Source organism: Asterias rubens, chromosome 7 (assembly GCF_902459465.1).
Source record: "Asterias rubens chromosome 7, eAstRub1.3, whole genome shotgun sequence".
Taxonomy (NCBI): domain Eukaryota; kingdom Metazoa; phylum Echinodermata; class Asteroidea; order Forcipulatida; family Asteriidae; genus Asterias; species Asterias rubens.
In genome coordinates this window covers 3,922,833-4,056,148 of record NC_047068.1, presented here as the reverse complement: position 1 = coordinate 4,056,148, position 133,316 = coordinate 3,922,833, and the positions used below count along the sequence as shown (strand labels likewise).

At 38.7% G+C, this 133,316-nt stretch overlaps 3 protein-coding genes across 7 annotated transcripts; all 3 read left to right on the top strand.

Annotated features, from left to right (window-relative positions):
* The first annotated feature begins 19,642 nt into the window (after positions 1-19,642).
* Positions 19,643-37,903, top strand: LOC117292986 (transmembrane protein 130-like). 2 transcript variants are annotated; one of them, XM_033775177.1, is made up of 9 exons: positions 19,643-20,744; positions 23,383-23,581; positions 24,889-25,049; positions 25,933-26,265; positions 30,370-30,572; positions 32,374-32,515; positions 33,140-33,224; positions 33,928-34,142; positions 35,216-37,903. In XM_033775177.1, the coding sequence occupies exons 3-9, from the start codon at positions 24,950-24,952 to the stop codon at positions 35,464-35,466; spliced, it is 1,329 nt and encodes a 442-aa protein (XP_033631068.1). In that variant the 5' UTR covers positions 19,643-20,744; positions 23,383-23,581; positions 24,889-24,949; the 3' UTR covers positions 35,467-37,903. The 2 variants fall into 2 exon arrangements, with proteins under 2 accessions (XP_033631068.1, XP_033631067.1); XM_033775176.1 differs by lacking the exon at positions 19,643-20,744 and adding an exon at positions 20,994-21,091.
* Positions 37,904-40,743: 2,840 nt separating this feature from the next.
* LOC117292985 lies at positions 40,744-49,752 on the top strand. Its single transcript, XM_033775175.1, has 7 exons — positions 40,744-40,832; positions 42,313-44,381; positions 44,868-45,106; positions 46,510-46,576; positions 46,923-47,273; positions 47,576-48,006; positions 48,889-49,752. Exons 2-7 carry the CDS (start codon positions 42,317-42,319, stop codon positions 49,222-49,224), a joined length of 3,489 nt encoding a protein of 1,162 aa, XP_033631066.1. The 5' UTR covers positions 40,744-40,832; positions 42,313-42,316; the 3' UTR covers positions 49,225-49,752.
* Positions 49,753-55,032: 5,280 nt separating this feature from the next.
* On the top strand, positions 55,033-131,327 carry LOC117292299 (myosin-10-like). Of its 4 annotated transcripts, none has more exons than XM_033774306.1 (42): positions 55,033-55,069; positions 55,165-55,668; positions 64,837-64,993; positions 78,540-78,567; positions 84,540-84,648; positions 86,409-86,438; positions 90,295-90,324; positions 93,883-93,975; positions 94,745-94,808; positions 95,578-95,676; positions 97,620-97,760; positions 98,962-99,057; positions 100,705-100,823; positions 101,199-101,351; positions 104,003-104,089; positions 104,648-104,731; positions 105,174-105,453; positions 106,060-106,439; positions 106,737-106,897; positions 107,518-107,626; positions 108,190-108,393; positions 109,144-109,292; positions 109,975-110,089; positions 110,725-110,880; positions 111,542-111,690; positions 112,137-112,281; positions 112,801-113,013; positions 113,188-113,394; positions 114,001-114,105; positions 114,823-114,975; positions 115,633-115,800; positions 116,494-116,661; positions 120,454-120,579; positions 121,110-121,322; positions 121,830-121,991; positions 122,638-122,766; positions 123,151-123,363; positions 123,978-124,061; positions 124,300-124,424; positions 125,709-125,817; positions 126,131-126,303; positions 127,088-131,327. In XM_033774306.1, exons 2-42 carry the CDS (start codon positions 55,339-55,341, stop codon positions 127,203-127,205), a joined length of 5,934 nt encoding a protein of 1,977 aa, XP_033630197.1. In that variant the 5' UTR covers positions 55,033-55,069; positions 55,165-55,338; the 3' UTR covers positions 127,206-131,327. The 4 variants fall into 4 exon arrangements, with proteins under 4 accessions (XP_033630197.1, XP_033630199.1, XP_033630200.1 ...); XM_033774307.1 differs by having other exon boundaries at positions 55,048-55,065; XM_033774308.1 differs by lacking the exon at positions 86,409-86,438.
* The last annotated feature ends 1,989 nt before the right edge of the window (positions 131,328-133,316 follow it).

Sequence of the window (133,316 nt, the reverse complement as noted above, 5' to 3'; positions counted from 1 at the left end):
GTTTGCTTTTTCCCCAAACATTTAAAAAATAATTGGCCAGGGGTTTTCTTACAGACTGTCACTGTTTTTTGCTCTGTTTTCACAGGTAAAATATAAAACCTCTGAAATAAAACTGAACCTATTTGTCTCATCCAAATATTTGGAGGGGTTTTCTGCTTATTTTTCAAAATTGTTACCCACAGTGTCAACTTTCAATTGAAGTGGTTTGCACTTTTCAATCCAAACACCGTAAAAAATCGGCCAGGGGTTTCCTTACGGGAGGCGAACCCTTTGTCACTGAATTCTTTCTTTTGCTCGTCTGTTTTCAGGAGTTCATGAATATTGAAAATCCAAATAGTAGGGGGCTTGTTTTTCAAACATTATAAATCACCTTATCTGAAGTGGCGCATTTTTCAATGAATAAACCAGTCCAAAAATCGGCCTCCTCATCAGTAAGAAATCTCTGTGGAATCAGGTCGTCATCGTTGTCCTCGTCGCGGTGGTGATTTCATCTCCTTGTTCCAGTGAGCTCTTGTCTTGAGATCTATAAGTGTAGACTGATCCAAAGATGTTGATTCTCTTCAGGAGTACTCAATCTCTTGATGCCTGTAAATATAAAAAAATTACTTTTACATTAAAAAATGAACCTTTGACCCTAACCATCCTGGGGTCGATTTCACAAATGGTTAGAAAGATGAAATAAAACAGTGAAAGTTCAGCAAAATAGGTTAATTGGTTCTACTTGCTTAGAAAACAGAAAGAAGCAAAACCCCGTCACAGTAGCGATGAATCCATCCAAGGTAAAGATTTCGATACATCAACAAAACTATGTTTGCTTTTTCCCCCAAACATTTAAAAAATAATTGGCCAGGGGTTTCTTACAGACTGTCACTGATTTTTGCTCTCTGCTTTTCACAGGTAAAATATAAAACCTCTAAATAAAACGAACCTATTTGTAAATCAAAATATTTGGAGGGGTTTCCTGTTATTTTTCAAAATTTACCAAATGTCAACTTTCAATTTGAAGTGGTGCAATTTTCAATCAAACACAGTTTAAAAAATCGGCCAGGGGTTTCCTTACGGGTGGCGAACCCTTTGTCACTGAATTTTTGCTCTTCTGTTTTCAGAGTTCAAAATATAAAACCAAATAGTAGGGGGCTTGTTTTTCAAAACTTATAAATCACCTTATATGAAGTGGAGCATTTTTCAATGAATAAACCAGTCAAAAAATCGGCCTCCTCATCAGTAAGACATCTTTGTGGCATCAGGTTGTCATCGTTGTCCTCGTCGCCGGTGGTGATTTCATCTCCTTGTTCCAGTGAGCTCTTGTCTTGAGATCTCTAAGTGTAGACTGATCCGAAGATGTTGATTATCTTCAGGAGTACTCAATCCCTTGATGCCTGTAAATATAAAAAAATATATAAAAAAACTACTTTTACATAAAAAAATGAACCTTTGACCCTAACCATCCTGGGGTCGATTTCACAAATGGTTAGAAAGATGAAATAAAACAGTGAAAGGTTCAGCAAAATAGGTTAATTGGTTCTACTTGCTTAGAAAACAAAAAGAAGCAAAACAACCCTGTCACAGTAGCGATGAATCCATCCAAGGTAAAAATTTCGATACATCAACAAACTATGTTTGCTTTTTCCCCAAACATTTAAAAAATAATTGGCCAGGGGTTTTCTTACAGACTATCACTGATTTTTGCTCTCTGTTTTCACAGGTAAAATATAAAACCTCTGAAATAAAACGAACTTATTTGTATATCAAAATATTTGGAGGGGTTTCCTGTTATTTTTCAAAATTTACCAAATGTCAACTTTCAATTTGAAGTGTTGCAATTTTCAATCAAACACAGTTAAAAATTCGGCCAGGGGTTTCCTTACGGGTGGCGAACCCTTCGTCACTGAATTTTTGCTCTTCTGTTTTCAGAGTTCAAAATATAAAACCAAATAGTTGGGGGCTTGTTTTTCAAAACTTATAAATCACCTTATATGAAGTGGCGCATTTTTCAATGAATAAACCAGTCAAAAAATTGGCCTCCTCATCAGTAAGCCTTTTCTGTGGCATCAGGTCGTCATCATTGTCGTCATCGCCGGTGGTGATTTCGTCTCCTTGTTCCAGTGAGCTCTTGTCTTGAGATCTAAAAGTGTAGACTGACCCGAAGATGTTGATTCTCTTCAGGAGTACTCAATCTCTTGATGCCTGTAAATATAAAAAATTACTTTTACATTAAAAAATGAACATTTGACCCTAACCATCCTGGGGTCAATTTCACAAATGGTTAGAAAGATGAAATAAAACAGTGAAAGTTTCAGCAAAATAGGTTTATTGGTTCTACTTGCTTAGAAAACAGAAAGAAGCAAACCCTGTCACAGTAGCGATGAATCCATCCAAGGTAAAGATTTTGATACATCAACAAACTATGTTTGCTTTTTTCCCAAACATTTAAAAATAATTGGCCAAGGATTTCCTTACAAACTGTCACTGATTTTTGCTCTCTTTATTCACAGGTAAAATATAAAACCTCTGAAATAAAACGAACCTATTTGTATATCAAAATATTTGGAGGGATCTCCTGTTATTTTTCAAAATTTACCAAATGTCAACTTTCAATTTGAAGTGGTGCAATTTTCAATCACACACAGTTAAAAAATCGGCCAGGGGTTTCCTTACGGGTGGCGAACCCTTTGTCACTGAATTTTTGCTCTTTTGTTTTCAGAGTTCAAGATATAAAACCAAATAGTAGGGGGCTTGTTTTTCAAAACTTATAAATCACCTTATATGAAGTGGCGCATTTTTCAATGAATAAACCAGTCAAAAAATCGGCCTCCTCATCAGTAAGACATCTCCGTGACATCAGGTCGTCATCCTTGTCCTCGTCGCCGGTGGTGACTTCATCTCCTTGTTCCAGTGAGCTCTTGTCTTGAGATCTATAAGTGTAGACTGATCCGAAGATGTTGATTCTCTTCAGGAGTACTCAATCTCTTGATTCCTGTAAATATAAAAAAATATATAAAAAAATTACTTTTACATAAAAAAATGAACCTTTGACCCTAACCATCCTGGGGTCGATTTCACAAATGGTTAGAAAGATGAAATAAAACAGTGAAAGGTTCAGCAAAATAGGTTAATTGGTTCTACTTGCTTAGAAAACAAAAAGAAGCAAAACAACCCTGTCACAGTAGCGATGAATCCATCCAAGGTAAAAATTTCGATACATCAACAAACTATGTTTGCTTTTTCCCCAAACATTTAAAAAATAATTGGCCAGGGGTTTTCTTACAGACTGTCACTGATTTTTGCTCTCTGTTTTCACAGGTAAAATATAAAACCTCTGAAATAAAACGAACTTATTTGTATATCAAAATATTTGGAGGGGTTTCCTGTTATTTTTCAAAATTTACCAAATGTCAACTTTCAATTTGAAGTGTTGCAATTTTCAATCAAACACAGTTAAAAATTCGGCCAGGGGTTTCCTTACGGGTGGCGAACCCTTTGTCACTGAATTTTTGCTCTTCTGTTTTCAGAGTTCAAAATATAAAACCAAATAGTTGGGGGCTTGTTTTTCAAAACTTATAAATCACCTTATATGAAGTGGCGCATTTTTCAATGAATAAACCAGTCAAAAAATTGGCCTCCTCATCAGTAAGCCTTTTCTGTGGCATCAGGTCGTCATCATTGTCGTCGTCGCCGGTGGTGATTTCGTCTCCTTGTTCCAGTGAGCTCTTGTCTTGAGATCTAAAAGTGTAGACTGACCCGAAGATGTTGATTCTCTTCAGGAGTACTCAATCTCTTGATTCCTGTAAATATAAAAAAATATATAAAAAAATTACTTTTACATCAAAAAATGAACCTTTGACCCTAACCATCCTGGGGTCGATTTCACAAATGGTTAGAAAGATGAAATAAAACAGTGAAAGTTTCAGCAAAATAGGTTAGTTGGTTCTACTTGCTTAGAAAACAAAAAGAAGCAAAACCCTGTCACAGTAGCGATGAATCCATCCAAGGTAAAAATTTTGATACACCAACAAACTATGTTTGCTTTTTTCCCAAACATTTAAAAATAATTGGCCAGGGATTTCCTTACAAACTGTCACTGATTTTTGCTCTCTTTATTCACAGGTAAAATATAAAACCTCTGAAATAAAACGAACCTATTTGTATATCAAAATATTTGGAGGGATCTCCTGGTATTTTTCAAAATTTACCAAATGTCAACTTTCAATTTGAAGTGGTGCAATTTTCAATCAAACACAGTTAAAAAATCGGCCAGGGGTTTCCTTACGGGTGGCGAACCCTTTGTCACTGACTTTTTGCTCTTCTGTTTTCAGAGTTCAAAATATAAAACCAAATAGTAGGGGGCTTGTTTTTCAAAACTTATAAATCACCTTATATGAAGTGGCGCATTTTTCAATGAATAAACCAGTCAAAAAATCGGCCTCCCCATCAGTTAGACATCTCTGTGGCATCAGGTTGTCATCGTTGTCCTCGTCGCCGGTCTTGATTTCATCTCCTTGTTCCAGTGAGCTCTTGTCTTGAGATCTATAAGTGTAGACTGATCCGAAGATGTTGATTCTCTTCAAGAGTACTCAATCTCTTGATTCCTGTAAATATAAAAAAATATATAAAAAAATTACTTTTACATAAAAAAATGAACCTTTGACCCTAACCATCCTGGGGTCGATTTCACAAATGGTTAGAAAGATGAAATAAAACAGTGAAAGTTTCAGCAAAATAGGTTAATTGGTCTACTTGCTTAGAAAACAAAAAGAAGCAAAACCCTGTCACAGTAGCGATGAATCCATCCAAGGTAAAAATTTCGATACATCAACAAACTATGTTTACTTTTTCTCCAAACATTTAAAAATAATTGGCCAGGGATTTCCTTACAGACTGTCACTGATTTTTGCTCTCTTTATCAACAGGTAAAATATAAAACCTCTGAAATAAAATGAACTTATTTGTATATCAAAATATTTGGAGGGATCTCCTGTTATTTTTCAAAATTTACCAAATGTCAACTTTCAATTTGAAGTGGCGCAATTTTCAATCAAACACAGTTAAAAAATCGGCCAGGGGTTTCCTTACGGGTGGCGAACCGTTTGTCACTGAATTTTTGCTCTTCTGTTTTCAGAGTTCAAAATATAAAAATATTCAAATATTTGGGGCTTGTTTTTCAAAACTTTTAAATCACCTTTTATGTAATGGTGCATTTTTCAATGAATAAACACAGCCAAAAAATTGCCTCCTCATCAGTAAGACATCTCTCTGGCAACGGGTCGTCGTCGTCGCCGCCGGTGGTGATTTCATCTCCTTGTTCCAGTGAGCTCTTGCCTTGAGTTCCTCTCAGTGTAGACTGATCCGAAGATGTTGATTCTCTTCAGGAGTACTCAATCTCTTGATGCCTGTAAATATAAAACAAAATATAAAAAAATTACTTAACCATCCTGGGGTCGATTTCACAAAGAGTTAGGACTGGTCCTAACTTAAGGCTAGTCGTAAGTTAGACGAGTAACTTGTCCTAACAAGATAAGACTAGTCTTAACTCTTTGTAAAGTTCACCGCAGATCCTTCGCAAGATCCAATTGCATGTTTTGTTGGTTTCTGTTTTGCTGATGGATGCACTTGTAACCATATTGTGCTTTAATAATAACAACATTAAAAATTATAATAATAAACGTATTTATAACGCGCCTTTTCCAAAGGATACAAAGCGCCAAATATTTTTACTGCAAGGTGAGTGGGATGAAGATTTTGAAATTATGAGACCTAATCCTTAGCACACCATGTAATGGCATGGTGCTACGGCGCATACAGCAGCCAAAGCCAGGAACACCTGGGCGAACCCCTTCTCTTTTTCGATAAGTGCATGCACTGCGTTCTTTTAAATGTGACCTGCGGCTTTACATCCAATCCGAAGGGCGAAGCAATGGTTAAGTGTCTCGCTTAAGGACACAAGTGTCATGGCTGGGGATTCGAACCCACACTCTGCTGATCAGAAACACCAGAGTTTGAACTTGATGCTCTTAACCGCTCGGCCACGACACTTCCGACAAGGGTTTACACTCATGTCATAATATGAACAGTGAATTTCTGCTTGTACTAATCCGCATGTAGCACTGAAATCCGTCATTCAGTGACGCTCGTGGCTCTTCAACAATGTTACCCCTGATCAATGGACCATTTATTTCATTCATCAAACCAACTCAGAAATTGCCTGTGTAGCCAAATATGTAGTGATAAATAAATCACAAGAACCATCTCTGCCCTCACAGGTACCTACTTACCCCTGTGCAATCTATAACAACTGTATGATAAACCTAAAAGGATCTACAAGTCTAAAGCCCAGTTCATACTTCCTGCAAATGCGAACAAATTTTGTTGTCACAAACTCGCAATGAATCACTCACAACAGTTGAACTGTGTTCAACCTCTTTGAAACATTCGTTAACTAAACAGGGCTGGGTCGCCAAAATTCACTTTGCATTTGCAGGAAGTATGAACCAGGTTTAAAGTCACCTGGAAGTGGTATTTTTTCAAAATAAAGCTTTTGTCACTAATATGTGTTTTGATGAGTGGAATGTGAATAAACAGTTAACTAAGGTTTTAAAAAATCAGTTCTTATGTTATTTACAAATTTAAGAGTAGACCCGACCCAAGAGGGCGCTGTTCGTGACGTCAATCGAGGCAGACTTTGCCTGTAATGCGTAGAGTAAACACAATTGCAAAGTCGTGAGTTTGTACGTTTCAAAACAAAACAAAATTGTTTTTTTCCGGTATTTAAATATGCCGACCAGGTGTATTGCTGATGAATGCAGAAAAACACTTTTTGAAATGTACCAACTTACGACTTGGACGTACATGTACTTTGCACGTGTGTTTACTATACGCATTGCAGGCAAAGTCTGCCTCGTTTGACGTCACAAAAGGGGTAGGCGGAGTCAGCCCCCCAAACAACTTTATATATTTTGTAAACATATAAATCATGATAAACAATTACTAAAAAAAATTGTTTTATTGTTCGTAAGCATATACTCTTATGTTTGAAAGAAAACAAATTCTATTTCCAGGTGACTTTAAGTAGTGATTAACTTACTTGCATGATGGGCAGAAATAGATGACGGTTTGTCCTTCATCAGCTGATTGTGTTTGCCTGGTGTGGCAATGAAGTCCATCGTGACCACACTTGGCACATGCCCTGTCAATCTGAAACCAGACCAGATACAAAAATTAAATTAAGAAGTGATAAAAAATAACCAAGCATTGATAATACGCCTAAAAGGTAGGGCCATAAGTTTTTAGGTGTTCGGCCATCAGCCGAAAACCTCTTGTTATTGTTCGAGTTTTTTTTAGGTGTTCGGCCAACAGCCGAACAACTATTGTTATTGTTCTGTTTTTTGGGGTTTTTTTTCCTCGCGTTCTTCTTTCCCTGCGAACCTTCTCCAGCAATTTTAAACAAAAGTAAAGCTTGTACAAACTTAAAACTTACTATGTACATCGGCAATAGTGAGTAGACGAAACCGCCACTTTTTGGGAATGATGACGTCATTGATGACGTCATGGCAAAGTTTTTAAAGTTGAAAAACGACATTTGCTTTTCGCTGTATCTCAACGAATATTAATGCTATGATGTTCATACTTGGGCATCACATAGATAAAGACTTGGACCACATTTGAAAAGTTAACGCCAAAATCGTATGACCTCATCTTCCGGTCGTACCGGAAGGTCAAACTCTGCCTTTGTGTTTTTTGTGTTTTTTTGTAAAAAAAGACAATTTGTTGTCATAACTCAAGATTGATATGGAATTTAACATTGAAACTCATCCGACAATTGAACCTTAATAATAAGACCACACAAACTTAATGATGTCATGATGACGTCATCAGGTTTTGAATTACAACAAATCAAAGTTAAATATTTTAAAGAAATCATAACTCCTGAACCACATGGTGGATTTTGACAATCTACATATCATCGGACAGGTCGATCAAACTTCAAAAAACGCTACACACAAAATGACCCCATTTGACCTTGAGTTCCGGTTCAAACCAAAGGTTGAACAATTATACAATTTTTGATCTCTAAAACTACGTAACATTTCAACATAAATTTTGCATCCCGTTATAGATGAGTGATCCTGCTCAAACTTTCCCACAGAGATGATACCAATTTGACCTGAAACTCTGGTCGAAATCGGACGATAAAGCCCACGGATGTGTTGACCCGCGTGATAACTGCGTACACTGCAAAAGCGCTTTGGCTGGCCGTTCCGCTCCATTGATCACACCTTGTTCAGTCCACGAGGCCTGTGTGTTCTGCTCGGAATAGTGCATCGTTTGACTGTACGCGTGATTTCGATTCATGTTCTGACAAGTCTCAGGTCATTGTACTTACAACGTAGCGCTAGTTTAATGGTGTACCAACATTTTACAATTGAAGTCCGCTCATATTCGGCGTCAAATTGTTCCCCTGTTCGCCCTTCTCATGGCTTAATTATCAAAACGGAATTAAAGACGAAGCTTCGCTGAGATGGCCACCTACTTCAGTGATTCGTATGACTTTTAATTATGTGAGAAAATGAAACCAGAAAAAGACGAACATTGGTTATGTTTGATCAAACACCGGGAAGCGGATTCGTGACATCGACTCGTGAAGGGTGTTTCTATCTGGCACTCACGGCAGTGTTTAGCGCGCTACACGGTAAAGCTTTGTGTACAAATCATTGCTTTTCAAAATAAGTGTTTATTTAATGCCTAACAAAATCTAACGTGCATCCCAGTTATCTTAGTTGTATCTGTACCCGTGTCGTACACTTGCGAAACCTCTGTAATACTTAATAAATAAGTCTTTTACAGTTATTTACTTCACAAGTCTAAAATTAGTAAACTGTTGTTTCGTATAAAGTTTCCCCAAATCCAGTTAACCTTTTAAGAAGTTTACTCTTGAGTTAAACATCACAAGGATTACAAAACCTTCAAACTTTGCACATAGTTAGCTCTTTACTAATAAAATACATCGCTTTAACAAGTATTAAACTTAGCATTTGTTTTCTGTGCAAAGAAAGGTATAAATGTAATAGATTTACACTTTTACTTTCTGTGAAAATTAAAAAGCTATCAACAATCTGTTCATAGATTTAATTTTCCTCGTGTTCTTCTTTACCTCTGAACCTTCCCAAGCAATTTTAAACAAAAGTTAAGCTTGTATAAACTTAAAACTTACTATGTACATAGGCACCAGTGAGTTGATGAAACCGCCACTTTTTTAGAATGATGACGTCATGACAGGGTTTTTAATGTTAAAAAATTACCATTTGCTTGTTGCTGTATCTCAACGAATATAAAAGCTATGATGTTCATACTTGGGCATCGGATAGATAAAGACTTGGACAACATTTGAAAAGTTAACGCAAAAATTGTACGACGTTAACTTCCGGGTCGTTACCCTGGATCAAAGTTCGCCTTCGTGTTTTTTTTATACAAAAAAAACTTTCGAGCTTATCTACGGAATAACTCAAGATTGAGATTGATTTGAACGCTGAAACTCAACAGATAGGTGAACCTTGGTATCAAGACACCACAGACCTAACTATGTCATAATGACGTCATCGGGCATTAGACTACAATAAATCAAAGTTTAAAATTTGTAAAAATCATATGGCGCGCAATTTGGGGGGAATATCCAACGGCGCTCTATTTGGTCCAACGAAAGAGGGCGCGGTTGGGTATAAAGATTTTAGAAACATTGAGCGCTATGTGCAGAGCGGAAAATCGCAATAGTTGAGTGATAACGTCTCGCACCAAAAACACAACCTTTTTTGAATTGATGACGTCATTGATGAAGTCATTACATTAAATAGCTAGAAAATTTATATCTTGAGAATCACAAATGCTACCAATAAGCTATTTTTATGGTCTTTTCCACGACAAAAGTATTGTTAGTGTTTGACCTTGCTTTCGTTTAGAACCGGCTTTTTATCGTGACATAAGATTTTCAGTTGAAAAACTAAACCTAAAAATCCAGAGTGGCTTTGCATTAACGATCGCATTATGGCACACTTTTCTAAAACATTTTAAGGGGATTCTCAAATCTGTAATGCACATTTAACTATAAAATAACGACACATTGTATAAAAAACATCTTTAAGGTTCAATGTTTTTGAACCACGTCATCACGTAACGTCCAACCGAACACCGTGTTTTTGTAATTAACAAAAAGCACTATGTCTAGTTTTTTTTACTTTTACTTCTTCTTCTTCCCGGGAACTTATATCCAAAAGATAACTCAAGATTGAAATTGAATTGAACCTTGAAACTTGGCACATACTTGAACCTTAACTTGAAGACGGCACTTGAACAATGACGTCATCATGACGTCATCTGGTGTCGAATTACGTTAAATCAAAGTTTAATAATTAAAAAAATCATAACTCCTGAAGTACACAATGGATTTTTACAATCTATACCTCAGTGGAAAGGTCTTTGAAAAATAATTAAATGTCTCACAGAGATGACCCCAATTTGACCTTGTCTTCTGGTTCAAACCGGACGTTGAAGCCAAAAATGCTTAAAAAGTCACAATTTAAGCTGTGGAGTCAATATGAAACAGAGTTTGGACATGGTTTTAGTGTACGAAATGAAGTGTAATTCATGACCTTTGAAATTATTACTTTAATGACGTCATAAAAATGTTACAGTTTGTTACGACGACGAGTTAAAAAAATAAATAAATTCTATTTCAAATTTCTTATGAGCAAACTTCATGTTGAATTTTTTTTAAATAGATAACGACTATAAAAGCCTAATTGTGAAAGTTGAACAAAATCGGCCGTTGCATAACGAAGTTATATTAACGTGCAAAGTGCCGTTTTTAGTTCAATCGGCGATAAAGTCTGTACAGTTCCCTCACTGTATTGCGCCACTTGCGTGTGCACTCAAGGTTTTGACTGCATGCTACGTGTATACATACACGCGACAAGCCAGGTCTTGTCACAGTTCATCGAACTTTGCGGTTTGTTGTTAAGCTCTATGTATGTGCGTGTGTGTGTGTGTAAATTGAAAAGGTTACTGTCTTTCCTTCATTGGTACGGAATTTTGTACAAACTGTTTTTGAAAAAAGAAAACACATTACATTGAAGACAAAAAAAAGCAGAAACGCCTCCATACAACAGAAATGCCTGCATTTTTGTTGAACCTCCATATACTTGAACCTAAATATGAAGACGTGACTTGAACAATAAAATCATCCATAACTCCAGAACACAATACAATGTATACACTACATCATCGCAAAGGTCTTTGAAAGCATATTAAATGTCCCTCTCAAATGATCCCAATTTGACCTTGTCTTGCGGCTCCAACGGGGAGTTTAAGGAACAAATATGACAAAGCCATAATTTTTACTTTTGTGGTCACTATAGAGCAACTGTTAGACATGGTTTCAGTTTGTCAATATTGAAAACTACGTTTTTCCAGTTTAAACCTAATGATTACATTTTCGCGCCCGCTGCTAACAAGTTTCAAAAAATGATGCTACAACACTAACTGTAAACTGTGTCATGTACATTGTTGTGTATATTATTCACTCATCGATGTTTACAAGCAATCATTACTTCTTTCCGAACACCCAGTTTTTGTAGTGATACAAAATCTGAATTTCTAGTTTTGTTTTGTTTTTCAATGATTAATGGACAAAACATAGAAAGATGAAGTAAAACTGTGAAAGTTTCAGCAAAACAGATCTACTGGTTCTACTTGCTGAGAAAACAGAAAGAAGCAAAACCCTGGCACAGTAGCGATCAATCAATAAGAGGTAAAGATTTCGATACATCAACATATAAGGTTTGCTTTTTTTCCAAACTTTTCAAAATTGGCCAGGGGTGTCCTTCCGGGTGGCGAACCCGATTTTCGCTCCTCTGTTTTCACAGGTAAAATATAAAACCTCTGAAATAAAACAAACCTATTTGTATATCAAAATATTTGGGGGCTTCCGTTAGTTTTCAAATTTTACCTAATTTCAATCAAACACCAATAAAAAATTTACCAGGGGTTTCCTTACGGGTGGCGAACCCTTTGTTACTGAATTTCTGCTCTTCTGGTTTCAGAGTTAAAAATATAAAACCAAATATTGTGGGGCTTATTTTTCAACACTTGCCAAATAAAGAGTTAAATATAAAACCTCTGAAATAAAACAAAACTATTTCTGACCAAATATTTGGGGAGGGGGGAGGGTAATTTTCAAAAACTACCAAATTACCAAGCCTTTTAAAACGAAGTGGTACATTTTTCAACTAAAACAGTTAAAACATTGGCCAGAGGTTTCCTTATGGTTGGCGAACCTTTATCACTGAATTTTGCTGTTTTCAGAGGGATAAAACCTCTGAAATAAAATAAACAAGTACCAACAAAGAACTTTGGGGTTGCTTTTTTTTCAAAATTTACAAAATGATAAACCACCTTTTATTCAAAACGAAATTGTGACTTTTTCTTTCAAACCATTTCATAATTGACCAGAGGTCCCCCTACAGGTGGCAAACCCTTTACACTGATTCGTTTTTGTGTCTTTCCTGAAGAAAAACAAAATGGTGAACCTAAATATTTTGGGAGTTATATTCTTCAAAAGAAACCATATGCAATAAATCACCTAATAAATTTCATCTATTGTGCATCTTTTTTTTCATAAACCAATTTTAAAAATTCAGAGTAATATAAATGTTGAAACCTCTGCAAGAAAAAATATAAACAGAATGTTTTGATGGTTCTAGCAGGGGCAACTAAACAACAATAATGTACAAACATTTCTGTATGTAAACATCAAGATATAAACCTAAACAATTTGGACAATTCCTAAGACATGTAAGATAAAACTCCAGTGTTTCACTCACCAGTGGTCCTAGGTCTTTCCGGTCGACGACCTCCTGACGACCTTCAACATTCTTGTGAGAGTTGAGACGCAGGTATGAATGATAGACCACACCATGTAATGCAGCTGTAATGAGAAGGAAGACAATAAGTGACTTTTTATTCGGAAAAATTTTTACGTCGTCGCCACCAACTTCCGGCCCCTTTTTTTTTTTTTTTTTTTTTTCCCACCTGAGGAGGTTTTCAATCGATTGGGCTAGGATGAAAAAGTGGTTTTTATAGGGGATCGGTTAAAAAAAAAAAAAAAAAGTAAAAGCCTATAAAATTTATGTAAAAAAACACCCCGTGATTTTTCTACAGGTCCCGTTTCTCCCTTCTCTCCTCGATCCTGCCTTCTCTCTCATCCAGTCTCCATGTATCTCTATCTGGTGTCTATGCTGGAAGAAATGGATAGTTAGTAATCATTGAAATAATGTAATGCAGTACCGGGAGTCGAACCTGTAAAGCAGAGTTAACAAGTTATTATACATTCAATAGTCCATAGCCTAACCCACCGGGCTACGAGGCGTTGATACCAAATTTAGTTGTCTGTCCTAGATGTGTTTGCCATTACCTGGGTCAATAAAGGTCATAATGAACATGTAATTTTAATGAATATTAAAATAAGCTGTGATTGTCCAGTGCTTTGCATAAGTTGAATATTCATACCGTCCTGAATGACGAACTCCTTCACACATCAGTCACGTGAAAGGTTATTTTGGATTGTTCCACTAGTATGAGTCCCGAGGGGAGTTCCACAGAGGACGCACGTAATCACCAAGAGTAATTGTTTAGAAAGTCTCCCAATTGTTCTTTTGGGCTATATAAGGAAGCTCTTGAAGTCTTGAAGTCATCTTGTCATGCTTTCTAAGTTGAACCATGAATACCTTTTGGAATGCTGAGAGATTGTTTGAGACTGTTGCCACGCCGGATGCTGCAATTGCGTTCTGCAAAGAACGTGGACTAATTGCCGACGCCCCCGATTGCCGGTACTGCCACCACCTGTTGACAAGGTTCGTCTTGCCGACGGGTTCTCGTGGCGGTGCACACATCGGGGGTGCCGGAAGCGGTCTCGCAATTGCAGCATCCGTCATGGCAGCTGGTTTAGCCACAGCAAGATGTCACTGAAAAAAATCCTCAAGCTCACCTACTACTGGGCGGCACGAGCGACATCCTCTGCGGCAATTAGAGAAACATCAGTCCACGAAGGTGAACAAACCAGTAGTAAAACTGTCGTGGACTGGTTCACTTTTTGCCGCGAGGTCTGTCTTCGTGTCGTCGAGGAACGGTGCAACAAGGGGATTGGTGGGCCGGGCATGACGGTCGAAATCGACGAGTCATAATTCGGTCGCCGGAAATACAACCGAGGTCGTTTGGTCGGGGGTAAGTGGGTGTTAGGCGGCATTTGCCGTGAGACAAAGGAAATTTTCCTGATTGAGGTGCCAAAGCGGGATTCAACGACCCTTATTCCTTTAATTAAGGAATATGTGGCCGCTGGATCCACAATCATATCGGACTGTTGGAAAGCGTATGATTGCCTCAGTCAGGAAAATTTTACTCATCTTACGGTAAATCACTCCTTAAATTTCGTTGATCCCACCACTGGCGCTCATACTCAAAATATTGAGTGGCAGATCAAGAGGAGTCTGCCGAGCACCCACGCTACCAGCTCTACCGACGGCTTCGGTTTCCGGTTGGCCGAATACATGTGGCGCCGTCAGAATGCCCTGGTCGACCACTTCGACCAAATCCTCAGTGACATCTTGCTGTTGTATAAACCACCAAAACGTTTTTGAATTGGACCGTCCCCGACAACTCTCACGACTACCCTAATTTAAGGCACTGCTCCGCAGAAACGCCAGACAAATAAATCCAAAGATAGAATCATAGTTAACCAACCAACACATTACCGTTTATTAATTAAAATAACTTCCAAGAAAAACGTCCCATACAAATATTCGATTAATAATGCAACATGATCCCTTACCTAAAACATACTCAAAAGCAACTGGTGACCCCAAGTTCAAATAAGGCAAAATGTCCATATCATCCAACTGCAATTTAAAGGGATTATTATACATTACATGGATGTTGGACTTCATTTCCCCTTATTTTTGCTGGGTGGCTAAAATAAGAGATGACTCAATACCCCCGCCGTACAGGCCCGTAGACTAGTTCAACCTGCTTATTATGCAAGGACGGTCAGTGTATTGAAACCATAACAGCCTATTATTCTTATAACATTACATTACCTTCATAAACGCACGTGGTTATTTTGTGGTTTGTTCGAATTTCCCTCCGTCCTCCCTCCCTCCCCTCCTCCCTTCCCAAAATAATTTCAGTGTACCCATTTCGAAAATGAATCAGTCCTAGCGATTTTTTCCTCTGCGCATGGACGCTGACCGACTGATTGGAGCGTTGAACAACAACACTCACACACACAAACAGCATAAACATGGCGGAGTTCGATGTCACTGGGAGTCAAAAACGGCCCAATTTTGACCTTTGTTTACAAACCGTTACGTTATTTTTCTCTCTTTTTTTTCTGGATGTATATATGCGGTAACCCTTCTTCTCAGGTAAGAAAAAAATTCAGTGGTTTTGGAGTTAATTAACGGCAGATAAATTGGTGGCGACGTCTGGAATATTACCCTTTCATTCATTCAAAAAATGCTGTCTGTGCTATTAATTGGTAGTGATATAAAATATGCGGTCATCGCTGAGTGATACAAAGAAAAAAAAATCACTGATAATATTATTATTAATAAAAACAACTTTACACAAGTGTTACATTTTGTTGAAAATCTGTGAAAGGAATGTAATTTTTATATCCTAAAAAAAAAAGGAAAAGATTCCGTATGGCGCTACCACTTTTTCATTCGAAATAAAATAATACAGTATCTAATTTACCTGATTGATTATCCCTTTTTGTAAAAATGAGTGAAAAAGTGGTGGCGCCATACGGAAAGTTATCCAAAAAAAATAGTCAATATTTTTTGTCAACTACAAATTATCAGTCACAGGTCATTTACATCATCAGACTCAAAGTCATTGAGCTGAATTTGCATTAATGTGTTTAATATTCAAAGTCTGAGTGTTGCGATCATGCATCAGCCTCCTCCCCCACCGCCTCCTTGACCACGTCCCGACCCCGCCTACCCTTTTATAAATAACGCACAAGTCAAGGGGGTTATCACACACAACTTTACAAGCTCCGGTTTCCACAATAAATATATATATTCCAAACTTACTTTTTGCATTTACTTTGTCAGCACATGTCTTGCACTTCACAACTACCGTATCTTTTTCAGGAAACGGTAAAATGGAGCAAAATGCGGGCAAAATTCTCTCGAAGAAGCAAGTCACTCCTCTCCGTCCATGTTTTTGAGAAATTCTGATACCGCATGCGTTTCTGAATGGGACACACGTGATTTATCAAGCTCGACTTTATCTATACGTTCAGCGTTGAATTTGGTTTAGGGTATCTGACGAAGTATTTAAATAGGAATCGCGCCCTCTGTCGGCAGATTGTAGAGTCTCCCGCGTAAAGTTAATGAGCCTGCATTAGATGGTTAATATTGATGCACTTGCTGGATGATTTTGATTAATTCTGGTTAAAAATACCACTCTATGAAAATACCAAGCGCAACAGGATAAAAAAATGAAATAAACAATATCCCCAAATACGAACCACACCACGAGAAATCCCAAAAACAAAAGTTGTCACTCACAAAGATGCAAAAAAAACAAAGAAATAATATTATTATATGAGTTTGTTTAACCATGATAATGCTGGAAAATTGCCCCTCGCTATGTTTATGTTGAAATAATATGTTTATGTTGAAGTTGTCTTACCATGTGTGTCCTCAAATGCATTTTGTTATTTTTAACCACTCGGGTAATTTTACATAACAATAAAAAACAGTTATTTTAGTAAGTTGCTGCTGGGGGATTAGCGAATTGTTTTTGGTTTGAAGTTTCTAATTCTAGATTCGCTTGCAATTCTTTTAACTGGCATTCGGCGAGAGCAGACAAGTGAAGGAGACCGTTGCAAATACGCCTAAAATAAAGCAGTAACGTTTTGTCACAAACTTCCATCCTGCCTGCGCCTCTTGAATTTCACCGACTCATGATTGTGTGTAGCAAATTTTCAGGCAGTCGACACTATTGGTACATACTCAAAATAATTATTAACATAAAACCTTACCTGGTAACGAGTAATGGGGAGCTGTTGATAGTTTAAAACATTGTGAGAAACGGCTCCCCTCTGACGACGTAGTTTTCAAGAAAGAAGTAATTTTCCACAAAGTAGATTTCGAGACCTCGGATTTAAAGATATTGAGTTCTTGAAATCAAGCATCTGAAAGCACACAACTTCGTGTGACAGGGGTGTTTTTTCTGTCATTATTATCTCGCAACTTCGATGACCGATTGAGTTCAAATTTTCACAGGTTTGTTATTATGTATGCATAATGTTGAGATACACCCAAGTGAGCAGACTGGTCTTTGACAATCACCAATAGTGTCCACTGCCTTTAACAGCCAAAGCAACAAACGTATTACCTTTCTCCAGACATAAAACTTTTCTCAAGAAAAATCCGCACTTACCATGTGTTTTTTGCAGTTTAACAAGTAGGTTTTATGATTATAATTATTTTGAGTATAATTACCAAACTGCTATAAGAAGAAATACCAGTCACAAATAATTGTAATTTGCCTGATCAAGAAAGGTTTTATGACGAAAATTATTTGGAGTAATTACCAATGGTGTCCACTGCCTTAAAGGCAGTGGACACTATTGGTAATTACTCAAAATAGTTATAAGCATAAAAACTTTCTTGAATACAAGTAATGGGGAGAGGTTGATAGTATAAAACATTGTGAGAAACAGCACCCTTTGAAGTGACGTAGTTTTCGAGAAAGAAGTAATTTTCGACGAATTTATTTCGAGACCTCAGATTTAGAATTTGAGGTCTCGAAATCAAGCATCTGAAAGCACACAACTTCGTGTGACAAGGGCATTTTTTCGTTCATTATTATCTCGCAACTCGGCTGACCAATTGAGTTAAAACTAATACAGGTTTGTTATTTTATGCATAATATGCAGATACACCAGGTGAGAAGACTGGTCTTTGACATTTTTTACCAAACTAGTGTCCAGTGTCTTTAAATAACAGGTTGGTGACTTTAATACTTCTTTTGTGCCTTGTTGTGTTCCAAAGGTCATGGCTGACTCAACAATGCATCCCGTTGTAATTACCTGGCTTGTAATAAATCCAAAGATTGAAAACCGGTGAACAAGGGCAGTGCATGTGAATTAGTCTCGATTCGAGGCGTTCATTTTGTTGGCGTAGTCGCCGATATCGCAACACGATTTTACTGGATAAGAGATATCTCTCACACACACATCTGGTTTCTTTCACTCCAGAGTTGTGTGTGCACCCACTTAATAAGCTCACACAGCATACAGTGAAAAATGCGACAGTCAAAAAAAGACGAAAATAATAGATTTCGAAGTCTCAAAGTTTGTACAGTATAAAGAACATTATTCATTGACACTTGAACTTTAATCCTCTGCTCAATTTTATAAAGGGAGTCCTTGGCCCCCGTAGGGTTCCTCCAAGCATCAATCTTGAAAAGTATATCCCTACACCTCTCAGCAAATAGGACCATTTTTAGGGCAAGTCAACGGGTCACAATGGGAGACTTTGGGACGCTAGGTGGCAGCAGACTTTTCAGGTAAATTCCAGGTTACGTAGTTCTGAGCATGCGCACATTACCGAAAACAATGGATTTTACCTGGTAAGTCATACTTTGTTTTTGCTCAAAGAAATTTAAGGGGTGGGGCCCAGGGGCTAAGCACCGGTGGGGGTCCAGGGGGTGAAGCCCACGGGAGCTATGAGCTTTTGGAGTTTTTGTGCCGAAAAAATCAAGCCTCCGTGTGCCTAAATACAAAGTTCAAGAAACACTAAGCATTTTTAATCAATATCAGTCATCTAATTTTACTGGAAAACTTATGTACAATATTGTGCGACTCCAAGAAAGTTTTAATCACACATCTCTTGAGTCTATCAGTGAGATGCTTCTCCCTCTTGTTGACAATAAACTGAATTTACGCTGACATTGTCGATAAGTGTTTTTGTTATCTGAAATTGCGAGCGTGAAGCATGACGCCATTACCGGGGCCCGCTTTAGGGCCCTGGGAAAACTTTATGTCATAGATGCTCTCAGGTGCAATCTAAGGCCTTCTCAGAGACATTTAGTGGACCCTTTAACTTTATCTGAAATGACTTAAAGTAATACGAATAATGCAGTAAAAGTTTATCCACAAAATAGTGTTGGGGCCTTGTGATAATTCTGGTACAAAATTTAAATGAAAAGGGAACATTCCTCTCGCCTTTTTAAAATTTTAATTTACCCGGGGGGGAGGGGTGGGCACGTGCCCCCTTGGCCCTACCCCCTGGATCCTCGCCTGGAATTACTCTATGTGATATTCCTTTTTGTAAACATAAGCAAAAAAGTGGTGGCAGAACACGGAAAGGTTTCCAAGACCACTAGTGCCTAGCAATAGTATGCCTTCACCATCAGCAGTCAAAATACTGTACAATAGCTATCACTGGTACATATATAGGCACTCTAGGTAGTACGGAAACCAGTCATCTCACCCCCTGACAAAGTGGCCCCCACAAAGTTGTCCCCTGCAAAGTTGCCCCCAGCAAGCTCGCCCCCTCCAGGTACAAACTTGCCCCCTAACAATGATGCCCCCAACAAAGTCGCCCCGGTCAGAGTAGCCCCCTGACAAGGTTTATTTCGTGTTTTGATAGTTAAAAGACAACATAACTTATGAAATATCTTTCTGGGCGCAACATAATACACCAAATCTGGACGATATGACGATATTATTATCAACACGATACAATATATTGTAACAGAATTTTTTTTTTTTAAGACGATATTTTCCAGGATTGTTGTACATGTTCATTTTTTTAAAAACCCCTTCGGGTTTTTTCCCAAGGAATTCTAACAAGCTCACAGGCAAATCATACTTAAAACATGAAGCCGTTAAACTTTGAGTTTTTTCTGACTTCAAATTTTTAATTTTGGCTCAACCCATATACTTTGTATATATTGTTACAGATGGGCTTCACATCTGGTTCACAAAGTATGCTAGCTTTGGCACCCTTGTAGGACGTACATGCTCGGTTGCATTCCCCACATGGATATTTAGGAGGGCGGGGGCCAGGGTTGGACTCCACATCACCTGCTTGAAGGATTGACTTGCAGGTAAATGAAATGACGCTGCCAATATACAACAACGAGATGATAGCAAGAACAATCCATAAGGATGACCCGGGGAGACAAGGATGATGAAGATGGCATGAACTTCTAGTTGAAGTTGACATAATCGTTTGAGTTGATCACATCTGTTATGGGTAGTACTAGTAGTAATGTGTGAGGGGCTGTTTTTAACCAAGAGTACAATTATCTGTTCGAAAATTATCCTTAAGAAATCATATACAGCAATCCTGTAACTCCGACTGTAGTGTGTAGAAGGAACGCTAGGACGCCCTCTGTTGGCAACACTAATTAATCATACAGATCGTCGACTTACATGACTCCATGATCGATAAAAGAGGAAAAATATCCAACACTGGATGAACCAATCCTATTGATAACAACACCAGTTGAACCGGAGGCGTTACTTTACTGGAATACGAAGAGATTACAGAAGAATTACAACCGGAGATTGGATCGAAAAGAAGAATAAATTTCCGCACTGAAAACACTGACTGAACCATTCGAGTCGGACGCATGCGCAACCTTCATTCGATAGCTGTCGAAAGCTGTCGAGAATTGTGGTGAGCGTTCACCAATAATTGGCCAAGCCAGCGGTAGCGGCGATCATACTTTGTTGTAAAACCAGAAATAATCGGGGCGGGACTACGCAATCTGAAATTGTTTGGATTACAAACAAGTTCGGGAGATCAGACAAAAACAGGTTGAAATGTAACCCTATTAAACTGTCAGTCTATGGTATATATATTTCTACCTCCATGAGTATACCAAGTGCTGTTTTTAGGCTTCCATCTTGCGCGCGGGAAATACTCGATATATCGAGTATACTCGATATTAAATTTTCGATATATCGGTTATGGGAAAAAACCGACATCGACGGACGTTAGGTGAAGGTGCTGAAGAATTGCACGTAAGTAGTAGACAAAATAATATTTGTGATGTTCTAAAACAAAACAGTGAGTTGATGGGGTTAAGAGGATTTTCTAGAAGAGGAATTGTACTTTTAAAGCTGTGTTTTAATTGAGCAAGGACAATAATAAAATCATGTGATTGTGAGTGTTGCCTCATTGCCATTTCGCGTGGGACTCGTCGTGCTGTCGTCGTACGTACATGTAGAAAGTCCCATTGACCAGTTATGATATATGTATGTGTCATGTGGGACTGTCCACACGACTTCCACACTATATCAACGGCTCCTTTTGGAACCCAAAGATAACTTTTTGGACTGTGACTTGGAGGGTACAAAAAGCCAACATTTTCCCCTTTATTTTGTTTTGTATAAAACTGAATCTCTACTGAATGTGATAGATAGTGATAAATGTGCTTACCAGGCAAACGGTATAAAAAATAGTTATTTTTTAAGAAATTACTCGGTCGTATTTTTGTTAAACTTATAAAATGCCTTTCTCACCATTTGCTTGAAATGTCAGTCCCTGTTACAAACATAATCTGGAATAAAGTTGCTCCCCAGTTATTGCTAGTTTTATATGGCAGTGGACACTATGTAGTTGCGATAACGTAACCCTCCTCCCGACGGGCCTGTGCGGCCGTCGGGAGGAGGGTTACATAATCGCAACCAACTATAATTGGTAATTACTCAAAATAATTATTATCATTAAACCTCTTTTGATTACGAGTGTGGCCATATTTCTCTGTGTTTTATCCTTTCTAACTCCTGCTGTTTTAGCTGGTCTCTTTTGCTGTATTATTGGTAATTACTCAAAATAATTATAAGCACAAAACCTTACTTGGTAACAAGTAATGGGGCGAGGTTGATAGTATAGATAAAACATTGTGAGAAACTGCTCCCTCTGAAGTGACGTAGTTTTAGAGAAAGAAGTAATTTTCCACGAATTGATTTCGAGACAACAGATTTAGAATTTGAGGTCTCGAAATCAAGCATCTGAAAGCGCACAACTCTGTGTGACAAAGGTGTTTAATTTTTCTTTCATTTTTATCTCCCAACTTTGATAACCGATTGAGTTCAATTGTTCAAAGGTTTGTTATTTAATGCATACGTTGAGATACACCAAGTGACAAGACTGGTCTTTGACATTTACCAAGTGTCCACTGTATTTAAAGTCCCATTGGTCATGACTTCATAACCATAGTAAGCCCTTCCTCCATGGTAAGCCTGGGCGATTCGGACTAGTGTTGTAGTCGCAGTTTTACCTCAGAATCAAACCTAATTGGTTAAATATGGAGTCATGGAAATAGCTTGGACCCCTTCTTCTATCAAGATGACATCACTGGGTGCGTTCGTTTAGCTTCCCTGGGTTGACCTTGGTCTTCCCCTGTACGTTCAAATTGACATCATTCCAGGGGCTCACCCGGATCAGCCCCCAATGCTCTGCTTGTGGAGTTGGTCACTTGGGGGTGACCCGAGGTGCATGCCGTCTGCACCACGAGAGGGCAAGTGTTATCGCTCGATTAGGTCTTGTCAGGGGCCCAACCGAGTGAGCATCGCGAGGTCGACCCAGGGAAACTTATCGAACGCACCCATAGTTAACTATGCCTGGGGCATAGCATTCGACTGTGCCCACCCTGAATGGTTCAAATACGTGTGTACGACTAGCGTTGTGTGTCACGGCGAGAACTGTGACCTTTCTTTGCAGACTACCTTTCACCCTAGTCAGGGAATAAAGATTAGAAGAATCTTTATTTGTAATAGGCCTTTGACTGCTTAATAATTGAGGCACATGTTATAAATTGTAGGCCCTCGGAGATGTAAAAACCATGACGCCCTCAGCTTGGCTGCGGGCATAGTCATGGTTTCCCTGAGAGCATAGTCATGGTTTTGACAGCACAGAGGGCCTATAATTACTGTGCCCCTCATAGCAGTCAATATTTATATTGATTGCTTAGTCAAGTCGTGACTACCATTTTTTCAACTACATAGTGCATCTTTAATCTTGTACAATCTGGTCCAGTAGAAATTTGGATGAACAAGCCGTGTGTAGTCTTTAGGATTATCCCCTCAAATTTGAGCCCTGATAATATAAAAATCAATTATAAGTTGAAAACTTGAGAGTTTACCAAGCCATTGAGCAGTTGTTATTATATAATCAGCAAGGCCAGGCAGCTTGTGCTTTACCTCTGGGGAAATGTTTGAGAGATGATTATGTAATTGTTTACTACAGTACATGTAAACCATAATGTAATGCTGATGTTTATTTGCCTGCCTTTCTTTGTTCATTGCAGATCTTGTGGACAGCTCTGTGTGCATTTCTTTATGTCAATAAACTCTGCACTTGTGTTGGAGCACAGTTGGTCTTTTCTCAATGCTATGTCTATGGTTTGGAGTTGCTTTGGAAGATCACTGATTTGGAATTCACTGAACCATCATCAGAGGGGAAAGACTACACAGCATTTTGAATAAAGACCAAGTTTGATTTGGAAGGTATGTATTCATATTTAATGGTGGGCAATGAAATTTTTTTTTTAAGTCCACGAAGGCGAGCAGATTAATGGGGCCATATTGCTGAAGTGTTGTGTTTCTTAGGTAGACCTCCTACCTACATATAGTGCAGCTCGTGGAAGACTAATTGTAATACTAGGCACATTCTGTGGCTTCCAGCAGAGTTTTCCGCAATTGAAAGGCGAAACCATAGAGTTATCCGAGCAGAAGGAGAGGTTTCTCTCTCTCTTTCCACCTTTGATGTTGTTTTTCACCACTCTAATTCTGACATGACATTTTAGGCACTAGGTTCTCACAGACAGGCTGTTCATCTGAGTGGGGTGGGATAATAAAGACCCTCCTGACCATTCAACCCCATGTTCTTAACACCCAAGAAGTAAAGAAGAAGTTTGTCCCTCTTTCCACCTTTGATGTTGTTTCTAACCACTCCAATTCTGACACAATTTTACGGGCTATTTTAGGCACAAGGTAATCACAGACAAACTATTCATCTGAGTGGGGATAAACTGTGGATAATAAAGCACCTCCAAATCATTCAAACCCTTGTTCTCAACATCCAACAAGAAGCAAAGAACAAGTTTCTCTCTTTTTCCACCTTTGATGTTGTTTTTAATCACTCCAATTCTGACATGATTTTACAGGCCATTTTAGACACTAGGTAATCACAGACTGACTGTTCATCCATCTGAGTAAGGATAAGCTCCAGACCATTCAATCCCATGTTCTTAACACCCAAGAAGAAGTAAAGAACAAGTTTCTCCCTCTTCCCATGTTTGACCATGGATGAACAGGAAGAATGTTATGACATAGTCTCTTTTGTGTCCAACCTTGTGTTGTTAAACCTGCCCCTTCCCTATATCCCCTTTGTCTTCTCCTTCATTGTCCGTCCCTTGCTTTGCTGTTTACTTTCTACCCCTCTTTCATTTCTACCCCTCTTTCCATTATTTGGTTATACTTGACTGCTTCTGATACAACCTGCTTCTGATACATCAGTATGCATGTTGACGTGTGTTGTGTTGTCAATATCGTTCCAGAAAGACTCCACTAGGATAAACAAATCAGGCCATGAACTACTGTTTGAATATTGGTCCTCTTGGTTGGTAAGCAACTTGCTCGGCTGTGTCACTTTTCTCAAAAATATAACCAGATATTATGTGCAGAAAAAGTACTTATTATGTGTAAGACAGGTGGTGTTTCTCTTTATTGGGCTAACAAAGAGAAAGACTTTTTTGAAGCTACAGATGTCTATTATAGTTGTTAATTTGTATCAACTTATTTTATTTCCTCAGAGGAACATCAGTAAAAACATAGCAGTCACCTACAGCAAGAGTCAGTGGTTACATCAACAAGATGATTGGTGGGTCCATCAAGCAGGGACTGATGGAGCGACTGATCACACTCTTTGCTGTTACCGTAATACAGTCATCCAACCGGTATCATGCAGTCAGTTGTAAGTTTTCTTTAGGGAAAATATTCTTGCTCTTTATTTTTTTATTTTAGGCCCCCAAAAGAGGAAGAAGAGAAGAGAAACTACAGATGAAGTGTTTGTCCAGGAACACCTGAGCATTAAAGTTACATATACGAAAATAAAATAATAATAGAATATTGAAGTCTTATATACTTTAAACATTTCGATTTTGGCTGTGCTCCACGGTCATAATGGGTTGATGTGGCTGGCATGCCTGCTTCTCGAACACGATGTAGCCGCATCCTTTGCAATTCAGCTCTAAGCTGCGAGTAAGGATGATTAGCCCTCCAAATTATTATTATTATTGTTGTTGAACGGCACATATTTTGTACGGCCTCTCATTTTTAAACACAGCCCATATCAATTACAACACAACACACAGGACCAACGGCTTTGCGTCCCATTCGAATGACGAAGCAATGGTTAAGTGTCTTGCTTAAGGGATGTGACGTCATTTGACATTTGATGGAGTCTTTAGAACGGGATGTTAAATTTGTTGAATTTGCCGTGCGCGAGGAAGACGTCGTTGCACCAAGTCCAGGCTGTGTTCCAGGCCCCAAACCAAGTCGGGCAAGGGCCTTCCCTTTAGGTCATGCTTTAATAGTGGACCTTGTCTTCCAGGCAGGCTCGTGGGGGACAGAGCAAATTACGCATCCCAGCTTGAATACATACAAAGTTTCAGCTTGAGCACATATTTTTTCCTGTAATTATAATAATAATAATACAGACATTTATATTGCGCAGTGATCTATATAAATAACACCTTGATGATTGACATGTAGTGTTTATAACAGAACTTTACAAAGAGATACAGATATATATGTGGACAGTTTTATATTTAAATTTTCCGTCCTTTCCAATTTAGGTTTAGAGGCCAGACTGGTGGTAACTAATGATGGGCCAACAATTCTCGGTTCAAACACAACATTTAGAGCAACTCTCAGCTTCTTGGGCCAGAAAGATGAACGACTGCCCACTCTACACCAGGAAAAGATGTTATATGATTATTCCTGGGAGCAGACAATCTGCGGGATGGTACAAACCGTTCACATGAAGCAAAACCTAACGTGTAACTACACACAAGTCTACTCTTGTCCAGAAGACGAAGGGCGACACTCGCTGAAAGTTACTGTCAGAGTTTGGGAATTAATTGGGTATCGTCGCATTGCAGTAAACACATCAGAGTTTGTAATAACAGGTAAGAGCTTTTCTATAGCCCTATTCGCACTGGGCTTAGTTTGGGAAAACCATGGGCAAACTAACTGAGCCAATAGGTAACTTACCAATTTTAAGTCCAGTGCGAACCGCCTGGGTAACTTTCCCGACCGGCTAATAACTTAACCATGCCTCTTGGGTAGTTTTACCAAGCAAAATGTGCCTAGAAAGATTGACCAGGGGGCCGATTTCTCATAGAGCTAAGATTGATTTTAAAAATGTAAATAAATTGCAGTTGCTAAGTGCTGGTGGCACAAAATAAATTTTTCACAAATCCCTTAAGCCATTTGAAAAAAAATAGTTTGAACAATTATCCACAGATCATTTGACACATGAATTTCTCACTATTTAGTGAATTTATCAATTGGACCCATTAATGGGTTTATCTTTAACTTCATCTCACTATTTATCATAAATGCCAAACAGTGGAATAAAAGAAAAGCACTGTAATGCTCAGCTCATGGTATCAATGGTAAACAGTGTAGCTTATAGCGAACTCTCCATGTTTAAAGGAACACGTTGCCTTGGATTGGTCTACCTTGTCCATGAAAAGCATTTGAAACTGTTTGTTGTGAAATAGATATGGTTAGAAAGAAATTTTAAAACTAGAATATAATTAATCCACACAAACATGCCTCGAGTTGCATGGTTTTCCTTTTACTTTGCAAACTAACGTGGTCGGCCATTTTATGGAGTCAAAAACTTGACTCCACGAAAGGGTGTGCCGCGTTAGTTCACGACGTACAAGAGAAACCATGCAATTTTGAGGCATATTTGTGTGGAACATTATATTCTACTTTTAAAACATCTTTCTAACCATTATGCATTTTATAACAAACGGTTTCAAACGCTTTTCATAGACAGATTCGTCCGATCTGAGGCAAGGTGTTCCTTTAATCATGTTTGTGATTATGATCAGTAATGTACACATATTCACAATGTATCTGACTACTGCTGGAATTTGTCCTTCCTTGTTCATACATGTATTATAGTGTAAAATACACTGCACTGCACAATAGAACTTGTGTCTCCTGGTACCCTTGAACTGAAACCCTTTTATCTATAAAAAAGAAATCCATGTATGGTGACTCATTGTGATCAACCACCAAAATTGTGGTTTTTTTTAGTTGTTTATTTTTTATTAATACATCCAACAGTAAAATGTTAGTGCAAATAACCTGCGATGAAAAGTAAACAAAAAGAAATGTTAAGTTTTTGATGTGGGAGAGAGGGTGAGAACAGAAATGTCAAGTTTTTGAGGTGGGAGAGAGGGTGAGAAAAGAAATGTCAAGTTTTTGATGTGGGAGAGAGGGTGAGAAAAGAAATGTCAAGTTTTTGATGTGGGAGAGAGGGTGAGAAAAGAAATGTCAAGTTTTTGATGTGGGAGAGATAGTGAGAAAAGAAATGTTAAGTTTTTGATGTGGGAGAGAGGGTGAGAAAAGAAATGTTAAGTGTTTGATGTGGGAGGAAAATTCCAATGGGGGGGGGACCACACAAGGTAGGGACTGAAAAACCCATTGCACATGCAAGGCTCCATTCTGAGGTGGGATTCGGACCAGGATCCATGAGAGGTTAAAGGCAGGGAAAGAAACCATTGCTGAGCCAGCTTGATCACCTACTAATATACTTGCCTGTGCTTTTGAAAACTAAATACATGTAAAGAGACATGTTTTCACGAAGAACTTTTCGAACAAAAAGTAAACAACAGTCGCTTGGCTGGAACATTTTTTTATCAAGTAAGAAACCATGAAGGAAAAGACTTTGCAAATTGTAAGTAATTTTAACCCACGTTCAACCCAGAATTTGTTTTGTGGTGCAGGCTGGTACTGAATGCAATCACAAAGGAAGTTTACATTGCCTGTGGGTTCAAAATTTCAAAATTTGGTTTTTATGAATTTCTCTTTATTATTGATAACAAGCTAAGGTTTTTAATGCAAAGTTTGACCTTGTAGAAATAGCTGATTTAAAAAGGGGATCACACGCCAAATCCAGTTTTGTGATGAATTCATTTGACAACTGATACAGCCTATCAGTGGGGTAGAGAGTGTTCAAATGGTATAACATTTCAATTTATTTGATACCCTTTTAAAGTGACACTTGAAACATGAAACACCATTGTATGTTAACAACATAACATATTCCATACTGCATGGAGTCTAATTGTTAGTCGAAACGTAAAATTTTATTCTGTTTTGATTGACTCATAGAAAATCAGTGAACTGAAAACGCATCTGTACAACATTTGTTACATACAATGTACCAATACTTTGATGTTACTAAAATGTCATAGAGAACGTTATTGTTCACATCATTTTAATGTGAAATAACAATATTTTTGTACGCGCTGTGATTAAGTTTTCTAAGTAGAGCATATTTAAAATGCTGTTTATTATAATTATTACAATGTTAAGAGAATCATATCTTAGTTTCCACTGTTTCACAAGATAAAAACTGTATTTATTGAAAAGTGTGTACATTGCATGGAGACCCTCTTGAATTACAAACATGTATACATGTAAATTGAAACTAAAACCACACTTCCTCCATTGTAGTTGTACATTGCCCAATGGAGAACCTACGTCATACAGTTTTTCCTTATCAGAACTGATTCAGGCCAAATACAGATTAATTCTAACCACACTGACCGCATTTCACCTTGTGACGGAAAATGCATGTTGCCAAAATACATCCTCACTTTTAAAGGGTGGCTGCAGTGGTTTTTTTTATAATTTAAACGATTAAACATGACTTTTTAAAGCCATTATACACTTTCGGTAAACAGTATTGTCCAAGTCCCACACTTTGTGTATCACAACTTATACATAAAATAACAAACCTGTGAAAATTTAGGCTCAATCGGTCATCGGAGTCTAGAGAAAATAACGGAAAAGCCCAGTCTTGTTTCCGCGCGTTTCGCGGTGCCATGACATGTGTTTCAAATAAATCCGTAATTCTCGCTTACGAGAATTGATATTGTTTTAATGTTTTCTCAAAAAGTAAAGCATTTCATGAAACAATATTTCAAGAGAAGTCTTTTACCATTACCTTCTGTAAACCCTGTAAATTATTTGTAAATCTGTGATATTTGTTTTTGATTTTTTTCTGTACTGAAAGTGTATAATGGCTTTAAACCTGAAATATTTGTTTATATTTTTTGTTAAATGCGCAAGTATTTTAAAAATGGTTTTCAAGAGATTAGGGGAACCCAGCCCGCCCTTAGAAGGGAGCCTTCATTTGCATAAACGTGACGTCATGTTGGTAACCCGAGCCATCTGGCCCCCTGGCTGTGTGCATATAGAGACGTGTGCACTGTGTGGCCTGGTACCTAGTTAGGCCTAGTTAGGGACCAAACTCTTTTTGCCTACGATATGTTTGAATTCCCGACGTGATGTCGATGGTAGGGGGGAGGGCGGTAAAAGGGGGGGGGGGGCATGACTTATTCGCTAATTCCGCAAGTGAGATATGTCGGGGGGAAAAAAAAACATTTTGTTGATGTTCAATACATATATTAGAAATAAATGACAGCAAAATTAACTGTTTTATTTTAATTCACTGCAGCATCCCTTTAAAAAAATGAGAATGACTTCCTATTGTTTGACCTGCCAAATCTTTCTTGATACTTCTTTACTACATCTAAAAACTCCTTGGTAATATACTGACTTCCTATTGTTTGACCTGCCAAATCTTTCTTGATGCTTCTTTACTACAACTAAAAACTCCTTGGTTGGATACTGCTCTAGAATTGCAAAGGTCATGAGTTTGAATCTCACCCAAGTAATATGTAATGTATGCCTCTGATTTTTTTCACAGAACTTGGGTTAGAGGAATATATCTATATCTACTGAAGCTCCACTGAGTTTCTGCATTTCTATGTTTTCTTCTTTGTAGCCTTTGACCTAGAGTGGCTTTTAGCCTTGGTTTCCGCGAAATTGCATAAAATAAGAAACATGTTTTAAAGTACTGAGTAGGCCTACACAGTGCTAAACACACATCGGTGTATATGGGTAAAAACAAATATTTATATTCTTCATCCCGATGCAAATTTAAAACCTATTAAACTAAAAACTCTTTTGTTTTCGTTTTACAGAAACAATCAATGCCAATCTTAGCATATCACCAGGAGCATTCTGCAATTCATCCAGCGGTAAAGAATCCTGTACCTTGGTAGCAACCAACCAGTCTGTTGACATGAACGTCAACATTTATGACCCAAGTGACTATTTTAAAGGAGCAGTCTTGATGTATGACTGGGTGTTTGGTGACGGGTATACACAAGTAGGTCTGGATGAGGTGAGTAACAGGCCTGGAATTTCATCTCTGAATGGGCAAGACCATTTTCATTTTACAAAGGGCACTTCCATCGGTCTATGATAAACTTTTGAAGGGGCACCAAGGCCAATACCAGGGGCAACAGAGGACATGGCCTCCATAAGCCTTTTCGAGGTATGGTGGCCACTAAAGGAGTGTACTGTTTGGTTTGGTTGTATTGACCCAATTCACCTGACGTCATCATCACAATAATCTGAATAATCTTAGATGCGCCATTTTGGTGGGCAAAGTCACTATGCGTTATTCAGTGAAGTCCGCATTTTAGGCGACGCGGCATTTACATGTAAACCAATTGACCACCAAAATGGTGAGCATGGCACAGTCGCCGCATGTGACTTGCGCGCCAGGGGTCAAACCAGACAAATTTGGCCAAAACAAATAGTGTTATAGTAATGTGTCCATCATATCTCATAATGGCTTATGGCTGGCCTGCGTCATTGAAGTCCTGGTGTAAATAGGAAAATCAGTGCAAGTGCTGCTGTATGCCTGCGACAACTTTTGTGACTAGTGCAGGAGCCAATTTTTTTTTTAATGTGTTTTTTTCCCGATACGAAACAAAATCTAAGGGTTGTTGAAGGGTAGGCATACCCAGAGATGTGGGGACTTTTAAACACAATGAAACCCATTTCAGCGTTTTTCGTTGTTAAACTGGGTCCCCACTAAGTGATTCTATAGAAAGGGAATAATAGAACAACAATAGAAAAAGTCCCAAAAAATCTGTGTGCAAAAGGGAGGAACTTCTTGTGCAAAGTGTGTTTTTCATTTACAAGGTGGAATGCGGTCAGTATGGTTGGGTGTAATATCTGTGATTGACCTGAATTAGTTCTGATAAGGAAGGAGTTCTTGCCGTAGGTTTCACATTGGGCAATAGGAAGTGTGGTTTCAGTTTCAATTTATACAATTGTAATTAAAGAGGGTCCCCCATGATTATAGCCACTTAAGCACTCTCTTTCCAATAAATACAGTCTTTATCTTATGAAACTGAACTGAGAAAACATATGTGAGTCTTATTTTCTCTCGCTTTAATGGTGTGAAATGCCATTGTGTTTAACACTCCTTCCAGAGTAAATTTTAGATAAATCCAAATGCCATTAACGACGCCTTGTTTCAAGTAATCTGATGATGTTTAATGTTTCAAATATCACTCTCAAAGAGTATCAAGAAATGACATTTTAAACCAATTTAATATAAGGTTTTTATCAAACTAACATTCAGGTAAGTAAATTAGCAGGGAACCAGTCACATGGTACCTTGGCTGGTAACCTTTTTCTGCTTAGCAAAACAGTCCCTGTGGTGGTAGTGGTTTCTAGTAAGTGCTTAACACCATCATAAAGGGTCATCTGCATGCACTATAAGTAGCACTGAACTTCATTTGCTCATCCCTAGCACCTTTGTTGAAGGCAAACGTATCAAGCGTGCTCATTGGTTAATGCTCAGTCCCATCACGCATCACACTCACCAACACACACACTGCACGCATGATGTACTTCCTGCTCAAGAATCTGCCCAACATGATTAGCCCATCCCATCTGTCTTGTATAGACCAGGGCCGCTGGGGTCGAGCGAATGAATTTCATTTTTAAATTTTTTTTATTTATCTGGATTTTGAACCAGATGTTTGTGTAATACTATGTCTTCTCCAGTAGTTTGTGATGCGGACAACATTTCATGTTGCGATTTCAGGGACTACATGTACATGTATGCTGCAAAATTACGCTAAACCAAGACTACACTGAACTTAAAGCTTTTTCCCTTTTTGCAGCCATTGAATTCTCACAAGTACACGAGATATGGGAATTATAGCATAACTGTTAACATTACTGCCATCTTCTACAACAACCGCAAATCTTTATTGGGAGAGACTACTAAAAAGGGAACAGTGACTTACAGAATACAGACGATGGGTAAGTGTTCATGTAATGTGAGATCAACTTCCATCAAAATCTATTACTTGCACAAATGCATAACCGTTGAGTGGCCCATGCAAATGGACCTTTCGAAAACAGAGCCTGAGGAAGTGACATAAATTAAAAATTACAGAGCGGAAATGTTTTACAAGGGTAGTGATGACCTCGCTTGAAAGATTCTTTTTATCAAAAGTAGGATGTCCTTACAATGTGTATGTTGAAGAGAATTGTGGTTTTTATAGCAGCTACCTCATTACTCCACACGAAGATGTGTGCTTTCAGATGCTTGATTTCGAGACCTCAGAATCTAATTCTGAGGTCTGGAAATCAAATTCTACTTCTTTCTCGAAAACTATGTCACTTCAGAGGGAGCTGTTTTGTACAATGTTTTATACTATCAACCTCTCCCCATTACTCTTAACCAAGAAAGGTTTTATGCCAATAATTATTTTGAGTAATTACCAATAGTGTCCACTGCCTTTAAGATATGATGCATTGTGAAATTTAATAATACACTAAATTACATTTATCAAGTTAATTGAGCAACAATGTAAGTTATAATGTTTGTAAATTCAGTTTTCAAATTTGAGATTTATTTTGTTGTGTTTTGTCACACTGTAGATGCAATCAGGAATCTGACAATTCATGGAGCGACTGATGTGGAAGTTGGAACCAAAAACCGCTATGAAATAGTTTGCAATGCTAGGTAGGAATAAATGCTATTGTAATTTGACTACAATACAACATTTTCAACACTAGGTGGCAGCAGACTTACCTATCAGTTTTATCAAACAATCAGTCAAAGGTCAATTGTTGAGCGTCAATAATTTGTTCTGAGGCGCTGAGGCACAGTTGAATGGTTAGTAAAACTGCTGGAACAGGTGAGCTTTAAGGAATGTCTTGAATGAGGCGAGTGAGCTGACATCTCTGATCTGAACAGGAAGCTTATTCAACATTTTTTATGATCTCTCCGCAAAAATCAGAACTAGATTTTTGGAGGTCTCGAAATCAAGCATCTGAAAGCACACACTTCGTGTGACAAGGGTGTGTTTTTCTTTCATTATTATCTCGCAACTTCGACGACCAACTGAGCTCAAATTTTGACATGTTTTTTTTTATGCATATGTTGAGATACACCAAGTGAGAAGACTGGTCTTTCACAATTACCAATAGTATCGAGTGTCTTTAACTCTGCTGCTGACTTTGACAACACCAGAGCTTCGTCTGTTGAACTAAACCACTTGGCCACAAAAAGCTTTGAGGTCTGGCATTTGCACCCCCCAAAAAACCCTAATCAATAATTGTTATAATTATCAATTTATCACTAAAATAAGCGGTTATTGAAATCGGGTGAATGGGTCAATATCATTTCTTTTCTAACAAATTCCTCAATTTCCCTCTCTTTGCAGCCTACCCTTATCTCTGTGTTGGTTCGTGGTGGAAAAATCTCATCCTTATCCACTAACCCTCTCCACTACTCATCCATGTAAACGAGTAGTTCTGACGAATCGAACCAGGCTAGAGGTTTATCCACAGTTTAATGATACAAGGACCTACAGTGTAGGGGTGTATGCACAAAATGCAGTCAGCTTCTCCCAGACCTACAAGAATGTCAAGTCAATCTGTAAGTATGTGTACAAATGTAAAATGAAGGTTCTAAGTAAGTAAGGTTTGCAATGACACCATGTCAAAATCTCCTTTGCGAGTAGTGGTGGCTCTGAGAAGAGCAGGTTGGTTCTGCTCGACGTTTCGGTCAGTGAGCTCCGACCATCTTCTGAAGAATTTTGAGATTTAATTTATGCACGAATCATTTCTCAGATTTCTGAGGGTTGGTTTCCATTCAAGACTGCTGTGGCCAGAAATGCGGTCGGTTAGTACCTGCTGTCACTTCACAGATCGTAATGGATTTGACATTCTTCAAAAACATACTGTGACAGTTTGTTGCTGTTTTCTCAGCAAGTGTGTAAACACTGTATTTACCTTTGCTTCCCAGAATACTGGATACCAGCCAACATACTTTGTCACCTACCATTTGTGACTGGTTTCCTGTATAGTTTTTCTAAGCAGAAAACTTATAAGAACTATTTTCTGCTTAGGCAGAAATGAGGCCATTAGTGCTAATGAAGTTTTTTTTCATTTTAATTGTGTGTGTAATCAGTTAAAGACGATATCTTTTCTGAGCAAATTGCATTTGTCTTGAAGGCATGTCAAGTGTCAAATGAATAACTTGGCTGCGTTATGCACTAATCAATCGTGCAATGATTGCCTGCTATTCTCATGTGAAACCCATGACAGTGATGTTTCAAATTACCCTTAAAGATGGCCAGTTTACTTAGCCTGGGCGACAATTGTCCGAGTCGTGACTATCGATTGCTTAGTCGGGTTACAACTACTGTTTTTCAACTACTCGGTTATCGTGAAGCCACGAGTACTACAACCTACCTACCTAGCTCACGGCCATTTACGACAACATAATTTACTTACGAAACACAATCACACATCGGACACACAATCCTTCAATCCTTTTAGCAAACAATATGCTGCAATGCATCTTTGGAATTAAAAATTAGTAGCGACTATTGTCAAAGTCTTGACTATTTGAGGTGCGACTAGTCGCCCAGGCCTACATTTATCGCAATATTTCAACTTATCTATACTGAAAAATGTAACATATCTTTCTATGTTGATTTTCTACAGCGATGGTTCCCCAGAGAGTAACTGGTCTTACCCTTGGCATCTTGGTTGGTATCGCATTCTGCTTACTCTGTATTGCCGTTTTGACCAGCTACGTCAGGAAACAGGCAAATAAACACGTTGAGGTGGCCAACTTTGACTTCCAGAATTCTGTGCGCCGCAAGCCAAGTACGAGCTTGCTACTGCAGTCTGGATACGAAAGTCGGGAGGACATACCATTTGCCAAAGACACAAACAAAAACCGGATGTTATGATGAACCAAACTGTCTTACCAAAAGGAAGGGTAATGTGTTTTTTAGGAGTTATTGCCAAACTCACGAGGCCAGATGGTCACTTCTAGGTGAGAGCTATATCAAACTGATTTGGGCTATCAACCCAAATCAACTGCCACCATCGGCACATTGCCACTACTCCTGGGGCTGAACCAAGGTTTACCCCCTTATCAGTCAATAAGGATGTAGAAATGGGTATCATCTTATAAAGGAGCCTGGTTGGTAGAGGAGAATGCACTACCTTCCCAACTTTTTGTGAAGCAATCATGGTAAAGTGCCTTGCTCAAGGGCACAAGTGTCAGGACCTGGAATCCAACCAACACTCTGCTGCTGGCAGTACCAGAGTTTGGATCCGGTATTGAACTAGACAGCCTAGCCACGACACGCCTGAGAATGTGGACTGTGTTGAAAGTCTCTTAGCATTACCCTATGATTCTGAGAAACAGGAAAGTATATTGAGCTTAGCCATCAAGGGTGACAAAGGGATTGAGTAGCCCTTTGAATTTCTTTATTTAATAGACCTCATGTGATGCACAAGATGTCACTGGAGAAGAACATATTGTGCAGGTCAATGGAGGTCACTATTTTGTCTACACAGCGCGCGCCGCATGTACATAGGTCCGCATTTTATACTATTTCATCATTGTTTAACCTTATGGCATCGATTAAATGCTTAATGGGGTCACTCACAACTGTCAGCATTTTCATGAGCATACTATAATTCAAACACTTATTTGTATGTCAGAAGCACTTGCGCATTGCTTGCTTTGTTAGTTTCCACTCTGATTCACGTGACAAATTATGTCTATTGCTGGCATGAGACAAATTTGGGGAAAAAATCTGTATTTGAGTTCATTTTAGAAAAGGCAGGCTTAAGATCCCCCCCACTCCAATTTTCAGCGTTTGATTTGTACACTTGTGAAAATGTTGATATTAGTGAGCAACCCTCAAGAAAGGAAGAGGTTCCTACAGTCCTTGATCTTCCCACTTCTCTTGGTCTTGGTGTAAACTTCAAATTATATTTTGGGTATAAGTATTTTACTGATTTTTTTACTTGTCTAAAGAGGACTGTACACTTTCAATAGCTGAAATTAATATTGCAATGTAAGTTTTTGATAGCATTTTCAACAAATGTGCCAAGTGTATCCATAGTATTGCATGGTTTATTCATTGTGTACATAATATACATGTACAGCTGTAAATATTTAAAAAACATGCTCCACCTTGTATGCTTCTTATGTATTACCTTTATATTATTCAGTATTATATGAATAACATTACTATGCATTTCAATTCGAATGACACTAAATTAGATACAGTTGCCTGGGTACGGCCTCTGCAAATCCATGCAGAACTGTTCTTCAATTCTGTGGTTGGTAATTCCTTGTGCAATACACTTTAATACTTTTTTTTTTCGACGATCAATGCAGATGTTTTACTATTTACCAAAATGCAGATTCTGTGCTCAGATTAGTCAAAGACTGCTACGAAGAAGAGTAAAGATACATTCTTCTTTTTGTTTAATAATTAAATATTTATTATTTTTTGTTTGCAAAAATAAGTCAAAGGAAGACTGATTCATCCTGATTTGAACAAACACATTTTCAAGAGCTCCACTTGAACCTTTATTAATAACATTTGTGTAGTTATTGAGATTTGTTTGTTTTGTATTTCACTTAATTTTTGTTAAATTTTTGTTATAAGAATATCAATATTTGTAATTTATTTGTTGTTGTATTCGTTTTTGGTAAAGTCTGTATTTTGTCAAGTGATGAAGACTTCATCAGTAGGTATAATGTACAAATATAACATGGTTTGAGGGTGACTAGTCGATATTAGCTACCCGAGGTATTGGAAGTTGACAAACTTCTTCCAATACCGAGGGGAGCTCATCGACTAGTCACCCGAAAAAAAAACATGTTATATTTGTTGTACTATACTATATACATATTAAGTTACCGGAACATGAGTTTTGAGCAAGAAAAAATGATGACAGTTTATGTATATGGTGGATTACATAAAGTGCTTACACTGCAAGCAACTGTTTTCAGCAAAAACCATTTGTGTAATGTTCATTTAACACCTTAGCTACTCTGATATTCACATACTGCTCTATCTAGAAGAATGCATCTTTGGGTTCTGCCCATATATTGACTTTGATTGACTATTAAATGTACGTTTAATTTTATTTTCTGATGTTTTGATTACTGCACTCATAATGACATAAACACAGGGGTTCATTTTAATGATTGAATGTTTTTTATTTATCAATTTCTGGTTGATAATTTGTTGTTAAATACTGTACTCAATGTGTTCAATATTTGGTAATCTTTTAAGTCACTTGGAAATAGAGTTTTTTTTTCTTTCAAACATAAGAGTATATGCTTACAAACAATAAAACAATTTTTTTAGTAATTGGTTGTCATGATTTATATGTTTAAAAAATATATAAAGTTGTTTGGGGGGCTGACTCCGCCTACCCCTTGTGTGACGTCAATGGAGGCAGACTTTGCCTGCAATGCGTATAGTAAACACACGTGCAAAGTACATTCGTCCAAGTCGTGAGTTGGTACATTTCAAAAAGTGTTTTTCTGCATTCAGCAGCAATACACCTGGTCGGCATTGCCGGAAAAAAAAATAAAAAAATTCTTTTGAAACGTACAAACTCTCGACTTGGTCCGTACATGTACTTTGCAATGGGAGACTTTCTGGGACGATAGAGGGCAGCAGACTTACCGGGTAAATCCATTGTTCTCAGAATTATGCGCATGTTCAGAACTACGTAAACAATGGAAACTTACCCGGTATGTCTGCTGCCACCTAGCGTTGGAAAGTCTCCTATTGTGTTTACTTTGCGCATTACAGGCAAAGTCTGCCTCGATTGACGTCACGAACAGTGCCCTCTGGGGTCGGGGTCTACTCTTAAATTTGTAAATAACATAAGAACTGATTTTTGTAAACCTTAGTTAACTGTTTATTCACATTCCACTCATCAAAACACATATATTAGTGACAAAAGCTTTATTTTGAAAAAATACCACTTCCAGCTGACTTTAATAAAATTAAACTGCGCAGCTTCATTGCAATAGAAGAAAACAAATAATGGGTTTGTCCCCTTAATTTAGTTTGTAACATTAAAAAGGGAGTCAATGTATGGTGAAGAGGTTTTCAACTAGTGGTTTAATCCCAACGAGGCCTGGTTCTTGATAATTTTACCGAGACGAAGTTGAGGTAAATTATCCAGAACCCGGCCTCGGCGGGTTCAAACCACTAGTTGAAAACCGATTCAACATACTTTGATTCCCATTCATAAATACCTTTTCGGTCAAAAACATCATCACTTTTTGGACAAAAAGTAAAATAAATGCAAAAATTATAATTGTTAAATGATTTCTTTCAACACGACACCCCTCCAGCTATGAAATGGTTAAGCCCTCTGCCGCCCTTGGGTAAACAACTCCATATAAGGGAATACTGTAGGCGTCGCGCGTATCGCATGATGTGGCACAACTGTTTCAGCCGTTGCTCTCGACCAATAGGAATGAAGAAACTGTCTTATAAGAACAGCTGCAAGGTCGCGTGTCACGCCCATGAATTAACACTTTTTACCGGTCATACACAAAGGTTTATATACACCCACGTGACGCGCTCTCCACCAATAGGAATAGCGAAACTGTCTGAGGTGTTTATGAATAACCGTTTAATAGATGTATCAAATCAAATAACATTAAATAATGTACGTCCTACAAATTTAGCTGTCACCCCCAAAGTTTCATCTTAGAGGGGGCAGGCCTAAGAACGAGCCTGTGCTGTTTTTAATATCAAGTGACAACCAATAACTTTAAAGGCACTGGACACTATTGGTAATTTTTTAACAAAATTTTGACTATACAAACTTATGTGGAAACGAGCAATGGAGAGCTCTTGATAGAATAAAACATTGTGAGAATACAATTTTGTGAGATGACAAATTGAACCAACATTTTCACGAACTCGTTATTTGATGCATGTTTGGATACACCAAGTGAGAATACTTAATTGCCTTTGACAATTACAAAAGGTGCTGAGTGCCTTTAAACAAAGATAAAGACTACATTGCAAGTGTTAAAAACTTTGCAGTTATTTGAAGATTTTAACTTCCTTGCTGGGCCTAGTAACACTGCTGAATACAATTCCTATCAGTTACAGGTAAAGTACCGCTACATGAACACGGTTTGTTGTTGAATTGCTTCACCTAAAAAGCTTGTAGGTTAAAACAGTTTTTTTACCCTCATATCTTTCATGTGACTATTGTGTCTGAATTTTAGAAATCCGATAGTTTTTTATACAAAAAAAAAGACAACAGAAACGATCAAAAGTTAAATTGTGATGATATTTAAATAGTAGGCCTACATTATATTGGATCAAGTTGTGCGAGTAGACCTATAATTCCTATGTTTTACATCCAAAATACAGGAAAGTCTGTGGTGTTTTAAAACTGTCAAGCTGGGAATGTGTTGGGTTCAAAAGTATCGGTAGGATACCAAGAATATCAGCTCCTTAACATTTGTTTACCCATAAACGAAACAATGGCCACGTGCTGTGGAATATTTTTAAATTTCGACCCATCTGATTTTCGGCAATCAAATTTGAACTCCGCAATTTTTTCCCCCAGTATCATCGACGTATTGGGCCAAAATAATGACGTCATTTCTGTGAGAAAAGGTTGGAATCCCAGCTCCGTTGCAAAATTGTCACACCACGTCCCGATGTCCTTTATTTTCGGGGATCTCTAACGTTGCGCAAAATGTAGCCGGCTGTTTATAGAACTCGGCAACTTGTTTATCTCACAAACTGTAAAGTGTGGAATTTCCAACTTTTTGGGTGCGCATTAAGCTGATAATTAACTGGAACATGATGATCACATCGGAAGTGCAGAACTCCCATTATAATACTTGAACAATATCAACGTCAAAAGTTGGTTGTAGTTTTTAATTTTCGAAACCCCCCCCCCCCCCCCCCCCCCCATACATGCCCTTCACCACCGTCGCACCGCGCGCACTACGGTTCTTGCCAGTATGCCATGCGCAGTGTTCTGTCTAATATGCTAATACAACAGCGCGTCCCCCTGTAAACGATAAAACCATTGGCCAACATCCGCCTACGCTTTTTGCTCCTCTGTTTCTATTGGTCCGTTGTCTGTTTTGCATAAAGATAAGTGTCATGAATATGCATAACGCGTAGTAGCGGGTTAAAAATCTCACAACACTCAAAATGGCTGCCAGCGTGGAACCGAAATTTACAATCGACATGTTGAGCTATGTTTGCGTCAACAGCTGCTTATATCTGCTCATTGAATTCATTTGAAGGTATGTGTTTATTTTGCTATAAATAGTTGTGCCTAATTTAGAATTATTTTTGGCAGGATTAGGAATTGTCAAGTGTCTAATTTTGAGGGTTTAAATTGGGAGTTTTTCTTACGTCCGTGAAATCTCATACGAATAGTTGTACATGATTTAACTGTGCATGTACACACATACAACATGTTGATACATGTCTAACTGACACTGTGGTTTTGTACGTGCGTGCGTGGTGAACAAAGTATGAACTTTTCCAGGTCCAAATTGAAAAACCCGCGTCTTGTTGTCAGGGAGGAAACTGATACATAAATTATACAGGAAACTCATATAAATGTCTTAGTATATTATTTTTTTAATAAGAAAGCAAAAAAGGGCTTTACTTACTGAATTTACTCATTCATTCATTGATTGAATTGAGTTATGTTAATTTTTTTCTACCATACTTCTGAACACGAAGTGAGTACCCCCAAAAAGAACGTTGTCAGTCATAATTATGTGTGTGTGTGTGTGTGTAATTCTTCGTTGGTTTATGGTTTATGGTCCATCATTCTTCTGCTCCCGGAGACTGTAAGCTTTTACACTAGGAAAGTAGGCATGCATATGGTGGGAGTAAATTATTATTCAATTATTTTGGAGCCTCCATATTCCATAAATAAAAAAAACATATTCTCTTTTTTTCCCCTTTTTTTTGGTACTGCCTACCTCACCTGTAAGTTGCACTACAGTGTACACATATATAGTACTAGTAGTACAGTACTTAACTCGGTAGTAGGCCTACTAGCTAGGTAGTAGTATAGTAACTATAAACTGGGTGTTGGGTCGTTTCGTGCCATTTCCAACTCTGTACCATGGACACTTTGTACCTTTTGCAAGGTAAAACTTAAAATAAAGGTATTGTTTAGTTGAGGGGGGGGGGGGGGACTTTGTACCCTGCATGGACACTAGACACTTCATAGCTTCTTAATCTAACATGTACAACTACAACAATATACACTGGGACAGACAGACACATGCGCACCTTCTCTCAAGACACTTTGTATCTTTTACTTATTCCGGGTTTCTGCAATAAGGACATTATTCTAACATTATTATCCAAAAATTAGCTAACGCACACAATGCATTAAGAAATTTGAACAATGCAACTTTTTTTACAGTGAGCTTAACTTTTACATAAATGTGTCAATTTCTTCTTTTAGAAAAGGTAACACATATAGTAGAAATTAAAAAATATTTCAAAATGTACCAGTGAAAATTCATATTTTTATTCTGAGTTAAATCTTTTATCTGGGGAAAAATCTGCAACTGCCAATGCATTTTTATGTTGCAGAGTATAAATCTGCTTTTAGTAGGTAATTCCAGTCCATAAGTTACCAAGCACAAATCTATTTTAATATATTTAATCTATTTTAAAAACCTTTGTTTAGTTCATGAGTGAACAACAAACTTCTGACGACATAAACATTTTTCAATTCTTTGTATTTCTTCACAGACTGATGTCTTTCAAAAGCAGGCTGCACTGTCTTCCAAGTGAGGATGTAGAGATTGAACGAAGCAGACGCCATCTCAAGAAGGTTGTTGATCTTAGGGGGCAACACCTAAGCTCTGTCCCCCCAGGGCTGTTTAAGCACTGTCATCTCCTGGTCAGGTTGGAGACCTTGGACCTGAGCTTCAACAACCTTAGAGAACTTCCAAGATGTATCGATACGCTGAGGAATCTCAGGCATCTGCATGTCCACCACAACAGCCTGAGAAGGCTTCCAGCGGAGGTCTCACGGCTGAAGCAGCTCCAAACATTGGACGTCTCCCACAACAGGATAACGACAATCCCACATTGCCTTTGCGATTTGGAGAATTTACAGGAGGTTAATTTTTCTGGGAATCATGTGAAACACTTAGATGAGGGGATGTTTCGATCTCCTGTCTTGCAAATGTTTGCAGTTACTCGGAACCCAATCAGGAATGTACCACGGGATGTATACGTGCATGGATTGCGGGCAATCCGCCGCCATTTTGGAATACAGATAGAAAAACCTGTACGCTTTCATTCCAGGCAGGTCCTGGAGGAATTACCAATACCAGAACAAGTGAGAACGTTACAGCTACGGCACAAATCTAATTTAGTTGACACGTGTTACAGGCACGACTCTGAACCTGATGTCTCTGATGAAAATGATGAAGAGGTTGCCGCTATAAACAAAGGTGTAAGTAAACATAAACAAATAGCAGGTGTGGTGCTTCTTGACAGAAAGCTATCCACAAGTGATTATGGCTCCTGTTCAGGGTCTAATATTGAAAGTGATCTAATCCAAAGAGTTAGTGACTGTGATGGACTGAGCTGCCATGGAGATTGCGGAAGTGACAATGAAGAATTCGGGTTTGATCTGTGTGAGGAGGAAGATCGTTGTGAGATTTGTATGCGCCCTCTGAGTACAGATTACATTGACCTCAGTGATATGACCCCATATGACTGCATCCTGCCAAACCGATCCAGACTTCTCAAAGTGTGTAATGTGACGGTAGTCATCCCAGAGCACAACAAAATGAACTACATGCGCAATGAATTCACGCTTGACATCATAAGTGACAGTAGCTTTCGGCCGGATGAAGACCCGATTATAGTCCAAGCCAGTCCTGTCGTACTCCTTGGGCCACATGGAGCTGTGTTCTATGAAGATAAGCCAGCAGTAATACGGCTTCCTCTGTTTACAAAGATCACCTTCCCAACTCAAGTTCACTGCTTGCGAAGTAACACAGACGACCTTCAGAGACCATTTTGGGAGCGTATTCCATCCAGTGATTTCCGTGTACGGGAGGGCTATATCCTTCTTAAAACTAGTCACTTCTCTTTGTTCACTGCTGTTTTGAACAAGACCCCGTTCAGTGTCAACCGAACGATAACTTCTCATGAGGGTGGCGTTCTGGAGGTGAATGAAATACCTGGTTTACAGGTGAAGTTTCCAAGAGGGTGCGTTCATGGAGAAGTAGAAGCCAGCATCAAAGTCTTGTGCTCTGAACTTCCACCTGAAGTTCGAACAAACATAAATGTAACCGATGCTCTGGCTACCCCAGCAGTCATACTCCAACCACACGGCTACCTCTTCAATGCCTTGCCAGACAATCCAGTCACTGTAAGGCTTCCCCTTCCAGACTACAGCGCCATCATCCAGAACTTTGGTTTTGAGGCTGAGTTATCGGTATGGCATAGCCCAACAACTGAGGACCAGCCTGTTGCTTGGGAAGCCTTGAACACAAACTTCAAGATAGTCTGCGACGAGAATGGAAACCACTTCATCGACATCCAAGTTCTGCACTTTTCATGGCTCACTGCCCTTTGGGCGAGCATCAGGGGAAAGATGCAGAATGCACGGCTCGGAGTTGGCTTTGCGTACTCCGGCGGTGCGGTAAATATGAAGTGCCAGGCCTGTATGCTGGAAAACCCTGACACTGGGAAGTTTGGTCTGGTAGTCATCTGCCATAACAGTGAAGACCCCATGCAGGATGTGGGGAACTACGCCAAGAATGTTGGTGGTAGCTTGAAGCCAGTAAGCATAGGCCCAGGTGAGTAATGTTTACCTCTTGGTCAATTATCTGTTCAAAATCTCCCCTAACAATGGTCCAATGTCCCTATAAATTACCTTAGGACTAGACTAGCAGGCCTGTATGCTTAGTTTTTGAGAGGGCAAGGGCACCAAGGCATTTTCTCCTTGGTAAAGGGCACCCTGTGAGGAAGTTTTAAATTTCTACTAGAGAATCTAAAGGGGGACACTATGTGGATTAAGTGAGTTTTCAGTCCCTACTTGACTGCGTGAGTTTTCCCTGGAATAATTCTCTGGTGTTTTCCTCCCACATCTAAAACAGAAACTTCTTCATCACCTTCTCTTCTCGTTTGGCTTCAATTAGAACTATGAGAATATTTATCAAGATCCAGACATCTGTATGTTTTTTTCTTTAAGAAAATTATTTGTTAAACATGAACCACTTGAGGTTGTTTTTGGAGAGTTTTCAGAGAGAAATTAGAGTGATTTGGGAAATTATTTGTTACAGGTGGATCGATCATCGTCAAGCTGGGTAAATCAGACTACTTTGAGGCGGACACGGCAGCCGGAGAGGATGAAACCCTAGAACAGATCGAGGAGAACTACAAGGGTGGGGAGTTTGAGAAGCAATTTGCCTGCAAGTTCAAAGGCCAGCCCTCCAACAAGGACATCTTTGGCAAAGTGTTTGTCAGAAGGCGTTGGGAAAATGGCACGGAGGATAGGCTTTTCGAATTTAATCTCATCAAGGTTAGTGTTGGGTTTTGTTTTTGTTTTTTTACTTTGATTTTTTTTTTCCCACTTATGTAGCACTTGGCCATTTGTAATTATCATTGAAACAGTCATACATTAAAACAGGGAATAGTCTATCATCATAAAGAGAACTTTAATGAGTTTTACCAATTCACCCACACACTGGAAAGTAAAATGTGTAACTAATATTGTCTTCTTTCAATTTGGTTTTTGGTTTCAATACTTGCAAGAATTGCTCAGTCTTTTTACACAGACCCGCTCTATGATGACCTCAGGCCTGGTACTTCACGGAGGCAACGAAGGCGATTGCCTCCATGTCCCCTGGTCATTGCCTTGGTGCCCTTGAATAGCTCCAGTACAAATTTGCAATTTCATCATAGGGTGCCCTTTACCAAGAGGAAAATGCCCTTGCCCTTTCAAAAACGAAGCATACAGGCCTGTGACCTGTTTCCTTTTTGTGCCAAAGGCACCGTGAAAGTATTAACAATTTAAAGCCAGGCTCATGCTTCTTGAGTTGAGCACATTTCAACCTTTAGGCAAGTGTTCATTGCAAATTTCTGATGTCGAATTTCACTTCACATTTGCGAGAAGTAGGAACCAGGCTTAATGCAGTCAACGCAGATAAACTTGATTGACAAATAGCAATCCTACAAATTCCATACATTTGTATTTTGTTTTATTTTTGTCAGGATCCATAGTCCATAAAAACCAAACACGATTAATATGAGGAAACTATGATGACATTTTGTGCAGGGGTCTGATCGTTCAGTCATGAAGTGAAAGACTGGCCTGTGATCTTTAATCTTGTCCCATGGGTCTGTTTCATGGTTAGTCACATTTACATAGTAAAGTGAGTAGCTGTGGCAGTCTCAATGGCTTGCATGTGGTAGGCCAGGGTCAGGATTAGGATCTTGGTGGAAAACGCACTGTTCTGAGTTGCCAACTAAAAACAAAGTTATTTTGTTGATTGAAGTAATAGTTCTCTTAACAATTACTGAAGTGGATGACAGGCCTGATACAGAGGCAACAAAGGCCATTTTGTGCTCCTATTTTTTATTGTATTTAAACTTTGTCATTGTATTTAATTATATTTAGTATTTTTAAGTATGTTGTTGCTTAGGTTCTTGTCGTTAGGGCGAGGTGCTGGTAACCTCTCACCTCTATTTTTTTTTTTTTTTTGGGGGGGGACTAGAACTTGAGCCTTTCTTATTCATGTAGGACCTATACTTTGGGAACTAGAAACTGTTTGTATATTCATGTAGAACCCAAAAGCTCCAGCTGCTATAACCTGAACTATTTGTTTAAACCTAAGGGTAAACAAATGGGTAGTGATCTCTGGGAAACTAATCATCAATATTTGTAATGCAAATGATATTTTTGAATACTGTGTTTTTCTGTAGAAAACAGACGAACCAGCTTCATCTCCAGAGGATCCATGGACAGCAGCATCACTCAAACAACTTGCAGGTAAATCATATTTTGTCGCAGGCCAGGCAATTTCCGTCTGGTAAGGGGCACCTTCATGAGCAAAATGTAAATTTGTACAGGAACCTTGCACAGAACAACACAGCAATTGCTGTGGATGCCGTGGATTATTTCGAGGCCTGTTGTTTTCATTGAAGCATGATTACAAATGAGTGCCACTATTTCTGGGTCACGTTTTCCTGTACCAGAATGTCTTTTAACCATTATGTAGAGGCCTTACGTCTTGAACCTTTTGCCTCAAGAGAAAGACTCTTCTAGGGTCAGAAAGCCAATCCCTCAACTATTTTCTTGAGTTTGAAACAGCTCATCCTATTTTCTCATTTTGTAGAGATGCACGGAATCACAGATGGAGATAATTGGAAGCAGTTTGCCCGGGCCCTTGGCTTCAGCTTACAGGACCTGCGCACTAAGTTTGGACGCAGTTCCGACATCTTTGCTGCCATCATAGCCGAGTACCGACGGCAAGGCGGTACTCACAGCGACTTCCTAAAGACGCTAAATGAGGTCGGCCGGGACCTGCGAGTAGGTGACAGTGAAGCGCAGCCACAACAGCAGCAAACAACTCCAGCGTCAAGTTGGATGGAGATGATATCATTGGGATGGCTGACGGGAGCTACGACTACTGCCTCGTCTATCACAACGACGCCCTCAACGTCAAGAGGGTACAATGAAGAGCAAGGTGAGTGTTTCAAGATGACCAAATTGATTCTGAAACTGGTCATCAATAGGCTCAATTGGTCATGGAAGTTGCAAGAAAACAATGAAAGAAAAAACACCCTTGTTACACAGATTTGTGTGCTTTCAGATGCCTGAATATTAAAATCTTTTAGTGAAAAATTAGAGAGTCCTAAAAAAAAGTATGTTGCTTCAGAGAGAGTCGTTTCTCACATTGTTTTATAATATCAAGCGCTCTGCAATGCTCATGCCAAGTAAGTTTTTATGCTAATAAATATGTAAATTTACTTTCTGTATTTAACCTAGCTGGCCCAAGTGGGTTGAATCTCACCAGCCCGCGGAGAAAACGTGTCTGCTCTACATGCGAAACAGAAACCTCAACCAACACTCATTCTGCTGCCAAGAGGTTACGGTACGGCACTGCCACTTCCATGAGCCCGTCGACTGCCGTCTCATCTGAGGCAATCCTTCTAGAGTCCTTGAGAATCAGTCCTGAGCCCAAGCTGCCCACTCCACCCCGGTCACCGGGTACCTCAGTCCTCGGAACACTGCCAACCTTCTCTCGTTACTCTCCGCCCCTTGGTACCATGACGAATAGACATTCGCATGTTGCGGTCGTGCAGTCTCACACCGGCAATGTAATGTCAGCACACACCTCAGGTCCAGTGCCCAACCAGTTCTACAATACCCCTCTCACGGAGACAAGATATGGGTCCATACCTTCATCTTCAAGTCAGGTGAGTACTAAGGCCATGTCTGAAAGGGCGTCTTCAGCTAAAGCTATGACTAGATCGCGCACATCTGCCTATTCTTCAACACTGACAGACGTCCTGATCTAGCAAGAGCTGTAGCCGAAGTCGCCATCTCGGACACGGCCTGAGTAAGGCTCAAAACTTGTAAGGACGTATTTACTGATGGCGTGGATGGCTAAAATATCACAGTGCTTGCCTTTCACCAGTAATGCTAATCGCAGATAAACTTGATTGAAATCCCACAAATTCAATTAGTTTGTAGTTTGTGCCGTTTTGTCAGGGTAGGATAGCCCTAACTTAGGAATAGTCCTAGGACTCTTTCGGAGTTATTAACAACTTAAGACCTTAAGGTCTTAAGTTACCACGAGTAACTTGCCTAACTCGAGATAAGACCAGTCTTAACCATTTGTGAAATCCACCCCTGGTTCCATAGTTTATAACAACCAGTCATGATTTATATGAGGAAACTATGATGACATTTTGTGCAGGGGTCTGATCGTTCAGTCATGAAGTGAAAGACTGGCCTGTGATCTTAAATCTCGTCCCATGGGTCTGTTTCATGGTTAGTCACATTTACATAGTAAAGTGAGTAGCTGTGGCAGTCTCAATGGCTTGCATGTGGTAGGCCAGGGTCAGGATTAGGATCTTGGTGGAAGACGCACTGTTCTGAGTTCCAAACTAATCAACTCCAAATTGGAAGTTAGTTTTATTTCTCATCAAATATGACATTTCAGACAGAAATATTTCAAAAGATCATTTCTACTATCATCATCATGAGACCAAGTTAGTTTTATTTAAATCCGTGGTCTTAGACAAGTTTTTTTTCTTTAATGTTTCTTTAATGATTAATTAAATATTTTCCAACAGTCAATGCCTGAGATGCGGTTACGCGTGGATGAAGATCTGATGAGAGGCAACACAGAGGAGATCACCCAGCCGCAGCTCTATCGCATCGCACCCATCATCCAGCCCCACTGGCTCAAAGTGGCACGCTATATCCGGGAGGATGAGACCTTAGAAGCTGACCTCAGGGCCATCAGAGAGAACCATACGGGACCGGAGGAGCAGGCTGTCCAGATGCTACTCCAGTGGAGAGATAAATGCCCAGATATCTGCACCAGGGGAAAGCTGTATTCGGCACTCTGTGATTTGAACTTGAGGAACATAGCGAAGAAGTGCACCCAGGTTTATAATCGAAGGTGATATTTGTTGAGAACTCTTTTGGCATTATGGTTGAGGACTGGCAGTTTCCACGCAAGAAATTCAAACAAGGAGGGATTCACAGAAATAACTCTTGTAAATTGTGAATTTGAAATAATAATAAAAATGAGCTGTAAAACAAGTTTAATTTCTTGCAAATGTATGAACTACATACAGCCTGTTGTCTATACGTTTGTGATAGTGCAGAATATGTTTGTTAGTAATGAAATTCCATGTACTAAATAGAAGTACTTCAGTTTGTATCCAATACAAAATAGAAGTGTAGTTGAAGTATGTCATCAAAAAATTATTTAACACTGAAATACGAATGAAGCAACAACATTAAATTTCAACCCTACAAGTACTTAAGAATCATAAAACATTTTTTATTCAAATAAGTACTCGTCGTTTGTGAACTAGTACTCAAGTAAAGCATAACTGCAACTTCTTGCTATTCAAAGGTTTGTTATTTTATGCATATGTTGAGATACATCAAGTAAGAAGACTGGTCTTTGACAATTACCAATAGTGTCCACTGCCTTTAATGCACAAGATTTGGTTTAAACCAGGGCCCAATTTCATAGAGCTGCTTAAGCAGAGAAAATTGCTTCTCAAGACATTTTCTCTCAAGCAGGATACCACTTACAAATTGTACTTGTCACATGGTAGTTTGGCTGGTAACCTTATTCTGGTCACCATACCACTTTTTGTTGCCTAAATACATTGAGCTACTTAAGCAGAGAGTTTCGTTTTTAAACAATTTTCAGCTTATCGTAAATGAAAAGCATGCTAGTCATAGATGGTACATGAGACGAGGTAATTTGGCTGGTAGCCTTGTTCTGGTAAGCACACTTTTTGCCTTTAAGTGTTTCTGTCAAATATGGCACTGGAGGCAGGCAGACGTGTACAACATCATTTATGCACACATGGTTCAATACACTAAGGATTCTTACATACAAGGTCAATACATACTGAGTTAAAACTCAATCAGTATCTACTAAGAAATAATGTCTTGAACAAAAGAAATTCAAATTTATAATTATTTCTTTTTTACTTTGCTATTAAGTTGTTGAGTACTAGGCAGCTGCTAGGCAGACTGTTGTGAATTTCTTCACTTGACAGTTTTTTGATAAATTTTGTACAAGTGTTCAGTACTTCTTTTTTGTTTAAATAAAAATGACCGTCAATCTTGTTTTGTAGTGTACCAAAAGCTCAGGGAAATACAGCCGGCAATTGCTGTTTTCATGCGATAGGAACAATTTCCAACTTTATATTTCGTAATCAAAAAGGGGAATGTGATTTAATAACTAAACAGGCAGACGCACTCTCTGAAATTTATGGTGTTTTGTCAATCAAAAGAATCTTGCGTAAACCTAACAACCCCAAACCCATCAAACTGCAACTGCATAATTTGTTTGATTCTGTCGAACTGAGATTGCTGATTATGCTTTACATGAGATCGGGACCCAATTTCATGCCTGTGCTGCTTAGCATGGGATTCTGTACTTTGAGACCGTGGAATTATGTGCGCTACTACAGGGGGCTATATGTGCAGATTCTGTGGCAAGCAGAGCCAACAAATTGGACCAGGCATACCATCATAACCAGAATCCAACAGTTTGGTGTTTTTAGTTACCATCTGGGCCTATTTCATAGAGCTTTGTGTGATGTCAGCAATGCCAGTAGATTGTAGGCTGTTATGTTGTGACCAAGGTATTGCTGGTTAATTTTATGCCAGGTTTTGTTTAAAACTCTATTGAGTTTGTATGAATTTTTAGTCCTCTCTCAATAACACAGTTTTGTTTACAATTGGATTGGATGAAAGTTAATATAGTGTTCGTTCAATATAGCCTATATGCTTCCCTGGCCAAATTTTTATGATCAGTCATTAACAAGGGTTTTCCTCAATCCGTCTAAAGCCAGTACATTACATTCCATACATTTCTGTGACATTGACACTAACAGTATTTATGTTTGCGGGTTTTTCATACTGTTTGTCATATATATCAGTGGGAAGTATGCAAGTGGGTACATTAATATTAACCATTGGCACATTTCATTAAGAGCAGTGCACTGTTTGTCATTTTTGAAGTTAAACAAAATTAATAAAATGGAACTCCCCAGGCTTGATACTTTAAGGAGGCAATGAAGGCGATTGTCTCCATGCCTCCTGGTCATTGCCTTGGTGCCTTGAAATGCTCCAATAGAAATTTACAATTTGCTCATGGGCTGCCCTTTACCAAGGGGAAATTGTATTAGTGCCCTAGCCCTTTCAAAAGCGTATAATGGCAGACAAAATGTACACAATGGAATAAGCTCCCACATAGCGTAAATAATAGATGCTTATTGTGCGGAGTTGCATTCCAAGTCATGCTAGTGGATTTTAAAGATGATTTATTGTTTCCTATTTGAGGATCGAAAATATTGTACATATATTTATGGGATATTTCCCAGAGAGATACCCATGAATACATTTGAAGTAGTTTGTATTCTGCCTGAGAGGTATGGCAAGTGAGGGATTGAATTGACTATAGCTGTGTATCTTGGGCTCGATTTCACAAAGTTCTAAGAATCATCTTAAAGACGAGTTGTCAGTATCATCACAGTTATTTGTTTTGTTACATCACACTCTCCTTAGCAAATACGGTTCATTTTCAGTCAAGATCAGTCTTTAGGATGTTGTGAAATTGGCGCCCGGGTCGATTTCACAAAGAGTAAGAACTTGGGACTAGTCCTAAGAGATACTTGGAACTTAAGGCTATTCCTAACTCGTCTTGACTCAAGAAATGACTAGTCTTAACTCTTTGTGAAATCCAACCCTGGTGACATAAAATGCAGAATTAAAGCTATGCATGAACTACAGTTGTTGATGAAAAATGGTCCTGTTTGGCCGCTGCTATTCAAAGTGCATAGACTTTTTGTTGTAATTGAAAGTACTGTTTTCTATCTCATAGTGAGAGCTTAGCAGGATCATTTTGCACAACACGATCAATGCTTAGTATACATGTATGTGACTTTGTACCATAAAATGCACTGAAATTCTCAGGACTACACAAAAGAAAACCAACTAATTACTAAGTGACAATGGATGTACTTTCCCAAAAATTCATTCGCGCTTTCCCTTTAAAATAATAAATGATTGAAATAAACCCCCACACATTGTTGATATATATTTTTGTGATGCAAAGTCACATTGGTGTATCCCATCCTATGAATAGGTTTTTGAAACATAATATTGTTGTAAATAATATCTTCTTTGTACAAAGAGATTTTTATATTAATATAGTGTTTTTGGTACAAATATGTACCTTGCTGTTTTTGTAGGATATTTTTACCAGAATTTTATCTAGTGATAGATATTCAAACACATTTTTCATATTTTTTGGGAGAGCAGGGGCTGCTGTGCACCCCATATGACAAACCTCTTTTAATAAAGTTGGTAAAGATTAAACGTTAAGATTTTGTCTGTTGGTAAATAATTAATTTTACCTCCATGAGAGAAGTTCCATGTTTATATATTTATTTGGTTTTTGTTTGTTGGGGCATTGTGACTGTTGTTGTTGTTTTGTTGGGTTTTTTTTTTTCGTTTTGTTTTCTTCATTTATTATTATTATTATTTTTTTTTTTTGGGGGGGGGGGGTTGAGGGGGTTGCTTGATAATTGTTTGCTTGTTCCTAATTACATAAAGCTATTGCAGAAATTACTGCTTATCAAATGTCTTTGCCAAGCAAACAAACTGTAGGGCACCAATTGCAACAATGCAAACTTTATGGAATATTTGCTGATTATTCTGTGAATAGCAACTACAGGCTTTATGCATTGAAAAACATGCTTTAACAAACACTTCTAGCATGATATGTGTTGTTGGTGTTTTCAAGAACAGTAGGTTGGAAACTTGTTATACCATAAGTACACTCCCCTCATGTGTGTTTGTTGTTATTTTATTAGTTGTCAGTAAAGTTATCACTGTAGTAACTAATTTTACAGTGGTTTTGAATTACAGTACAGATGACCAATTGTATTATGTCACAAAGGGGTATACTTTTTCAGTCAGTTTTGATGGCGAGATCAGCTGGTTCATAATTAACCTTTTTTCATGATCAATACCAACAATTTGATTTGATATGAAAATAAACAATACTTGATGAGAAACATACATTCAATTTTTTCTTTAATGTTGAAGGTGTGTTATTTTTAGTTTGTTTGTTTGTTTGTTTGTTTGTTTTTTTTGGGGGGGGATACACATACATATCAAGCATTAGGAAATTAATTTTGGGAAAATCCTCCCCAATACACACTAAACAGAAGAATTCCCTGGGCTGACAGCTGCCAGCTCTCCATGCCTGATTTGCAGAAAGTTCCCTGAAAACAAGACCAATTATTATGTCCATGTTCTGATAAACAAATTTGAAAATCTCCCTGCTATGTCTGTAGTTACTGATTGGAATACTTCGAAACGTCTTAAGTGTTTTTGAAATAATATTACAATGTCAGTTTTGAATACACCAAAACGAAACTGAATGCTTCCAAAACGGAAAAAAGAAATATATAATGTACACGTGAGTAAATTGTTTTGCGAAATGTGGGAATCGCTGAAAGTTACAGAATGATACAAAAAAAAAGTTGGCTAGAGAAAAACAATGAAACGGCGTGGTTGTGAGCTTTGACAGGCGCCCAAACTGATCGAACGGTTGAACTTTTTAAGGCATTGTTTTAAAATCTATGTAAACCATACACTTCTAAATTCAATTCATGTTCGAAAAGATCTTTGTTGGTTCCCCTGGACGCAAGTCGATAGCGGCTTCTCTGGATCTCTGCTGCTGATCACCAATTACAAATAGCGCCCTCTTGGATGCAAATTATTCTTATAACCACCATCAGGCGGTCGGTGTGTCGGTGCCACTCCCATTTTTTGAATGTATTTTGGCTGAATAAAATCCACTAAAAAAGAAGCAAGTATTCTTCTACTATATGATAGGTAAATGATTGTGTGGTAGGTATACGAAGCATTGGTGAAGATGGTTGACCCATCATCAAAATGGTCAACATCCATGGGATGGGTTAACAGAGAGAAAGAGGCTTGGATATTGAAATGTTGATGCAAAGAAACAAAAATATTAGTATTTTTGTGGTTAGTCTGTTTTTTGTAGCTAGGCCCATTCTAGAGCCCTCACCGCGCGAAAGAAGGCAGTATTGCTCTATGGTATAACACAATAAGTGGTGGTGGGAGGGGGAAAGTACTAAAGGGGTCTTTAGTTCTTGGTGAAATTTCGCATTTTAACTGGATTGAAAGTTGGCAAATGTTCCCCTTTAACAAGAAAATAAAACAAACGTTAGCAACAAAATGCTGACATTATTCAACGAACTGCTGGCTGGGTCTTTACGGGGGGGGGGGGGGGGGAAGGGGGTGGAATTGAAGACTAAAATAAATTTTAAAACCACTGCTACTACTGATAATCAACTTGTTTTAACACTAGCCTATGTCTCCATCATATGAAATGCGTTAAAAAGATATACACAGTAGACGTACATCCGTACATACTTGTTAACGCTACAGTTCCGGCTTCCGACTGACATTCTCCCCATAGTTTTCTGTTTTCACAACAAAACAGCAAAACTGACGAATTCTATAAAAATGCCAACTTTGCCCTTGTGGTCTCGTAGGCGTGGCCACTCTGTACGGGGGCTGGTGGTTTTCCCATGGCACGTGACGGTAGCTCCACCAATCACACGGCTCAGGCGCGCTGGTGCACGGTGGCTGCCATTTTTCTTGCATATTATTTGTGTGTGTGTGTGCTATGTGGATTTTATGCATGACGCTGTGTTGAGGCTCGCGGGGTTCCGGTAGGTGAGTCATTTTAACTCTTCTGCCGTAACATTTGCCGCTTAAATCGTAACTTTAATTTGTTCTAAATAATCTGAATCGATTTTTACATTCTACAGGAGTCTATGAGCATCCAGGTAAATTCTTGATCAATTTGACGGTGAGTAAACGGTCTGAAACTGTCACAAAGTTTTGGTGAGGAAAAAGTGGGTTGGAACTTTGTACCGTAAAAAAAACGTGTGAAGAGATACGGACCTCGTTGCTATTGCGGAAGTAGCACTGAGCAAACCAAGATGGCGGATCCAGAGTTGAAGTATTTGATTGTGGACAAGAATATGGTGAGCGACCCGGCGTCTCAGGCAGAATGGACGGCCAAGAGGTTGGTGTGGGTCCCGGACGACGTCCATGGCTTCGTCGCTGCCAGTGTCAAGAGCGAAAAGGGGGACAACATCACCGTAGAAATTGCGGATAACAACAAGACCAGAGTTGTGAATAAAGATGACATACAGAAGATGAACCCGCCCAAGTTCAACAAAGTTGAAGACATGGCCGAGTTGACCTGTCTCAATGAAGCCTCAGTCCTATACAACCTCAAGGATAGATACTACTCAGGACTTATATATGTAAGTGTATTCATTATAAACCTTTATTTAAAGTTTAATTTAACGAGGAAATATAAATTCACCCTGATCAAAATTGTATGTCAGTTGTCATAAATCTTGACTGGTACCTGAGTGTGTGTGTGTAGCCCCATAAATAACCCCAAATACGCTGGACTCCCTTCGCTTCTTGGCCCTACACCCAACATTAGGGGAGTTGAAATCACTTTTTGAATAGAAACCCATGTTTTTATGCCGAGATTCTTCCCCCAGGTCACTTACCTTAGTTCATTTATGGAGAGCAAATTCTCAAAAATGTGCACGCTATTTTCTTGTTAATAGTTGTATGAAACATTTTGGAGTCTGGCAATCACTTGATAGCCTAATGGGGCTAGTACTGTGTGCTGTGACTCCAATAAAGCAAAATTTAAGTGTTACTGTTATATACAAAAAAATTTTTTTAGTGTTTGTTAATGTTTTGAAAATTTTCTGTAACTGCCAACACTTTTTTATTTGTTATGAAACTAAATAGGGAGTTATCTAATTTACTTAAATGAGATGTTGCGACATATGCGACAAACATGTGTTGGTGCAAGCGACTCAGCACTAGAACTTCACGCGCACACCTTAAAGTTCTACTTCAAGGGAAGTTCAAGCATCGCAAGTTGCAGTATGGCAGCCCTGTCAAATTTAAACAAATCTGCCCCCTTGGTCAAGATTGCGCATAATAACTGTGAAGGAGCTTACTGTTTTCAGTAATTAAACAAACTGTTTTTAGCCTAGGCAACTTTTTAACATCATTAAGTTTGAAATGTTCGTTTTTTAGGGAACACATTTACTCATAACATTTTTTCATTCGTCCAAGTTGTGGTGGGTCAGGTGAGATGCAACAATTGCAAATTTCTATTCGGAGAATATCAATTACCACCTGTTTATAACAATTATTGTTTTGATGCATGCCATTGGAGCTGAAGCGTAAGCTAGAATCTCTTTGGATGAAAGGGAAAGATTAAAACCAATCAAGAAGTTAATGGGACTTTATGCCGGCCTAATTTTTTCTCCAACCATTTTTATATAACGTGTATTTAAAATAAGTAATTTCAAAGTGACATCTCTCAGAGTACTTGGGTATCATGGGTCACTTCATATAGTGGAACCCAATCAATGTCAAGACAAAGGAACCAAAATCTAAGATATTTAAGTCTCTTTTTTTTAAGCCTCTCAAAAAGCTCAAACTTTGTCTCCACGGCTGCTTTTAAAACCACCTTAAGCGTTTTTCTAAAACCATCTCAACTCCTTACATGTAGGTTTGATCACAGAGAGCATAGGACATGTAGCACCAGAAATTAAATGGATCAATAACCTGTAATCATGCCTGTACCCATTTACTCCTGGGTGATGGGAAGCAATTAAAGGTTTTATTACATATTTTTATTGAAAAAAAGTATGACCTAATCACTGTGTACCATTTCACACCAGCCGATTTAAAATAAACAGTGAAGAAAACATTCCATCACTCAACCACACACACAGTTCTATGCAAATCAGCCACTTGTTTTACCAAAGACTTCCTGGGTTACTAATGATGTGTTGACAAGGGAACCGTTGACAAGTAGTTGAAACTGACATCTGCACTCTGTGCTGGCTTGCAGTTACTCACCACACTGAGGGCAGATTTTCTTGTACAGTAATTGATTGTCATTTTGCAGCCAGAAAATATTTATAGACAAAAATATTTCTGAGCATCAGACAGCTTCAATATGCATGAGTGCACCCCTTGGGCTCCCCAGTAGTATGTACAGTGGGACTCCTTAGCAGTAAAGGCAGCAGCCTCTACATTCCAGGCAGGACAAAAGACCCCCAAAGTAGGCCAGTGTTTGGATAATGATTGTGGATTACAAAAGAAGGAACAGAACTGAAGATAGGATTTGGTTATGTGCTGTAGCCTGTATTACTGTTCAAAATAACAGGGTTAGTTTTTTTCCCCTGGAGAACACAGGTCTGATTTGAAAAGAACCAGTAGGCTAATCTAGTTTTATAGGTGCTGGTATGGTATGTGATAAATGTGTGATGACCAGGGTGGTATGGTGCAAAGGTTAAGTTTTGAGTCCTCTGATTTCTACCTCCATGGTCTGATTGACTGATTTGTGTTTGGTGTGTTTTCCGTATTTTGGGGTTAGTTTTTTTTTTTATCTTAGAATTTAGAAATCCGAACTCAACAATGAGAGGAGTTCATCCATGTCCCAAGTTATAGGAGTTTTAAAACAAAAAGCCAAAACATGGTGAGACTATTTAGAGTCCTTTTAAGATCTCCATAGGACACAATGCCTATTGTCTCTTTCTGAAAAGACAATTGACATGGTATTAAAAGAAAAGACAATTGGCATTGTGTTCTACAGCGATGTTAATAGGCCTAGATGCCTTTGAATTTACATGTAAGTAGGGAATGGTACAGTTTGTTCAATAAGATGCCCTTTTAATCATGCCCTCTGCTCCAGAAGTAATTTCAAAGGGATTATAAGACAGATTATTCAGGTAGATGGCGTTTCACTTTGTAAAGCTTTCATTGACTATTGTTCCTCTCTGGCAAATCTAGTTATTGTCCCCCATGACCCGGTAGACAATGCCTGCATGAACCTGAAACATGAAATCGGCTTATGTCACAGGGTCAGTAACCTCCATGGCATGGCGCTCCCTGGTGTAGCAATAGTCCTGCTAAGATTTTATTCGAAGAAAGGGGAAGAAAATCTGTTCATATGGGACACCGAGGAGCCTTGGGGTTTAACAGCAGAACGTGAAGGAATGTATGGAGACCTGTTTGTTAGACCCCATGGTTGGCTGCAGGGAAGGTCCAATGACAAGAATGGGTTGTGGTAGAATCATAGAATATTTTCTCGGTCGAAGTCATCTTCATGAAATGATGTAATTGTCCTTAAAAAGTCAGTGTCTTCATTCTTACCAAGAAGGGATGTCGCCATTCATCTGTTACTCTTAATAAGACGCCTTCATTCAACTCATTATAAAAATTACAAAAATGTTGATGAATATTAGAGATGGGTCTTCCTTCTACTAGGAAAGTAGATAATTGAAACACTTAGGAAAGGATACAAACATCCCAGATTTAATACCAAAACTGCATCGCTCCAAATTGAACATGGATAAAACATGCATTCTTTTACAACAAAAGATCCCTTCTCCGGAATCATAATGTTCAAAACAGCCATACTCATAAAACATGGCCATCATCACTGTGGAGCCACATGTAAAGAGTCAGTCACAACTAACTGTAGGTCTACAAATGCAGAAGCCCAAATGATAAATCCGATGTGTCAACAGTGAGACATTTTGTAGTGGTGAGTCACTGCATGTGGCCATAGGCCTAGGTCTTGGATTTGATGCAGGTTATGTTTCCCAATTTTTTTATGTCAATAATCCAATACCATTTTAGTTGGAAAAACCACAAAACTGTAACCAAAGACAGACTTTCCATTTAACCTTGATTTTAGTCAAAAACAACTGGTTTAAATTGGCACCTCATGATATGGAAACACTATGAGATTAAAAACTGCTCCTTTAAAAATTTGATTTGTACAAAAGTGTAAGACTTGGATTACAATACATGTACCTTAAAATGGTTTTGCAAAAACGTTGTTACTTTGTTTGTACAATGAAGTAACAAAGTCTTACAAAAAAAAGGAATTTCTGTAAAAACCTTATTTTAAAAGGGATGGCGATCAGCAGGATGAATTTACAGACATAAATTGAACCGATGGGAAAACAGTCCAACTCTGAATCCTCAAAAGTGAGACTTGTGGCTTAATGGGTCCAAAACCACTCTGCTGATTTTGTTATGTCTGGAGTGGAGGTGTGACCTCAGGAGCCCTCAAACACAGGCTTGAGATTTATCCCCAGTCAGGTCAGATTATACAACAATAACCACAAGAATGCTTAAAGGAACTGGACACCATTTAATAATCATCAAAGACCAGTATTTTCACTTGGTGTATCCCAAAAATGCATAAAATAACAAACATGGTCGTTGAAGGTACAAGAGAATAATGAAAGAAAAAGCACTATTGTAACTTTGTGTGCTTTCATATGAATATTTTAAGAAAGACTTCAGACGTGAAGTCGATTAATATTTGACCGAAAAATTTCCTCTTTCTCAAAAACTACTTTACATCAGAGGGAGCTGTCTAGAGCCTTCAAAGGAAATAAAATGTACCCTGTCCCTAATCATTGTGCTTTAATAAATACTCCACATTTATTTATAATTTCTTTTTAATTTGACCAATCTTTTACTTTACAAAGTCTTTAACATTGTGGGTTTTTACAAGGGTCTTTCCTGGCTGCCCTAAAAAACTATGGAATGAAAACAAAATTGAGTGGCTTCAAATGGCTTGGGTTAGTCCTTTCAACCACAACTATTTGGTGAATTTTTGTGAAGTGTGTCAGACCATTGAGAAAGGCAGACACAGGGGGATTTGTTTGTTGTAACACTTTCTACTAGTGCTGTCGTCATCGCAGTGTGACGTAGGAACACGCTCATGGCTGAACAGTTGCACAAATGAACAGTTTGGAAATGAAAGGAAAGTGTATTCATGCTTATCCGAGTAAGCAAGCCATTGGTGTTCCAGTCCAAATTATACAAGAAATATGGAATTTGGAGAATGTAAAAGGGGTTGGGCAAAATAAGTGTGAGCACCACAATATGTATTGTGTTTTCCTACAAGCAGTAGTTTCTTTTTTCGGTTCCAGACAATAGTTTTTTTTTTTGTGGTGTCCATTTAATTATTCTCTGAATAAAGACTGACTGTCCGAAGATTCAGCTCTGACTTGTTGTATACAAACATTAGAAAAGAAAAAAACATCGAAATACAGTGAGTTTGAAGTTTAAAGTTCATGATATTTCAAGATCTGAAAACCAATTTAGACTTGAATCCAATCAAACTTGACAACACAACTGGCTAGTCCTAACAAATTACAAGATGAAAACATTGCCATGATGGCATATCATTACTAAGAATTGTACAATATAGGCCTACTGTTAATGGCCAACCAACGCATGCACTTTGCCATCAGATGCATATCTTTGTGATGATTGTATTCTAGAGAAAGTAGATCAAGCAACGCTAATCAGTGGTGTATGATTGCTGACTACCAACGTTATCATTCTATGCACTGCTCTGACTGTCAAATTAATCAACAGAAAACTCATGATCAAGGATTTCATTGTGTTGTGGTTTGTTGTTATGAAGTGTATTGTCATAATAATAGTAATAAACAGCATTTATAATGCGCATTATGAATCACAGATTCATGAATGCACTTAACAAGCCTTATACTATGTTATGTAAAATAGCCTACAGAAAAGCAGTGGGTCAAAAAGTATGAACAGGAAGTGATTTATTTTTTGAGAAACTGCAGGAATTTTACCTTTTGTAGCTTGCTACAAATCTGTTTGTTCTCCCTTTTTTAAAATTGTATTCAGTCTAACTCTACCTACATGGTTTTACTCTCAGGAAGGGTGCGCACAACATTGGTCAGATTGAAAATTGAATAAAGATGGTCATGGTGGAAAACTTCCTTTGAAATACATTAGACCTGGGCGAATTATTCGAATATATCCGGTTAATGGCGAATAGGTTTTCCTATCCGTAACCGCGAATGCCTTTGTTTTCATAACCGGATATCCGCATAGGGCGCGAATAGCTTTTTATAAACCGGATAGTTCTGTAATTACAACCAAGTAACCAGATATTCTTTAATATCCGAATATCCGCGGACGTCGGGCGACAACTGATATGAATGTTTTGTCTGAATCCTTATGAAACTTCTATTAAGTCAGCATAAAACAGCATAAATTAAGTATTTAACTCTGCTCACCTCCGTGAAGAGTTAAAACAATGACATTTCCGACGTATTTTGTTCAAAGATTACAAAAGTTTTCCTTCACGTAGAGTCAATCGCGATCAAAAGAAAAAGCAAATTGCCATCTTTAAATTAGATCCGGTCATTTCTTTTAATAGCGCCCTCTAGCGGCGAAAAAACTATTCGAATATCCGGTTAATTTCGGATAGTTGGCCAGCGGTATCCGAATAACAAAATTTCACTATTCGCCCAGCACTAAAATACATATTGTCCAATGGATGTTGTTCCTACTCTTAGTTGCAAATTCTGTCAGAAAAAACAAGCAAAGCCTGCCTAAATATTGTAGTTAAATGTAAATTTTGGGTTTTACTATCATGGATTTTTGCATGTCTACAAACTTACAAGGTCCTTGGCAGACATTTTATGAGAGACTCGATAGTACACCTTCCTACACAGTTCAAATAGTATTAATGACAGTAAAATTTTGTTGGGCAAAAACTTGAATATTGACCTGAGAGTTCTTATATTAACCAAAACAATTAGATACTGGCACCAGTCTGTCACTCATTAATATCAACATCCTACATAATATGTGATCCGCACTCTGCCATGACAAGGGTTGTTATCTCCATGTCTCATACCAAACCACTTCGCCATTTCCTAGCAGCCACAGTTGGTGTCAGGCGGAGTGGCACCAAGGTCAACATGGGGTCAAACTCCACCCTTTTGTCCTCCTGTCTTGTGAAGTGTCAGTACCGAAATGCCTATTGAAACCCTTTATTTTGGATGCGTAGAAAGTGAAGAGTTCTAACTATCTTTTTGGGGGATATTTTTGACCCGGTGATGCAAATGATAAGAACTTTGTTTGTATTTGTGGGGGCTGTAAGTACAATGTATATCACTATCGGGGTATGGGTGCATGTATGTTTCAGGGTACAGACTTGGATATCATGTACAACTACCAGTGAGTGTATTATGAAAGATGCACGCACAGAACCTTGTCATTTGATTAGTGAACACGCCTCAGGTGATATGGTTCCTTTATGGAGTAAATTTCCTCCCTTGCCCTTGGTTATTGCCTTGGTGCCCCTTGAAATGTTCGTGATATAAGTATCGGAAAATGAGAATGCCCCGCGCCCAAACTCTCCTACAACAAACATGTCTGTGCAAACTGACAATGTAAAGAAGCCAAACTTTTTTACATGGCACATTCATGAACAGTTTACATGGCACATTCATGAACATTGTAGTTTCTTGATTAAAATGCTAGTGTCCTGCCAATAGTTAGACAAACGAAGTGCCTGTAAACCAAATGAATGAAAAAGCCTCATTCAAACTAATGGCAAAATTAGTTACAAGTGGTCAACAAATAAACTGACCGCTAATCCTGTTATCTCTGAGAATGAAAGACAATGAATGAATGACAGTCTGTGGCCATTGTGTTTGTCTGATCAGAATGTTATTTTTCAAACTTGTGCTATTTGCCAAGAAGGCATTTGCGTGTTAGATTTGAGTATTGTGTGGTAGTACATTGACGTGCTTGATCACAAGTTACCACTTAAATTTGAACTCACCAGACTATTGAGACAGTTGCTATGTCACATGATTCGGGGCAAGCGTTTGCGTAGTTACGTCAGCGACGGTGAGCACCCATACAATATTTTGAAAGGAGATGTATGGCACAATGGCACCAGGGTCTGCTCATCTGGGGGTTGCTATCAACTGTCTCTATAGTCTGGTGAATTCAAATTTAAGTGGTAACTTGTGATCAAGCACGTCAGTGTTTTCCAGACAATATTCAAATCTAACACGCAAATGTCTTATTCCGCCTCGGCCTGTAAGAAAGTTTCCTGCCTTGCCCCAGGGTGATAGACCTAATTGAAAAGTAGCAGTAGGAGAAGAGTGCCTCACCCCTCTGCAAACACCTTGGTCTCACCATGGAGTTATCCATGGTCTCACCATAGAGTATGGCAGACTGCACAAAGCCTCCTTCCTTGCATTGATTACATAGCACTGTACAGTAGCTAAAGTGCGTCCAACCTAAGAATTGTGCCAAGATCTAAAGGATGGGCTGCAAGAAAATCACACACGCGAGTGAGAAAGCATTTGAATGTGAAGACAGTAGGAGCAAAGCAATGATGTAGGTTTGAGGGCCGACTCCGGGGTGAGACTGAGCGCCAAGACGTCATCAGTTGGGGAGATGCTCGACTGAGCTTGTTAGGGGAGACTTGACAGGATGACGTGAATGTGCCAGATGGAAGGATGTCAGCATTATTAATGGGCACTAAAGAGGAGTTAATTAGGGGGAGGGTGCCTTCACATAGGGAAGAGTGTAGGAGAACTGGAAAATCAAATGTGTCAAATTACTTTTTGCTTAACTGCAATACTGTATGAGTATAGTGTCTTGCATTTAATTGTACTGGCAATGTTGTATGTCTTGAAAACAATCTGTACTCGCACAAAATGTATTAGTAACAAATAATGTTTTGAAAAGAACTACAAAAAACCTGGAATGGCTGGCCTCTGTTGCTTCTGGTCTTGGCCTTGGTGCCCAGTGGTCGATTTCACAAAGAGATAGGACTAGTCCTCAGCTAGGAGTATATAAACAACTTAAGACTAGATGAATAACTCATCCTAACTAAGCTTGGGCGATATCACGATATCGAATATCGCGATACTAATTTGGAAACGATTCCGATATCGGATTGTTTTGGTTTTAATAGAAATATCGATATATCGCGATATCGATTAAGTATCGCAATATCGTGATGTATTTCTTAGCTGAGACATCTTGCACCCCATAAGTTTGGAGTAAAACCAGAAGACCAGGTCATTAGAACACCTCTCTTATGCTATGACTGTCTCTTCTACAACTTTCACTGGGAGTTTGAAGACTGATGATGTCAAATTTAATTAATCGCAATTATATCGAATATCGCGATATATTGTCGGCGATATATCGTGAATAAAATAAATCAATATTTGTCCAAGCTTAGTCCTAACTCGAGATAAGACTAGTCTTAACTCTTTGTGAGATCCACCCCTGGAGCCTCAGAAGTTTCCCATAGACTTTTACAAGATTTTCAAATGGAAGTGCCCTTTGCAAAATGAAAATGGCCTTGCCCTCTCAGAGATGAAATTCCAGGCCTGCTACAATCAAATGCATTTATTCTTAACCATGTATATTTCTGATTTGACCGATGTCAAGCAATTTTTTTTTCGCGTTTTGTCAATGTTTCTATTTGTTTGTTTTATAAGTAATTACATTGTATTTTATAATGTGCAAGTTAAATAATAAGCACTTATTGTTTCTCCCTCCAGACATATTCCGGTTTGTTCTGTGTGGTGGTCAACCCCTACAAGAGACTTCCAATCTACTCTGAGAAGGTCATTGAACTCTACAAAGGCAAGAAGCGTCACGAGGTGCCACCTCATGTCTTTGCCATCACAGACACCGCTTACCATAGCATGCTTCAAGGTGGGTGTAACTTATGATATATCACTGTCAACCATTTGAAAAGAGCATACTTGTTGCTTTAAAACTATTAAACCTGTGTTGATACCATTTTTAGTTCAAAAGTTGTGAAAGTAGAAACACCAAGAGAACGAGACTAAGAAAAAGGGGATCAAAGTCGAGCTGTTTATTGAAAATACATCGGCACATTGTCTTTCAATGCTAATGTTAACCCCTTTTTGCTGTTATTGATCAAGAAGGAAGTTGCCAGTTGATATAAAATAAAAGATATTTTTGCATAACAACAAAATATTTTAGAAAATTTTACCCAGTTAGTCTGTTTCGCCATACGGATATTTCCGACAAACGACTCATTTAGCTTGATTGCATGTGTGTAATTTTGCTAGTTTTTACTTTGGGAACAACTGCTCCAACCTCCATTCCATGTGGTTCCCCCAGGCCATGACCAAGAAACATACTCCGAACAAGTCAATTGTGCGGTTCGTGTACAGCGAGGACATTTGCTAAATTAGCTGAAGTTGGCATGTAAACTGTGCAGTATTCTTGAAGTACTCTTAAAGTTCATGTCTGTAAGTCAACTGTCTGCTGTTGGGGGATCGTATCACTTCCCTGGAGGTTAAAAAACCCAAACAACAAACATGTTATTACAGAAATCACATTCGCCGCGAGAAAGTCAAGTGAAAGACAAGGGGGCAAGGTTTTCTTTTTCCTAGGTTAAGCCTTAAAGCTTAAAAAGTGTCCTGTGCGGTCAGCCATATAAACTGAAAGTTGCTATGCTGAAAAGATTGTAGCCGGCGTGAAAATTGGAGGCTCATTTAGAATTGAACAAATTCGAGGAGACGTAGACTACTTGTGGTTTCCTCATTTGAATGTAATTCATGTGTGAAGGTTACAGGAAGGATGTGTTCTACCTACAAGCACCATTACCTGCAGGACCTGGGGACAATTGTAAAACTGAAAACAGTAAAAAGTTATGACCCATTTTGCAGGGCTTTATTTTTAAAGTCAACATTTGATTAACAAAACTGAAGTGTAACATTTGTAACCTCAACATAGACAGTATTAGTTTAGTTATCAGACCTTTGTTAAAGGCAAACTGGCTGTCACCGGTGTCCAATACTGTAAGTGCCCACCACACCACAGCCTCATTTCGTAAACCTGCTTATATGCACAAAACTAGCTAAGCACAAAAATATTAGGCTCGCCAGATTGAGGTTACCCAACCCAACTACCATTTGACACAAATACCTTCTGTGACTGGTGTCCTGCTGCTTTTTGCTGTTACAGTACAATGAAGGTACACTTGTGTACACTCACACCATGTAGTTTTTGTATACTTTGGGGCCTTTTTCAAACTTCAGCTTAGCCTGCAGCTCTGGCTCCGGCTGTGACTCCACACTCCATTTGATGTAGAACCACCATTTAAAATGTACACTGTTCTGAAATTGATGACAGAGCCCAGGCGGAAGCCGAAGCCACATCCCGAGGTTTGGAAAAGGCCTTTACATAGAAGGAACTTGGAAAAAAAAAAAATGCTATTCCATACCACTTCCAGAAGCTAGCCCACTCACAAACAAGCGTGGCACTTACAGAGAGGTGTGGCAGAGATACAAGGGGGAAAAACAAACTTCACACACAGGTTTCACGAGTCTGTATGCACAAAAATGAAGTGTGTTTATTGGTTTCAGTTGCTGGAGTTTGCTCACCATATGTGCTGGTACTGCACTGTGACATTGAAAATAACAAAGGCGTTACATAGCGTGTTCATCTCATTATGTATTTAGGTTATGTCTACTGTGGATTTTGAAACGTTGCTGAGTGCTAGAGGAATTCAGTTTTGAGTTACGTCTACTTTTACAGAGTATCGGGACCCAATTTCATTACAAACTGTTCAGCAGAGAATGGTGTTGGAAGCGAAAAAAAGTAGTTACTTGGCACTTGGGCTGGTAACCTGCTTCTCTACTAAGCAATGTTTTTCTGTGCTAAGCATTTTTTCTATGCTAAAACAGCTTTGTGAAATATAGCCCTGGACATTGTACAGGTGTATGTGAATGTACATGATGTCATGTACATGAACCCAAACAAGTATTGGAATACATAGTACATAGCTTGAACTCTAATGACTACATTTATCAATAATTAATTGACATTTGGATTAGATATCGTACCACCAAGTCTAGGACCTAAATCTGTCCCAAAACCAGCAAAGGTGCAACTCCACAGAAAGTATTGGGTGTTTACTTGTCAACCTTGGGTGGTAGTGTGTGGTTCCATAACTCTGCCTGTGAGGAAGTTATGCCCAAATACATTCCTGTCACACACAAACCAGTTTTAATGAGGAAAAGCAGACCAAAAAAGGAAGGATTGTTGTACTTGGTTTGGGAGTTTCAATGCCAAAACACTGTGCCCAAGGATAAACAGTTTCAGTTTATACAGTTATTATTAAAGTCACCATTGTGTGCTGATTCCCATTGTGAAATACACTGATGGAAACATCACTAGTATGAGAACTCCATTCAAATGCAGAAGGGTTAAAAAAAAACACGCACAAAACAGCGACTGACTTTTAACAAACACTTGCCCATCAAAGTTTTTCTGAATACTTGCATTGTGCGATACAAGGAAGCAATTTCTAGTAACATGAATGGGGGTTGGGGGTGGGCGTTGTAGATGATCTCATACACTGTACATGCATTATTTTATTGACAACTGATAAGTGTGCTAGGAATACAGTTAATAATAATAATAATAATAATAATAATAATAATAATAATAATAATAAGACTTGTAATGCGCACATAAGTTAGTACTTTCTTGGAAAATGGATGTGAAGTGCCATGCCAATTTGTTGTTGTTTGCAAACAAAAAAAGTTATTTTGTTTGACTCAATACTGAGAACTAAATTATTGCAAGAAATGTACTGTTCCAAAAACGAATGGTGTGCTACATGTTAACTTATATATTTGAGTCCTCATGAATCGAGACTATAGAACAGAAATGTAACATGTTCAGTCAAACATTCCAGGCCTGGAATTTCCTCTTGGAGAGGGCAAGACCATTTTCATTTTGTAATGGGCACTTCCTTGAGAAAGTCTTTTGGTAGTTTGGAAGGGGCTCCAAGGCCAAGACCAGGGCAACGGAGGGCATGGCCACTGTGACCGCTGTGTAATTGCAGGCCTGTTCAAGTAACTCCTTGACCAACTAGGTCAGTAAGATTCAGAAGTTACTCTCACCCCTAACCAGACTGAGAGAGAGTTTTCATTTCAGAAACTCCCTGAGAGCAAGTTGAGAAAAATAAGTGTCTTGGATTTCCTGAGGTCAGGGCCGAGGACAAGCTGATACATTACATGAAAGGCTGGTGTTTATAAACACCAAGTGGGTTGTGTGTGGGCTGTGTTTATCCAGTGTTTATCAAGAGTGTTATTGGAGATTCAAAGTTCAAGGCTTTGTACCTCTTAAATAATGCTAGGAATGGTTTTAGTTGCCCCTACCCCTTTTCTTCTGTGACCGGAACTTCATCAGAGACTTACACTTAAGCATTTAAGCTCTGTGCTCTAAGGTTGCTCAGGGATGACTTTTTTCAGACTTTTATCTGAATTCAGACTTTTTGTGTTGGCCAGGTGAAGAAAATGTGACGTTATTTTTCCACATATTAAAGAAATCCTGCTCTTTGGTCTACTTTCTGCAGTGCTGCAGACATAAAGAGCTTCTTGGAATCTATACCTCAAGGGGTTACCAAAAGGTGAAAATGCCATTATTTCAACATACCTTAGAATTTGTATCCAAGTTTCAGACTTTTTTTGTTGGTAATGACCCTCACCCCTGGTTTCCAAGACATTTCATAACCATAGTAAGGTGTGTGTTTTATCATTATATATCTGGATGTTTTCAATTTTTTTTTAACGGGAAGGACAGGGGAAAAAAGGCAATCGGAAAATAACTAATCTTGTTGGCACTATGCTGGCATTTAATGTTCATTCGGAGGTTCTTAATTCTACTCTAAAAAGGTAACTTCATTAAACTAACAAGTTCACTTATAAGGTATAAACATTATTCATAGAAAGCAGCATTTAATGGCAGCCATATTATGATCTTTTAGTTACTTTCAATTGTGTCTTGAGTGGATTTGATTGATGGTGTAACCTACACCAAGAAGACAGAGACACCTTCCCTTTAAGGGTAATAAAGTGCAGGTGTGGTAATTGCAAACATATTAATTTTTTTCCATCTTCACGAAACCAACCTGTCCACCTGGCTTGACTCTGTGGTAGCAAAAGCCAGTCTCGTGTGAGTGGCTGCGTGATTGCAATGAAAGAAATGTAAAAAGTATCTCGCAGCGAACTCTTTGCCAAACATCTTCACTGCTACATTGCAGTGTTTCCATCAGAGGATTTCCTCAAACTGTTCCTCCCAGAAAGCACAAGCTGTTTTCTCATAGCCTCCCGCCGAGTTGATCAGACTTTTGCTATGATGCGGAATGGATGGCCTGGATGACCTTATTAGAATCCGACCCAGCGTGTGAGCTGGATACCCACCGCACAGTGGTATTCAAGACTCACACAAGAATATCTGGGCATGGGGAAAAACACAGGAGTGACGTGACGATCATCCTGTCTTCTGTGGTTTAGAGCATGCTAGGTCTTCTGTTGAATAACAGTATCAACTGACCAGTTTCAAAATTAAAGAAGTGTCCCAACTGTCACGTTTAAGCCTGATAAGAGCAATCCGGAATTCAACCAGGGCCTAATTTCATAAAGCTGCTATGAACAAAATATTGCTTAAAAATGTTCTGCTGAGCAAAAATTTGCAGGATACCAGTCATAGATTGTACATGAGAAATAGCATTTTGGCTTGTAATCGTATTCTGGTAGCATAATTTTGTTTTCACATTATTAGACTTGGTATTATAAAGATGGTCTGTAATTATTTAAAAACTTTTGAAAATATTAATTAAAGCACTAAGGTTAATTCCACTACACACATGTGGTGCTTAGTACCAGATGATTTGAAGTGAAACAAATAAACTTCTTGAAAGGCAAGTTAGAAATATACCAGAATTGAGATAAAATGAAGTTTCAGATGGTTGCTTCAAATCCTGCACCTGGACATATTCAGCACAACTTTTAAATTAGTACAAGTGGCTGTCACTGTCAGACCTGCAGTTTATACTTTGAAACTATAGTACGTCGATAAACTCAACATCCATTAGGTTTTACCATTTTGTGTATAACATAATGTGGATAGTTCCGAAAGGAAGGAAGTGGATAGTTTCTACACAAACCACAGATGGTACTCAAGATTAAGGATGGTGTCAGTCAGTCACGTCAGTATATCATGTACTCACAATCCCCTTTACAGGGATCACACCCTGGCTGCATGGTAGTAAGCGGTTGTATGGCTTATGACTGGCACGCCCAAGCAAAAATATTAGCAAAATAGGGAGACATAGGGCTTGATAGAATTATTTATTGAACTTCATGTAAATGGTTTTGGTGGTAGGTACCCACTGCTACATGTAATTGTACTGGATTCAAACTGGCCTCTCACTGGGCATGCGTGGTGGTCAAGTGGTAAAGGCATCTGCTCTAGAATGCAGGGGTGTGGGTTCAAATCCCACAATAGCCTGTGAATATTGTTGATGTTGTTGTTTGTTTGTTTGTTTGTTTGTGTGTGTTTTTTTGTGGGGGGAGGGGGGCGGGAGGTTTCTGCTGGACTCGGAAAGCACCGAGTATACAATGCTTATCATACAGTAGGTGCAAGGGTAAAAAATATAATATAAAAATCTTGTGTACAAAATTGTTTGCATTTCCCGCAATGCAGTTATTACAGCTATTGAACTGTGCTATCCAAACTGGTCTATATGGCACTGTGCAAGGTGTGAAAAATCATGGGTTTTTAGGAGATTATATTAATTCCCGCCCTCTAGTTTCCAATAAATACACAATGAATCCAACCTGTGAGAACTGAGTGTTCAATGAATTCATGGTTTGGTGAAACAATGAATAAAGGTTTATGTTTTGCCAGGAATTTTGTGTAATATCAGCCGGGGATCTTGGCTTATTTTAATTGTGGCAGTGGATAAGTTTGTGTTTTTAGGCGTATTCAAATGCTCTTTATTGATTTTGCAGTTTAATTATCTTGACTTGAACAGTATTTCAATCAATCATGCACAGATATGTTTTTCTGGAGGATTGGCACTGGTGTTTGTATTTGTATAATCAGTTTCCAGATTGAAACTTGTAAGTATTCAATTTATGTATGTTCCTAGGCCTGTACCTTGTCTTGGAGTCTTGAAGTCTCAGTGTCCACAATTTCACTGCCTTATAATCAAGGAAGGAATTTCATAACACAGGAATTCCTGAATACTCTTATCGTTAGTGGTCAGTCCTGATATTATATTGTTGACTCGGATTTCTGTTTTGTCCGTTGACCTGTGGTTTGATAACAGTAGGAGGGCCGGTTTCTGCACCATTTCGGTGTATCAGGTCGCTCTTGAGGAATTTCGGGTTCAATATAACTTGGGGTGTAGCCTTATAACTTGGTGAATCCTTGAACTTTGCTCTTGAATGGGCATGAAATAGTTTTGTTGCTACAGGACAAATTTGTATTTTGTCTTTGCAATTTCATGGGGCATCACAGGCCTGAAATTGCATGGAGGCCATTGCTGCTGTTGCCCTGGTCTTGGTCTTGGTCTTGGTGCCCGTCAAAAAGTTTCCTGTATTTTGCGAGTGAAATATTTGCAAAATGAAAAAGGCCTGGCCCTCTCAGAAATGAAACTCCAGACCTGGCATCAAACCAAACGAGGGGCATGCTGCCCTGGCAATTTATTCATTGCAGGGCAAGGTCACTAGAAGTTCAGTCTGGTTGTATATATTTTTTCTTGGAACACCAAGCTGATGGCTCTTGTGTGGGCCTACTATGTACATTACATTCAAGGGCTTAGCATGGAAATATTTTGTGTCTGTACATTATTATGTCAAGGCCCGTCTGTCTGCCAAAAATGTCAAATGCGAGGCATGGTATAGAAAATTTCAACATGCCATATGGATGAGACCAAGGGTAAACATTTGAGGAAGAAAAACCCCCACAAAATAAACAAATCCAACAACAACCACCTTAAAGCTGTCTTGAACAATCTTTATTTTAACGTTCATGGTCATTTTGATCATTTCTTGGGTTAGCACACTTTGCAGAAAGTCCTTTGAGCCCTTTGCTCTTTAAAAAAGTAAACGTCAATCGCAGTCCTCACTGATAATTACAGTTCATTTATGTACATTGTACGTGTTCGTGAATGTAGCTCAGGTTAAACTAACATATTCAAAGTACAATGTCTTAAGCTTACTAAGATCGATGAGCTTAAATACATGGTTAAAGTTTGTTTATGGTCGTAATTTGATTTCTCTTTGGACTTCAATTATTTTCGGGAGCCCCCCTTCTTCCCACAAGAACATGAATTCTTAATCGTATTAAACGGAGGCACTTCACTTCCCGCTAAACACAAATGTAATTTGGTCCGCATGTGGAACAGGATTACGGATGCATAATTGTCTGCGGTTAGTTCCGACGGATCATTTTATAGTCCAACGCATAATCTCAAATCAGGTTTAGCGCAAGAATCGTTTGGATGTCACTGGTCCTTGTTTATTGGTTTCACCGTTCATTAAGCATTGTCTGTTGTGGAACAAGGCGAATGTACTGAACAGTTTCATTCCTTTTCCATGGGTCATGTACAGGCCATACATGGCCCAATCTCATAGAGCTGGTATAAGCAGAAAATATTGCTAAAAGTTTCCTGCTAAGCAGAATACCAGTTGTATTTTTGATATGGTAGTTTGGCTGGTAACCTTATTCTGGTAAGCGTTATTTTGTTATGCTTAGCTACTTTTTGCTCTCAAGCAGTTCTATGAAATTGAAATTGGGCCCTGGAAGCAGAGAGAGATCTTTTTTCTTCATGCTGCCATTTTTCGTTTTAAATGTTGAACAGCATAAAAAGGTTCCATAAGTTTAAACCAAGTTTGAATGAGATTCAGATACTGAATGTTTACTTGATGAATGCTGGCCTGCAATTTCATCTTTGAGAGGGCAAGCCCATTTTCATTTTCCAAGGGACACTAGTGAAGACAATTTTAAGGTCAAAGGGAATTTTTTTAAATTGGGCACCAAGACCAATGAGCAACAGAAGACATGGCCGAGCTCCATGGTCATAATGTAATAGCAGGCATGATAAATGCTGTATTTAGCACTCAGGCCAGTAAACCTGATGCCAAAAGCGTTAATACATTTAGTCTTAAGTGCCGGTTTGTTATGATAAACAAATCAGAATGTATTGTGCATGTGTACAGTCGTTCAGTTTCTAACACATAAACTTGTAGGGGCCCACTCTTTGTTGCTTTAAAACTTTATTATTAATCATAGTCACACTGATAACTTGCAACACACAACAGTACTGTCCTCATCATGTATAATGTAGGAGTACAATGTACATGTGCAATGTTGCAGTATACTGTACTTTGCAGGTCGGTTTTGATTTACACTCCGAGATTATCCACTAGAAATTCTTTGGCTCAGCCATAATAAAACTGTCAACGCTGACATAAAACCTGATAAGAATTACAGTTGATATTCCTGGATTCCAACTGGATAAGAAGAAGACTTGATTGGCATTCACAATGCCTGTACATCTCTCATCTAGGGTAAAGATCAGACAAATTTGAAAAGTGAAATCTGGGATTGATAAGTTCATTCTTCGAAGAGCAAAGCAGTTTTTTCTATAATACTGAGCTGCCAGCTCTCAAACCAAAATAAAATGTTTTGTTCTTGCAAAAATCTGTAGCTGTGTGATATGCGTTCAATCACATTCGTAATCCGCGTTCCCACCTGATCCACAATTCGAGTATGAGCGCGCATTGATCCACCTTTTGTGAAACGAAGTTTCCCCTCAACTTGCTGGCTAAATGCTGGGTCTGATCTTCCTTTGCGTTCCCACTAGAAGTTAATCGTCCTGTCGTGATCAGATCTCGCTTTAATCCTACTCCCGAGGTGTATACAAATAGCAGGTTCTGATCCTGATCGGCCCCGCATTTCCACCTACACTTGATCTCACCATTTTCTCGAATTGCGAGATCAATGCGATATCAATGTGGAGTGCAGTTGGTACGTGGTCCAATGTTCAATAGCAGTTTTAAAAACTTGTTAAGAAATGTTTATTCCTGACAGCAGACTTCTCGCTTACCCCTCTCACCCCAACCCTGCCCAAGAGCTTTGTGGATCAAGGAGACAAAAAGGAAGTCCCAGTAGCTTTGAAGGGGGAATTGGTAAATCCTAGATGTATTGTAGCTACACCTTGTATGAGGAACATCTTCCTACTGCCAGTGTCATAGCAACCTCTTGTAGGACATTGACCTTGGTCCATTTTGGATGTGTCTGATCAGAGACTGATCAAGTTATAATCATCGTTTCCTGACCTTGCTTTTTACTCACTTCATAAATCTGGCAATTTGAATAGGTGTTTTTGACTTTTGAACAACAAAATTACATTAAATGTGGACAACCTTGGGTTGGTTTTGATAATTGGAGTATGTTTTTTTTAAAGCTCTGCTTTTAAGTTGATTTTGGCACCTGCTCATGGGACAGGTTCCAAAGTCACTAAAGAGGGTAGTCACTAGAGAGACGCTAATGATATGTTTGGGTCCAATGTATACAAAATCATACTGTTGACATTTTTATAAAGATATTCTCAGGCCTGGAATTTCATTTTTGAGAGGGCGAGGCCATTTTTGTTTCCAAGGGCACTTTTATTGGAAAATATATAAAGAACAGTAGTACTAAGAAGTGGAAATTCTGTGGAAATATTGTGCTGACCAATCGAGGCCAAGACCAGGGCAATAGAAGCCACTGTCTCCATCGTGGTCTTCATGTTATTCCAGCAGCCGACACCACAAAACGCTAGGATTAATCCTTTCGCACTCGTCCTAACGTCTTTGGTTTTATGGAACTTCACTCGTTCTATAAGATTAATCCTAAGTTAGGAAGAGTTTGTTGAAATCGACTGTATTCTGCATTGTGAACCTCACAAAAGATATGGTTACTTTGGCCAGTTTTTAAGATGTAGACCCCCTTGCTTGTGCCTCATGCAGCCATCCTGTCTGCCCTTGGGGGTGAGTTCTAATTACAGAATAGATAAAGACCCATCACCCACTGCGTACTGCATCATGTAATGTGCATTGTAAGTGGCTTTGAACTTGACATTATCTTTGCATTGCATAAAATTCATGACTTATGTGACAATCATTTGAAAGAGACTGAATGAAGAAACTGAAACCGGAGCCTAATTTCATAGTCAGATCTAAAAGTAGAAAATATTGTTTGAAACAAAGCAGAACTGAGCAGGATACTGGTGTGGTTGTTTGGCTGGTAATTTTGTACTGGAAAGCATAATTTGTATGCTTAGCTACGTTTTGTGCTTTTAAAACTAATAAATGAAACTGGGCCCTCATTACTCAGTCGCATTCCCTACACTTGTACATTAACAAACCGTTGATCAATTATTGTACATTAACAAACCGTTGATCAATTATTTCTATAATTCAACAACTCCTGATGCAAGGGATGAGAACGTGATTAGTTGACTAGATTTATTGCCTATTCAAAGTAACACACAAAAAACTCTAAATCAAAGTTTCTCTCTTTGATGGCACGCCCACTCCAAGGAAAAGTCCTACTGCACACAGTGGTGGTGGCCAGTGGTGTGTATTTTGACATCCTGTTGTCGTTGTGGCATACCATTGGGCATACATTTACATTGACTGATGACAATAAAGGAGATTTGGATTGCTAAAAGGGGGCCTTGCGTGTATGCAAATTACCTGCAATCGGAGCCCATTCAACATTTTGTGAAGGACATTTTCATGGCTGGCTGAGGGAAGGAACCATTTGTTCCTAGCGGTCTTTCAATGCCATGCAGGCTCTATAGCTATGCTGTAGACAGAAGCTGGATTATGTACATTAGCCTAAATGTACAGTACATTGCATGATTGGATTGACGACTGGGAAAGCATTGATTGCACATGTACTGTTGTACACATCCCATAGGGCCTACAGTATGACTAGTGGGTTGGTAACCAAACTTCTTTGAACACTGCTTTAATAGCGGATGCTATTCTCAAATTAAAGCCGTTGCAGAACGAAAAGTTCCAGTTTTCTTGTTTCCACTTTCCAGGAATGCATAGAAATCACTGATTCTGCAGAAAGTTCCCTGAAAATAAACCAAACTTTCCATGTTCTGATGAACAAATTTGACAGACTCCCTGAGAGACCTAGTACCCCGACTGTGCCTGGAAATTCTAAGGACTGTTTTTAAAGTGCTGTTTTGTTTGATATTTATTTTAATTGTGCCTACAAGTAGAGGCCTACATGTCTGGGAAATGTAGTTTTAGAACCACTTTGTTGTTTTAATGCAGTAGATAGGTTGATTGTTTGATAAATGAGGAGTTTGAAACTGTCTAAAATTGTGTACTGAATTCATATCTATCTCTGGAAGTTAAAACAAACAACTTGTTTTGTCATGAAGCAAGCATACTCATGATTCACTCATGCCAAAAACCTAGTAGACCAAATCGATGTTCAATACATGTAAATATTGTTACCTTACTGCAAGCTCACTATTTGTGTGACACAATATACACAAGTATACATTTTAGGCCTACATTATGTTGTTAATCTTTTGTTCTTGAATCTCACTTTAAAAAAAAGTTTCCAACAAGAGAGAAAAACTCAGGATCCGTGGTCTCCATTGTCATGTTTTTTCATTTATTTGTGCTGTCTAAATGCCAGAACTTTCTGTTGTTGATCACTGGCCCCCATCAAAAACTTGAAAGCTCACATAAGAGACAAGCCCAAAATATTTGGCCATGAGAGAGCAATCTGGGCCCAATTTCATAGGAGTGTGATGGCATGTGTGCTCAAACAGTCTCTTTTTTTTTTTGGGGGGGGGAGTAAGAGTTCACTCAGCTGTGCGTGAGAAGCAGTGTAAACGTGTCTAGGTGTTTCTACTTCATTTGATGTGCGCAGTCTGCGCATCTAATCTAAAGATAACTCCTGGTTTAATGTGATTTTATGCTGTACAGGTTTTACTTTATTTGATTAAATAAGAGTGACCTAGAATACTTTCTCTGCCCACTGTGTCAGCCCAGCTCTTAAGACCCACTGTGTGTAGACATTAAGTTTGTTTTTACCAAGAGGGTAAACAGGAGGGGGAATGGGTAAACTGGTTGTCCCATGCTTCTGTTCAACAAAGGCAGTGGACACTATTGGTAATTACTCAAAATAATTATTAGCATGAAACCTTTCTTGGTGACGAGTAATGGGGAGAGGTTGATGGTATAAAACATTGTGAGAAACGGCTCCCTCTGAAGTAATGTAGTTTTCGAGAAAGAAGTAATTTTCCACGAATTTGATTTCAAGACCTCAGATTTAGAACTTGAGGTCTCGAAATCAACCATCTAAACGCACACAACTTCGTGTGACAAGGGTGTTTGTTTCTTTCATTATTATCTCGCAAGTTCGATGACCGATTGAGCTCAAGTTTTCACAGGTTTGTTATTTTATGCATATGTTGAGATACACCAACTGTGAAGGCTAGTCTTTGACAATTACCAATAGTGTCCACTGCCTTTAAATAACCCTGGCCTGATTTAACCCCTTTCAATTAAACCGTTAATGTTAACTACAACTGAGGGAGTACTTTTGTGCTTAATGAGCTTTTAAAGGTCGCAACTTACACAGCTGCCAATTCTCCCTGAACCTACTGAGGAAAGTTCCCTGAAAATAGGCCAATATTTCCATGAACTGATGAACAAATTTGACCATCTACCTGGTCATGGAAACTTATCTCCTATTATGTTGAAATATAATTCTAACTAATTTTCGCTGATTTAAAAGATGTTAAATTTGCATCAGGAATAAAGAATACATTTGCATCGGGATAAAGATATACATTTTTACCCATATACACCGATGTGTGTTAGCACTTTACCAAGTACTCTCCCGAGTTCTGTGAAAAGAAATTGCAGGCATATTCCTCCCTGATTGTCGTACAAAATACCCCTGCTGGTAAGATGCTAATGTTGCCAGCTCTGAATTGAGCCCCCTCCCACTAAGAGAGGTTTGCGGTTTAAGACTTGTTAAAGAGAGTCATTTACAAACGGTCCTTTTCAAAACTAAAGTGCTTTTCACCGGACATAAATTTAACCGGGTCAGAAACAAGACAGCAGAAACAATTGTTGTCCTTTCACACAAGGAACATTTTGTAAAATTATACAACCATGCTAGAATTTGACAAGGGACCCTTGCTAAAATGCTCTCGTGTGAAAGGGGCTTCACACTACTCAAAAGAGATCCCCACATTGTGTTACTGCAAACCTCTCTTAGTCAAATACATTTACTTCCACCATGCAAAGTTAAAAAATTAGTTAATGATATAGTATTGTCTGCAGAAATTGATTGATTTATAATAATTTTCTATTTACCCTCTGCTCTCTCCTCTGTACAGATCGTGAAGACCAATCTATTTTGTGCACGTGAGTATTAATGAATCATCGTCTAGTTTCTAACCGTCTAAGCAATCAAAGTGGGACCGGTAAAATGAGTCAGTTTGTTTTACAAGTTGAGTCCCCATGTGGAAGACCTTGGGTTTTTTGACACAAGTGCAAGGTGTCATTGTATAAAGACGTACTGGGTAGAATTGTCAACAACTGATGATTTTACGTTCATTTTGCCAGACATTTCTTGAGTATCGACGAAGTACAGAAAAAGTTTAACATGCTTCAATGCACTTTATACAGGCACATTTAACAAAACACTTGAAAGACAAAATACTTCATGAGCAAAACCAGAAACACCTATATGAGCAAAAATTAAAACACATCAGAATTAAAACACCAAATATGAGCAAATCAAAAGCCTAAGAATCAAAACACCTGGCCTCTTTGTTTCAAAGACATGATGTACACATGACAGAAATGTAGGTCCAAGTTGTTCAGGACCAGCGGCCAATTAAAATAAAAAACATTTGCACAGACGTTTTCCTCTTAGTTACTGATTGTGCCTCTGTGAAAGAAACAGTACCTTGTACTGTTATTAGATAAGTTACTCAACAATGTAGAGAGTGAGTGCACATTAGTGCTGTGAAATCTTTTGATTGTCTAATGCATACTGATGAAGATTTCTGTGCACTGGAAAGTGGGCCCTGAGTTACCCTTTTTCACCAGAAGAGTTATGTACATTATACATTTGAACATTGCGCTTCATTTAAGTTAAAGCCATTGCACACTTTCGGAACAGAACAAAAATTAAAAGTTCACAGATTTACAAATAACTTACAGGGTTTACAGAAGGTAATGGTGAAAGACTTCTCTTGAAATATTATTCCATGAAATGCTTTACTTTTTGAGAAAACATGAAAACAATATCATTTCTTCATAGCGAGAATTACAGATTTATTTTAAACACATGTCATGACACGGCGAAACGTGCGGAAACAAGGGTGGGTTATCCCATTATTTTCTCCCAACTCGGATGACCAATTGAGCCTAAATTTTCACAGGTTTGTTATTTTATATATAAGTTGTATTACACAAAGTTTGGGCCTTGGACAATACTGTTCACCGAAAGTGTCCAATGGCTTTAAGATAAACTTCTCACTTGTCCAAGGGTACAGTGTACAGGTATGGTACATCTATACAAAACAATTAAAGTCCAGGTGTTCGTTGAAAGAAGCTCTAGTCTAAAATCCTTAAATCCTTGGGAACACCTCTGGAAGGTTGCCTTTGTGTCCGCTTCGCCATGGGAGATGACAAGAAACATTTCTGTGGGAATTCAACAACATTTTCCAGGTTATGCATTACACAAACAATGTCTGCATTGTTAAAGTGAAGTTTGAAGCTTTGCATTGTGTGAATCACAGGAAAAGCTTAAGAAGTTGACTTGGAGGTACAACCATGTTTACAATTTTTGTAGGAGAAGAGTTGGTTCCCAAAAAGAAGCGGTGTGGTCTTGACGTTTCGTTGAGTATACTCTGCTTGTCTTCCTGAAGACGAGTGGAAGACCAGCTTCCTGAACATGAGCAGAATATTCGTCAAGACCAACACTTCTCCCAAAAGAGTTTATACATGCTTGCATCTGTTTGTCTGCCATGATTGTCCTATACTCTCAGTCTCATGAGAAGGCATGCCAACTGAAACTCCAAAACTCACCCCCCCCCACCCCCTCCCCTGATCGAGTGACAGCCTATGTTTGCATTGTAGTTTTGATGCATATTCCGGTACGTGTGCCTGACTTTATTTTCTTCTCAACTGGATCTTCTTTTGAAGTCAACACAAGAAGTTCACATGTGCGAAGAATTCAAGCAATCTGTCACAATTTTTTCCCTCATACCATGTCCCTCGGCTCTTATTGGTTTGTGAAGGTGGTCTGGCTCTCTGACAATATTGACAGGCTTGCTATATCCCTGAGGGTGTCCGAACTGCTTTGGTGTACCGAGTCCTTGCACAAGCGGATCACACCTCTGCACAATGCGTGTCTACATTGTACCATTTTGACTCTTATTGGTTTGTGAAGGTGGTCCTGCTCTCTGACAATATTACAGACTCACTACCCCCTTGGTGACTGAACCACTTTTGTGAACTGACGCTTTGCACAACACGGAACACACCCCTCACAACTTGGAACGCACCTCCCCACAATGCAGGATGCACCTCTCCACAATGCAGAATGCACATCTCCACAGTGCGCATACCATTTTGACTCTAACTGGTTTGTGAAGGTGGTCTGGCTCTCTGCTGACATTACGACAGACTCGCTATACCCTCTTGGTGACTGGACCGCCTTTGTGAACTCACCTCCCCATAATGCGTGACTACCATTTCCACCATTTTGGAGTCAGTTACTTTGTGTTCATTTTGACTCCCAAAATGGCAGACATAATATGCACATGCACAATGGTAGTGTGCTGTGCGTTGTGCAAGGGGTCTACAGAGGGTAAATCCGAGAACCTTGAATGACAGACAGCATTGAGAAAGTAGTTTAGTACTTGATGGGAATTTGTTGATGTTATCCCGAGATTTTAATTGTGCTTGCAATAATGATGGGTAGGTTATTAATCGCTCAACTGATCCTTTACATTGAGTGCATTAAGAGGGAGATAAAAGCCTGCCCGGGGATTAAGAACGCTGAGCATGACTTTTACTTGATGGGTGGAATCTGACCCTACATCAAGACAAAGATGATGGGATCTACTCTGACAGTTAAATCCTCATAATAATAGAGCCAGGAGCCCTTAAGCGATTACTTCTAAAGAATGCTAACTATGCACCGTGGAAGTAGGTACTGCTGAGTACATTGTACAGGGTATATATCCTGCAACAAGTGTCCCTGATTGCCTTCTGCAAAATAAACCAATGTTTGCCCCTGTAGTAGGGTCACAATGAGTTTGCTGTTATGGGGTCAGCTGACATAAAAAACCCACTCAGAGCAGGGGTTCCTGAATAGAGAGAAAGTAATGTCCTTGGTGGTGGGTTTTTTTGTCCTGGACAATAATGGCGAACCTGAGGTTTGGGCTGTCAAATCAGGTGACTCTCGGATTGCTCAGTGTCGGCTCTTTAACAACAGGCTTGCTCAACAAGTGTGCAGCCACTCCCACTTGTGTAAGCTTCACACTTGAAGGTCTCTGCTCTTAAAACGCACCACTCCTCTTTTTTTTGAAAACAGATTTGAAGAGGTTGATCAATAAGTTGTACATGCAATCTTCTCTGGTTCTTCTCTCAACTATTGATGCTACCCTGTAACCACCATGCAGATTTTCAAATCTTTCCTTAGAAACTCTGCCATAAAGTTCAGTCTAAACTTTAAGGAGCACACTATCCTTAAAAGGGTTTTATATTTTTATCTGGTGTTTACCCTTAACCTTTCTAATACACTCCGGTGTAAGGGTAAAAAACGCTGTGTGTGAAGAAAAAAAAAACCAGGAAGTGTGAGCTGTCAAACCGTTTTGACCCTGCTTTGTTCACTTATTCTTGGTCTTAAGGTTTTGTTGAGCGTAGCATTCAAAGGGTCTTTAAAAAAAGTCTTAAATTTGATGATTAAAACTTTCATGTGTCGATATGCTTTACTAGGTGGGATTCTCTTTCTCCGATTTCTTAAATATGAGAAAAGAAAGTCGGGGTTTATTTCAAGATTTGTGCTAAGTGTTTGTTGTTGCCCCGATGAGTTGTCACATCCTGAACGGAGATGGAGTCAATGTGGAACAACACCCTCTGGCTTGAAGGGCATTTTCATCTCCCCCAGTCACCGTCAATTACACTGCAGCCATGACAAGGCCAGTGTAGCTTGTGTTTAATGGTAACCCTTGGTAATGACCGACAGTAACCTACACTTCAAGCCTTGTCAAAACATTCACTGAACCTGAGTGACTCTTAGGGTAGAGCTATAAGATTGTACACTCTGGCCCCATAGTATTTCTTACATGTCTAAGCCTGCATGCCACTGGTCATTGTATGAGACCATTATGAAGTCAATACTGATCGAAACGTTGAGTTGTTAACCACTGGTTCTTTTCAGAACAAAAGAGATATGATTATGATGTTACCGCAAACCTCTCTCAGTTATACTACAATACTGTACTTCAACCAAAACAAGTTTCAAATCCTATGAAGTCATCAGAAAGTGATATTTCCCTCATCTGACCAGTTTCTGGCCTGGGCCAAATGTCATTAATCCTGTATGCACAAAAACTTGCCAAGTACAGACAAATCTTGCTAATAGTAAGTAGAAACATGTTACCAGCTGAAATTCCACCCAGTTTACACTGTCGTGACTGGTACACCATTCATTTTTTCGTTTAGCGGCAATTTCGGCTAAACAGCTTAAGAATTCTTTATCAAATTTACTTACACAGCTGCCTAAAGTTTTGTGAAATCTGCTACTGTTGTATAAAAAGATAACACAACACGTAGATAGTTATTGGTTATAACCCACTGTTTACGAACCAATACAATACTATAATAATAATTAACTTTATGTATTATGCAGTTGGTTGCTCACAATTACATGTATTTTCTTTGTTGAGTTCATTTTCCATTGAAACCATGAAATTCCACGCAACATGACAATGTACGCCTACAGTACACATACAAAATATATAAAACACCTTTGTGCAGCTTACATAGAATTGAGGGTGAAGGGGGTCGATTCAATTTACTACAAGTTGTTAGTCAGATGTTCAAAGAATTTCGATTTTTGGTTTACAAATTTGTGTGTTGTGTGCGACACAATAGTTTAAAGTGAAGCTTATATTTGAAATGGGTGACCCTTTCTGTTGACAGTCTTGTTATTTTTAAGAGTCCCTCGATGTTTTTGAAATGTTCCAAGGCCTTGCATGAGGTATATAGCTAAGGTCTAGTTTCAGATGGTACTATAGTCTGCTCATTTATATAAAGTACATTGTTACTCAACGGTATCCCATCGCTTGACATAAATTAGGTATATTTACAGACAGATGTTCCTCAGTTTGATCATAAATTGCATACTTATGCAGTTTTACTGTACTAGACAGTTTGTATTAACCCTTTAGCCTTACAAAGGCCACAATATGTCTGGCCTGGAATTTCTTTTTTGAGGTGGCAAGGCCAATTCATTTTGCTAAGGGCACTTTATTTTGCTAAGGGCACTTTATTTTGCCAAGGGCACTTTATTTTGCCAAAGGCACTTTATTTTGCTAAGGGCACTTTATTTTGCTAAGGGCACTTTATTTTGCGAAGGGCATTTTATTTTGCTAAGGGCACTTTATTTTGCTAAGGGCACTTTATTTTTGCTAAGGGCACTTTATTTTGCGAAGGGCATTTTATTTTGCTAAGGGCATTTTATTTTGCTAAGGGCACTTTATTTTTGCTAAGGGCACTTTATTTTGCTAAGGGCACTTCCATTGGAAAATCTTGAAGTCTGTGGAAATCTTTTGAAGAGGTACCTGCAGACCTGGGCCCGAATTCATAGAGCTGCTAAAGCAGCAAATATTGATTAACAAAGGTTCCAACATGTAACTTGTTACAAAAAAAGGAAGAAATACCATCATTGTGACACATACCTCAAAACACTTGAGCCTTTTTCACATGGCAGCAATACACATGGGGTCCCTTGCTTAATTTGAGCATGGTTGCGAAATTTTACAAATTGCACTTTGTGTAATAGGGCAACAATATTTAGATTGTCTGAGGTCCCTAGTGAAACCACAACTTTGCCATCCTTTATGAACAGTATTAAACATTGTTGTCCTTTCACACATGGTGCAATTTCTCTCAACCATGCTAAAATTAAACAAGGGGTCCTTGCTAAATTGCCGTCGTGTGAAAACGGGGTTTAGCTTCTAGTTTCAGGTTCTTTTTTTGGGGGTCGGTAGTGACACCCACAGATTCTGTATTTACTTATTTACTTTTTATTTTCTTTCTCTCTCTCTCTATCCATCTGTCTCTTCTCCTGCCCCTCGTATTTTATTCTATAGTGGAGAATCTGGTGCCGGCAAAACAGAGAACACCAAGAAAGTCATCCAGTACCTTGCCCACATAGCAGCAAGCAAGGGAGGCAAGGGTGCCACCGCAGCGCAAATACAGGTAGGCTTTGAAAACGAGACGTGCTTGAACAAAATCGTGCTGTGTTTACATGAGGTAGAATATTGTGCCTTTAAAGGCATTGACACTGCTTTTTTACAGCTTTAAAGAGTGAACTCAAAACCTTGTTTTGTGTGTAGAGTATACTTGTGATGGTTTACAGTGAATTAGTGCAATTTTGAGTGCAGAGTCTTTTGGTTTTTTTTCTGAAGCAACTATGTAGGTGGGAGTGACATTGCTATTATTGGAACTTATTGAGATACAATGGGTTTACCATCCCTTAGGTCGGTTTCCTTAAGGTTTTATCAGTTCCGCAAAATGCAGAGCCTGCTTAGCTGTTTTCAAAAGCTAACACTTAGTATACATGATATATGAAACTGAAGAGTGTTTAGCGCTTCATTCATTCATTACTTCAACTGCTGGCCTTTAGTAGCTTTCATCCCAAGTGTGGGCATTCTTTAGAAGTTTCAATGAAAGCTTTTTAAAGACTTTTTCTGCTTTTTAACTATCCAAGAAAGTATGTCTAACATGTAAGCTTGTTGGAAGTAAATGCTTTCAATTATCGTTAGGCTTTCTTAATTACACAAAACCATGCCTGGAATTCCATATTTGTAAGGGCAAGGCCATTTTCACTTTGAAGAGGGGCACTTTAATTGGATAATCTTAAAGTCAATTGGAGACTTTTGAAGGGGCACCAAGGCCAAGACCAGAGGCAACAGAGGTCATGACCTCAATGCCCTGCTTGTAACTACATGCCTGAAAGATACACAGCTAAATAGAACAAAAGGTACATTAACTCCTAAAGAGTATTTCCTGCAGAGTATTTAACCCAATACTGTAAATAAATACAGGAAATCTTTATGATTATTAATGAATGAACCACTGTGGGTTCTTTTTTGTGTCACAAACACGCCATATATAGACAGGAAGGAAGAGTGTTGGGCCCACCTTCCGCTTCCTTTGGGAAACCATGGGGAATAAACAAGTACAACCTTACATTGATTACAGTCAACTTAATACCAGAAAAGTTGTCAACATTTTTGTTCATCTGAGTTAACACCTGCCAAGCCTTGAATTACATGCAGGCCACGGAGACCATGGTTTCCAATGCCCCTGGTCTTTGTCTTGGTGCCCCTTAAAAAGTTTCCCATTGACTTTAAGATTATCCAATGGAAATTCCCTTTGAAAAATTTGTATGGCTTTGCCCTTTCAAAGATGAAATTCCAGGTTTGAGCTGCGAAACAACTTTGTCTGTCATTCGTACAAATACAAGATAAACTCTATGGTTTTGCTCATAACTTTTTAGTGACTGGCCGTCTGGACCAGTAAGATTGTCATTTCACTTGCCGGGCAGATTTGTTTCTGGTCAATATTTTCAAATGAAATGGAGATGTTTTTCATCACCGAACTGGCCAGCCGGACCACTTGGAGTAAATTCTGACTGTTTTAGCATGTTTTAACTGGCATAGTCAGTGGACACTTGTTACCGGAGAATGCTGAACTCTGTCTATTAAATCTTCATGTATCTGACAATGTGTTGAAAATGAATTAATTATGGGATTCTTTTTCCCTGAATAAATTTCCGCTAACTTTTCTTGCTTTTTAACATACAAAACACTTACTTGTTGTCTGTTGTAGAGTATTAACAGATAAAATGTTCTTCAAAGCAATTCTATTTTTCCCTTTTTACCCCATTATAAAGTGATTTAAAATATTTTTTTTTATATATATATCTTTTTTAAACCAACCCTTCTGAAAAAAAGCCTGTCCCTATGAAAAAGGACCTAGCCAAAGTGAGTATTGCCTCGTTCAGGAGCCCTGAATTTGTTATTGTTTCACAAGAAATAACGTGTGGAAATTAGACTTGTTTGGTTTGTGTTTGAAAAAAAATGTAATAACAATTTTTTATATAATAATAAGCGAGCAGTCAGTTGACTGCTCGCTGTGTGACTTGTCGTGTGTGACTGGTTTTTTATTATTATTAACTTTTTATAGCACTTTATTTTTTCCTGCATCAACCGAAATTATGATTTCTTGAACTGAAATTATGATTTCTTGAACGGTTTGAACATTAGGAGACATGTTATTGATAGAGTTTGTGTGCTTCCTCCCTCCCATCGTTCTTGATAACACTACTACTCAAACTAACCGATAACACGAAGCGTGCTGTGTCTGCCAGCCTGACCTTCGACCCCTTGCATTTCTAACACGATAACTGTTTTCTGCGTATGATCTGGTACCCAATGACCCTTTGATGTAGAGTAATAATGCTGTGTAGCAGTAAAGCAGACCTGACTAACGATCATACCTAGGAAGGGTGGGACAGTGGTAGTTAAAGCTGGAGATAACACTTTTACAACGGACAGACTGGTCAAATGGAATTTGTTGCATCAATGCTGATGATGGGGGCTGTCCTGCTGTGCGGCACATCTTCAACACATTGACCCAGCATTTCATTCAAAATTCTCCTTCTCTAGAAAAAGATACTGAAGAATTTGTTAAGCAGATATCAACATGGATTTGATTTTATATTGTCCTCATTGCACCTCTACCCTAAGGAAAAAAAAGTTAAAGAAATCAAACGAACTGTTAACTTATTTGTCAAATATACATACAAGCAACTTGCAAAGAGCATACCAAACTACCTGTTTCAAAGTAAATCAAACAACCATAAACTGTTATAGCAAAAACCACACGACCAATGGAAACTATAATGTGTAAACCAGTTACATGTAATCTGTTCTGAGTTTGCATTAATTATGTTATTTTTGCTTTGTAGTAAAGACAAATGTTGCCATTTTATTAAGGTCTAATGGGGGCAGTCAAAGGTCATCTATGAATGTTAGCTTCTGTTTTACCCTTTACACCGAACGAACGATCATACTGTCTCGGGTTCTGTGAAGAAGAAACAAAATCACATGCATATTTCTCGGTTGGGATTGGAACCCACCAATTCAAATTCGACATCTTTTAAGTCATCCATGAACTTGCTAATAAACATGATGCTTATTTGCTGCTTTGTATCATTCTAAAAGTGTCAGACTTTTCTATGCTCTGCTTACAATTCCCACTGTCTGTTGACAGTGGTTTCAAGCTGCTGTATTTAATGGAACTGTAGAAGCCATACCTATTTAATTAGGAATATTTCGCAGCAACCCAGCGAGCTGCTACAAATCATATGCTGTCTGGGACTGTGTATCAAGGCTAGATTTTATGGTGCTGCACACTGTGCAAATGAAAAACAAAATCACTGATGGTTCATGTGAAAATAAGTCGTCCTTGCATACAAAGCAGGACCATTTGGCTTGGTGTTTAACTAAACAGCATTGTATAGAATTCTTAGTAGGTTGCACTGTGTGAAGTTAGACCTGGATATTTAACTTCACACTAAAAGGGGCCCAAGTGTTAAAGTGGCAGTGATAAGAAAAGTATATGCACAAGTAAGTTAGGATTATTTTAAAGGACACAGAGTTAGTGAGCTGGAGGTATGGGGAAAAGGTTTCTTTATCAAGTGTCCCTTTAATGGTGAATATTTTGTTTTATTAACAGATTTTCTTTTCTCCCCCGATTTGTGCACATTTCCCCTGATTTAACGATGTCTGTGGAACTGTTTCAGCACAAAAATTGTATAAAACAAAACAGTATAGCATACACCACGTAAAGCAGATAATATTTATTTTAACTCATGAATAATTCAACACAATGCAAATCAAGTCGGCATGAATATTCATTTGACATTCAGCAAGGTACAGGGGACCGCACACGATCTGCCCAATCAGGTTTACAGCAGGTTAGTCTTCAGTCACATGGTACGAATATATAATAGACCTGCACCTCCCATTCATTATCAAACCACATTTTTTTTTACACTCCTCATGAGACTCGGATATCTTTTTTTATTTCTCTAGCTTGAAACATGTGGTCTACCAGTCACAACCATCTGGTACCTAATGACCAAAGCATGTTCAGCTAATAAGATACATACAGGAACATGTGGTCGCACATTTTGTTTTTGTTAAAGTCCTTTGGAAATTTTAAGGTCAGAAGTATTGTGTTGGGGGTTTGAACATCCTTCCAGAGGATTTCCTCTGCATTTTGTTGCAAGAATGACCGTCCCCACGGAGGACACAACAATCTTAAAGGATTTAACACAAATATTTTAAAGAAATATCAGTATTATTTAAAAAATTTTTTTTTTAAATTGCACTTTTTTTTTCTGATTAGAAAAACCAAATAAAGGTTGTATCCAGGACTCTTTTGTGGAAATCGTAAAAACAATTGAAAAACCGAGCAGATCACATGTTCATGTACTGACCCCTTGCACCGACGTCACACGCAGCTACCAGCTGGCCACTTGCCATTTTGGAAGTCTTACCGAATAATTACGGTCAGCGTGTAAACCCCGCACTCCCTCCAATGTGCTCCACACAGTATAGCACACAGAAACATGTATTTACTACCCAAAATATTGCAACCAAGATTACTATACCTAAGATGTCAGGTGCATTGGGTCAATAACCCAGAAATTTAAATGTTAAACAAGTGTTATTATCCACAGACAATTTTATAACTATTTGTTGATCTTGGTCCATTGGTACATTTCAATCACACAACAATTTATTTCCATACATTCGTACAATATGATTACATCAAAACAAAATGCACTAGTATTAATACAGTGTACCCACCAGTAAAAGAAATGCTGTACAGTTAAAAGAAGAAACTAGTGCACGAACTGACCATTTAGATGCACCTTTTAGAGAAGCCTTACATTTTATGTCTAGAAATATCCTTAGATTGTCTTTTGTTTTCAATGTCATTGCTTGAATCCAAATCTACTCTACAACCCTTCCCCCAAAACGTTGTTGGTGAATTAAATTGTGTTGTCACATATTTTGTTTTGTGTTGATTAATTGTTATGATTCAAAATATTCAAACCAATTTACCCACCCAAATCCTGTGGTTTAGGCATGATTCAAGCACTGACATTGACCATTGCCCCATTGTTTTGTTTTACATGTAGCTGTGATCTTGGTGTTATCCTCACGAGGTATACATGGTACCCTTAGAGGTACACTGAGGTAACCCTCACCATTGTAAGGGGAACCATAACCCTCATGGGGCACTACCAAACCTCTCGAGGTGTTATCCTCCAGAGGCTACCCTCAGAGGTACATTGAACCTACAATGTTTTGGGTAACCCTCACCAATTATAAGGGGAACCATAACCCTCATGGGGTACTACCATTAACCTCTCGAGGTGTTATCCTCCAGAGGCTACCCTCAGTGGTACATTAAACCCACAATGTTTTAGGTAGCCCTCACCATTATAAGGGGAACCATAACCCTCATGGGGTACTACCATTAACCTCTCGAGGTGTTATCCTCCAGAGCCTACCCTAGAGGTACATTGAACCCACAATGTTTGAGGTAATCCTCACCATTAGAAGGGGAACAATAACCCTCCTGGGGTACTACCATTAACCTCCCGAGGTAACGCCTGGTCACAGATTGTAGTACTCGCTGTATCTAACCCTCTTCATGTCTCTTTCCACCTTACCCACCCTTATTGAATCATTAACCCCCCCTTTACCCACTTCCCTAAACCCCCACCCATCAAACTCCCCCTCACACCTACTGCGTCAACAGAGCTTTGATAGTCTCGCCAAACATGTTGTCGTAAGTACCCATTGTAGACCATTGTTTTCTGTCTTTTATGTTATGTTCTTTTTGCACACTAATAACAGATTCTACCCTCTCTGGTGTATGGTTGGGGCAGGAGGCATAGGCCCTTAACGAATCCACGGCTTCGGCTTTGGATTCGGGTTCAGACTCCGTCCTCTGGTCTGAAGCCCTGAGCGCGTATACGCAAAGCATGCCCCATTGTCAAAATAACCGCTGGACCAAGCTGGCCTGAGCTGAATCTAAAGCCAAAGCCAAGGTTTCGTAAAGGACCATAGAATTTTAGAAACATTCCTGTCTTTCATCAAGGACACCTTTTTGGGTATCAAATTAAAACCCCATTTTTCCACTTAACCCTCAACTAAGAGAGGTTGTCTTTGGAGGTTTTCATTTACACACAACTCCTTCAGTTTCAGGGCCCAATTTCATAAACCTGCTTGCACAAAACACTGCGTGGCAAATTTCTTTTTTTGCTAAGCAAAAAATTGAGTGGGGCACCGGTCACAACAACGTAATATTAATGTTGTTTGGGCTGGTTACCTGTTTCTGTTTAGCAATACTTATCTGTGCTTAGAAAGTTTTTGTGCTTACAGGTTTGTTGAAACTGGGCCTAGGTTCCTTGATTCACTCATCATTTCCAACCATACATCACTGATGATGTTCTTTCAACCTTTTGCCTTTGAATTGATGTTTAAACTTCCTCAGTGTGGTGTTGCTTTTCCTTTAAAAGGTTTTGAGTTTTTGTGATGATTTTTTGATCATTTTGGTCTGAATGCATGGCTGCTAAGTACTGTGGGAAATGTTTCTTATACGACATGTTTCATGCAAATATATCAAATCAGTGACGCTGATTTTGAATGTAAGAATTACCAATCCATGCCACACAAGCCTCAAGCAATGACATGTAGATGTACATTGTGTGGGGTCAGGTGAGGTCACTGAACTGAGGTTAAGGGTCATGTCACTGTACTGAGGGTAAGGGTACATTGGGCGCCAACTTGGCAGCCACACGTATTTGAAGTTTTGTCAATTCTTGTCTCTTTGAAAAACACGACACATTTTTGTATCTGTTTACTTTGCTAACTTTTTTAAAAGAGCTTTGAGTTTGCTTTCAAGTTTTTAGGTTGAATTGTTGTTTACGCACATGGAGACAAATAAATATGTTCATGTTCCGTGAATTGTTGTACATTTGTACAGTGAAGTATTTGTATGCTAATGTTTTACCATGTCATTGTTAAAAAGGATGTGTTCATTTATTCTTGCTGTCTATGGTTGTCATTATTTGTGTAGTGTCTAGCATTTGTAAGAACTATTGCTGGTTCAATAAGTAGGATGTAGTTGACAGGGCAAGGCAGTTTTCTCTTAGTAAAGGGCACCTTTATCGGGGAAATTTAAAATTCTACTGGACTGATTCAATGGGCACACAGGCAATGATCAGGGGCGCGGAGGCAATTGCACCCGTGAAGTTACAAAGGTAACTGTTCTTAAGTTGAATATTTTTTCAAAGATGAGGAACTCAAACCAATTCATAATTGAAATCCGAAGTTGAATCTTATTTTTAATCTCATCACCGGGACCTTTTGGCTATAGGGGATGAAGCAGTACCTTCGGTTTGAAGGTGTTAGAAAAAACACTCCTCCCACTCTTTCTTGATCAGCTGAACTATAGGATAAGAAATCTTTTGACTAGATCGTTGTAGCTGGAGGTGTTAGAGGAAACCGGTTTCTTCTCTATCTGTCTCTCGTGACGAAACATATCGAGAATCATAAGTAGATTAGGTTGAGATCAAATAAACAGATTACAGGGAAGGTGGGAATGCCAGAAAGCAATTTGTCTGATTGTTTCATAAAAAGTTCTTCCAGTCGTCGCTTTTAAGGGACAGTAACTTAAAGGTTTACTGCTCACAAAACAAAAGCAAAACTCATCTTCACAAAAAAGGTACATAAAAATGTAAAAATCTATGCTATCTGATGGATTTAAATCTATCTTTATTTGTGATTTATCTTTGTGACAGTTGCTATTTGTGTTTGTAAGCTTGCATGGCCAATGTCGGGTGTAATGTTTAGTGTTGTGCTTGCTTCTGTATTGCCAACATCATGTGTTCATATGTCCTTGCATTGTTTATGTGTACCTTTTGTGGCCGCCAATTTGCCAGTTCTGTACATGTACATTTATTCAATCTTTATTATTTGTATACGTTCTTGTTGACACCAATGTGTCATATATTTAGTTTCTCCCTGGAAGCAATGGACATATTAATTTTCAATTAAGGAGTGAAACTTTTCCGCCTTTAAAAAAAAAAAGTACCCCAGGAATTTCTGAATGCTGAAAAAGGAAAGATACAATTTCTTTAAAATTTACAAGGTTTTTGTTGAGATTAGTTTTGTTCTCCTGATTTGTCAAGCCAAACAAGAAGATGTTATGTTCTTTGGCCTGTCCAAACAACACAGGTCTTGTGACTGTCCATTCACACTGGAATTACCCACCATGTTACCTTGTCAGACATGTTTGTTTAGTCTGAGAGAGACACCAGTCTGCTAAACATTTAAATGCATACCAGCATTGTAAATCATTTTTGAGGGTCATTCCACCACCACATATTATGCACTGGTCGGTCAAGTCATTAGGGCCTACATCTTCATTCACCAAATGGCATTATTGACATTTCTCACTCCCTCTGTATATTACTGTGTATGTTTTTGGTATTTATTTATGACAGTGTTGAACACTTTAGTGGGTTATAAGAACTGCATCAGGGGCCCAATTTCATAGCGCTGCTTAACAGATTGTTTGCTTACTGCACAATTTCTATTTCATAGCGCTGCTTACATGTACCATAAGCACACAATGACAGGCTTGCTAAGCTTTCGGTGCTTAGTGTATGAAAATGAATGCAGTAACAATATCAAAGTTATGGTGACCTTGCAAGATGGCCGCCTAATTGTCTTGCTAACCCGTGAAATACGCTTACACCTTGGCAATTTTTTCTGCTGCAGTAAGCACGAAAAACTGCTTAGGTCCAATTTGATAGCTCTGCTTCCTGTAGAATACTGGGCTTAGGGCGTCCGTACGGCACATTGTTCTATTGGCCAAAAGCTCACCATAGCGGTAAGCAAAATTTGTTCGTGCTTACTGTGCAAGCGTTTTACAGGTTGGAAGAAAAATTAGGTGGCCATATTGCGTGTTCACCGTGGATTTGTATTGTTAGTGTTACGTCATTTATTTTTGTGCTGTAAGCACCAAAAGGTTAGCACGCCTTTTTATGTGCTTACGGTTAGCAGCGCTATGAAATGAAAATTGACAGTAAGCACAAAATTAGCTGCTAAGCAGCTCTATGAAATTGGGTCTAGGTTTGTTTGTAATCAATTTGTTTGTGTCACTATATAATGTGAAAGTAAGCATGAACATGAATCTCATGTCTAGTTCATTTGGGAAAAGCAAATTAAATACACTCTCATAAAAAACCACTTCATGGTTAGGTGGGGAAAAAAGAGAATTTTAAAAACATCCTTTAACATCTCATTTTTCAAAACTTTGCTCCACAATTGTAAACAGGGAGAACTGGAAGCCCAACTGCTGCAAGCTAACCCTATTCTAGAGTCATTCGGAAACGCCAAGACCGTCAAGAATGACAACTCATCTAGATTTGTAAGTATGGCTCATTAAAATCAGATTACGTCCGACTGTGTCGCCAAACCATTTGGCAGTGTTGATTTCTATCGTGAAGAACGTGCCATTATATGTTTTTTTCCCGCACTACTCTACAGGCTCAAACTGGGCAGTGAGTAAAAAGGGTATCAAAGAAAGCCTGGCTGAATTTATGTGTAGAAGCCATAGACTGTAAGGATATGATGTCATGACACTGCATGCAAATTATTCGGTGATCATCAGCAGGGTTCAGTTTCACACAGCTGTTTGATTTCATTTCACTTATGAATTTCACATGTAAAAATGCAAAGTACAAAAAAAAAAAAAAAATGAAGAAAAAAGAAAAGAAAAGAAAAAAACAAAAAACCCATAAACATCGTACACACATTAGAGGAGGGAGAAAAAAAAGTAGCACCGCTGATGGATTAAAAAAAAAGTAAACTAAATTACTATCGAGTTTATCTCCTGATGCCACAATTTAAGAAACAGACAAATATTAAAAGGACAATATGTCCATAATGTCCTTTTAATATTGTCTGTAAGAAGGTTACCAGCCAAAACACCCTTCCACATGTACTGGTTTCCTGCTAGTTATTGCTTAGCGAGCCAGAATTCTGTCTAGTTGTCATTGCTGCAACTGGTACCCTGCTCATTTTTTTGCTTAGCAAGAACTATGCTAAGCAGTATGTTCTGCTTGAAAGCTTCAGAAGTTGTTATACGTATGCAAATGAACTGGTTTGTGACTTGCCATGTTTTCTTCTTTCTTCAGGGGAAATTTATCCGCATCAACTTTGACACATCGGGTTACATCTCTGGAGCAAGCATCGAAACATGTATCCTTTTATAAAATTGGTCATCACAATAAGCCACTTGCAAGTTAGATTTTAATAATATCTGGTACAATGGCTTGGTAGTCACAATTCCTCAAACTATTGACCCTTTATCATGCTGTCACCATCTTGGTCATGTTCCCTGTTTCCATATAAGTAATGAATGCTAATATTCATTGCGCAAGAATGGCACTAGACTATTGTTTCGTCCAGCCTCAGTTTGGTTACAATGAGTTGGAATGGCGTAAAATCAAGATGGACACAGCTGCTGTGTCAAATGGTTCGTTGGCAACCTCCAGATGAGCAAACCCTTGTACCATTGTGCCATTACTGTACAGTAAACAAATCGAAATAAATATGAAATGCAGTTTATTTAAATAATAATAGTACTAATGATACAAGGTATTTATAAAGTGCTCTAACTAACAGGGGAAAGTACCACAGCGCTGTACACACAAAATAACAAAAAGCAAAGAATAAACAAAAGGCAAACAAATGCAATTTTGCCAAGGATTGCTTTGGCCAAACTCTCAATATAATAGTATCACCAATGGCAATACAATACAATGTGTGTAAGAATTTGTATCAATACATTATACGAAACAACATGAACAACAGATGAAAACATATAAAGCGTAATCAAAAGTGTAGTCAGTTTCAACTTGACAGCATTTGCTGAGGGGGAAAAACCAAACCCCAAACCCAATCAAAGCCTGAATTCACATCCCTCTCTCTCTAGACAAGAATATGACTCCTTGACTTTCTGTGTAAGATCTTCTGGAGAAGGCACGTGTTACCCGCCAGGCGCCCACAGAGCGGGCTTTCCACATCTTCTATCAGATGTTTGCCGGCGCCAGCAACGAACAGAAAAGTGAGTTATCTATTTCAGTTGACACTATTGGTAATTACTCAAAATAATTTTTAGCTTAAAAACTTACTTGGTAACGAGTAATGGAGAGCTATTGATAATATAAAACATTGTGAGATTGGCTCCCTCTGAAGTAAAGAAGTTTTTGAGAATGAGGTAATTTTCTTTGAATTTGATTTTGAGACCTCAGAATTAGATTTTGCGGTATCTAAATCAAGCATCTGAAAGCACACAACTTCGTGTGACAAGGGTGTTTTTTCTTTCATATAATCTTGCAACTTCGAAGACCAATTGAGCTCAAATTTTCACAGGTTTGTTATTTTATGCATATGTTGAGATACACCAAGTGAGAAGACTGGTCTTTGACAATTACCAAAGGTGTCCAGTGTCTTCAAAGATGTGTTCTTTAAGATTGAAATGTTTTACCTCAGAAGTGGTTTTGTACCTAATCGTTTTACTAAGTTCATGTTTACTTTCAAACTGTTATGATCCCTTTAAACAACCTTCTTATCACAAAAGTTGTACCGACCTGTATCGTTGACTTATTGGAAAAAGTTCCTTGTGGGGGGAGGGGAGGGGGGGACATGAGAGATTTTCTTTGCCCCATGGGATTAACCCCGATCTCATTCAAGTCCAGTTATTTGATTTTCTTCTTAATCGGACCCTGGATAGCCAAAGGGTCATAGGTCGTGTGACTGGCGCCCTGTGTTTGTCTAATCATTCCATTGCCCACGGTGTTTGTTTGTCTACCGAGGCTTAGCTGCCAATAGGAATGTGATAGATGAGCCGTGTTGCTTGGCTCCCTCTATGCTATAGTGTTTAGAGGCGAGGCGATATCGTAGTAACCCCAAAAAGCTATCACTGTTATATCATAGAGAGATATCGGCTAGTTATTCAAACAGTAGTTGTGTAGACAGTGATTGTTCATCCATAAAGTCACTATGAAGTTAAACGTGGATAAAGATTGGCTGTAACAAATTTAACCTGATGATGTTATTGTTAGTCGAAGTGGGTTATGATGAAAGGAAAGAATCATGATATCAAAATCTCCCTAGTGTAAAAAAAACAAAATTTCTTGGAATTCCAAACGGTGGAAATTAGAAGTGAAGATTAAAGGTTTTCAAAATAATGATTTCTAGCATGCTCAGAAAACCAACTGTACTAAGAATTACGCTCACTTGTTGCATACCCTCCTGAATGACCCCTTGCACTGATGCCACTTGGGGCTACAGTATTCTAATTGACTGCCATTTTTCAGTCAAAATACCTTCAATGATATGGGCTAATATCATAAAGCTAAGCACAACAAAATTGATGGTTAGTTTAACATCAGGGAATGGATGCCTCCGTTTTAAAACGGAATTCCAGGGTTTTTTGGCTCTTTAAAAAAAATTCATATTTTTCTTTTTAGCATCAAATTCTAAAAGAAATGGAGCTATAGCCATACAATAACGGCCCAGATTACAGAGTAGGGCTTCATGCTTCCAAATTTTTGAGCTCGCATGCTTTCATGCTTTGAGCTCAGAGTTCATTTTTTCCCCCTCAACAGCAGGACATCCCTGAGTTATTCACTACTATTTAATTTTTATTATTTTATTTTATCTATTTATTTTGTAGCTGTTTGTTTATTTTTTTAAAAGTTAAGTTTGGTTTAGTTTCATTATTAATTCATTCATTTATTTTATTTTTTCGTTTGGGGTGGGGGGGGGGGGTGCATTTTGGAAAGTAAACATTTCAATGTGGAGATGAAACAGCCTGCTTAAATAACCAACAGCTGACAAAATTGATGGTAATGATTGATGAGTGTTAACATTAAATATGAACCTGGTATATATTATCACTCATGTGGCAAGATCCCAAGCCTGGTAGTGATCTGTGACGTCATTGAATCAAGGTCTACCGTCAGCACTTTTGTTAATATTTTTATTTAATTTGTATTCTTGCAGAGGAGCTTCTGTTGGATGACATCAACAACTACACCTTCCTGACCAACGGCCATGTCCCAGTCACCAACGTCAGCGACTTGGATGAGTTTGACGCTACATGGGAAGCCATGGAAATCATGAGCATGCAAGATGACTTTATGTGTAAGTCAGCATATCAATAGACCATTATCCAATACCTCTCTGTTAAAGGGAGGGTACACGTTTGATAATTACTCAAAACAAATATTAACTTAAGTTAAAAACTGACTTGATAACGAACATTGGAGAGCTGTTGATAGTATAAAACATTGTGAGAAACAGCTCCCTCTGAAGTAGCATAGAGTTTGAGAAAGAGGTAATTTCTCACTAAAATAATAAAAGACTTCTAGCTAGAAGTCTTTTAGACTTCTAGCTAGAAATCTTTTATTCGTATCTGAAAGCACACAAATTCGTGCAACAAGGGTGTTTTTTCTCTCATCATTTTCTCGCAACTTCGATGACCAATTTAGCTCAAAATTTCACAGGCTTATTATTTTATGCTTATGTTGGGATTCACCAAGTGAGAAGACTGGTCTTTGACAATTACCAAACGTGTACCTTCCCTTTAACCATTCGTTTCTACATAACCATCACCATACGCCCAGAATTTTTTAATTTAAAAAAAAAAGAAAGTGAAAGTTTTGAGATGTGCCCCCTTTCATCATAATCACAATCTATTAGACAGTGCAATCTCCATAAAATATAAGATGTTATGTTTTCTTCCATTATGCTGTGTACAAATCATGCCTGCAGGAAGTCCAGGCTTGGTGGCTCTTTTGTAAACATGTGATGTCACAGGTCACATTGTCTATAAAGACTACATTCTAGAAGTTCTTAATCTCATATCTGCTTTGTGTTTCTTTGTTTTGCTGTCCTCTTATAACACCATTCCTGTTACCGAAAGGTTTGTGGTAACAACATGTAATGACTATCTCTAAATGAGTTGGGTTGGGTTGAGTTGAAACCAACGGTTCTTTTCAGAACCACCCCAACTCATTTAGAGATGTTCATTGCATGGTGTTACCACAAACCTTTCCATATCATGTATTTCCACCATGCAAAGTTTCAAATCCTACTTTACATTCCTGTTATAAAGATGTAATTTGGCAAGTCCCAACGACCTTGTTATAACAAGAGTCAACTGTATCAACTTGCTGGATCTGTGTAGTGTTTTCGGCTCAAAAATGTTCATAATTACAAATGCTTGACAGATCTGACCATCAAGTATACATTTGTAGACCTGTAGACTGTTCTTTATCAGAGTAGAACACCCCATAGTCTGATGTCTCTTTATATTTGACGTGTTTTTGTTTCTTCTCTCCAGCTGTACTCAAGGTTGTCTCTGCTGTGCTGCTGTTTGGCAACTTGACCTTCAAATCAGAGCGAAATAATGACCAAGCCATCCTCCCAGAGACCACAGGTATGTCATTTATTTATTGGATAACGGCCACCGGAGGTCAAAGATCCCAAAGTTGTTTGGGATTATTAGTTGGTTTTAAAGAGTGTACCCCTTCAGAGCCTGTCCTTCGGAGCTTGTCATGTTTTCAAGGCTGTGCATCATTGTTGAATGTTAAAGGCACTGGACACTATTTGTATTTACTCAAAATAATTGTTAGCATAAAAACTTACTTGGTAACGAGCAATGGAGAGCTGTTTGTAGTATAACACATTATGAGAAACGGCTCCCTCTGGAGTACCGTAGTTTTTGACGAAGAGGTAATTTCTCACTCAAATATTCAAAGACTTCCGGCCTGAACCCTTTTATTATGCATCTGAATGCACAAGTTTGTGCAACAAGGGTGTTTTTTCCTTTACTTACAACTTTGATGACCTCTGCCTTTAAAGACCATTCTAACTATTCTCTGCATTCCAATAACAGGTTACTTTTTAGGTAAAATGCCAAACAAACAGCAAGGTTTTGGCTAATTGTTTTTCTGTATAGTGTAACATTTTAGTTTTTCACTCTTTGCCCTTTTTACTCCATCGTGTTGACTTATGCGCTTTTGAACATTTTATGAAACTTACACAATAAATGTGGTTTTATTATCATTGGTATATTCAGGTTTTGAACTATTCTTGGAACGTCAGAGATTAGAGGATGATCAATGTGTGAATGTTCCCAGGGGATTAACAATAATCTCCTGTGTCAATTTGCCAAGGGATTATATGAATTATAAGATACTAAACCCAAGATGATCCGTTGACTAAACTATTGATGCAGCAATATAACTACCTACTTTATATCTGAATCACCAACTGTTTCAAAGTCAAATGGACACAATTACGTCATGAAAGAAGTACATTTAACAAGCATGACATTGCCTCTAGCTACCTGCCAAACTGCCTCTAGCTACCGGGACACCTCGGTAGTCTAGTTGGTAAGACACTGCTCTAGAATCGCAAGGGTCGAGGGTTTGAATCCCACCCGAGTAACATGCCTGGGATATTTTTTCACAGGACTCTGAGAAGTACTGAGTATACAGTGCTAACACACATCAGTGTATGGGTAAAAAAAAAAAAAAATAATAATAATAATAATAATAATAATAATAATATTCTTTATCCCCGATGCAAATTTAATATCTCTTAAAGCATGATATTATTCCTATTCAAGTCTCATTTCAGAAATTATTGTTAAATTGGCTGACAAGCCTATTCCATAATGCACATGTAGGTCAACCCTTAAAAGATATGTCCTACTTATTTCTAAGAGCAAAATATGCTTGAATTGAAGCACCTTTATTTATTAAATTTAGTTTTAACCTTACACCAGTGTTTGTGAGCACTGTATACTCAGTACTTTCCTGAGTTCTGTGAAGGAAACAAAATCACAGGCATATTTCTCGGGTGGAATTGGTCTAATCCCACCCGAGTAATTTTTATGCGTGTGATTTTGTTCATAGATCTCGGAAAAATACTGTGTACATCAGTGTAAGGTTTAAACCAAAATTAATATTCTTTATCTCCGATGCAAATATACATCTATTAAATCCTTGTTTATCTTCTTGTATTTGCAGTTTAAACATTTGATTTTTACTCCTCTTTTTGCTCCTAATTTTGACCCTAGTTGCCCAGAAGCTGTGCCGCCTACTCGGCCTGAACGTGACAGACATGACCAAAGCGTTGCTCAAACCCAGACTCAAGGTTGGGCGAGACTTTGTCCACAAAGCTCAGACAGTTGAACAGGTGGGTGGAAAAAATAAACTCTGCACGGAGTTTAAAACAAAATTTAAGATAAAGGCGTGTTCTTTTTGATGTACTTCTTAGTTGCTGAGGATACTGTTTCAAGAAGCTCTGTGGAAGCTCCAACTGCAGGGGTTCTATGATTCTAACTTATTAGTAATCTACTGGTATATTGTTAGGGTCTACCTTGTATGTTTAGGGGTCCATTTCGCAAAGAGTTAGGACTAGTCTAGTTAGGATGTTTTAAAAAACTTAAGGCTAGTTCTAAGTTAGGATGAGTAACTTGTCCTAAATCGAGATAAGACGAGTCTTAACTCTTTGCGAAATCCAACCCTTTACAACTTTTAATCACATCTTTCAACTCTTTATTTTGTCTAGGTCGAGTTTGCCACCCAGGCGCTGTCCAAAGCAATCTATGAGCGCCTCTTCAAATGGATCGTGAGCCGGATCAACAAATCCTTGGACCGTACAACCCGCACGGGGGCCTCCTTCATTGGAATCCTGGATATTGCCGGTTTTGAGATCTTCAAGGTTCGTTTGACAAACCCCTTTGTTAAGGCCCGGTCACACAGGCCTCGATAGTGAGAACGGAAACAAGAGTGTTAAAAATGCACGCTGTATACGTCGTAGCACCTTGTAAACCCTTATAAGGTGCTGAATAATTGGGTCTCAAAATTCATCACTGCATGCAATAACCTATCTTTCCGAAAAATCATATATACTCGACGCCTTGAGTACCTTGTTTGGTAGATACATCAGACCATAATTTTAAAGGAGCGCGATCGCGCTCGCGCTCCTCCGCGCTCCTTAATGTTTTCCAAGGAGAGCAAAAAAAAGCGCTCCTTACAAATTTAACAAGAGCATGTTTTTTCAATACCCTAATTGTTGATTAAAATAAGCCGCTTGAATCTCGGAGTTTATAAGCCTGCTGCCACTTGAATGTTGCGAGTTGGCAGTGGCAAACGAGTCCTATTATAGTCTGCTTTGACTGTGTTTGCGTGCGTGCGTGCTTGATGTTTACCGCAGCCGGTCAAACAGACGAATGTGAGCGATTTCACACTGGTTGTGTTTTGCGCGCACGTGCTTGATGTTTACCGCAGCCGGTCACACAGACGTATCTGTGTGGGGCCTATAGAATTCCACACTGGTACGTGGACAGGCTCTTACACTAAAGTGTGGTACCGCAAATACACGCTCGTGATTGGTTAAGTATTTTGTCATGATAAAAGTATGCCGTAAAGGGGGGGGGGGGGGGGGGGGGGGAATCTCCGGCCACCTGGCTGGACAAACGCATTTTGGAGTAAAAACAATTGAAAGGAATTGGGATCATGCACAGTAAATTAAGAGCCCCATGCTGCTCGACGTGAAAATTTTGTTTGCTTATGCTGGATTATGACATCAAGCTGTCAAGTGTTCAATTATCAACATTCTTGAGGTGGAATTTGGAAAGTTATGGTTACGAGACGGCACCAATAAATGACCGTGTCATGGTAACCAAAATTTGGTGTAAGGTTTGTCGGACATATATCGACAAAATCAAGCAGGACAAAAGAATTTGGGGGACAAGCCCAAGACATGAGCTAGATAGAACGCCAAGGGACAGCCGACCGGAACTACTCCCATTTTGTGCATTTCGTCCGTTACTTTTCGTGGATTCATGAAAACATCGTCAAATAATTATTCTCAAGATATACCTGCAACTTTAAACACTTTAACAACCCCACAGTGATAAAACTAAAAGGGTACACTGCTTCGAATAATAAATACTTGTTGCTCACAAAAACGCTGTTTTAATGGCGAAAATGTGTGTCAAACTTCATAAAAAATGTCCCTCTGAATTACACACAAAATGGTGGCCATTGAGAAAGTTTTCGCCGTGACGTCATGAACTTGGGTCTCACTCGGGCCCACACAGCTTTGACGTCAAAGCTAATCGAACGCACTGGGGATGGTCAGACCTGGGTCGACCCGGGAAAGCTAATCGAACGCACCCGCAAGTAATTGTATGCCCCCCCCCCCCCCAACCCAAAGGATATTTTTGGCTCCAATTGAAGTCCCGCCCGCCCAGCTCTCGAGCCCAGCCCTCAAACCCCTCGTACATTTTAAATAGCGACATTGCAACAACTACTGCCAGCGCGCGTCCTTCATTCTTGGCGCTTGCAACGCCGGTCCAATCACAAGTCACATATCGCGCACTGATGCATATGGAAGATCCCTGTACTACCCATTGTATGCAGATATTATTCCAGACCAATCACAAGCACACATGGTGTTGTAGCTCATGCATATGGATAAGTTTGCACTGTGTATAATAATTATGTACTGCATGTCCAGTACAAGTGTACAAAAGTATGGTCCGTGGTCGGCCCTGTGTGCAGTACATGTATGTGAAGCTGGCCGTGCCAAGGCAGGCTAATCAGTCGCGGTCGTTTTGTGGCGCGATCGACGATCGGCAGCAGTCGGTGGTTCCCCACACCGCTTCATAATACCAATACGGATTACGCTGACGTACATGTACACACTACGGTGCCGATGTGCACAGCCACAGACAAGAATGTTTCTTTGCTCTGGAGAGAGCTACAGACAACTACAGTATTAAACAAGCCCCAAGAAATAACAAATTAATTGAAAAATAGCGGACACACTTTTTTTTGGACAGTTTTTCTGTTATCTTTAGGCAAATTCACAAAAGATAATTACTATAAAAGTTCAGACAATTTCATTCTCTGCCATATTTTTACTTAGGCCTATTCTTTTTTTTCTCAAAGGGTGGCAACATTAACAGCGGATAACCAAACTTTTTATTTTTAGGGGGGGGGGTGCCTGGGGGATATACATAATTGTGGTGGGGTCTATTTAATGTATCGAAACATTCATTTTGATTGCAAAAAAGTTGTTTCATGATTAAAGTAAACTCATTAAATTGAGTAAGAAAAAGTTAAACAACTGGTGAACTTTGTGTTCATTTTCTTGAGTACGTGTTCATTAAACTTGGGTTTTGTTAGCGAGAGCAAAACGCTCTCCTTAATTCATTTTCTTGAATTAAGGAGAGCGATTTACAGCTCTCCTCGGATTTATTAAAATGAAGGCCTGATACATGCGCTATATGAGACTTTGATATTATTATTATTATTGTCATTCTAACTATCTATTGTTCTTTGTATCTCTACATTATATTCTAGATGAACTCCTTTGAACAGCTGTGTATTAACTACACCAATGAGAAGCTACAGCAACTCTTCAATCACACTATGTTCATCATGGAACAGGTAAGAAACAATAACTTGGATGGTTACTTCTCCCAAAAGCAATGCTGCTGAACTTGACATTTCTGCTGATTATCTTGTATTTAGTTTTAAAGATGTTAAATTTGCATCCGGGACTCATTTTGGTTTTTACCCATATACATCGATGTGTGTTGGCACTGTATACTCAGTAGTTAACTTTTGTTAGATTTAGGTATATATATACCTCTTGCAGATGGCATCACAAGACCCAGGCCCAAATTGTAGGGCAGGCCGTATGCGCATCGAAACGCGTACATCAATGAAGCACGCAGCGTTCCGGTTTGGCACCCGTACACACACACACAGCTGTGTTTATGGTGTCAACCAAGGACTTCTCTTCGTTCTCCCATTGTTTGGGCATAGTTCTTGATTTAAACGTCCCCATTGGTTTTGCACACAAAATCCAACCGAGGACATTCTCGGTGTGACTTTTTCCTGGATCCCTTTTGTTTATGTCCTCGGTTTGAATGCGTAGGCATGCCCCATCACGAAACGGTCTATTGATTGACTCATGTTGTTGTTGTTCTTTGTGTTTTACAGGAAGAGTACCAGAGAGAAGGGATCGAGTGGAAGTTCATTGACTTCGGTCTTGACCTCCAGCCTTGCATTGACCTCATTGAGAAGGTAAGACTGGAAAAGTCATCTCACTTTAACAACACTGAGACATGACATGGAGCCTGAACATCTGATTTCACACTTGTGAATTACTCCAGAAATCTGCCTTGAGCTTGTGTCAACCCTTGTCCATAGTCATCTTTCACCTACATTCTTTTCACATGGAGATGTGCAGCTTTTTTTCAAAATCTTCTGGTAAAAAAGTAGCAATCGCCAAGGAGAGAAATAAATGGTCCAAATTGTGTCTGAATCTGTAGTTGTGTATATCTGATGATGCATAGAGTCTGTTAACCTCCTGAATTGTAATGCCCAAGTCTAACAAATAAGGAGGAACCCAGACCCATAAGTCTTTTTTTCCCCCCAGGAATGTTCACAATCTTGAAACCTCATTACAGAAAAAGAATTTCTTTTTTAAATTTTCTCAATGAGTGTTTTATTTATTTATTACCAGCCAATGGGTATCCTGGCCCTTCTTGATGAAGAATGCTGGTTCCCTAAAGCCACTGACAAAACCTTCACTGAGAAACTCTGCAAGACCCACTCTGCACAATCCAAATTCAAGAAACCAGACTTCCGTGATGACAGCGACTTTGCAGTCCTTCACTACGCAGGGAAGGTGGACTATTCCAGTCGTAATTGGCTGATGAAGAACATGGACCCACTGAACGATAACGTTGTCGCTCTGTTGCAGAATTCCAACGATCCCTTCACCTGCAACATCTGGAAGGATGGTAAGGTTCCATATTGTTTATTTGTCAATATAATTGGGGACAAAAAAAGAAAAGAAAAACAAGTTATAATGGTATACTCACTACTATTGTTTTACTTTTCCCAACAGCGTTATCAGGCTGAGATTTTACCCTATGTTTGTTATTACAGAATTAATCTCGCTTTGAAAAATATTTCACTGAGATTTAAATGAAATAAAACAAGGAAAACACATTTGTAACAAAAATCAGATTTATATTATGTGGAGATGGCCAGAATGGAGGAGAAAAATAATTTCTATAATCAAAAGTAGGATTTGAAACTTTGCATGGTGTAGATACAATCAAATGATGTTTGCCAAACTGTGGTGGTTCAGCACAAAAAGTAGCTAAGCATAACAAAATTACACCTACCAGAATAAGATTACCAGCCAAAATACTATGTTACATGTACAATTTGTGACTGGTATTCTGCTCATTTCTGCTTGGCAAAAAATTGTTGGGCGATATTTTCTGCTTTTAAGCAGCTCTATGAAATTGGGCTGAGGTTGCAGTATGGCACTATGTTACAATTGCGTGGGTTTGAATGAATGAATCAAACGGCAATAACAAAATGTTTTTTATTCACAGCTACTATTGTCAGTATGAGCGCCCTCGCAGCTGGCGGCGAGTCCCCGTTTGGCTCCTCCCGAACCCGCAAGGGTATGTTCCGCACTGTGGGCCAACTCTACAAAGACCAGCTATCTAGGCTGATGGTGACGCTGCGCAACACCAACCCCAACTTTGTGCGTTGCATCATCCCCAATCACGAGAAGAAGGCCGGCAAGATTGACTCGCAGCTGGTGCTGGAGCAGCTGAGATGCAACGGTGTGCTGGAGGGCATCAGGATCTGTCGACAGGGCTTCCCCAATCGTATCATCTTCATGGAGTTCAAGCAACGCTACGAGTTGCTGACTCCTAATGTGATTCCCAAGGGATTCATGGATGGCAAGAAGGCTGTGCAGAAAATGGTGAGGATTAACAAAATCATAACTGAGGGGGAAATAGTTTAGTGTAGCCAAACAGTTTTCTTGTATTCTGTGGCGTTGGTTTGTTGATGCTATGGATAAAGATCACTTGGTACCTGCTGTCACCTTACTAAGCCTGGATTGGTCCAACTTTATTTCTTTAATATGAAAATACTTCAGGGTTTTGCTGTTTTTAATTTATGAAACACAAACATATTGTACGTCTCAAAGGTAATTTCCTTTGGCCGAATTCAAAAAGAAGGGCTTTCTTAATTCAGAAAAATTGTGTTTTCCTCTCAGATCGAAGCTCTTGATCTGGAGCCCAACCTCTTCCGCATCGGCCAGAGTAAGATCTTCTTCCGTGCTGGTGTCTTGGCTCACCTTGAGGAGGAGAGAGATCTGAAACTGACTGATATCATCATCCAGTTCCAAGCTCATTGTAGAGGAATGCTCTCCAGAAGGTAAGGCTACCCTTCCATCATCCAAAGCAAAATTATGTTGGATTCTTTTGGTCATTAAAAAGAAAGACAAATTCAGCCAAATATGCTATTTAAAGGCACTCTTGATAAAGACCAGTATTCTCACAATAGTGTATGTATCTCAACATATTGTTATAAAATAACAAACCTGTGAAAAATTGGACTAAATTGGTTATCGAAATTGCAAGAAAATAATGAAGGGGAAAAAAAAAATCTTTTTGCACAATAAAATATTTTAATGAAAAATTAAAATTCTCAAAACAACCGTTACTTCAGAGTGAGTTGTTTTCAACAATATTTCATACTATAAACAGCTCTCCTATGTTTCTAGTAATAACCAAACGTGTCCAGTGCATTTAAAGGTTATTTCATGATTGGACAAGATTCCATGTTAACCCTTTTATGTACCCTTTCTATTACTGATAATTTGATCAAATAGACACATTAATTGTCAAGTATTTTTTTTACCCCACAATGGGTCACAGTAGTCCTCTTTCCTATCCTGAAAATTGTGTGGCCGTGCAATCTTTATTTTTCATTTTACTATCCATTTCTGACCCCTATGTGTGCTTTGATTGCCCTTCTGTTTGATTGGCTTGCAGATACTACCAGAAGCGTATGCAACAGCTGAGTGCCATCCGTATCATTCAGCGAAACTGTCTGGCCTACCTCAAGCTCCGTAACTGGCCCTGGTGGCGTCTGTTTACAAAGGTAACATCCTCCCTCTTGAATCTTGGTTGGAAGAACAGTGGTCACAAAAACAACAATAATAATATTAATAATCTATTGAACCATTATCTTCTATGTTTTTGATCGGGCAATTTCAATCATCTTGAGACAAGTTTTTCCTGCATTTTTTTGTATCATATAAATTTGTCATGCAACTTAATTCTAAATAAGGTTGAAAGCTGCTACAAGAAGAAAACATTTAAGATGAAAATAACTTGGAGCTAGTTAGGAATTGATATTTCTCTTTAAAACAAGATTATAGGATGGAGGAAAACGTGCACCAGACAAGAGTTCCAAAGAGATGCAAAAGATGATACAAATTGAGTGTTTACATGTAACTAAACCTGACGTAAAGCTGTTGGTCCCATGTTTTGTAACATGTGTCAAACAAGTGCTCAAAATTCAAACATAGCCCAACAATATCTTGCAGGAAAGTACTGAAAGTTGAAACACCTTGAGCGTCACTGTGTAACAGATACGAGCACTATCTAAGAAGCCACTATTATTATTCTTTCTAATAATCCGATGATGTTTTCTGCCAACAGGTGAAGCCCCTCCTGAACGTGACTCGCCAAGAGGATGAGATGGAAGCAAAAGATACCGAGCTGCGTAAGGTCAAGGACAAGCTGACCAAGTATGAGGATGACTACTCTGACATGGAGAGGAAGTACCAGCAGATACTAGAGGAGAAGAGTATCCTGGCTGAGCAGCTTCAGGCTGAGGCTGAGCTCAGCGCTGAGGCAGAAGAGGTCAGTACCATAGAGTTATATATAAGAACTAGAGCGCGCACTGGCCTATAATACGCGCCCCGGTATGCGAGCAGGCGGCCATTTTCTAAGTTGACAAAACAGCTATCTCACAGCGTGTGTTTGTGCGGCCATTTTGTAAGTTGAACAAACAGCATCGTGTGAGCGTTCAATAAAAAAAACCTCAAACGTGTATTTCATATTCTACGCGCGTGCAGAATGGCGCGCTTGTCATCTTGCGGTCCCGTGGAGTTTGAACCATTTTGTTTTTCTACGCCGACGACTATTGAGCACTGTATACTCAGTAATTTCCCGAGTTCTGTAATAAAAAAAAACTCAGCGAATCACCAACAAAAAATTTCAGCCAAACCAATGTGTTAAATTAAAAAGTCTACGCAGTCAGGTTTGACCAGCATTTTGAATTTTGTAAATTTGCTCTGCAGTTTTTAAGTGTCTATGCTATATTCTTAGGCCTTTTTAAACTCCCTTTAAAACTTCTTTTGTTTTATCTTTCATTTTAAATTTTTACCCATATACATGTATACATCGATGTGTGTTAATAGCACTGTATACTCAGTACTTTCCCAGAGTTCTGTGGGAAAAAAAAATCACAGGCATATTACTTGGGTGTTTTATCTTGCTCGTTCATCTGTATTGTAATTCAGCCTGTTAGGCGGCTGTAAGCTGATTTGAATAAACCAATAAATACTAATAAAACTACAACTAATAATACTAATGTCTGTCCCATCTTAGATGAGATCCAAGCTGGCCTCCAAGAAGCAAGAGTTAGAGGAGATTCTTCATGATATGGAGAGTCGTATTGAGGAGGAGGAAGAACGCTCCCAGAACTTGGGCACAGAGAAGAAGAGACTTGGAGGACACATTCAGGATCTTGAGGAACAGTAAGAAAATTTAATAAATTGACAATAAATTTAGTTTTACTTTTACACCAATGTGTGGAAGCACTGTATACTCATTACAGACATGTTACTCGGTTGGGATTAAACAAAACACAACTTTAGCAGTTATAGAGCAGATGTCTACTACCAACTAGACCACCAAGATTGCCTGGTAGCTAGAGGCAGTTCAAAGAAAGGTACTGCCTATCTTGGACAGAAAAATGATCAGAAATATGCTGATAGTCAGATGTGGATTGGGAATAAAGAATATTATTTGGTTTTTCCGATACACTGATGTGTGCAAAGCACTGCATACTCAGTACTTTCCCAAGTGGAAGACACATTTTTTGATGACAGGTTTTAAACTTTTGTACTTCCCAGGTCACATGTTTTATTGTTGGAAGATTTAAAGTAAAATAAATAAGTAGATGTGATGCTTTGACTGTTTTGACTATTTGTTTTGCTAATTACTGATGTAAAATAATGGCCTGTGGACCACTAAATGTGATGTTTATAAAATGAAATGAAAAAGGAAAGTGCCTCGAGTAAAGCATCGGCACAAGTCGGCACAAGTTTATCTTTCATTTAAAACCACAATGGATGATACTAAGTGGTCAGGCAGTAGAAGTGTTTAAACATACCTTTCTCATTATTGATGATTTTTCTTTAAAAAATTCTTTGCCAGATTGGAAGAGGAAGAAGCTCAACGACAGAAGCTCCAGCTGGATAAAGTCAGCCTGGACGCTAAGGTCAAGAAGCTAGAGGAAGACCTGGCAATCCTGGATGATAACCACGGCAAGGTAAAACGGTCAACCCTTAGTGCCTTCTCCTGTTAATAGAAAGTCTTTGCAAGCAAACAGATACAAATGCGGATATGATAAATGTGTCCGTTCTCTGAAAAATGTAAAACAAGACTTAAATTAATTTTGAAAATTTTGAAGATTATGAGCAACTGATTGGCTTGACAACTCTTTAATCATGTTGTTGCTCAATAACTAAGAAGTATTCAAACTACAAAAAGCTTTAAAATTTCCACGTCTGAATTTTCTGTCCATTCTTGATACAGATATTTTAATCATTCTGTTGCTCAATAGCAACACTAAGAAGTCTCCTGATGATGACTAGAGCAAGCTTCTAAAAACATTGAGACCCATTAAGAACTCACTCTGCTGTAGTGAAGTTAATAACGATTCTATAAGCTACGTAGTAGTCCCAGCCAATTATCTACCTTCCGCATAGTTGGAATATAAAGCAAGACAGTTCTCTAAAGAACAAATCTACATGTTCCTACATGTAGCAAGTAGATACACACATGGTGCTACAGCAAACCAAATATATCTTGATACCTCACCATGCAATTCCTCAAATCCCATATAACACTAAGAAAAGGTTTACAAATTTCACATGTTATTTTGCTTTCCTTTCTTTTATACAGATGTTCAAGGAGAAGAAATCAATTGAAGAGAGACTTTCGGACGTTGAATCTACCCTCGTTGAAGAGGAAGAGAAGAGCAAGGGTCTGATGAAACTCAAGTCACGACATGAAGCTACCATCGGTGACCTGGAGGACAAACTACGCCGGGAGGAAAAGGTACTTGCACAAATATTAATAATAAACAGCACCTATAAAGCGCACAGTATATGACAATAACCATGTCATTCAAGGGTGCTGGTTCGCAAAGTTAAAAGCACTTGGCAGAAACAGGTTACGAGCCAAAATTATATTAAGCTAACATTATTGTGTCTTGTGCCCCACTAAATCTTTGCTAAGCAAAGAAAGTTTACGAGCGGTATTTTCTGTTTCACCTCTTTATGAAACTTGGCCCTGCTCTGATCAGACTATCCCAGACACTAGATTAAAGACACAGGAAACTTTTGGTAATTGTCAAAGACCAGTCTTCTCACTTGGTGTATCCCAACATATGCATAAAATAACAAACCTGTGAAAATTTGAGCTCAATTGGTCGTCGAAGTTGCAAGATAACAATGGAAGAAAAAAAGCCCTTGTCACAAGAAGTTGTGTGCTTTCAGATGCTTGATTTCGAGACCTCAAAATCTAATTCTGAGGTCACAAAATCAAATTCATTGAAAATTACTTCTTTCTCGTAAACTACTTTACTCCAGAGGGAGCTGTTTCTTACAATGGTTTATACTATCAACCATTGCTTGTTACCAAGTAAGGTTTTATGCAAAGAGTGATTACCAATAGTGTCCAGTGCCTTTAAAATTGTTGTTTGTTATCCATCCATTAGTCCCGTGGTGATCTAGAGAAGGTGAAGCGCAAGAACGAGACCAGCCTGAATGATCTACGAGAGCAGCTGAACGAGCTACGGGCACAGGTGGAAGAACTACGTGCCCAGCTGGCCAAGAAAGAGGAAGAGTTGAACTATGCTCTTGCAAGGTGCGTCATTCATATCAAGTTAATTTTTTATACACTTTTTTTTATGATTTAATACAATAATATACGCACTCACAAACAAACAAACAAGTAACAAAAGGGGGGAAAAAATTAGAAAACAGATTTTGAACTGGTACGAAAATCCCTTTAAGAGAACCTTCTATGACAAGAGGTGACGGTGAAGTGGGTGAGCTTTTATTTTGTACCCCTCTTTGTCGCTACGCCTCAGTGGTTTTCAAATGAAGAAGGAAACAAAATCGTGCGTCTTCTGCACACCTAGATGGCTTTATTTATTCTTAAAAGGAATTCACTACAAAGTCTCCTGAATTCCCCGAAAAAAATCTACTCTGCGATAGCAGAATATAACGCAAACCAAATATACAACAATGTGGCTTTCTCTGAATCTGTTGAAACTTGTGGCTAATATTTTGAGTATCTTGTACCGACAGAATCGATGAAGAAATGGCCGCCAAGAACGCCGCCCAGAAAGCTCTGAGGGAACTCCAGACCCAAAGCTCTGAGCTCCAGGAAGATCTAGAAGCCGAGAGGGCAGCCAGAGCCAAGGCTGAGAAACAAAAGAAAGATATGAATGAGGTAAGTTGCATCTCAATTTATTTCCACTATATTGTTTAAAATGACAAAATATAACATTACTGGAGAAAAAACAAACATTATAGATTAAGTGGAGGAGGTCTCCTAAAAGCATGCTTGTTGAATTTGTGTACATACATACATACAACAAAATAAAAAGATGTCTGTGGAGTTGTAGAAAATACAATTTTGGGTACAAATGACATTTTTTCTGTGGAGCTGTACAAAGTGCTATTGTAATGTACTTGTCAACATTCGTTGTAAACTTATTTCGAGTCAGATTGTTTATTGAAAACACATTGACATATTGTCTTTCAATGCTATTTTAACCAATTTTTTTTTTAGGAAGGAAGTTGCCAATACAATGTAAACAAATATTGTGGCCTTTAAATTTACAACAAAAATATTTCTTGAAAATGTCACCCCTGTTGGCCTGTTTTGGCTTGTTCCTCCATTCTGATGTTTCCGACAAACGACACATTTAGCTTGATGTTGATCACATTTGTTGAATCCTTCTCCCAGGAACTGGAGGCCATCAAGTCCGAGTTGGAAGACTCGATGGACTCTACCGCCACCCAGCAGGAGCTGAGGAACAAGCGCGAGTCCGAGCTGAATGAACTCCGCAAGGCCCTGGAGGATGAGACCAAATCCCATGAGACTACCATCATTGAGCTACGTCACAAGAACAACGTGGTGGTGGAGGGGCTGAATGAACAATGTGAAGGGCTCAAGAGGGTGAGTATACCGATTGAAATCACTCATTTGAATGGTCTCGAGCAAACAAAGTTCTAGGTCAAAAAAATACATCAAATTATAATATATAATAAAATAAAATAAAAAAATAGAAAATGAAAAGTCATCTTCCCTGCATTGATTCAACTTCCACTTTTGTAATCATTCCTCATGTAGAGCAAAGCAGCTCTGGAGAAGACCAAGACCGCCATGGAGGCCGCCACGGCAGAGTTGAGCAACGACCAGAAGGCCATGGCCCAGGCCAAGCAAGAGTCTGAACGCAAACGCAAGAACCTGGAGGCTCAGTTGTCTGAGATGAATGTACGCCTGACCGAGACCGAGCGCGCCCGTAACGACTTCCAAGAAAGAGCTACCAAACAGCAGGTATGGACATCATTTTTTTTTTATACACTCACTGGGGCCCCAACGATAAGTAGCTAAGCATGATACAATTTGCTTAGTGAAATAAAGTTACCGGGCGGAATACCACATCGCACATGTACCAGATTTGACTGGTCAAGTTTTGAGTAGCAGAAAATTGTTGAACGGAAATGTCTGAACTGGCACTCCAGAAACTATATACTGTGCATTCAAAGTGACATTTCACTGCATACAAGGGGCGGGTGGTATGGAGCATTGAATTCAAGTTCTGGTGATTAAGTCATCAACGTGTGGGTTTGAATCTTGAATCATGACACTTGTGTCCTTGAGCAAGATGCTTTACTATAATTGCTTCTCTTCACCCAGGGGTATAAATGGGTACCTGCAAGGGTAGAGGTTGATATTGTGTATGAAAAAGCCTTTGGAGTGCTACAGTTGCCCAGGGCTGTACACTCCCCAGGGGGCTGAGAAATATTACAGGAACGTTATTGGCCCAATGACCAGGGCAGTGATGCAAAATGCATTGCTACAGTTTTTGTCAGATGCGCTATATAAGAACTTCTTATTATTATCTAACTCACATTTTTCCCTTTTGATTGTATTTGCCAGACTGAAATTGAGTCATTGACAGTCCAGTTGGAGCAATCTGAGGTTAAGTCTTCCCAGGCCAGTAAATCATCCAACTCTCTGGTAGCACAGCTTGCTGAGGTCCAGGTAAGCTTCAAGAACTCTCACCAAAAAAACAAACATCTTGTCTCTATTTATCTTGAGTAGCCTTTTCTTTATTTTCATCCTTCACCTATATGAGTGTCTAGTTATGATTTACCAGACTGTTTTGTCCTAGCTCGTTTGTTTGCTTTGTTTATTTGTTCTGTTGTATAGGTCAAGCTCTGTTCATATGTCCACTATGTTGTTGGACGCAGCATTTGTGAACAGACACCAACCCTCAGAAGTAAAAAAATAAAACAGTTCATGCATGAGTTGTTTCCGGTGTTTGGCGTGAAATATTTTCCAAACCAGTTTACTTTGAAGGGAATCCTTTTAAAAAAATAGATTATACTATCAACAGCTATGGTGCTTTTCACCAAGTAAGTTGATATGTTTAAATTTTTTGTATTTACCAATCTATGACCTTACTTTTATGTACAGAACAGAGATCCGTGGTCTTTAATACCTGGAAATTGGGTAGTGCGATTAGGGTTCACAATTGACAATGGTTTACGGTATACTTCCTACTTAAGTCTGTATTCTGATTGTTTTGCCCTTGGAAAAATCTTAATTCTTTTTTACTATCAAGGTCTGAAAAGTGCTTTAGAGCCAACACCATGTACATGTAGGTCAGCCCTTGTACTTGATAGAACTTTCCTATTTTTTTCGAGGACCAAATGTCATGCAAGGATTAATACCGTTACTGTCTTGATAATATGACAGGAAAATCTAAATGATGAGACCCGACACAAGTTGGACCTTAGCTCCAAGCTCCGTGCCAGCGAGGAGGAGAAGGAGCAGATTCAAGAGCAACTTGAAGAGGAGGAACAGGCCAAGAATAATCTTCAACGCCAAGTCAGCAATCTCACGGTCCAGGTAGGAATGCCTTCTCGGAGGAAAATGTGTTCGGACTGGTAGCGATGGGGGTAGTTGGTGTACTTCAGTCCTTTTAATTTTTGTTCTACATTCTGAAAAAAAAGAAGTGAGATATGGTTTGCAATGCTATTGCCCTGTTAGTGCATAAATATTTCTAACAGGTAAATTATTAGGAGCTGCACTAAGAAATAGCCCAAATCACCCTCGGCCATTGCCGTGGGGCCCTGTGCTTCTGCTGTGGTGCCCTCTGCAAGGTTTCAATACAACATACATTTTCACCATAGAAGCTCCCATTACCAGAGGAAAACTGTTGTACCCCTTCAAGAGCGCAGTTCAAGGCCTGAGAGTGACGCCTGCAAGGAAAATAGTTTTGGCGGGTAGCTAGGGGAAAACAAGGGGCACCAAGGCAATAAACAAGCAGGGCTTGATAGAAAATTGCTTCCGTAAACCTAAAATCATTGTGACTTCTTGATGCCCCTTTAAGAGCAATATTCAAGGTTTGAGAATGGCGTATGGAGGGAAAATAGTTTTGGCTGGTACCTAGGGGAAAACAAGGGGCACCAAGGCAATGAACAGGGGCTGGGAAGAAATTGCCTCCATAAACCTAAAACCTGATTTCTTGAAGACTATTATCACAAGTTTATCTTCATCTTTCAGCTTCAAGATGCCAAGAAGAGACACGAAGAGGACCAGTCTTCCATGGATGCATCTGACGAGGCTCAACGGCGAGTCCAACGAGAGCTGGAAGCAGTCCAGTCTCGTCTGGAGGAGGTCCTTACCAGCAGCGACAAACTGGAGAAGACCAAGAAACGTCTCCAGGCTGAGGTAAATAATGAGACGTCATTCCTTTAACTTGCTCAAACTATTCAGGAGGAAAACCTTCCATTTTGAAAGCACTGAGAAAATGTTGAAACTCAACACTGGAACGAGTTACATCATGTCCCCCAAATGTTCTCACACGGATATTAACTTCTCTTAAAATCTCTATAGAGAGTGTGAAGACACAAGGGGAGTACAAAAAGCCACATACACATGCCACAAGTATAAAAAACATTTTTCGATACAATTTAAATATATCAGAATTTTTGATATTTAATGAATAGGGTAGATGGCCTTAGCTTTCGATCCAAACCGGACCTTCTTCAGAGGCATAAAACAAGTACAAACAAATACATATCCATTTATAGACAAAGAGAGGAGAAAGGGATTAAGGGAAAGATCCAGAAAGAAGCGGGAAAATAACAGCCAATCAAAGTTTTTATTTCAGAAACAATTGGTGGCTATGAACCAATTGGAGTAAGGTGGCGAGGACAAAGGATGTTTAGTAGGAATTTTTGATATTTCATGTGATTAAAAAAGTCACATTGGCAATATCCATGTCAAAATAGTATTTTAATAATACTGATATTTCAACAAAAATAAAAACTTTGTTGAAAATATACTATCAACAGTTTCCCAGTGTCATCTTAGTTTGTGGTATAGAGATGTTTTCAATTGTCTCTCTGTTTTGCCTTGAAGCTTGATGACATCGTCGTTGACATGGAGAAGGAGCGTGCCCTCGTCAACAACCTAGAGAAGAAGCAGAAGAAGTTTGACGCCCTGCTGGCCGACGAGAGAGCTGAGAAGGAACGTCTTGGCCAGGACAAAGATCAATCCGATAAAGAGCTGAGAGAGAAAGAGACCAAGGTATGTAACTAGCGACTTCAAATGCTTAGTAGCAATGTTATGGTTTGGCTTTTAAATATTATCACATATTATTTGTTGATTTTTATTTATTTATTTTTTTAAAACTTATTTAATGCCGGATGAAAAATTTATTCAGCACTTTGATTTTTAGGAGTTGTACGAAATTGTCAATATGGGATTTGAAGCATTACATGGTGAGGTATCAGTGTATATTTGGTTTGCGTTTACATCATCATCATCATCATCATCATTCTTCGTTCTTGGACGGAATAGTAGAAGCAGCTTTGATAAAGTGGTGCCAGGTTGCTTTATCCCTCATGAGATGTTGGGTCTAGTTTTAATTGAGAATGGTATCTTTGGTTATGCTTTATCCCTCATGAGACGTTGGGTCTAGTTTTAATTGAGAATGGTATCTTTGGTTATGCTTTATCCCTCATGAGATGTTGGGTCTAGTTTTAATTGAGAATGGTATCTTTGGTTATGCTTTATCCCTCATGAGATATTGGGTCTAGTTTTAATTGAGAATGGTATCTTTGGTTATGCTTTATCCCTCATGAGATATTGGGTCTAGTTTTAATTGAGAATGGTATCTTTGGTTATGCTTTATCCCTCATGAGATGTTGGGTCTAGTTTTAATTGAGAATGGTATCTTTGGTTATGCTTTATCCCTCATGAGATATTGGGTCTAGTTTTAATTGAGAATGGTATCTTTGGTTATGCTTTATCCCTCATGAGATATTGGGTCTAGTTTTAATTGAGAATGGTATCTTTGGTTATGCTTTATCCCTCATGAGATGTTGGGTCTAGTTTTAATTGAGAATGGTATCTTTGGTTATGCTTTATCCCTCATGAGATGTTGGGTCTAGTTTTAATTGAGAATGGTATCTTTGGTTATGCTTTATCCCTCATGAGATGTTGGGTCTAGTTTTAATTGAGAATGGTATCTTTGGTTATGCTTTATCCCTCATGAGATATTGGGTCTAGTTTTAATTGAGAATGGTATCTTGGTTATGCTTTATCCCTCATGAGATATTGGGTCTAGTTTTAATTGAGAATGGTATCTTGGTTATGCTTTATCCCTCATGAGATGTTGGGTCTAGTTTTAATTGAGATTGGTATCTTGGTTATGCTTTATCCCTCATGAGATGTTGGGTCTAGTTTTAATTGAGAATGGTATCTTTGGTTATGCTTTATCCCTCATGAGATATTGGGTCTAGTTTTAATTGAGAATGGTATCTTGGTTATGCTTTATCCCTCATGAGATATTGGGTCTAGTTTTAATTGAGAATGGTATCTTTGGTTATGCTTTATCCCTCATGAGATGTTGGGTCTAGTTTTAATTGAGAATGGTATCTTTGGTTATGCTTTATCCCTCATGAGATATTGGGTCTAGTTTTAATTGAGAATGGTATCTTGGTTATGCTTTATCCCTCATGAGATATTGGGTCTAGTTTTAATTGAGAATGGTATCTTTGGTTATGGTTTATCCCTCATGAGATATTGGGTCTAGTTTTAATTGAGAATGGTATCTTTGGTTATGGTTTATCCCTCATGAGATATTGGGTCTAGTTTTAATTGAGAATGGTATCTTTGGTTATGCTTTATCCCTCATGAGATGTTGGGTCTAGTTTTAATTGAGAATGGTATCTTGGTTATGCTTTATCCCTCATGAGATATTGGGTCTAGTTTTAATTGAGAATGGTATCTTTGGTTATGGTTTATCCCTCATGAGATATTGGGTCTAGTTTTAATTGAGAATGGTATCTTTGGTTATGGTTTATCCCTCATGAGATATTGGGTCTAGTTTTAATTGAGAATGGTATCTTTGGTTATGCTTTATCCCTCATGAGATATTGGGTCTAGTTTTAATTGAGAATGGTATCTTTGGTTATGCTTTATCCCTCATGAGATGTTGGGTCTAGTTTTAATTGAGAATGGTATCTTTGGTTATGCTTTATCCCTCATGAGATGTTGGGTCTAGTTTTAATTGAGAATGGTATCTTTGGTTATGCTTTATCCCTCATGAGATATTGGGTCTAGTTTTAATTGAGAATGGTATCTTGGTTATGCTTTATCCCTCATGAGATATTGGGTCTAGTTTTAATTGAGAATGGTATCTTGGTTATGCTTTATCCCTCATGAGATGTTGGGTCTAGTTTTAATTGAGAATGGTATCTTGGTTATGCTTTATCCCTCATGAGATGTTGGGTCTAGTTTTAATTGAGAATGGTATCTTTGGTTATGCTTTATCCCTCATGAGATATTGGGTCTAGTTTTAATTGAGAATGGTATCTTGGTTATGCTTTATCCCTCATGAGATATTGGGTCTAGTTTTAATTGAGAATGGTATCTTTGGTTATGCTTTATCCCTCATGAGATGTTGGGTCTAGTTTTAATTGAGAATGGTATCTTTGGTTATGCTTTATCCCTCATGAGATATTGGGTCTAGTTTTAATTGAGAATGGTATCTTGGTTATGCTTTATCCCTCATGAGATATTGGGTCTAGTTTTAATTGAGAATGGTATCTTTGGTTATGGTTTATCCCTCATGAGATATTGGGTCTAGTTTTAATTGAGAATGGTATCTTTGGTTATGGTTTATCCCTCATGAGATATTGGGTCTAGTTTTAATTGAGAATGGTATCTTTGGTTATGCTTTATCCCTCATGAGATGTTGGGTCTAGTTTTAATTGAGAATGGTATCTTGGTTATGCTTTATCCCTCATGAGATATTGGGTCTAGTTTTAATTGAGAATGGTATCTTTGGTTATGGTTTATCCCTCATGAGATATTGGGTCTAGTTTTAATTGAGAATGGTATCTTTGGTTATGGTTTATCCCTCATGAGATATTGGGTCTAGTTTTAATTGAGAATGGTATCTTTGGTTATGCTTTATCCCTCATGAGATATTGGGTCTAGTTTTAATTGAGAATGGTATCTTTGGTTATGCTTTATCCCTCATGAGATGTTGGGTCTAGTTTTAATTGAGAATGGTATCTTTGGTTATGCTTTATCCCTCATGAGATGTTGGGTCTAGTTTTAATTGAGAATGGTATCTTTGGTTATGCTTTATCCCTCATGAGATATTGGGTCTAGTTTTAATTGAGAATGGTATCTTTGGTTATGCTTTATCCCTCATGAGATGTTGGGTCTAGTTTTAATTGAGAATGGTATCTTTGGTTATGGTTGTGGTAACACCGTGTGTATACTTACTCGCAGATTATGTTCTTTCTAGAACTCATCGGGCTTTGTAGCCTACTGCCGCAGAATGTATTATTGGGGAATCTGGGAGACTACTCTATCACTGCGGGGTAGACTTTCAATATTTCACAGTGGGTTCTGACGCCTGTTTTGCACCAGTTTCATTGGACAGTGTTGTACCTTTCCATCGACATTTTTCGTAATTTCTTCAGTAGGTTCTAATTGTATATTTGGTTTGCGGTAACACCATGTGTGTATCTACTTGCCAGGTAGAGTTGTTCTTAGGGAACTGTCTTGCTTTATTCTACTGCCGTGGAGTAGATAATCGGAGGTTCGGGAGACTTCTCAGTTCTGAAAAGAACTGTCCTGCTTTTTAACTATTACCAGGGCGGATGGTATAGAAATTAGACTGGACTACTACTTTAGCTTATAGGATCGTAATTAACTGTACTGCTGCGGAGTCAGTTCTGAAATTGGTCTCAACGTTTCGACTAGCTTGCTCTAGTCATCGTCAGGAGACTCAAATCCTATATAGGTTCTAATGCCTCAAATCCTATATAGGTTCTAATTGCTCTGTATGTTTCTCTATAGTTGATCTCCTTGCACAGAGAGCTTGAGGAGCTTCAGGATCAGCTGGCAGACAGCGAGCGCATCCGTAAATCTCAGGCCGCTGAGCTAGAAGAAGTCATGTCCTCTAAGGATGACGTAGGAAAGAATGTAAGTGTGTTCTTAAAATTTTGCGTTTCTCAGCCGTGTCAGAATTGGTTTTGTGAACAGTGATGTAGCCACAATGGGCAGTGCTGAGCAGGCCTGCCCAGGACTCACAATTTTTGTCAAACACTCTTGAGCAAAAACATATTGTGTCACCCAGCACAGATTTTCCATAGAATAAATCAAAATATTGTCCAGTGTGCATTGGTCTGAGACACAGCTAATGATATAACACAAACAGTTTGGAAACCTTGCAATATACCCGAAGCTTGCACTTCAGCGATAATGGCCCCCTAATAAACAAGGGTAATTTTGTTGATCCGCTCGCCCTTGGTGAACTATTTGATTTATTGTTGCCACTAAAAATAATTAAGCTACAATCCTGTTTGTGAAGTAGTGTAATAACAACTCAATGTAGACATTTAGAATGACAGTGGGGAGAGGTTTCACTGTGTCTATGCATGAACAGCTATATTGATACGGATTTGTTTTCCCAACAAGTTTTAATTTTGTTTTGGTACGCTCCCCCCACCCAGGTCCATGGATTGGAGAAGTCCAAGAAGAACCTGGAGTCTCAGATCGAGGAGATGCGAACCCAGATGGAGGAGCTTGAGGATGAGCTCCAGGCCACGGAGGATGCCAAGCTGCGTCTAGAGGTCAACATGCAAGCCCTGAAGGCTAACTTTGAGAGGGAGGTGCAGGGCAAGGAGGAGGCTCAGGAAGAGAAGAGACGTGGCCTCATCAGACAGGTAACAGCAGAGCTGAGTTATTTAAGAGAAAATAGAATTAGCTGTTACAAAAAACTTATCGAGCAAAAGGACCGAGGGTATAAATGCAAGAAATCGTTTTGGCCTGATGTTTCAACCCTAGCAGAGTTTTTCTCGAAGGCTAAATGACAACACAACAAACATGAACAGATGACTAAGTTTTACAAAAGCAGTGAAGTGTAAATACATGAATAGAGAGTGAGAGAGAGAGTCACAAAGCACACAGAAAAAACAAGGGGTAAACATGGTGGTGGGGGTTGGCTGGGTTAACAAGTTTTTTAAATATTATTTAGTCAGCTAAGCATCCTAATAAAAACCGCACACCAACTTTTTGTTAAAAGATGAAAATGAAGAAATTTCAGTTTTAGACGTGGGAGGATAAACCTTGTAGTAGGGAAAATCCATTCTGTCAGAGGGACTGAAAACCCCCCCCAAATACAATTCACAATTGCTAAGAATGATCTAACTTAATGTTGCTGTTTCCTGTAGCTCCGTGAGATGGAAGCTGAGCTTGAAGAGGAGCGCAAGCAGCGAGGAGCTGCAGTCAACGCTAAGAAGAAGTTTGAGATGGATATGAAGGATCTAGAGGGTCAGGTCGAGGCAGCAGCCAAGGTCAAAGAGGATAGCATCAGACAAGTCCGTAAACTACAGGTATGTCATTCCCGATGCAATTTCCATCTATTAAATTTAGTTTGAGAGTACAAAATTTAAGTGGAAGGCTCCAAATTTTGAGAAAAATCCACAAAGCAGAAGTGTGTAAAATTGTGCGGTAGTTGTTTCACAGAGAAGAAGGGGAGGTAAGTGCATCTAAATAAGAGAAAAACAAGAGACAAGTTCATGTCTATGGGAGATATTAACTATGAAGCCAGCTCATTGGAAGTGCCGTTGCTGAGCGGTAAGCAGCACCTCATTCAAACTCTCTGATCAGCAGAGTGTGGGTTCGAAACCCAGTCTTGAAACTTGTGTCCTTTCATATTGGATGTAAAGCCGTTGGTCCCGTGTGTTGTATAGCGCACGTGAAAGAACCCAGTGCACTTATGGAAAAGAGAAGGGGTTTGCCCCGGTTTTCCAGGTTAGATTGGCAGCATATTGCACCACAGCAACTTGTATTAAACCATTACATGGTGCTATGTAAGAGGAGTAGATCTCATAATTCAAACATAGTCTCACATACCTTGCGGGAAAATACTGTATGTTAAAGCGCCTTGAGCATCACTGAGTGGCGGATATGCGTGCTATATAAGAAGCCACTATTATTACTATTATAACATACTTTATTTTCTTTATCCCCCAACAGAGCCAGATGAAGGAGTTTCAACAGGACTTGGACGAAGCTCGACAGGGTCGTGATGATCTAGCCATCTCAGCCCGTGAAGCAGAACGCAAGCTCAAGACAATGGAGCAAGAGCACATGCAGTCACAGGAGGTACTGACTAAGTCTAGTATTTGGACTTCCAAGTATACTACATACATAGAGTTATATTTAAGTACTAGAGGGCTCACTGGTGATGCTGCATGTACAAACACGACGGGACCGTAAGGAGATGCGCAAGGCGATCACTGTATGTTGAATATGAAGTACACGCCGGTGTGAGTGTATAATCAATACACGCTATGCCATGCGATGTGTTTTTTTTAACTAACAAAATGGCAGCGAGCCGGGCTGCGCAACTATACCAGTGCACTCTATGAGTACGTATAATGTTTAGTGTGTAGTACACCCAGCAAAAAAGGTCTCTAAGGCCATCAGCAACTTCAATGATTTTAGTACAAATTCAACAGCGATCCCTTTTTTACTCGCCCTTTCCAGGACCTGGCTACATCTGAGCGCCAGCGTCGCAAGGCGGAGGCAGACCGGGACGAGCTCCAAGAGGAGATCAACAGCAACCTGAGCAAGGGTAACTCCCTAGTGGAAGATAAGAGACGCCTGGAGCAACGCATCTCCCAGCTGGAGGATGAGCTTGAGGAAGAACAGAGCAACGTTGAGATCCTGATGGACAAAGAGAGGAAGAGCAATGCTCAGGTTGGTTTTTTTTTTTTTTTTTTTTTTTTGGGGGGGGGGATATTTTTCCTCGTAGGTAGGGCTCGAATGTGGAGGGAAAAATCCATAAGACCGCAGGGCTTGTAGCTCTGAACTTTTACTGGACTAGCATTTATTTAACAAGAACAGAATCAGAATGAGTTGAGCAAGCACAAAGAGATGATCTATTTCAATTGTTTTATGTGTAGATATGTATGTGTACTTCGACATGCTTGAAAGAGAATTAAAAGATGGTTATCACATTAACAGTCAACCTTTTTTTTTTCCCACAAAGTTATTTACACTGTGAGGTATTATCTTGAAAAAGAAAAACACAAGTTTACAGAACATGCTGAAATCACAGGCCTTGGGTCTGTGGTCCAGTGTTAATTTCAAGCCCTGGTAGGGGGTGGGGGTGACAGGGAAAGAGGGGATCAATCACTGTGAAGGTTAAATTGAGACACCACAAGGGTAAGCGGAAGAGTGAAGGATCACTGGGGAACCTGCAGACCCCCCCTCCCCACCCCATCAAGGAACTGTTTTAAGACACAGGAGCAAGTTATTTGTAAATTTGCGCAGATTTTGTATAATTTTTGTTGTTGTCTTTGATTTGCCAGATTGAGACTTTCACCAACGAGCTGGCCTCGGAGCATTCAACCACCCAACGTCTAGAGAATGCCAAGATGCTTCTAGAAAGACAGGTGAGTGTACTGTGGGATCTAGGTTATGACCAGCTATATTAATCCTTGAGAATTACCTGGACCTGTGAAATACGCTTGACTTAAGCCCCGAGTTCCCTGCTTCCTTAAGCGCTGATTCTTTGCTTACGGTAAGCAGAGCCAATAAATTTGACCCTGAGTGTATTATTGTATGACAGCTTGAAATGAATGGCCTGCAAGTAGGTATTTTCAAATCTCAAACCTCTTGTATGACATTTAGAACAAGGAATTGAAAGCCAAACTTCAAGAGCTTGAGATGACTGTGGCCAAGAAGAGCAAGGCAACAATAGCCCAGATGGAGAGCAAGATAAGTCAGCTGGATGACCAGCTCGAGGCAGAGGCTAGGTAAGTTGAAACTTTGTTTATCACTTGCAAACTCTCCCTGACTCTGCAGAAAGTTCTCTGAAAATAAACCAATCTTTCCATGCTCTGATGAACAAATTTGAAAATCTCCCCAATTATGGATACTTTTTTCCCCGATAGGCTGAATGTAATTCTAAATATGTCACTGATTGTTTTACAAAATCTCCCTGATTACACGATTCACATGTTGGCAGCTCTGCACTCTGCACCCAAAACAACAAAATTGACGTCACAGTTTATCTTCAGAAATCAACAGTGGTTTATAAGTTGGCCACATTAAAGAGTTTCATTCTAGAATTCACATCCCCTATAAGGTGACCCCCCTCCCTGCAATGCTGCTCCCCAGGTTGTATCGTAAACCGTGCGGGGTTTCTGGCTATACGGCAGTATATGGGGTGTATGACTTTTGACTGGTGCCCCAAACAAAGAATGTTTATGCGCTCGTCAGTTGAAGCGATTTGATATGCCCTTCAGGCTGTGGTAAAGCGCAATATAAAAATTGATGTAGGGAGACCGCCTGCATATGTCTAGTTAGCTCAGTTGGTAAAGCACCAGCACATTATTCCCAGGGGTCACAGGTGAAAATTCCCTTCTAGTAAATAAGTCTTTGTCCACCTAGAATCATTTTTAAGATTGACAGCTCTTAAAGGCAGTGGACACTATTGGTAATTACTCAAAATAATTATCATCATAAAACCTTTCTTGATTACGAGTAATGGAAAGAGGTTGATAGTATATAACATTGTGAGAAACAGCTCCCTCTAAAGTGACGTAGATTTCGAGAAAGAAGTAATTTTCCACGAATTTGATTTCGAGACCTCAAGTTTAGAATTTGAGGTCTCAAAATCAAGCATCAGAAAGCACACAACTTCGTATATGACAATGGTGTTTTTTCTTTCATTATTATCTCGCAACTTCGACGATCGATTGAGCAAAAATTTTCACAGGTTTCTTATTTTATGCATTTGTTGAGATACACCAACTGTGAAGGCTAGTCTTTGACAATTACCAATAGTGTCCACTGCCTTTAAGATTGACAGTTTTTAACTTTTTTTGATCTTAATCAGACTTACTTTAATATGATAAATTTAAATTTGAATTGGTGTAATAATAAAAATGTTCAGCCAGAGGCCAAATTGAAGGCCGTGTTAACAGATAAAAATATTTATAAATATGTACATATAAAAGATATGTAAAAATACAAAATGCATATTGTGTAAGTGTTTTGCTTGAATGGTTTTGTTGTTTTTCTTCTTTCTTGAACAGGGAGCGCAGTGCCGCTGCCAAAGCAGCAAGACGAGCTGAGAAGAGGGCCAAGGAGCTGGGCATGCAGATGGAAGATGAGAGACGCCACGCAGACCAGTACAAAGAACAGGTAAGAGATTACTTAAAGCAAGTCAGGTCCCAATTTCATAGAGCTGCTTAAGCACAAAATAATTATGCTTACCAGAATAAGGTTATCACCCAAAATAAGCGTGCATGTATGTGTGCACGTTTGTTTTTGCCTGGGACAGTTGTTATACCCTGTGTATAATACGTGTCTGTACCTTTTACTAATTACATTTTTCTCCTTAGTCTTGCCGCCTCCATATCTATTTTATAGCTCTTTTGGTGTAATTTTAATGAACTTTTGGGGAGAAATAAAATAATAATAATAATAACCATCAATTTCCTTGTTCTTGCCTTAGGTGGATAAGTCCAACGCCAAGTTGAAGTCACTAAAGAGGCAGGTGGATGAGTCGGAGGATGAGTGCACACGAATCAATGCCCAGAAACGCAAGATCCAACGAGAGCTAGACGAGCAGACTGAACAGAACGAGGCACTCATGAGGGAGGTCAACCAGCTAAAATCCAAAATGAGGTCAGTTTGGCACTATTAAACCATGTACTAAAGCACTTTACACTGTTACTACCCCTGTTCTTTGGACCTTGATCCATCCTCGAACCATTTCAACTCCTTTAGGAGTATGTAGCACTGGCAGCCACAGGGGCATGCATTATTTGTTTCAAGGATCTCTGTTCACATGTCTGTTGACACGGTAAATCAAGGACATCTCTTTGGTCTCTCCTCAGTTGGATTTAAAAACATTTTTTTTTTAGCGACGTCCCCATTAGAACACAGAAGCAAGGCAAGGGAATTCTTGCTCTGTTAAAAGACCCATTGGATCCCTTTTGTTATTCTCAGTTTTAACGTGTAGACCCCGCCTTATTTACTGCTGTATAATAAGACGCAGTTGCCGTTAAGTGTCTTGCCCAAGTATTACAATCGGGATACAAATCAAACACTCAATTGCTCTTAAGTCAGACCAGAGAGCTGTAAATGAGTCCAGCCGACGATTTCACCAAACGCTTTCCTAACTTAGGATTATCTTGGGACTTAGGACGAGTTCAGTTCCGTATCCAAATGTGTTGGACGAATTGAACCCATCCTTAGTTAGGACGGGTTACTCTTCCTAACTCGAATTAGGATTAATCCTAGCTTTTCGTGAAATCGGCTGCAGGCTCTGTGGCTCTTTCGTAAATATGGAATGTCTTATCTTGTATTTATTACTCATGGACAAAACATGATAGCTCAGTACATATTTTCGGCTTGATAGATTACATAATTTGTCACCCAGCAATCAAATGTTTTTTCTCTGTTTTAGGAATACTGCATCTTCACGTCCAAGTCGTTACGGCGGTGGAAGCCGGCGGGCTGCACCAGTAGAGAGCACCAGCTCGGCTGACGATGCACCAGACGGCACAGGAGACGGCATGGAGTAAAAGATATCCTCAAATCCATTATGCAACTTAATCGGTGCCTAACCATGGACCATCCAGATGGGTACGGGTTCAAATGATAGCTTGGCATTGAACATTGAGTAAGTCATGCGTCTAGGCATGATTATTATTTCAAGTCAAACAAAAAAAGATTCAGGGTGTAAAGCCAATGCTAGAAGTGTTTTTAGGTTGTAAGATCGTCTGTGGCACCAATACTAACAATTAGAATAGTCATCCATACATCGTCACAAATGTCAACATTACAAATTAATTTAAAAACTATTTTGAATACGCAGTGCTTTTTAATTTCAGTATCAATTTTCAAATTAGCTTTAAATTTCTCTGGGGTTTGAATCTTTATTTTGTTGTTTTTACTTTTAGAACTAGCTTGCGTTAACCATTTTGATGAATGTTTCCTGCATACTTGGTTGCGAATTATTTTTGAAGTCGTTGATTTTCAGCAGGGTGTTTGTATCAACTTAGGCTTGTTTTAGTTTCCACTAAAGCCTTATTGAAAGCATGGTAGCTCTAGTCCCGGCATTTATTTCTTAAATAAAATAAAAATTCGAGAAAAGTGTGACGACAACATTTTAAACCTGATAGCTGTGTAATTTTTTTGATCAACTAACAGTACCATCAAATTATGACGCATAGGGTTGTTTTGTGTTTTAGAACCATAACCTTCAGACCTTTCATGAAAAAGGGCCTATAAATATTTGAAAATCAATGGCATTTTGTATATAAATAGGTTTTGTAACAGTTACAAATGATGATGTAATAGGTCAAAAAACAATCTGGGGGGAGAAACTGGGAGGGTAAAAATTTTGGTTTCTTCATTTGAGGACAAATTTTGTTTGATAAAGGGAGGTGAATGTATGAGATTTTTTAGTTTTTATAGACATCAGCTGAGTAGTCAATGTAAAAGTGGAGTTAAAGTGAAACTACGTACATCGTGAAGGTAATAAGAGTGGTGAAACTTGACATGAACAACAACCTACTAATAATTGAAAAGTTCCTTTTTTTTTGATATTGAAAACAAATAATAATGATGAGTTTATATATTTAGTTTAATAATAGATTATAACATTTTTCGATCAGCGATTATAAATACGTTGTAACCCTTTTTATTTAGCTCTCTATTTTTTCGTACATGGATTTATTAATCAAGTTTATGTTTTGCTATTTGGATGGTATTTCAGTATATATATATATATATACAGTAGAGACAGAGCAGTAGGCCTTTGTTGTGTGTGCTGGTTTTTGTTTAGGTTTGTTTAGTAACGCTTTCCTGTGGAAAGAGAACGGTGAAGGACTTTAACCAAGGGGTACAGTTCTTAAGATCCTTGGAGAGGGGATGTTACTCAAGTTCCAGAGGGGTGTGTATTGTCCCCCCAACCCCCAAGGAAGGGTAACGTGATCCAGTGCTCCAGATGGATTAGCACTTAGCAGCCAAGGTACTAGAGTACCTATCCCCTAGACTGTAAACCCAAAGGCGATGGGGCATGAGGGGAGCTCCCAAGTTGGGAAGTACGCCCCCAAGGCACCCCTGGCCCCCCTTCACCATAAAGTTGATGTGTCAAGTGATATCTTAGGATAAGCCTTAAAGGGTGTTAGTTGTGGAGTGAATACAGTGAAGCACCAGGGTGGATGTTGGGTTTGGAGTGAATACAGTGAAGCACCAGGGTACATGTTGGGTTACAACTTTTGATAAAGTGGGATTGATACCTTTAGTTATTTCTAAACCCTTCTCCCCCAGCTCAAATTACTGTTTGGAGCAGTTGGTAATTTCGTTTTATTGGGTCGAAATTCTCTCCAGATGAAGGATTATTAGTCGAGCAATGAATATTAAACATAAATATGCAAGATTAAACTGCGCTCTAGGTGTATTTAATTTGGTTTTTACCTTAGCACTAAAGCAAGTGATGTAATGTACAACATAATAAATCTACCACTAGAAAATATTTACAAATAAATAAATTAAAACAAATAAATAAGAAGTTGAAAAACATCTTTAACAAAAACGTTCTAGCTAGAGTTACTAATATTGTATTTGTAGGTTATTTATAACCCTATTTTGTTTTTGTTTTTAATTTTCGAAACAACTTTCATGAGTTTCAATTTTTTTTTTCTGCGCTGGGATTTTTTGCCTATTATATAAAGTAATCGATTAACAATTAATGCATTCCATTATTGAATCTTTAGACTAGGCTCCTGAAGAGTAGATATTTTCCTACGCGATTAACCTTTAAAAAAAAGTAAAAATTTCCACAACCATGAACAAGTCAACATGTGAGTTAGCATTCTGAATGTTCAGGTTTTCGCGTCAACATGTAATTGTCTCTAAAGAGATATGACAAAATACTAGATTGGTTTGCCGCTTGTATATATAATGAAACTGAACAGGAGTTTAAAATTTTGCTGTAAATGTAGCCCAATTCCTGCAAACTTAAACCAAAAATCACTTTGAAATTATCAATCATTATGCAGACCTTTTAGCTCGAGTTAGCAAATCTTTAACTGTACAGTCATAGATAGAATTGTAGACTTGTTGCACGGATGTAGTTGTCCAAACTAGCCTTGGTGCTCCTCATTTGAATACCAGGGGCCTTTACCAAACTTAAGCTTGGGCTTAACTCCGGCTTGGGCTTGGATTTGGCTACATCAGCAATTTTTGAGCAGTGTGCATTTTGCATGGTGTTTCAAGCATCAAATTCAGCCTGAAGCTGGTTCCGAAGCCAAGGTTTGGAATTATGCCCCTAATGTTGTATGAGGAGCATTTTGAGTTATTTGTTTGTGAGTTTTTCAGGCTTCCATTTGATAATTAACAGTCGGAAGACTTGTGTTTGGATTTTGTTGTCGTTTGAATTAAACTAGTACTATTTTTTCAATGAATACATTGTGTTCATCTTGCCAGTTATCCATTGCCCTGTTTAAGGGGCACTCAAAATAAATGCCCCATACTGGTGAATATGAGAAGGTTCATTCATTTAGATGCATCGGTTCAGAACTTCAGCCATGGTGGTCATGTTTCTGGACTCCTGGTACTAACATAGTGTTGGGTTCATTCTAGGAAACAGACTAAGGAAGTTAAAGCTCACTTTAGTTTCATGGACATAAAAAAAGAAATGGGTTTAGAAGAAGAAAAAACAAATATAGAAAGTTGACTTGTGACAACACCCTATGTCCAATACAGTAGCAACTATTACAATTTGGTTTAGAAAGTTGACTTGTGACAACGCCCTATGTCCAATACAGTAGCAACTATTACAATTTGGTTTAGAAAGTTGACTTGTGACAACACCCTATGTCCAATACAGTAGCAACTATTACAATTTGGTTTAGAAAGTTGACGTGTGACAACACCCTATGTCCAATACAGTAGCAACTATTACAATTTGGTTTAGAAAGTTGACTTGTGACAACACCCTATGTCCAATACAGTAGCAACTATTACAATTTGGTTTGATGTAATTTTATACATTATTTTGTACATGTCATGGCAGCTATCTTGTTTGTAGTTTATTTGCACCAATTCTTCATTTAGTTATTACTACTATAGATTATATGTTTTTACATAGTGCCTTGGTGATGGTGTTTGTATCTAGGAAGATGATATGAATTAACTTTCCAAATAGAATGTCTTGTTTAAGATGGGACCATTTTTTTTAGCGCTGCCAACCAGGAAAGTACACTGAAACAGCTTGAGAAAGTTTTGCTTATCAAGTTTCACTGGTATCAAATTGTACTGCTCAATAGACACTGCTTTTGCCAGCCAAATTCTTCTTGGGAACGCTATCAAATTGGGCTTTTTAAGAAAATATATAGCCCCGATTTATAGTGTTTATAAAAAAATTCAATATATTATAAAACTAACGAAATATGTAATTACTATCCAATTCTTCTTGATGTAATAAACATTAGTTAAAGAACATATAATTAAACATTTGGGAAAATTCAATTTTGTTTTAAAGAATGTTGCTTAAAGTAGAAATGTTTATCCCTTGTATGCCTATTAACACACCAATACTGGTTTTGGGATTATCTTTAAAAGAAATAATTTGACAATTAACGAGCGATTCTATAATAAAACCTTGCAAATTTAATAAATAACGCTTTTGATAAGTAGTCTTCTCTTGTTTTGGTTTTGTTTTTAAGAAGCTCCTCTATTTTATTTTTTGTTTAGAGCATCTCCATCCTGCAATAAAACAACAAAAAGAAGATGGAGTGACCTAAACAAAAAACAAATATTCTATGCTGTCAAGATTGAGTCTGATTCCCGATTTTGGTGGCCCTTGGAAAAATCTGTGAAATGTATATCAAGTCTGAAAAGTCTTTGGGGGGGGGGGGCCACAAGAAAACCAGGTTATGGGGGGATTTCAAAATATATTATTCGATGTATGCAGCAAACAAAAGAAATACCGGAACAACTCGGGATATTCAAAAAGCTTTGAGGTTTTGCTCATAAGTAGGGTATGGTATTTCCGCCCCCCCCCCCCTCCCCGAAGCGTATTTCGAGAGAAAGGAATTTACCTTACAAAACATCTCTAATATTATGACTTCAGCTAATTCATGTTCCCTAATTGAATTTATTTTGTAGTCTCAATAACACCTCGTTTTAACAGGAGCAAATTCTAATGCATACAGACACGTACACAGCTCCTGTTTTTGATCATGGTTGCGAAATGGCGTCCATTTTGAAATTTTCACAATGGTGGCTGAAGACGCCATTCAAAATCTGAGCAACCCGAAACTAACGATGTTGGCCAATAAAATCTAGGCCCCTTTGATGGCACGAAAAGCCAGCTGGAATTCATAGTGAACTATAGGCTACTAAGTATTATTAGCGGACGACGTCTGCCAAGTTCAACTTGAGACGATTCAAACTTTTGAGTTTTGCATCAGTGCGAACACGCCAAATGGTGCCCGTCCACACACAGGTCGCGTGACTTACGGGAACAAAATTTAACACGTGTTGCTTAAAGGAACTCGTTGCCTTGGATCGGTCGAGTTGGTCTTTAAAAAGCGTTTGTAACCGTTTGTTATAAAATGCATATGATTAGAAAGATATTTTAAAAGAAGAATATAATGATCCACACAAATATCACTCGAAATTGCGTGGTTTTCCTTTTACCTCGTCGACAAACGTCGGCCATTTATGGGTTTTGACCCCCATAAAATGTTAATGGCCGACCGTGTTAGTTCGCAAAGTAAAAGGAAAACCACGCAATTTCGAGGCAAATGTGTGTGTGGATTATTGTATTCTACTTTTTTAAAACATCTTTCTAACCATAACAAACGGTTAAACGCTTTTCAAAGACCAACTCGACCGATCAAAGGCAACTTGTTCATTTAAATTATTTTTTAAACTATTTATTTTATATTTCTAGGTCTAAGAAATAACGAAAACAAAGTGTTCATCGCGGCGGAACCATCTTCAACTCTTACCTTGGATCGGACGAGTTGGTCTATAAAAAAGCGTTTTTAACCGTTTGTTATAAAAAGCATATGGTTGGAAAGATGTTTTAAAAGTAGAATACAATGATCTACACAAGTTTGCCTCGAAATTGCGTGGTTTTCCTTTTACTGTGCGAACTAACAAGGTCGGCCATTTATGGGAGTCAAAAAATTGACTCCCATAAATGGCCGACTGTGTTAGTCGACGAGGTAAAAGGAAAACCGTACAATTTCGAGGCATGTTTGTGTGGATCATTGTATTCTACTTTTACAGCATCTTTCTACCTATATACATTTTATAACAAACGCTTTTCAAAGACCAACTCGACCGATCCAAGGCAACGTGTTCCTTTAAGGCCTATACAACAACAATGAAAAAGTTTGTTTTTGTATGATTAGCAATCAATCAACTATCACCGGTTGGGCCTACCCACACGACAGGTTGTTCCGCTGTTGCCTTGTTAGTGGCTTCATGAAGTATTAAATATTTATGTTAAAAAAAAAATCGTGACAAAAATGTTACACGGTTTTAAATTCTCGATTTTTGTCTCCTAAAAAATTAAAAAAGTTCATCTAGAAATAGAAACACCTTAAACAGGGCGGTAGAGCAGGAAACGGAGAAATTGTAGCAGTGAATTTGCACGTGTTGTTTGCCCATGA

What these genes read in the sequence shown, in the direction of transcription:
- LOC117292986 (XM_033775177.1), top strand. Translation starts at nt 24,950, where the DNA reads ATGATTGGTGGGTCCATCAAGCAGGGACTGATGGAGCGACTGATCACA. An exon ending in ATCAGAGTTTGTAATAACAG is followed by an intron (nt 26,266 to 30,369) that starts GTAAGAGCTTTT and finishes TTCGTTTTACAG; the next exon opens with AAACAATCAATGCCAATCTT. An exon ending in TTACAGAATACAGACGATGG is followed by an intron (nt 32,516 to 33,139) that starts GTAAGTGTTCAT and finishes GTCACACTGTAG; the next exon opens with ATGCAATCAGGAATCTGACA.
- LOC117292299 (XM_033774306.1), top strand. Translation starts at nt 55,339, where the DNA reads ATGGCGGATCCAGAGTTGAAGTATTTGATTGTGGACAAGAATATGGTG. An exon ending in GCATTGACCTCATTGAGAAG is followed by an intron (nt 104,732 to 105,173) that starts GTAAGACTGGAA and finishes ATTTATTACCAG; the next exon opens with CCAATGGGTATCCTGGCCCT. An exon ending in AGAAACGTCTCCAGGCTGAG is followed by an intron (nt 115,801 to 116,493) that starts GTAAATAATGAG and finishes TTTGCCTTGAAG; the next exon opens with CTTGATGACATCGTCGTTGA.
- LOC117292985 (XM_033775175.1), top strand. Translation starts at nt 42,317, where the DNA reads ATGTCTTTCAAAAGCAGGCTGCACTGTCTTCCAAGTGAGGATGTAGAG. An exon ending in GCCAGTAAGCATAGGCCCAG is followed by an intron (nt 44,382 to 44,867) that starts GTGAGTAATGTT and finishes TATTTGTTACAG; the next exon opens with GTGGATCGATCATCGTCAAG. An exon ending in AGGGTACAATGAAGAGCAAG is followed by an intron (nt 47,274 to 47,575) that starts GTGAGTGTTTCA and finishes TATTTAACCTAG; the next exon opens with CTGGCCCAAGTGGGTTGAAT.